The 130,657-nt window shown below is 41.5% G+C and overlaps 4 protein-coding genes and 1 long non-coding RNA gene across 7 annotated transcripts in view; 2 read left to right on the top strand and 3 right to left on the bottom strand.

The window, feature by feature from the left end:
• LOC114548641 (uncharacterized) overlaps nucleotides 1-2,365 on the bottom strand; it is a 30,735-nt gene extending 28,370 nt beyond the window's left edge. The window contains exon 1 of the long non-coding RNA XR_003691379.1: nucleotides 2,059-2,365. This is a non-coding gene — a long non-coding RNA (uncharacterized LOC114548641). The remainder of the gene's footprint in view (nucleotides 1-2,058) is intronic.
• Nucleotides 2,366-26,828: 24,463 nt separating this feature from the next.
• On the bottom strand, nucleotides 26,829-63,562 carry map2k6 (mitogen-activated protein kinase kinase 6). The gene is made up of 12 exons (XM_028568424.1): nucleotides 63,126-63,562; nucleotides 49,718-49,781; nucleotides 47,821-47,869; nucleotides 46,380-46,493; nucleotides 45,584-45,703; nucleotides 44,612-44,728; nucleotides 44,273-44,324; nucleotides 41,600-41,727; nucleotides 36,462-36,539; nucleotides 34,357-34,496; nucleotides 32,488-32,533; nucleotides 26,829-28,539 (listed from the first exon to the last, which is right to left on the bottom strand). The coding sequence occupies exons 1-12, from the start codon at nucleotides 63,214-63,216 to the stop codon at nucleotides 28,462-28,464; spliced, it is 1,077 nt and encodes a 358-aa protein (XP_028424225.1). The 5' UTR covers nucleotides 63,217-63,562; the 3' UTR covers nucleotides 26,829-28,461.
• Nucleotides 63,563-67,947: 4,385 nt separating this feature from the next.
• Nucleotides 67,948-74,648, bottom strand: btbd17a (BTB (POZ) domain containing 17a). The gene is made up of 3 exons (XM_028568525.1): nucleotides 74,570-74,648; nucleotides 70,902-71,196; nucleotides 67,948-69,022 (listed from the first exon to the last, which is right to left on the bottom strand). Exons 1-3 carry the CDS (start codon nucleotides 74,646-74,648, stop codon nucleotides 67,948-67,950), a joined length of 1,449 nt encoding a protein of 482 aa, XP_028424326.1.
• Nucleotides 74,649-88,429: 13,781 nt separating this feature from the next.
• Nucleotides 88,430-97,704, top strand: gpr142 (G protein-coupled receptor 142). The gene is made up of 3 exons (XM_028568524.1): nucleotides 88,430-88,455; nucleotides 94,381-94,535; nucleotides 96,746-97,704. Exons 1-3 carry the CDS (start codon nucleotides 88,430-88,432, stop codon nucleotides 97,702-97,704), a joined length of 1,140 nt encoding a protein of 379 aa, XP_028424325.1.
• A 9,944-nt stretch (nucleotides 97,705-107,648) lies between these two features.
• gprc5c (G protein-coupled receptor, class C, group 5, member C) lies at nucleotides 107,649-122,743 on the top strand. Of its 3 annotated transcripts, XM_028566883.1 has the most exons (5): nucleotides 107,649-107,893; nucleotides 112,396-113,439; nucleotides 115,762-115,862; nucleotides 117,957-118,091; nucleotides 121,248-122,743. In XM_028566883.1, the coding sequence occupies exons 2-5, from the start codon at nucleotides 112,452-112,454 to the stop codon at nucleotides 121,278-121,280; spliced, it is 1,257 nt and encodes a 418-aa protein (XP_028422684.1). In that variant the 5' UTR covers nucleotides 107,649-107,893; nucleotides 112,396-112,451; the 3' UTR covers nucleotides 121,281-122,743. The 3 variants fall into 3 exon arrangements, with proteins under 3 accessions (XP_028422684.1, XP_028422685.1, XP_028422683.1); XM_028566884.1 differs by lacking the exon at nucleotides 117,957-118,091; XM_028566882.1 differs by lacking the exons at nucleotides 117,957-118,091; nucleotides 121,248-122,743 and having other exon boundaries at nucleotides 115,762-116,228.
• The last annotated feature ends 7,914 nt before the right edge of the window (nucleotides 122,744-130,657 follow it).

Raw genomic sequence — 130,657 nt, 5'->3', positions numbered from 1 at the left:
CGCAGCTAGGGATGTGCCCGGTGTTTACCTCTAGGTTTGTGAAGACTTTAGGTGCAGGTTTCTGGCGGGGGGAGTTCAGGGATCCTTCATTTAAGAAAATGTTCTGTTCTGTGTCTAAAACTTTGGAAAAGCTAGAAGAGATAATAAAAAATAAACACTGAAAAAGCTTAAAGCCTAAACTTGCTAAAGAAGTCCACTGGGGACAAACAAGAATCATTAGATGTGAGAAGTCATTTATGCTAATAAATAGAAATAATCGTTTTCTGTGATAAAAACAGGGTTTTCGTGTAAATGAGAGGCCTAACCGCAGGAAAATATCTGCGTCTTCCCTTTGTTCCCCAGCTCACACTATTTTTGCCTCAAAACGTAGCCTACAAACTGAAAAATTAACCATATATTTTGGGACCAAACATTCAAATGCACCACAAAACACACTTAAAAGTTAAAGTTTAAACCACTGGGGAGCCAAAGCAGAGGACTCTGCTAAAATAACACCAACAAAAAGTTTAAACTGGCCCAACTTTTGCTGCAACGCAATGCAATATCAGGGCTTTTCCTGCATAGAGGAATGTTTGGTAACCCCCCCCAAACAGGTTTTAGCCAGCCCCAAAGTAAAAACACCAGGACTAAATGACAAGTATTGAGAATAAAAATTCTATTAAAATCCTCCCTAAATGTGTTTAAGAGCAATTTACTAAATAACGCTAAATAAGCAGAACATAGACTTGAATGAGGCTGTACCAGATTCTCCTGGTGATTTATTTAAATATTAATTTTAGGCAGTTTTGTTAATTGGGGGTTTATTTACTCAAGCATAATATACATTTTTGTTTTTGAAATTGTCAGAAATAGGGCTGCACGATATGAGGAAATTATCTAATTGCGATTATTTTGACTGATATTGCGATATGATTCACGATATTGGAGGGAATTATCGTTTTTGTATCATTATTCTCATTGAAAAATATTAAAATCTAAAAAATGTAAATGATTATAGTGTGATTTTTGGGAGGATCTGTACCAAACAAAGATGTTTTTCTGTAGTCTGTAGGATAGGATATTTAGGTTAGGATGTCTCTGCAGCACCACAATACTTGATTCTGAATGTTTTGGCACATATTTAGACTTTAACCCCCCCACCCCCCCTACAATGTGGATATCGCACTAGTCCATATTGCGATTTCGATGAAATTGCAATTAATTGTGCAGCCCTAGTCAGAAATAACAGGAAAATGCACAGATTCATTGCATTTACTGTACACAGAATGATCATGCTTAGTGTCGTGTCGGGGTCACCCCCCCCGCCCCCAAAATTTTTGTCAGCTTTATTAAAAAAAAAAATACAGCAGATATTTTCCCACAAAAACTACAATCAAAAGCCCACAAATTAAAACCCAGAAACTGATCGGATACGCAGCAGGTAAAAACATGCCAGCTGTAACTATAAACCTGCATTATTGGGATTTTAATATTTAAAAAAAGAAAAAAATGAGTAGGCCTAGGGATACATGGATGTGAGTTTTCGTCTAAATCAGAAGCTCAGCATAAAGTAAACCAAGCTGTAATATAAACCCTACTTTTTTTTTTAAAGATGGAATATGACAAACTTATCCTGTGTTCACACAAAATCATGGTGAGTCCCACCATGAATATTACAAAAACTAATAATAACAATGATCTTTGCAAGGCAGCGGTCATGTTGACATCCATACAGCCAATAAGCAACATTCACTGATGACAGTTGTAGGTGAATCAACAGAAAACCAAAACCATTTCAGCCAACAATATACAAAACAAGAGCATTTTAAATTTCAGCACTAGGAATGCAATAGCATTGTAACAGAAGCATAAATCCTAAGAAATGTGTTAAACAGCAGACACACATTACACCAGCTCAGCCAAAGCAATACAATCAGTTCATATTGCAAACACCAAACCTAGGCTAAACAGCAGCAGCATTAATGAGCCAGCATTAGTCAGCCTCACACACACATACTGTAGTGTTATAAAAGCAAAGACTTCAACACAGACATATCAGGATAAGCAGCAAATCCTTACTTAGTTGAAGTGAAGAGTCGTAGCTACTAGCTAGCATCCGCAGCTCCACCAGGTAAACGTCCCCATCCTAGGCCGACAGGTGTTGCGACCAATGGCCGGTGAAGAGTAGCGGCAGACGGGCAGAGTCGCTGACTGGCGGCGGCAAGTGGCTCCAAACTCGATTAATACCCACATAAAGTCGTCAAACTGATAACGAGTTTATTCGCTTGTTTATTAAACGCCACCAACAACTGCAGGAGCATGACGCCGGTGTCTCACACAGGTGGGCGGGGCACGAGCAGTTTAAATATCCCGCGTGATTCCAAAGGGTGCGTTCGATTCAAGACGCAGGGATGCAAGATGTCACCATGTAAAATTAAAAGCCAATTCAAGATATCTGCATAAATTAGCCTCCTGGTCTCACTTCATTTTTTTGGAGATGAGGGTTACAACTAATGATAATTTGTTTTCTCTATTAATCGATTAGTATTCAAGCTATGAAATATGAAAAAATATAGCCTATGTAAAATACAAAATGTCCGTAGTGAAAGGTGACATACATAGTTGCTGATTCCTTTTCTCTCAATCAACTCATCGATGAATCTGCAATAAAACATTGTTAATAGGCTATAATATATAAAAACTGCCTCATAAAATTGGTAGGCTATATGTAGGCCTATCCTTATTCTTCATCGGAGTCACTCCCAGCTAACGACAATGATAACAGAGCTTATAGTACTGAAATAAGATTTGAATTTGACATTAAATTCATCCATGTAGTGGCTGGCTTAGCTCAGTCGGTAGAGCAGGCGCATGTATATGGAGGTGTATACCTTGATGCAGAAGGTTCGAGTCCGACCTGAGACGATTTCCTGCATGTCATTCCCCTCTCTCTCTCTCCCCTTTCATATCTGTGTGTTCTTTCCATTAAAGGCTGAAATGCCCTAAAAAAATCTTAAAAGAAATTCATCCATGTATAATCTGCACGGCTTTAATTGGAAAATTGAAACACACATTCTTTAGTCATTGGAAACCAGTCCAAGGAAAGTTAAGGGAGTTTATGTGTTGCCTCCACTGCACTTTCAGACAGCTGCAGCATCCTGCTACACACTGAATGCTATTTGCCATGCATGAACAACTGATCAACAGAGAGGGAGAGAGAGGGGGGGATAACAGAGGGTGAACCTGGTATGTGTGTGTGTGTGTGTGTGTGTGTGTGCGTGCCCTACTCTCTATATGTGAGGTGGGTTGCGCCAGAGGTAAGATTGCCACGAGATGGTTAATAACAGCTGAACTTGTCAGTGCCAATTGTCCAAACAAAAGCCAGAGGGGTGGATCCGAGGGATGTGGTCTTTTGCAGGGGGTGGTGGGGGGGGCTTTGGCAACAAGGCACATCACGTAGGCACAACAGGGTCACCTATGGCCACTCTGGACCGGACAGACCGGCCTGAACACGTCTGAGCAGACTCACAGGAGCTTAGAGGACGAGTTCAGGAATCAAATAGCTGTGGTATCTCAGACCTGAGCCAGTATGTACAAGATTAAACCACATTTTTTTACACCAGAAGAATTGATTGATAATGAGAGAGCGAGAGAGAGAGAGAGAGAGAGAGAGAGAGAGAGGAGTGACATTAATACATTGTAATAATTTAATCTCGTCTGTCTGTTCTTGTTTAGTGATGCTCTCCAGTAATCCAATTATTTTTAATTAATCTTAATTCATTTCCTTGTTCCACAGAAACAGGTAGCGTTTTGCAGCTGCTGCTTTCTTGGAATAAGAGTTTTTGCAATCTGCATGGTTCTGAATTCCCCTTATAATCTGTTTTCTCTGTTGTTTGTCAACAAAACAGCAGAATATCCAGATTAGATTAGCTTCTGTTTCCATTTCAGTCCATTTCCAATATTACATGTTATATGTGGTTTGTGGCTACTTGTAAATGTTTTATCTTCATCCCATTTTATATTATTTTGCATTTTCAGATTCATAATTGTAATTTGAGATTGTATCCGAATAGGTTTACATGGTTTAATTATCAAAAAACACCATATTTTTGTTGTACTGCCCATTGCTGCAAGTCCTCTTTTCCCCCTGTGTTCAGGTCTCTGTTTTAGCTACAGAGTGAGACCTCGCAACTTCTGTAACATCTTTGTTGTCAGTCGCACATGCTCAGTAGCTAGGTAAGGACTACATGAGCTAGCTAGCTGTTTCTCCAACTTCAGTCAGTACAGGGCAGGATTAGCCGGGGAGACTTCTTCTAAACGAGGGCACACTTCCAACTTTGTCATGTCCTGTCCTGTCATGTACGCTTTTTGTCACATTTTTGTTGACATGAAGTCAAAAGTCATTTTTGTCATTTTGAATTTAGCAAATAAAGCAAAACAATGATACCTTTTTTTTTTAAAGCAACGCTATGTAACTTTTCCCGCTTCGGGCCCCCTACAGGTTGTATCATTGGAACTACAGCTCGCGCTAATAGTTACATAGTGTTGCTTTAAAGGTCCCATGGCATGAATATTTCACTTCATGAGGTTTTTTACCATTAATATGAGTTCCCCCAGCCTGCCTATCCCCCAGTGGCTAGAAATGGTGATAGGTGTAAACCGAGCCCTGGGTATCCTGCTCTGCCTTTGAGAAAATGAAAGCTCAGATGGACCAATCAGGAATCTTCTCCTTATGAGGTCATAAGGAGCAAGGTTACCTCCCCTTTCTCTGCTTTGCCCACCCAGAGAATTTGGCCCACCTATGAGAGAGAGAGAGAGACATCATGGCTTTCAAACGAGCAAAGTGGCAGTTGGTCAAGGCCACACCCCCATCCATCCCTTGCCCCCCTCTCCTCCTCAATAGCTACAGACACCGAAATGGTACATCCTAAGGAAAGCTCATTGTGCGACTGGCTCTAGTGGCTGTAATTCTGCACCAAGGCTGAATTTCAGGAAAGAGACTTCAGATACAGTATTAGGGGACCACTAAGGTCTATATAAAAGAGACTTCAGATACAGTATTAGGGGACCACTAAGGTCTATATAAAAGAGACTTCAGATACAGTATTAGGGGACCACTAAGGTCTATATAAAAGAGACTTCAGATACAGTATTAGGGGACCACTAAGGTTTATATAAAAGAGACTTCAGATACAGTATTAGGGGACCACTAAGGTCTATATAAAAGAGACTTCAGATACAGTATTAGGGGACCACTAAGGTCTATATAAAAGAGACTTCAGATACAGTATTAGGGGACCACTAAGGTTTATATAAAAGAGACTTCAGATACAGTATTAGGGGACCACTAAGGTCTATATAAAAAAGAGACTTCAGATACAGTATTAGGGGACCACTAAGGTCTATATAAAAGAGACTTCAGATACAGTATTAGGGGACCACTAAGGTCTATATAAAAGAGACTTCAGATACAGTATTAGGGGACCACTAAGGTCTATATAAAAGAGACTTCAGATACAGTATTAGGGGACCACTAAGGTCTATATAAAAGAGACTTCAGATACAGTATTAGGGGACCACTAAGGCCTATATAAAAGATACTTCAGATACACTATTAGGGCACCACTAAGGTCTATATAAAATCATCCAAAGAGGACCATGTCATGTGACCTTTAAAAACAACCTGTTTCACAGCCTGAATTTGAAAACTTCAAAGTCTTTGAGTCAGCAAATCTGCCAAATTCTGCTCTGAATGTCAGGTATTTGCTGTTTAAAAAACACTTACCTGTGTTTTTGCTTTGGCGCACAACTAGGTGGGACAACATTTATTGTGAACCCAAATTGATATAAGGGCCGGATTTGGCCCATGGGCTTTGAGCTTGACACATGGTTTAATTTTCAAAAAACACCATCTTTTTGTTGTACTGCACATTGCTGAAGCTCCTCTTTTCACCCTGTGCGTTGAGCTCTCTGTTTTAGCTACAGAGTGAGACATCTCACTTCTGTTCCATCTTTGTTGGGACTCGCGCATGCGCAGTAGCTAGGTAAGGACTACTAGCCAGTCAGAAGCAGAGTATGAGGGCGTGCCCTGACAGTAGCTAGGTAAGGACTACTAGCCAGTCAGAAGCAGAGTATGAGGGAGTGCCCTGACAGTAGCTAGGTAGCCAGTCAGAAGCAGAGTATGAGGGAGTGCCCTGACAGTAGCTAGGTAAGGACTACTAGCCAGTCAGAAGCAGAGTATGATGGCGTGCCCTGACAGTAGCTATGTAAAGACTACTAGCCAGTCAGAAGCAAAGTATGATGGTGTGCCATGCTAGCAGCTAGGCGAGCATTATAACGTGTCTTGTCTCTGAAGTAAAGGCTGGACTACAATAGAGCTGTTTGGAGCAGTTGGTGAACAGTGTTTTCTGTTGGAGATGGTAAGTCCCTCTGGGGAGGACTTTGGGCTTTTTCACTTTGTTAACCTATAACATGCACAAAAAGATATATAACACAATAAAGGAAAGGGGAAAAGCCAAAAAGCATAATATGAGCACTTTAACTTCTTCTGGGACACAAAGCCCCATCTCCTGGTTGAAAGCCCTGTGTTTGAGGATCCACCCATCCACCCGACCTCCTTCATACGTTGACCACAGCACTCTTACACAGCAGCAGTCAATGTAGTGAATGCAGCAATCAATACATGAAATACATGCAAATTACAGTGCACAACTTTTCGTGGCTATATCTACGAATGGTTCATGAGAACAGCCTGCTTAAATGACAAACAAAGGTACTTATTTTCCAAATCACATACTTTTCTTTTTACTTTTAGTATGTTCTGCAGCTGCCCTTACAAAGTACGTACTGCTGCAAGTATTATGCATACAATTGGGACATAATACTTCTTCATAACTTCTTAAACTTCTTCAACTTTGACCCTCTTGCTGCACAAAGGATTGTAGGTCAGAATAACCAGAAAGGCAGGCTGGCTTGTATACAGCAAAATCTGACCGGATGCGGTCAGACATCCTGGTATTTTTGGCATAATGCATTTGACATACGCTTGACTTCGTAAGTGAGAATGCAGTTTCATTGTATGGGAACGTAACTGTTTTTAGGACACACGGCTGCGTTCACAGAGCAGTACTTGTCCCGATCATGGGAGGGATGAAAACAACCAAACACTGATTAATCCGATTTTGATGAGCCTCATCAGATCACTGTCGAGCTTGGATGTGGAGGCTCAGGTACGGCGTGGCGACGAGCCAGGAACAGGCTTTGTCAATGCTGCTGCACACAGATTTGATTCAATAATTTCATAATGTGCTGTAATCTGATGTTCTCATGAGTTAGGGGAGCTATCCATGCTGCATGTCAGCAGGGGCCCCATCGTGTGTGTGTGCAGGAATGTGCCTGCCAAAATGAAAAACATGAATTTTCCATTGCGGAGTTGGAGGACGCCTATAGGAGCCCGCTGTATAGATAGAGAGGCAGCCTTCTGGGGGGAGAAACTGTACTTTCTTGAGGGCACCGTATAGTTTCCACCTGTGTTTAGTGGCTGGCAGGTTCACATGTCAAGAGGTTTCTCAGTTCCCCCCCCCCTCTGTGGTTGTTTTGTGGCGTTGGGTGGCAGGAGCAGGAAGCATTTGTTGTGCACAGGATGCCCTCTTAAATGCACCGCTCCCACTCGGCTAATAACTTTAACACTTCGTCTTCCCTCTTGGCCGTGCACACAAACGGGACGTGTTCACTTCCTCTTTGGCAGTCACTTCCTCTGTGGTCAGCAGGCACGGCGTTCACTGTGTGTGTGTGTGTGTGTGTGTGTGTGTGTGTGTGTGTGTGGTCAGACTAGTCGAGTGAAGCAATGCTATTTTACGCAAGCTGTTTCTCTCCAGGGACAAGAAAGTTATGCATTTTCCAACTGGGTTCTGATTTTATTTGGCTTTTTTGTTTTTTTTTCATTGGATCCAATTGGTCCAAAGCATATTTTTATAACTGTGCGGGCTCTTGATTCCCTCCCCACACCCCGATTACTTTCGCACTACAGCTGCAAAGATTAATTGATTAGTTGTTAACTATTTAAAGGTGCTCTAAACGATGTCACGAGTTTTTTAGGCTACAACATTTTTTTTGTCACAGACAGCAAACATCTACTCACTATCTGCTAGCTGCCTGTCCCCTGAACACACTGTAAAAAAAACCTGCGGTCTCTGTAGACAGCTCAGGCTCCACAAACGGCAACAAAAACAAACTGCACCAACCTGCACCACCAAACATAACAAACAGCGTTACAGCCAATAACCGACAAGAAGGAGCTGGGGGGGGGGGTATGTGAGTGGAAGGGAGGGGGAGGGGACAGGATGAGGAGGAGGGAGGGGCGAGCTAGCCTCCGTTTTGTTTGAAAATATTTTGAATGTCAACAAGAAGTGACATCACCCAACATCGCTTAGAGCACCTTTAAAGGTCCCATGACATGGTGCTCTTTGGATGCTTTTATATAGACCTTAGTGGTCCCCTAATACTGTATCTGAAGTCTCTTTTATATAGACCTTAGTGGTCCCCTAATACTGTATCTGAAGTCTCTTTTATATAGACCTTAGTGGTCCCCTAATACTGTATCTGAAGTATCTTTTATATAGACCTTAGTGGTCCCCTAATACTGTATCTGAAGTCTCTTTTATATAGACCTTAGTGGTCCCCTAATACTGTATCTGAAGTATCTTTTATATAGACCTTAGTGGTCCCCTAATACTGTATCTGAAGTCTCTTTTATATAGACCTTAGTGGTCCCCTAATACTGTATCTGAAGTCTCTTTTATATAGACCTTAGTGGTCCCCTAATACTGTATCTGAAGTCTCTTTTATATAGACCTTAGTGGTCCCCTAATACTGTATCTGAAGTCTCTTTTATATAGACCTTAGTGGTCCCCTAATACTGTATCTGAAGTCTCTTTTATATAGACCTTAGTGGTCCCCTAATACTGTATCTGAAGTCTCTTTCCTGAAACTCAGCCTTGGTGCAGAACTACAGCCACTAGAGCCAGTCCCACAATGAGCTTTCCTTAGGATGGGCCATTTCTGTGTCTGTAGCTATTGAGGAGGAGAGGGGGGGGGGTGACCTTTTAAGTAACTATTTTGATAATCAATTAATTTGAGTCATTGAAAATTGAAAATTGAAAATGAGTCATGAAAAAAAAGGTGTCTTCTCTCCTCTGTGACAGTGAACTGAATATCTTTGAGTTGTTGACTAAATAAGACATTTAAGGACGTCGTCTTGGGCTTTGGGAAGAATGATCGACATTTTATAGACCAAACAACTATCCATTAATTGAGAAAATAATCGACAGTGAAAATACTTGTTAGTTGCAGCCCTATTTTGTACAATCCCTAATGAGGGAGATTACCTTCATAGAATCTCTGATTGCAATCACTAATAATTATCAAAGGGTTTCTACGGCCGAAAGTCTCTTCTAGTCTCTCTTATTTTAAATGTATGTAAAAAAAAAAAAGAAGTGTAATTTTGCACTATTGTGCTGTGTCTTCTTTGGTTTTCTGTTGTATTTCATTTGTACTTTATGTTCATTAGTCTGTCTTATCTTATTAGTATTGTATTTGCTTGTTTCTAAGATGTTGTCTTGCGTTGCATTATGGTCATTATGTGTAGGAAAAGTTAACACAGAGTAAGACATGCCTTCATGCACGTAAGAATTGTTTTTGAATGAGCTACAAAACGTTCATCAGCAGTTTTCGTTTTAATTTCCACTTCTTGTGCTCAGAACACAATCAAACAAAACAAAAATAATTCATAAAGGAAGGAATAACCGAACCAGCAAGCACGTCAGCTACGTGATTCCAACACAATATTCTGGGAATTCCCTCTCCTTCAAACTTCCCAAAAGACAGCAGTATTGCTACATGAATCTTAGTCACGGTTATTTTAATTAAGAACGGAATAAGTCATGTTACTGTTATCACATCTGATATTGTTCCCAGAGTGCTTGATATGAACAAAAAAAGATGAATGAATGGGAAATCTCTGTGTGTGTGCGTGTGTGTGTGTGTGTCAGCGGGAGATGACTTGCATGTTGATGAGCAGAGGTCGGTGAGAAGGAAGTATCCCCGCCCCCCCCCCCCCCACTCTCCCGGTCCCATCCTCACACAGGCCTCGCTCTGATTGATGATTGATTCATCTCTTTCCCACTTTCTACAGAGGAGCAGGAACAAACTGCATAAATACTTCTGGGATGGGGGGGGGAGGAGAAGGGGTAAGTGTGTGTGTGTGTGTGTGTGTGTGTGTGTGTGTGTGTGGGGGGGGGGGGGGGGGGGGTGGTATTTGCAGGATGTTGTTTGAGTTTAAGATCCTGTTTTCATCCCTTTTCCCAAGGAGGGACTTGAAACGCAGGTGCACCAGCACCTCCACCCCCCCTCTTCAGCCCACCCGCCCTCCTGCTGCCAAGCCACGCCCTTTTCAGCTCTCTGAGCTAAAAATAGAAAAGATCAGTAATATATCAATTTTAAAATTAAAAAAAGAAAAGTAATATGTACAATACAGTAATACATTCTAAAAAATGCAAATGTAAGGCAAAACCAAACAGTACACAAAACTAAAGATAAAGAATTTGAAATGTGCAATATAAAAAGGAAGAGTTCCTGAGTGTCTTCTTTTTCTAAAGTGTCCGGTGCTGATCCTGATGGGGCTGGGGGGTTAAGAGTCCAGAGCTCTTCGTGGCAGGGGGGGGGCTCCTCACAAAGCCTTTTATTGTTGTACGGAGTTTTTTGGCAGCGCTGATGTATTAGCAGCCTGAGGAGATGAAGGAGGACAGAGGGATCAGAGAGTTTCACGAGGACTTTTCGTTTTATGTAACACTTTGTTTTTCCTTCTCTTAACCCTTCTGCATCCCTTCAAGAAACGTTGCTCTGGTGACCTCTGACCAACATCAGCCCGGACCATGACGACCAACGACCAAACAATGAGAATAACAATAAATAACAATAATGCCAGTGTTTGTTTTTTATATGAAACCACCCCCCCCAAAAAAAAAATGTGGGGGGGAGGAAATGGAATTATTTTCTGTATGCTAAATACTAGAGATGTTCCGATACCGATACCAGTATCGGAAAAGCCTCTGATACTGCCTAAAATGCAGGCATCAGTATTGGAAGGTACTGGTACTTTGTAAATTATAGAGTGTGGTCTAGACCTCTATCTGTAAAGTGTCTCGAGATAACTCTTGCTATGATTTGATACTATAAATAAAATTGAATTGAATTGGAGTTGATGCACCGGTCCAATACCACGTAGGTTAGCCCGGAAGAAGTACATTTTCTATGGGGCTAAACTGAACAACAAAGGTTGCAATCATATCACATCCATACAGGGATAGCAGTATACAGCTGTTAAAACATAATCAAATATATGACACACTGGTATCAGATCAGTACTTGGTATCGGCAAGTTCAGGTATCGGAATTGGTATCGGGAAGCAAAAAATGGTATTGGACCATCTCTACTCAGGGGGAAACATTTTTATCACAGTCTTGGATATGTCAATGATGAGCAGCAACGTTGGTTTTGATGCATTGCGTCAAACACTGCAGTGCTCCATAATACAACAGCAATGACCCGAGTTGGAAACCAGGAAAATATCATGTATTTACCCCATAGTGGGGCTGCGACTAACGATTATTTTCACTGTTGATTAACCTGTCATTTAATGGATTAGCTCGTTTGGTCTATACTGTAAATGGTTTAAAATGTAGATCGGTGTTTCCCAAAGCCCAAGATGACGTCCTCAAATATCTTGTTTTGTCCACAACTTAAAGCAACCAATCCAGAAAAGAACTTTGCAGCTCTACCCCAAAAGGTAAACAAGAGAAAATGGCTGAATTTGGTGAAAAATAGTCAAAACTACAATTTTGAAGCCAGGGCTGTGGACTGAAAGCCTCATAGAAGGCACGATTCATTAGCCTGGATGCCAGCTGAACTTAGCCCCGCCCACATCATTTGAGGTCAGGAAGTTCGGTCTGGACTGGATCCGAATCCTTAGGATTAACTGTATCTGTGGATCTGAACTACCTTACCTATGGACCAGTAAGCCTATCATCAGTAGGGGGGGTTTAAAAATTGTGAAGCTGATTTAAATTTGCTAACAATATTGCAAATAATATGTTGGTTTCATATTAAGATATTTACTTGAATACTTTCACAAAAATGAACAATAATTTGGTGGCCCCCCTGCAGTAACTCTGAGGACCTCCTAGGGGTCCCGGACCTCCTGTTGAAAATCTCAGATTTATGCTGTAATGAGTGAAGGGACTTTTTTTTTTTTTTTTGTCCTTCATGGTCTGAATGTCTGTATTTTGAATACAGCGTATTAAAAACTGAATATAGGTGCTGAGGTTGAACTTCCAAAATCCGGTAAAAAACTCACACCCTTGCCAAAATGTATGCCATGTGCATTAACACAGCCAAAATGATCACAACATGTCAAATTTGACCCATTTTCTAAAAGTTTCTATATCAGAAATTTGGGTTTCTATCAACAAACAAAATTACGTGGATAGTTCCATACGACGCTCTTTACAAGTAAAAAAAACAGATCAGTTCACTACTTTCTTTGAATTTGGGTATTTTATAAAATGTTATAGCATTTGAAAAAAAAATTATTTTTTTTTTTTTTGGGGGGGAAAACATCCAAAAAGTGCATACAAAAAAAAAAAAAAAAGTCAAAAAAAACGCAGAAAAAAAGTCACAAAAAAATCGGGAAAAGAAAAAAAACATGGAAAAAAACATTTTTATATTTGGACTGAGAATAACAAAAAAGTCGCATAGTGGGCGGCAGGACAACACAAGCGTTAAAAGCTAAAACATGTCCCTAGTGATGCACGGGGGTTGAAAATATCCACTTGTCCGTCATGGCATACAGTTTGGGACCTGAATGGCTCGCGGTAGTGCTCCAGACTCTTTTCTTCTGCTGCACTCTCTGAGAAGAAAGAGCGGGTCAAGTTAGGATCTGTTGAATGAGATTTAGAAGCTGTGGGGCTCCGGAGGTAAGACACGCATTAAAGGCCCCACGTGTCTGCAGGCGCTCTTTTTTTATAAGTATAACAACATGAAAGATAGTCTGTTGCTGGACATGACAGGATGTAATGGCTGCTTTTGGTTAAACATAAATGTCATGCCCCGAGTCCAACGCTGAACCCAAATCTCACATCCCACTCCCCACCCATCCCCCTGAAACAAAACTCCGGGGCTGCATTTCATTATAAATCATTCTCCAGTTTTTAAGTGCACTGCTCAGAAGAGTTTCCATGAGATCATCAGCTGTCAGTATGGGAAGCCAGTCGCTTATATTCTGAAATTCAAACCAGGGCACGGAGCAGCAACATGGCAGCCGTGCAGCGAGGCATCTCCCGCTGGGAAAGATGGAGATATGGTGGCACAAAACCTGCAACATGAATACTGTGTATGAATGTGAACAGCCAAAGAGGTTCCCTGGAAAACAAAATATAAAGTGTGTCGGGATGGAGTCAAGAGGTTTTTTACCTTGGGGGGGAGCTTAAAAAGGAAGTCACATTAGCAGGAAAGCAACACATCCCGAAGTAAATGTTTATTGAAAAAACAGGTGTGGCTGCTGTTTGTTTATAAAGGCACAATCAGTAATCCAAACATCAAACGCTGAGCGTGAGGTTAATTTTTTTGTATCAATTTTACAGAGGTATGAAAGCAAAACCTGTTTATTTTTTGTTTTTTTGAAGTCCGCTAATTGATATTCACATTGCACTGAAATGAGTGGAAGATAACGGCTGCCTGGAAAGTCAGAAAAACACATTTAAAAATCAAAAACTGTAGACCAAAAATGGTCAGCAAAAAAGTAATATATATATATATGTATATGATTTAAGTGAGCTTGGTATGGTCCTTAAATATTTATTAAATTTACTAAAAACAAACAGATTTTACATCTGAACCAATACGTTTGTATTAAAAGGAACACAAATAATATTAAGAAATAATAAAATAAATTACTTTAATAAATACAAAAATAAATCGATACATAAATAGGTATCTGAAAATATGCTTTTTGCTTTATCTGTGATTTAAAATTTCCACTTCAGGATTTTGACTTTTTACATGATTTGTTAGATTAGAAATGTGTTTTCATTAAGAACTAAATCCAGTCTTAAAGGGTAAATAACTTTTTTTTCAGCCTGGAAAAAATTGACAGTATTGCACAATTATCAACTGTGAATAAAATCATTATGACATACCCAGTTTGTGAGTTATTATGAGTTACTAAAGGCCCATTCACTCCCATTGGATTGATAACACAGCACCTGTATGCAAACTCTGTCCAAACGTTTGCATGCATATTTGCACACTGATCAGCTGTGAATAAGATGACCTATTGTTGTAGAAATAGTTTTAGAAACACAAGATAAGGTTTTACATCTATGGCTTGGATTAGGGAGTGTCTGTAAATATTCCTGCAATTTATATGAGTGGGTATATGGGCGGTGATGGTGCAGTGGATATGACACATGCCTTTGGTGTGGGAGCTCTGGGTTCAATTCCCACTGCAATACATCAACCAATGTGTCCCTGAGCAAGCTAGTTGCTCCAGAGGTGTGCAACCTCTGACATATGCTGTATAACAATTGTAAATCGCTTTGGATTAAAGCATCAGGTAAATGACATGTAATATGATCAGAAAAATGACTGATTTGGCCTTTAATATCGTCACTGTTGGGTGAAAAGTTTGTGATATGGTCACGTTATTGAATCTATTGAGTCGTGGACAGGACACGATAATGTCGTTTTTTTCGTGTGGTGATTATGATTTTTAAAGCAATGTATTTCAATGGGAAGCATATTTCGTGATCACCCGAACGATGACAGTAGCGAGTAGTATTGATAAGGCGAAAGTCCGCGTAGGGAGGTTGGTCGGGGGGGGTGGATGGGTCAAACAACACGGGACTTTCACCAAGAGACCGGGGATCGTGTCCTGCGTGTTGCAGTTCCTTTCCTCGTTATTCTCTTCCTAACCACAACCGTCCCGTTGTTGTCGGCGTGTCCCACGTGTGACGGTTCCTTTCCCCCGTTCTTCTTTTCCTAACCACAACCGTCCCGTTGTTGTGGGGTTTCATTTCCCCGTTGTTGGGCGCACCTGCGCCCGGGGATCACGTCCCACATGTGGCGTCCCGTCCCGTTTTTGTGGCAGGCGTGTGGCGCCTCATTTCCCCGCTGTTGCGTCCCCCAGAGCAGGTTCGAAAATCGTGACCTGTACACGTTCAAAATTCTTGACGTGTACACAAAATAAACGTCAAAATCGTGACCTGTAAACGTATCAATAAATCAAAGTAACGTGACTATTTCGCGACCTGGCGTGAGACCGGGTTGGAAACTGATATAAGGATAGATAAGTCATCATCGAGAGCACCGTGCTTTGATACGTTGTGACGAGAATGGAGTGGTTATATTTTACTTATTTAGTGGCGGTCGGTGTCATTTTGATAGGTCAACCTGGAAGAAAATATACGTTATACGTAGCAGAGCATCACCTACTCTACCGGACGTTATTCTTCCCTGCTCATGTGTACATGGAGAACTGGCATAACCCGGTTATTCACCCGGTTACTGCGGTGCATGTAAAAGCACCGAGTGGGACGGTAGACAAAGCCTACTCCTGCTCCCAGTAAGATAAAGGTCTGCCACGGAGCGCTGCGGAGTGAGAGAGGAAGCTCAAATGACGTCGGAGGATCAAGGAGTAAACAGAGAAGTTGGAGCATAAAAAAAAAAGCAGCCATGCTGTTGTAGCCTAGTGTTGTTAAAAATAGGCAGAACAGCATTCCAGTGACACCGGATAGTGTTGGGCATTTGGAAAAAAAAGCCTGGCATCCCCCAGACTCTGACCGTAGCTTTTAGAGCGAGAGGAGGGTCCGGGTTCAGAGGGTGTGTGAAGTAGGCTGACGGACAATCCTCCAGTCCTGGTAAACAATGAACAAATACTGTATCAAAAGAGAAGAAAAAAAGGTCCAAGGCACTCTTCTACTATTGCTAGGTATTCAAATCATGGTGTCTACTAAAGGGGACAGGGTGTCTTGAGGGCTACACCCTGAAGAAGGCCTTTGTGTGCCGCTACGCGTGGGTTGCTGCCCATCTATTTAGTAATAGATATTTAAATGAAGGCTTTTAAAAAACATTTTCTAGAAGAGTGCTTTGGACCTTTAATTTTTTTTTTTAAGATAATTTTTTGGGGCTTCTCCGCCTTTAATTTGACAGGACAGTTGGTGAGAAAGGGGAGAGGTCGAGGCGTAAACCTCTCAGTATATGTGCGCCTGCTCTACCCGCTGTACCAACCCGGCCACTTTGCCTCTTTGGCTGATTTCAGCCTTCAGTGGATAGGACAGCTAGATATGATAGGGGTGAGAGAGGGGGAAGACATGTAGGAAATTGTCACAAGTTGGACTCCAATCCTGGACTCCAATCCTGGACCTTCTGCGTCCAGGCCTAGGGGCCTACACCTCTATATATGTGTGCCTGCTCTACCAACTGAGCTAACCCGCCACCCCATAAAAAAACTGCACACTGCTAGGAAGAGGGATTTCTAAATCTGTCCTGTAAGACTGTGACTTCTTCAAACTGCGGTATACCTTGAAACTGGTAAATGGTCCCATGCCTGGTGTGAAGTAGGCTGACGGACAATCCTCTAGTCCTAGTGAAACAATAAACATATATGTGTTTTATATTTTACTTTCTAAGAATGCAGGATGGGGGCTTTCCTAACTGTAGGATGAACTTTGCTCCCCCGAAGAATGAGAGATGGTCGTAAAAAGGAAGGAAGCACGGAGACAAAAATACCCCCCTCCAGACTTAAAAGTCTGAGCCTAAGAATTGACTTCAGAGGAGGAGGGATGTGCGTCAAAACACACTGTATGTCAGAGCAGGTGGTGTGGGAGAAAAACGAGGAGTAACAGGTAGTTTGCTTTGCCCTGGGGGGCCAATCACCTCCCGGCACGCTGTTTAGGCTTTCTCTGCTTTGTTTGGCTTTTCATCTCTCTCTCATCTTGCTTTTTGTTTGTCAGGGTGTGCAGGAGATTCTGTGTTTTTATTTTCTTTTGTTTTTTTTTCGCACGCAATATCCTCATACTGTATGGAAGTTCAACGGGTCTAGTTCCCAGCCCTGAAGCACACCGCTGCACAGAGCTGCTGCCGATACGTGACTTTTCTCCGGGCTTCCAAAGGAGATTTTACTACCCAAAAACGTCCGTCCCAGCCAGGCAACGAGGGCAATAAAAAGACAGGACAGACCCAAAGAAAAAGAAAGAACAGGACAAAGATTTGGTTAAATGCAGACGTCTTGGTGACTTCTGTTCTAGTTCAGAGATCTGTCATATTTAGACCCACTACTACATATTGTATAAAATTAAGTTGCCTATAAAATTGAGCCTACAACAAAGTGTGAGGCGGCCTTTATACATACCTTCTTAGCGCATAGAATACTAAGCTATTAAAATAATTGTTGCCATGATTTTATAAATCATGTTTTAATGTTAAACATACATTTAGCACAGTGAATCATTTGGAATAACTATCTGTGGATCTTAGTGACTACCTTACCTATGGGCTAGTAAGCCTATCATCAATGTCTTTTTTTTTTCATAAATTGACTGATTTATATTTGCTAATAATTTGTTTGATTCATGTTAAGACATTTTAATTTTTGTAGTATTTAGTAGTATTTAGTATTTTAGTACAAAGTATTTTTCTGTACTGAAAAAACTTATATTAACAATAATTTGGTGGCACCCCTGCAGTAACTCTCAGGACTCCCTAGGGGCCCCAGACCCCCTGTTGAAGATCCTAGCCATTAGCAGCATTAGCAGCAGCTGTGAGTTTGTCATGTGACAGCGAAAACGTGAAAGGCGGAGCAGTATGTCCTGTATGTCCCTCACCAGCTAACGTATTTCAAGATGGAGCATGAATATGGATCGTCTACCCCAGTTCATGCGAACGCAAATGTAAAATTTCAAGCCAATAGGAATACTTGGAATTGATGGTGGAGGTAAATATTCATGAAAAAGGACAAGTTGGTGAACGGGCAACACAGATTTTGATAATGAACAACTAAACACATTACACACTGGACCTTTAAAGCAAACCATTAGTCTTTTTACCGGTCAGCCTCCCAAAATAAAAGACAAGCTGAAACAACAGAGCAGACACTGACCTTATTGTGTAAAAATACCTCTTTTTTTTTTTATTGAATTTCCATCATTACAATTGCACACAATCAGTTTGAGCAATCTAAAATATGTATAGAAATTCATTGAGCTCTAAATGAACAGTCATCAGTCAGAGGTTTTTAGAGATGTGTACATATACTGAGAACTTCACTTTCCATTGGGGCAAAGAGCAGTAGCCACGGTAACCCTCCCCAAAACCCACCCCAACAGCAACGAAAGACCCTCTTCCACATACAGTAGCATCTCTGGATACGTCTTGATCTGAAAAACCCTCACCCCGGATAAAAGAACACAACACCGCAACATCAGAAGTCACATACAGCTACGTGTACCAGCAGTTTACCACCTGCAACAGAGACACAGAAAGCTCCACGGGTCACCAGTCAGGGAAAACCTCAGCACGGTTCACACACACACACGTTTGTGGCACTATCTTTGTGGGGACCCGTAATTGACAATGCATTCCCTAGCCCCTTACCTTAACCATCACAACTGAATGCCTAACCTTAACCCTTACCCTCACCCTAACCATAACCTAATTCTATCCCTAATCCTACAACAGTCTTAACCTTCAAACAGCCCTTTAGACTTACACAAGTATACTGGACTCCCGGTTTTTGGACCCCACAAATACAGTTAAACATGTGCACACACACACAAGTTTGTGGCACTATCTTTGTGGGGACCCGTCATTGACATAGTGCCTTCCCTAGCCCCTTACCCTAACTTTAACCATCACAACTAAATGCCTAACCTTAACCCTTACCCTAATCCTAACCTAATTCTATCCCTAATCCTAAAACCAATTCTTAACCCTCAATCAGCTCTTTAAACTTGTGGGGTCCAGCATTTTGGCCCCACAAAGCTGTCCGGACCCAACAAGTATACTGGACTCCCGGTTTTTGGACCCCACAAATACAGTTAAACACGCACGCGCACACACACGCACACGCACGCGCACACACACACACACACACACACACACACCAGATTTACACACAATAAAACCTACAGAACACAAATCTGTTTTTTTGTTGATGCATCCGCTGACACATTTTGAGGATGAGGAAGAAGGTGAGCAAAATTTCCTCCGATTCTCTCCAAGATTTCAATTTCTATCAGACCTTCAAACACTTGACAAAAAAAGCGGCGTCTTGTTCCAGTAAAAGCCGCTCGCCTACTGGATATTCCCAACGCATCATCCAGAAATACATGCCTGTTGTTGGGCACTTAAATTAACTCAGAGGTTAAGGGGGGGGGGAATTCATGATGGGAATATGACAATAATTGCACGAGAAAGACAGTTTCCACTCGGACGTCCTGCCCCCGTTAACCCGTTAAGTTAGAGATTTACTCATCAGGTGAACACGAGCCACTAATAGACTCGCAGACAGGAATTCCCATATGCAAGCAGACATATATGAATGTGCACACAAAGCCTGACATGTTAGAGAAGCTGTGACAACAAAAACAACAAAAAAATTCTTGATGCAAGTTTTGAGAAAGCTGAAAGACGGTTTTATCTGTGACTTGCTTCATTATTTCCCCTGAGAGGAACAGCAGGAAAAGGGCGGCGCTGCCGTCTGGCCAGCACACTGATCATGGGACACACACACACACACACACACACACACACACACACACACACACACACACACACGAAAATGCCATGTGAAGGTTGATTGGACTCAAATCTTTTCTCATTACATTACACTAAAAATCTAATAGAAGTCAACTATGACCAGAAGTGTCGGAGCAGAAGAAATGAACAGCCAGTGTGGAGCCAGAAGGTTCTGAGTGCAGCTTTTGGGATACTGAGCCTTAAATATTTGAGTGACGATCTGACAAAAACAGCTCCGTGAATTACTTTCGGAAATGATTTAACAAAAGTAAACACCCCACCCCCTTTAAAAGTACATACCTTTAGACAACCATATATTCATTTCATACAAAAAATAGGTGGTTACTGTAAATTCCCGAATAATAGCCAGAATGTGGCCTGTTAGTTGGTAAAGCCAGAAAAAAACAGAAAAAAACTAAACTAGAGCTCTGTAAATTGTCCATACTTCATACTAATGTAAAATACATTTATATTAACATGTTTTGGAAGTACTTTCTTGCAGTTGGTATACAAGGTGTTAATGTACTTGATCATTTTTGTACTAACAGGAAAAAAATCCAAATTATCAGATGTTAATTAAACATCAGTCTTGCATTTGCCAGACCTCTCCACAGTGCAGTGCTGTGGTATGGTCTGGCTACACCACTTATCTATTCTGGGATAGGGGGAAAAAACCACTCTGGGTTGTTTGTATTTCTTTAAACCAATCACAAGTGTCCTGGGCAGCGATAGCCGCCGCGTATTCATCCCAGCTTGACGTTAAAGTCACCCAGTGGAGTCGTTGTCCAATAGTGGCGCTACTGAGCAACCATTTTACAAGCAGGTCCCCATTTTGTTTGTATGTTCTGCACGTGCAAGCGTACGCATGCGCAGAGAAACGTTTCTATCCTACTGATCAACAGTTAGCGGTAGGGTTGGGTACCGAAACCTACGCAACCAGTAGGAATCGGACCGGATTAGAACGCAAATTTCGGTTCCTCATTTCGGTTCCACTTAATGTCGACTGATATATATTCCTTCTGTCTCTCCGAAACGGAGATAAAAATATCACACTTTCTCTTTCTTAGCTAGCTACCGTAAATTAAGGCTACTTTTAAAATGTCATATTTTCCCTCTGGGCTCACCAAAACGGACGTGATCGCCAGTAAACATATTACACTTACAAGAATTTGTTTAGGAATCAGAATTGTTTTAAAAGTACCGGTTCGGCATTGGAATCGTAAAAATCCAAACGATACCCAACCCTAGTTAGCGTTGAGAACGTGCCTAGAAGCCACGCAACGTGCCAGCAAAGACATTGAAGAAGACCAGCTAGTAAATGGTTGGCCGATACTTAAAAAAAACAATAACCTGTCTTAAATAAAAGCCTCTGTAGCTGAGGAAAACACAGCTACTATTTGAAAAATTTCAATATTGTAATTTCATTTAAAGAATCAACATCAGAACCTTTTTATTCCAATCTCTCTCACAAAAAACCCCAAACACTTTAGAACCGACACAATGTCCGCCTAGACCGCAACCTTTAATGTTCAAAACAATTTTTTGTTTCTACAGTAGCACGCGTACGATGTGACTATGTGATCCTCAGTACAGCGCAAAACATCACAGCAGAGGAACTGAAGGACAAAAACAGTGTGTTAGCGTCATTCACAAAGACGGAAGGGGAGCGGTGTTTAAATGTGAATGTTTACCACAGAAAAGCATTGTCAGGCACTTCCAAGATCCTACAAATACTCAAAATCACTGCTGTGAGACAGGTGCAGGTGATGAAGGCTGCACACACTGTCCCCCTCCTCAAAGAATATATTTTTCATAGTTTTTTCTACCCTCTAATACGACCCACAGAAGTGTTTTCCGTCCTCATATATAAACAAGAGACCGTCGGTCGCGCTTTTAAACATAACGGTCGCCGTTTTAAACACGTTAACGTTGTGAAACGGTAGCAGGTTGGTTATGTTCACACACAAAAACTCCTTGGTTATGTTTTGAAAAGAAATCACGGTCTGGGTTCAAATCAGACGTTACTTCACTTCCAGTTAAGCATGGCATGGACGCAGAACGTGACAAAAAAACTTTTTTACTTTACTTACATTTTTTAAACGGGACACAAACTCCACGGTCTCCTGGGTGAAAGTCCTGTGTTTGTTTGACCCATCCAACACCCCAAGCTGCCTCCTGCGCTCTTATACTGTGTCACCTTACTTCCTGCTTTGCTACTGTCCTAACTACTACGGCCGCTAGAGGGCGCCGCCACTATAAACCTAAAGAGGAGTTGTAATTGCTGCTCGAACAAACGACCTATGGGAGCGTTTTTCAGCGGAGGACCATCTCAAGCCTGCGTTTCTGCTCTCTCTCCCTTTTGTCATTCTCGATAAATAACTAAAAAATTATGCCGATTATCTCGTGAACAAAGAGGACTCTGGTAGAGTGCTTATAATGAGATCCTCAGGTGATTAAAGCTATAGTGCGTAGTTTCTGTCTCCTCGATGAGGAATTCCAAGTAATGAAAACAAAACTGTCGTTGCATCCACATGATACAAGCCTTCTGTGATCACGCACCACCCCCTCCCCCTCCTCCACACAGTTGCTAGTAGCCAAGGAGGATACGGAGGATTAAAAAAACACTCTTCAGAAGAGCAAATTATCTTCACTCGAGACACAATCTTCTGAACATAGTCATACTGGGAAATCCAGAGAGAGTTGTGTGGAGCTGATGGTCTTTATTAGCTTTGTAGTAACTCATTTGGCAACGACTTGAATGTAACGGACGTTCATTAATATAAAATAATGACTCACTAAAGCTTTAACACGGTCCAGAGAAGAGACAACAGTATGCAGGACAGACACGACGAACCTGTGAAGGGCCTCGCTGCACCTAAACAATATTTAACTCAGCTGAATGAAGTGTGACTTGAATTTGTCTAATTTCATCATGCAATAAAGCACTAAGAGCAATTAGTTTCTCAAAGGTATATTTCCATCTTTGGCACAAAAACGTACTAATGAGGAAGCCCTTAAGGTTCTCATTATGGTGGCTGGCAGTGAAGTTTCTCTGACAGATTGCCACATACCCTCTGACTCAGCTTCATTATTAAGTGGCAAAATGAGGGTGAAAACACAACCACTTCCACTGCTTGTCATCTGCTTTCAGCAGAGCTGGCTGCCGTGAAAAGGTTGGAAACCATGAAGAGAGGAACTAATGGAGGAGGGTGACACTTTAGTAAAGCAAAGGCAAGCTTTACAAGCCATTTGTTTTGTTGGTGACACTTTCAGGAATTACCTGGTGGGCAGTGAGCTAAAAGCCCCGCCGGGAGCAGATTATGGTGTGAAGGGTGAAAGGAAAGTTAGTCTGCTTTAAACAGGAAACTCCCTGCTCAACGTGTTTAAAGCAACTGGACAAAGGACAAAAAAGGATTGTTTTGAATGGGGACCAAAACAGAATATTATGTCAAGAAATAAAAATAAAATGCTAATGATGGTACTGAACCTCAGACAGTACAACATGGTGTAGTTTTTTTAAAGGCCCAATTTGTAATCCTTTTGTGTTTTACGACTACAGTAGTCTATTTCGACGATGTCACATTTCAAGGATTGTTCAGGTGCTGTCGGAAATTCCGCCGGATGTCCCTCATTTCGGCCGGATGTCCCTCATTTCGGCCGGATGTCCGGGACTTTCCTCTTCCTTTATGTTAGCGTTCTAACCTCCGGTGGATTTGTGAGGACTATGGTTAACTGCTCCTCAGATCTCTGCAGGGTAAATCCAGACAGCTAGCTAGACTATCTGTCCAATCTGAGTTTTCTGTTGCACGACAACAATAACAACTTTTGAAAGTACACATGTTCCACCAAAACAAGTTCCTTCCAGAGGCTATTTTGCAGAGGCACCGCGGCTCCGTCCGGCGCTTAGCACCACCCAAGACGATTGTGATTGTTTTAAAGAAATGCCAATAAACCAGAGCACGTTTTTCTCCTATCCCAGAATGCTGTGTGAACTAGCCAGACTTTCCTCCACAGCGCTGTGGAGAAAGGTGAAATTCCCGGTCTGTTTTCCTGCTGTTTATATATTTATAAAGTAAACGCATTAACAGCGCGAGAAAACTTGAAAAGAAATTACTGAAAGCTGCACTGTTATGTTAACCCTCTGAGGTCTAAGGACATTTTTACATTCCTTTTTAAATTCACATTTTAAGATCCCCATGTGTTTCATATAAAAATGTTCAGAACAAACTCAGCTTTTTGTAAAGCGAGGCCCACATTTGTTCCAGAGCAATGTTTAAAAAGATAATTTTGCCCTAAAGCTGAAAAGCTGATGTTCGCTTTATGAAATTTCTCAAATCTCTTGTGAAAAAATACCTACAATACAAATTATTTTAGTGCTTGAAATGAGTTTACAAAAGTTGTGGGTTCACAAAAGTAGTGTTATATAAATGAAATAGTAAATAAATCTCTAAAATGAAATGTTGTAATATTGCTTTTGAGTAGGATTGTTGTCAAACATCGCTTGGACTCGCCGGTGCGTCTTTTGTCCTCAGAGGGTTAACAAAGTTCCAGCAGCAGGCAGCTATTTTTAGTTCTAAAAAAACTTTCAAAAACCAACTGTATGCTACCTGCTCAGCACTGAACGGCAGAGAAACAAAGTTAGAGACTAGCTGGTGAAGCTAGCCGAGCATTAAGCAACTGAAGAATCAGATATTCCCCTAAGGAGCTGGTGGAGACCAAAACGGAGCTAAAAGAGAAAGGGAATTTATGCCCAAAGTATTTTATAAGGTAAAGAATATGCAGAGGGTGGAAAATGGTAAAATGCCCCCACAAAACAATAATTATAAAACAATAATAATCCCTGTTATTTTATACACTGTTGGACTGTTTTGAAAGCACCTGAAGTTTTTTTTTTTTTAGAATAGGGCGTTGTTTCTGTAAATGACCACATGACTAAAATACAAATCTAATATATTCATACATGTATTTTTCATGTTCAAAATCTGTGGTAGCGTCCTGCAATGTTACATGTTAAAAACAATACATTTTTGTCTTTTTCAAATGACAGATTGAGCCTCAAAGCAACAATCAAACCCCTTCGACACAGTTGAACAATGCTAAGTGGAAATGGACTGAAGACGGACACAAATGCATCAAAACGTCAAGTGATAATCCAGAAACTAAACATTTATAGGCAAGAAGAGGATGCCAATTTTTCCATCTTTGACAATACCCTGCCGTCCTACCACTTAACAGCATTTTCAAGTTTCCCATTTCGTCATAAGAGAAGTACATAACAGCTAAAGGCGTCAGCTGAGCTCTACGGATTCAGCCCCAAGCTTCCTGCCATCAGAAACCAACGTGCGGAAAAAAGAAGAAAAAAAAGCCAAGAGCCAAAGGCCAAAGAGGAGTACAAATGAGTTGAGGGAAAAAAAAAAATACTGTCAATGTCCACAGAGAAACCCAAAGTGATGAAAGCAAACAGGAAGTGGAATTCTGATCACGTGAGTGTGAAGCGAGAGGACGCGGATATGATGGGAGAGGCAGAGATAACTGCAGCATCCTTGTTACAACATATTACTTTTCGTAGTTGTTTTCTATACGGAGGCACATAGAAGGCTTGCGAGTTACAGTTTAAAAGCATTTACGTGTTTGAGCATAGAAGAACCAAACACACACACCCACCCACCCACCCACCCACACCCACACACACACACACACACACACACACACACACACACACACACGAGAAGTCTCTGATGGATCGCTCAAGTTTTCAGAGGGAGACAGCAGTTGTAATAAATAAGAGAAACTGCAGTAAATATGTCTGGGGAGGGGGGTCAGGGGGGGGAATAAAAACTGGATCTACATAAGACACAACAATAATTCATAGAATATTAATAATAATAATAATAGTAATAGCAATAATGTCCAGTTCTTTTCATGTTGAACATGGAGTGGAGAGGGTTGAGATTGGCTCAGTACAGACAACAGGGAGAAGACGGGCAATCTTCTCCCACAACTGACCACAATGTCAGCACACACACACACACACACACACACACACACACACACACACACACACACACACACACACACACACACACACACACACACACACACACACACACACACCACTTCAAAATGTGTGTGTCATGTAGGGCTGCATGATTCATCCGATTTCGATCCCAATTTGGCCTTGTAGCACCTGTGTAATCTGGCTACACCCCGTGTGTTTGCATGAGCAGGGCACCCACGAGTGACAGCGTCACATCTGACGATGAACACTAGAGCTGCAAAGATGAATTGATAAAATCTAGTAGTTGTCAAATATTAAATTCATCGCCAACTATTTTGATAGTCGATTAATCGGTTTGAGTCAATTTCAATTTATTCAACTTCCGTCGCTATTCATGCGACCCACTGAGCGTAACTATGAAAGCCTTCGAGGAGACCCTGTCTGAAGGCGTGCCCAGTAAGCCCTAGTAAATCCAATTCATCACGTCTCTTCCCTGTCTATGGCGATTTCGTCTCGCCTTGAAGAGTGGCCGCTTGGAACGGCTTTAAAACACGTCGTTCCAACTAGTTTGCTTCAAAGCACATCCCGGACCAACAGGTCACAACACAGAGTGGCACGGCACAATTCATTTGCGCTTCCTCGCAAAATATGTGTCGACATAGTAACTATTTGCGGGTCGCTGGGTTACCGTTACGTAGTCTACATCCTCGACGTTCCACTTCCGGGATTGCTCCGGTGCCGCAGGAAATTCCGCAGGATGTGTGTCTTTTCGCCGATGTCCGTCCCCTTCCTCTTCCTTTGCGTTGGGGTTCTAACCTCCGGTGGATTTGTGAGGACTATGGTTAGCTGCTCCTCAGATCTCTGCAGGGTAAATCCAGACAGCTAGCTAGACTATCTGTCCAATCGGAGTTTTCTCTCGCATGGCTATTTTTTACCGCGGCTCCATGCAGAGCTTAGACGATTGTGATTGGTTTAAAGAAATGACAATAAACCAGAGCACGTTTTTCTCCCATCCAGGAATGCCGTGTGGACTAGCCAGACCCTCCTCCGCTCCGCAGCGTGTGAGACTACCGTTATGTAACCCAAAGGCAATCTACCGATTGCTGAGATTGGACTGAAAATTCCAGACAGAAATGTCACTCTTGTGACTCATTGTCACTCTTGTGACTCATTGTTAGAATCGAGAATAATAAATGTATCAAACCGAAGTTCAGCCATCTGAACCACGACAGAACACAATATGAAGGTACCAAAGCTACAAAAACTACTGAAAGAAACCCCCGCCTGTACGCCACAAACCACTGGGAAGCAGGCGCCGTTGTGAGTCCATTGAAAAGACTTTTTTTTTTTGTGTCCAAAATTGTGCTTTGAACACTGTTTGTCGGGGGGCTTAACGCCGTCGATGATGAAATGAGTCAGAATCAAGGAAATAAATCACACCAAAGTTCTGACAAAACTTTTTTGAACATTTAAAAAAAAAGCCTCACACTTGTTTTGTGTGCAAGGAACCTGTTTCCGATGTTAACGCAACGAGCACATGCATGTGCTGTGCACGCTGTGTTTGGACAAACCACCTGCTGCATCCAAACGCTACAACCAAGTACAATATGAAGGTACCACGGCAACGAAAACTACCCGATGATCCCGCCGCGTGGACACAAAAAAACATAACAAAAATAATAGAATTTAAAAACAATAGAAGCGTGACTACTCTCGCAGGCATGATGAGACTGCAGAGGAAACGTTTCATTACCACAGGAATCGCGAGAGAAAATCATCTCCAAAAAAATTACAATTTTATCCAAAATCGGGCAGCCCTACACACACACACACACACACACACACACACACACACACATATCATGCACCAGCTCTCTCTCTTACACACACACACACACAAAACAAAAGCGTTCAAGAAACCTCAGCAAGGTTCACACACACACACACACACACACACACACACACACACACACACACACACACACACACACACACACACACACAGGCAGCCAACAACTGTTCCTCATCGGAGCCTGTTTTCACCCAGCGATATATTCTGTACATGCAGTCAATTAATAAACCGATGCAACACTTGCTTTGAGTATACACACATTTAGATTATACATAGATAGCATTATATCATTCATTTTTTTTATTTTTTTTTTTATATAATCCGCACCTCTTTTCACTTCTGTTATTCAGCACACAAAAAAAAGAAAGGGGAGTTTGACCGTGACGACAGGCTGGACTCGGCGCGGTAGAACTCGCTGTCTAACGTTTGGCGTGGCAGGCGGTGGGACACATCTTACCAAAGAGGGAGTTCTGTGTGGTTGTTGCATACGGACATCTTGAATGATTCCAGATTATGTGTGAGGCACACCCGTCCCTCCCCAACATCCCTCCCATGCCAGGTAATGTACAGAGGACACAGAGGCCAGGTAGGAGGGGGGACGACAAACTCTTGGTTCTCCTCTGGGCTCCGTCCGTCTGTTTCTGGAGGGAAGGATGGAGGATGGAGGGTGGGGGGTGGGGGTGGGGGTCCTGCAGGTAACAGGGGGCTGGATGCTTTTTGTTTGTTGCATTTTCTTCTTTCTTTATAACAGATCTTCCCTCCCTCCTGTGCAAGTGCGGCGACTCAGTCCCCCAAGATGACTTTCACAAAGCTGGCCACGTCGGTTTCTTTGGCCTCATGGGAGGTGAAGAAGGGATGTTGCTGAGAAGGAAAAAAAAGAAAGAAAAAAAAGACATTTATTTAGTCAATTAGAAGCAGGGTTTCCCCCAGAAAAGTCGTTCAGCCTGGTGGCGTGTCTTTTTTTCCCCGAACGAGGGCCCAACTGGGGCCAGTCCCAGACGCGTTATTATGGAACCCACGCAACTTCTAGGCAAGCCCCGCCCTTCAATAGCATTCGCACACTACTATTGGCCAGGCGTCCATGCTTACGCGAGGTAACGTAACCTGATTTGTTCAGGTCCTATCCCCTGACCAATCGGCTAATCCTAAACTTAACCACTTGAGGTCAATGCCTAACCCCAACCAATCGAGCTGCTTCGTAGGGCGGGGCTTGCCTCAGTCATGTAGTAATGTTAACAGAGCGTTAAAGATGCAGTAGGTAAGACTTATAAAACTAACTTTCTGTCATATTTGCTGAAACTGACCCTATGTTCCAGTAAAACTACATGAATTATGTAATATAAAAAAAATCCAGCTCCTCTGGCACCACCTACAGCCTGTACTGCGATTGGCAAAATTCCACCGCTCCCGGTTGATTGATTTCAGAGGTGGCGAGAGCTCCGTGATTTTAAAGATCTGAAGAACGATGCGGATATAGCCACATTTCTTCTTGACAGGTAACATAATTACCATGAATTATTTATCTTTCACTTCGTTATTAGTATTCAAAAGTCCACAAAGCTACATTGGTGAGGATGACAGTAACGTTTGCACAGTGGTCAGTCTGACATAATGCTGAAATGGCTAACGCTAGCCTGCTAGTTAGCATCGTTTTACTGTTGGTGAGTAAAGTTAACATTGTATTACCATTGGGACTGAGATGTTGTCGATGTTCAAATTTGTTGCCCAAGTCCTGGATCTTCACAATCCTACCTACAGCAGCGTTAATGTAGAGCCCAGTAGTTTCTGTGATAACAGCATCAGAGGTAGAATCGCAAAATTCAGGATTTAAAAAAAGCTTTAAGACAGATTCCTTAGGGCAGTACGTTACATTAAGTCAGTTCTAAAAGCTGACTGGAGATTTGAAAATATGACTAACGTTAACAATGTCTAAGTTTCAAACCGAGCCGCCCCAGCTTAACTGTAGTTTTAAAAAAATGTCTTAAATATACATTAAACAATAATAATAATAATAATAATAATAATAATAATAATAATAATAATAATGGCTTGCAATACACTGGGGGGGAACCCTGAAAAGTCCTTTAAAAATCTGATCTGTGTAATATTAGGGCTGCTTGATTATGGGAAAAAAAATCATAATCACAATTATTTTGGTCAGTATTGGAATCCCGATTATTTTACACGATGAGTCGTGGACTTTTGGAAAGGTGTTGCACTTTAAAAATATAACCGTGAAACAAATTGACAGTGAAGACACCTTGAACTGTGAAATTTCCGTTTATCAGTGTTTTAAGCCCCCAACGTCTCTAGGCACTAGGATTAGGCAATGGTTATGGTTATGGTTATGGTTATGGTTATGGTTAGGGTTAGGGTTAGGTGCCTTGAAGTCAGCGGTCGCAGCGCTGCCTGGAAGGAGACGTTGGGGCCTTAAAACACCATCGAGTGTCATCAATTTCCCTCAACGCTTTTCCCGTTGAACCCTTTAAATTCCCCTTCAGAACACAAGACAAAGAAGAGTTTACTCGCAAAATGTCATGTGCTAAATAATTGTTTCGCAACGCATAACGCGCTTCGCAAGTACAACAAAAGATAGGATCTCTACTTTCAATGAATTTTGGGTGTTTTATAAAAAAGAAATTTTGCATTTGAAAAAATTTTAAAACCAGACTGAATGTTGACACATACCCTTCTGTAATTATCCTTTCTTTAATAGGAGTCTAAATAATTCATAATTTTGGTATTAGGTATCATGGTGGTGAAAAGAAGCGTTTAAATGTAAAAAAAAAAAAAGAGCCAAAAGTGTCGATAAAAGAGACGAAAACGTCAGAAAAAGTGTTGATTTTCAGGACGACAAGTACATGGTCGAATGGAAGACAACACAAGGGTTACCATTCGATTAGTCGCACAGTGTTATGTAAAATGACAACTGATTGATGTAATGAGGCATCTACAGCAGCTTATCTAAAGGAGAGGACTTTCAGCCACATGGAAATAATGGTGTTATTGCGCCCTCCATTGGCTGGTTAACAGTATTACAACATGCATGCAGGTTACACATCTGATCTGTTGAAACAGCCAGGGGGGAATGTAACTAGGTACATTACTTAAGTACTGTACTTAAGTACAAATTTTATGTACTCAAGTCTTTTCTTTTCACGTCACTTTCTACTTCTGCTCCGCTACATTTCAGACAGAAATATTGAACTTTTTACTCCACTACATTCATCTGTTACAGCTTTAGTTACTAGTTACTTTAGTTACTTTAGTTACTCCACTACATTCATCTGTTACAGCTTTAGTTACTAGTTACTTTAGTTACTCCACTACATTCATCTGTTACAGCTTTAGTTACTAGTTACTTTAGTTACTCCACTACATTCATCTGTTACAGCTTCAGTTACTAGTTACTTTAGTTACTCCGCTACATTCATCTGTTACAGCTTTAGTTACTAGTTACTTTAGTTACTCCACTACATTCATCTGTTACAGCTTTAGTTACTAGTTACTTTAGTTACTCCACTACATTCATCTGTTACAGCTTTAGTTACTAGTTACTTTAGTTACTCCACTACATTCATCTGTTACAGCTTTAGTTACTAGTTACTTTAGTTACTCGACAACATTCATCTGTTACAGCTTTAGTTACTTTACACATTAAGATTTTTGCACACAAAACACATGGAGTTTGTAAAATCTGATTTTTTATTCTAAAGTAAACTATTCAATTCAATTCAATTTTATTTATTGTATCAAATCATAACAAAAGTTATCTCGAGACACTTTACAGATAGAGTAGGTCTAGACCACAATCTATAAATTCCAAAACCCCAACAATTACAGTAATTCCCTCAAGAGCAAGCATTAGCAGTGGCTATTGCAACAGTGGCGAGAAAAAACTCCCTTTTAGGAAGAGACCCAGACTCTTGCTAGGCGGTGTCTGACGGGCCGGTTGGGGGTGCGATGAACTAGCCAACAATATAACGGCTACAAGTCCAGCTGAGATGATCAGACCATTAAACACACAACTGGTTGGATCCTTTACACTTTCTAAAACGGGAGGATTTTTACTTTTACTTTTAATACTTTAAGTACATTTTTCAATGGACTTTTACTTGTAACAAAGTATTTTTTACTTTTATTAGTTTTGCACTTTTCCTTCCCTCTCTTTAATTGTTATTGTATATTTTTTTGTAAATTTCTAAATTCTATTGTATTGTTATTCCATATACTTAACAATATTTTAACTTTTTTTTATATTCTCACTGTCCTTTGTTTTTATTCTTTATATGTTAAGTGAGCGTTGTACTTTGAGAGCAAAGATTAACCAGAGTCAAATTCCTTGTTTGTTTGTGCAAACCTGGCCAATAAAGCTGATTCTGACTCTGATAAAGGATCTGAATACTTCTTCCACCACTGGTAGTAGTACACTAGTACACTGACTCAAGTACTGTACTAAAGTACTGTACAAATGTTGAGGTACTTGTACTTTACTTGAGTCTTTTTCTTTTCATGCTACTTTCTACTTCTACTCCACTACATTTCAGAGAGAAACACTGTACTTTTTACTCCACTACATTCATCTGACCATTTTAGTTACTAGTTACTTTACAAGTTAAGATTGCTGAACATAGTCAGAATGAGAAATCCAGAGAGAGTTGTGTGGAGCTGATAGTCTTAATTAGATTTGTAGCAACTCATTAATATCAAAAAGTTACACACTAGAGCTTTAAGTTAAGGATCTGAATACTTCTTCCACCGCTGGAAACAGCAGAATGATGACAACATAACATATTTTTGAACACTCACCATGAGTTCTGTGTAAGTCGGCCGATCTTTGGAGACTTTCTTTAAGCTGCGGAAAGCAGAAAGCATCATCAACATGAATTCACAACATTCATCACCGACGCCTCAGAACAGACACTCGACTCCTTCTCCAGCCTCGTCTCAGAGCTCCGCTTTTTATTCCGAGTCTGAATCCCACAGCAGTATGGAGTTCCTTTTTTTAACTTTCATTTTTGTCCTCATTTCCTCGACAACAGAATGCGTGCAGAGAGAAAGGATGTGAGGCATTCCTCACATCCTTTCTCTCTCCACAAACTCCGACATTTCGGGGTGCCTTTAAGCGTGCCGACAGGACAAAAAGACTTCAGCTGTGTTGGAAACCGTTCCCTATCGCTGAAATACTGCACTATATAGTGTGGTCGCCATTTTGGAGTGGTGTTCTAAGTCTCCGCGGTTAATTTCATTCATTATATAGTCCACTATAAGATACCCCCAATGACCAGCTAATTTGAGTGTACATACAACATCCCGTACACCACTGTTGTGTAATGTTTGTTAAAGCACTTGAATAAGAAATACATGTTGTTTAGTTGTTTAACTAAACTAGTCTAAATTAAAGTGTGATTAAAACTCACTATTTACATTATTCACAGTACTTGATTTACAGCTGATATGTGAAAAGTTACACAACCTTATTTGTTTAACAGTAATTTAGTTTTACTGCCAACCGTCACAGGAAGTGCTTTTATCTTGAAGTAGCCTACACGGAAGTTGTCTGTTGTGTACTTTTGCTAGCTTGTACCGTAGACGGTTAAAGAATGGACACAGCGGCGCCATATATTTCGACGGAGTCACTTTCCCGGTGCTGGCTGAGCGTTACTGAGCAGCCTCCAACTGAGCTTGAAGACGTAGATGTGACGTGAGCAACCTGTCTGAAAGTGTGAAGTCTTCTGGTAGCTGTGCCGAGAGAAATCTCAATCATTCCCAATCTTACAGAGACGGAGAGTGTAGGTATATGTAAGGAGATAACATAGACACAGGCTAATTGTTGCTAATTAAAATGCTATGTAAGTCCAAACTGCCTGCAAGCTTCTTGTGACTATATGGTAATTCCTCTACTGTGCGACAGAAAGTCACGTGGCTATGACACAATCGTTAGCCTATTTTTACAAAAAAGTCTGCTACGGAGCCATAACGTAAGGTACAAGGTAATGGAGCCTTTTATACATTGTCGTGTTTCTTTAGAAATAATCAATGGACAAATAGAGTCTTTAAACGCTTCACATGTAAAGTTATTCGCTGTCAAAGGGAAGCCAAAATTAATGGGAGTCAATGGGATGCTACGCTTTCCGGATGCTCGCTTAACCCCTTGGCCTGTACTGAGATGAACGCGAGATGCTAGATGCAAAACATGTCCATCAAGCTTAAGTTGTTCTCTTTCTTGTGTGTAAAACTGCAACATATTGAACAGTAAATGTTTACAGTTTTAAGAAAAGCGTTTTTTGGTCGTCATTCACACGTTATCCCTTACATAAAATGTCAGAGTGTTGCTGGTGAGATCCCTGTCCATCCTGTCAGAACAGGCCCTTGGCCTCACAACAACAACAACAACAACAACAAGCGTCATAATTAAGTGATAAAAGGAGAAATTAACTGAAGCCCACTCAGCTATTATCAACACACATTTCTATCTGATTTTTTGTGGCTTTGTTAAAGGGCACAATGACTCTGCTGGTGTCTCAGCCTTGAGTGGTTAAAAAATAAAAAATAAAAAAAATAAAAGAAGAACAAAATCAAAAATGTTGGAACCTGGATGTTTTCTGGCTGATAAAAAAAAAAATGTAATAAATAAATAAATAAATAAATGGCACTGAACAATAGATAAGGACGCACCACAGAGCGCTGAAGTCCACAAAGTCGGGGGAGAAGTGGTCGGCAGGGAGCTGGGGGGAAGGTTCTTCCACCACCTGCTTCAGCTGCTGGAAGGGCGTGCCCCACGAGTCGTACGGGAAGCGCAGGATGGCCAGCTCGATCTGAAAGAGAGGCCGCACAAACACGAACCGCTCCGCAACATTAGGATCCAATCTCCAGCTAGATTCTCAATCGCTTCTCGGATTAAAAAAATCCATCTTTGTTTGAGTGATCTGATATCGATTAACAAAATCCCCAAATTGATAATACATGCCCTTTTCACCATGGTAGAGTTGTATAGTTGTGTGGTTGTATAGCTTTTTTGTGCCTTTGTCTAAACCCCATTGTGGACTGGCAGGCAGAAGGAGTGGAAAGCAGTGAGGAAGAGGAGGATCGGAGAGTTCAGGATGGAGTGTAAGGCAGGAAGGAGTTCAGAGAGGTATGGAGGAGCGAGATCATGGAGGGCTTTGCAGGCGAAAAAAAGGATCTTGAAGTCAATACGGTATTGGACAGGGATTATACGGGCAGGTGAGTTTTGGACCGATTGGAGTTCGTGGATGGACTTGTGGGGTAAACCAGAGAGGAGGGAGTTACAATAATCAATACAGGAAGTGACAAGAGCGTGGATGAGAGTAGCCGTATCATTGGGTGTAAGTGATGGACGAAGGCGGTGTATGGTGCGTAAGTGGAAGTAAGCATACCGAGCGCAGAAAACCGAGCACCCACCGAAAAAACTGAGCACTCACGTGTGCCAGACTGCCGGTTGGCTCCCTTCATTTAAAATGTAACATTGCAGTTGGTGCTAAGTGGAGCGTCTGTCTCATAGTGTGATTGGGGATGTTGCTGTCAGTCCCCTGCTCCATATCCTATCCACCAATCACAGCGTGACCCCCCCCAATACAGTGCGTGCATGTGCATTAGGTAATCAGAGTGAGACTAAAATGGACAGATTTGTTATTAAAAGAGCAAAACCTAATGATGCGAGTGGCTACTAGACAGGTGGCACTGATTCTTAATTTCCCACGAAGCTGATCGCGGTTACGTGCCAGTTAAACTTCTCATCTCCAACCCTATCTGTATTTGTGAGAAGTGGCGCTGTCCGGAGTTAAAAGCCTACTTTACGGCTTTATTATCGAGTTAATATTATTAATTTAACTATCGCGTGTGTTTGTGTCGGCCACTGTCCATTTCCTAATGTTCTGAAATGCAAATATTTTTTCACTACTTTTTTTAAAGGGCGTGCGCCCGTGAGCACCCACGGAGGAAAACATAAATCGCCGCCTACGGGTGAGATTACTGATATTATACTTGTTGCACGTGTCCTTACTACACCGTGGGTCGGAGAGAAACATATTTTCCACGGCTCTGCATGTCTGGCACGTATTGCAGAATTGTACAAATAAAGTTGACTTGACTTATATTGACATATTTTCCTTGTATCGTGCAGCCCTAGGCGATACCCAGCCCTACTTCAGACAAAAACTCCTCATCTGCTTCACTTGTAGTAGTTCTTTCAGTATACAGCACACAGGTGGCTCTTAAGTAAGGACCAGATGCTCTGAAATCACCCAAAAACACACTGATTGCTCATCCAGTTCTGATGACATCTTGGAGCTAAGATATAAACTCCCATCCTGCAGAATTCATAATGAAATTGTTTCTCCAAAAGCTGAACTGTTTTTTTTTTTCTTCCCTTTTCACTTCTCTCACCAAACACTTAGGGCTCCTATTGCCATTTAAATTAGACTTGTGCGGGAACACTTGATGGAAAATTGTCACATATTGCAGCTGAATCCTTGACGCCGAAATATTCTCTGGTCTGAGTTGGAAATGTGCAAATGAGAAAGCTATGAATATTTAACAACTCATAATGAAAAGTCTAGACACTCTCGTTCGTCTCGAGCCAGGCCTCACAGAACCAGATTTCGGTTTTTAAATTATGGATCAATTTTGACCCTGCACATACTCACGTAAAGACTTTAAAAAACTGAGGTGAACAAATTCGGGACAACTAAACATGTCAGAGAGATTAAGGGGTCTCACACTGAAATAAAGAATAAAAAAAAAGAAAAGAAAAGGTGATTTACCATCGTGATTCCTAAACTCCAGATGTCAGATTTGACGCTGTAGCCTTTCTGGTTCGTCTCGGGGTTGATCCTCTCCGGCTGCGGGAAAACAAGCAAGAAAGATGTCATGATGTCATCTTAAATGTCACACACACACACACACACACACACACACACACACACACACACCTTTGTGGGGACCCGTCATTGACATAATGCATCCCTTAACCATCACAACTAAATGCCTAACCTTAACCCTTACCCTCACCCTAACCAGAACCTAATTCTAACCCTAATCCTAAAACCAAGTCTTAACCCTCAAACAACCCTTTAAACTTGTGGGGTCCAGCATTTTGGCCCCACAAAGCTGTCTGGACCCCACAGTATACTGTATTCCTGGTTTTTGGACCCCAAACACACACACACACACACACACACACACACACACACACACACACACACACACACACACACACACACACACACACACACACACACACACACACACACACACACACACACACACACACACACACACAGCGGATATAAATAAGGCTTTTCATGCAGACAGTTTGTCCTCATGGTCAAATCTGACCAACGTTTTGATATGCAAACTGGATCTCTGACTCACAACAAGCACAGATTGTCTCTCATTTCCCCCCCTGTAAACGACATGTCTTCCCTTGCTTTAGAGCAGGGGTCTTCAATGTTTTTTTTAGGCCAAGGACCCCTAACCTGAAAGAGAGAACAGTAGAGACCTACTACACACATTGTACAGAATTGAGTCGCATAATGAACACAACCCTAACCCTAACCCTAACAATATTGTGTAGGCGGCCTAAAGCCTTTATACATACCTTTTTATGCTAAGCCAGGGGTGTTCAATGTTTTTTAAACCAAGGACCCCGTAACTGAGAGAGACGTTGCAGGGACCCCCTACTACATTTTAAGTTGCATATTAAACCGAGCCTGGTGGTGTGGGAATGTGAACGTGCAAACGTGTGGGGCGGCCTGAAGCCTTCATACCTTTTTAGTGCATAGAATACCAAGCTATTGAAATAATAATAATTGTTGGCATCATTTTATAAATCATGTTTTAATGCAGCTTCTACACTAGATGCCTATCTGACAGTGCTATAGCTAAATTTAAGGAAAGTTTTCCTACATCATTCCAGTCTATGTCGTGCCTTAACATAACAGAGGACCTCTATGTTAACCTCAGTCCCTCTCAAATTGATACATTTGTAGACGGTGCTACGACTTGCTCACGGACGACCTTAGACTCTGTCGCTCCTCTCAAAAAAAAGAAGACGATAAAGCAAAGGAAAGTAGCTCCTTGGTATAACTCCCAAACTCGCAAATTAAAACAAATCTCACGAAACATCGAAAGTAAGTGGCGCTCCACCAAAGTGGAGGAATCCCGTTTGGAATGGCAAGACAGTCTGAAAACCTATAGGAAGGCCCTAAGAAAGGCCAGATCAGACTATTACTCATCATTAATAGAAGAAAACAAGAACAACCCAAGGTTTCTTTTTCAGCACTGTAGCCAGGCTGACAGATAGCCACAGCTCTACTGAGCCATCTATTCCTCTAGCTCTGAGTAGTGATGACTTCATGAGCTTCTTTAATGATAAAATTATAACAATTAGAGATAAAATTCAACACCTTTTGCCCTTAACTTCTAACAGTTCATCTTTAAATGCAGGACCGCTAGAAAGAACGACGACTCCCGACATATACTTGGACTGCTTTTATCCTATAGACCTTCAACAATTAATGTTAAAGATATCCTCAGCTAAGCCGTCTACCTGTCTCTTAGACCCCATCCCAACGAGGCTACTCAAAGAAGCGTTACCCGTGGTAAACACTTCATTATTAGATATGATCAACATGTCCTTACTAACAGGTTATGTACCGCAGTCATTTAAAATTGCTGTGATAAAACCTCTTCTGAAAAAACCCACCCTAGATCCTGAGGTCTTAGCAAACTATAGACCTATATCAAACCTTCCCTTTCTATCCAAGATCCTTGAGAAGGTGGTTGCTAATCAGTTATGTGATTTTCTACATAATACTGGTGAAAATTACTAACGACCTTCTAACTGCTGCAGACAAAGGACTTGTCTCCATTCTTGTTCTACTAGATCTTAGTGCTGCATTTGACACTATTGACCATACTATCCTGTTACAGAGACTGGAACACTTAGTTGGCATTAAAGGAATCGCACTAAGCTGGTTTAAGTCCTATTTCTCTGAACGATCCCAGTTTGTTAATGTTAATGATAAACCCTCCAAGCACGCTAAAGTTAGCCATGGCGTTCCTCAAGGCTCAGTGCTTGGACCAATTCTATTTTCCTTATATATGCTTCCTCTAGGTAATATTATTAGGAAACACTCGATTAACTATCACTGTTACGCAGACGATACCCAATTATATCTGTCAATTAAGCCAGATGAAAGTGGTCAGTTAGCAAGACTTCAAACGTGTATTGAGGATATAAAATCCTGGATGACCCACAATTTCCTGATGTTAAACTCAGACAAAACTGAAGTTATTGTGATAGGACCAACGCACCGCCGAACTTCGTTTTCGAAAGATATAGTTACTCTGGATGGTATTACCCTGGCCTCCAGCACTACTGTCAGAAATCTAGGAGTTATTTTTGATCAGGATATATCCTTCAACGCCCACTTAAAACAAACCTCAAGAATAGCCTTTTTCCATCTTCGTAACATTGCCAAAATTAGGAATATCCTGTCTCAAAACGATGCTGAAAAACTAGTCCATGCATTCGTTACTTCTAGACTAGATTACTGCAATTCCTTATTATCAGGTTGCCCAAATAAGTCCATTAAGACTCTCCAACTGATCCAGAATGCTGCAGCACGTGTTCTGACGAGAACTAAGAGAAGAGATCATATTTCTCCTGTATTAGCTTCTCTGCATTGGCTTCCAGTGAAATATAGGATTGAATTTAAAATCCTCCTCCTGACTTACAAAGCTCTAAATGGTCAAGCACCATCATACTTAGAAGAGCTCATAGTACCTTATTGTCCCACTAGAGCACTGCGCTCCCAGATCTTGGGGCTACTTATGGTTCCTAGAGTCTCTGGAAGTAGACTGGGGCCAGGGCCTTCAGCTATCAGGCTCCAGTATTGTGGAACCAGCTCCCAGTCGGGGTTCGAGAGGCAGACACCGTTACCACATTTAGGAGTAAACTGAAAACCCTCCTCTTTGATAAAGCTTATAGTTAGGGACGAGGAGTTGAAGCGTCCACCTAACCCGGCCCACTGCTTCTCCTCGTAGTCATCAGTTTTTTTTTTTTTTTTTTTTTTTTTTTTCTATACTGTATAATTAATAATCGAGCAAGAGTAGAGGGAGGCGGTCCAGTACAGCCCGACCCGGTTGGGGGGAGTTCTAGCCCGACCAGGCACCTCTCTTTAACCTGCCTCTCTTAAGTTATGCTATTACAATTCTAGACTGCCGGGGAGGCTGTTCCTCCCTAAGACACACTGAGCTGCTCTCTCATCTCTACTTGTTACTTTTGTATGCATCCTGTCCCAGAAATGCTTGTTACTAATCTAGCTCTGGGGAGTTTACTCCCGGAGTCCTTATATTTCTTCTTCTTCGCAGAGCTATGCTCTGCGATTCTCTGCATTTCCCGGCTGCATCCTGCTGCGTCCTGCTGCATCCGCAGCCTCCCCGTGCTCTGCAGCGCCCACGTTACATCCCGCCACGCCCTGCTGTGATGTTCCTATGCACAGAGTAGTCAGGATCCGGTATAGGAGACTGCAATACTCAGTATGACACGATGTGCCCTGCTATGACATGAACTTCCACGATAACCTTCAAAGTCAATGTGACTTCTAATGTGACTGTTATCACCACTGTTCATCACGCCCCCAACCGGCCCGTCAGACACCGCCTACCAAGAGTCTGGGTCTGCCGAGGTTTCTTCCTAAAAGGGAGTTTTTTCTTGCCACTGTCGCAATAGCCACTGCTAATGCTTGCTCTTGAGGGAATTACTGTAATTGTTGGGCTTTTGGAATTTATAGAGTGTGGTCTAGACCTACTCTATCTGTAAAGTGTCTCGAGATAACTTTTGTTATGATTTGATACTATAAATAAAATTGAATTGAAATTGAATTGAATGTTAAACATACATGTGGCAGAGTGAATCTTTAGGATGAACTGGATCTGTGGATGGCTACCATAGAGATTGTCTTACCTATAGGCTAGTAGGCATATCATCAATGGTATTTCACAAATAGGCTGATTTATATTTTGTACCAGTATCCGTAATATGTAAAGGATTCATGTTAAGACATTTTAAGTTTTGAAAATGTGGCAGTAACTGTGCTGCACCCCTAGGGGTCGTTGGAGAAACAAGACAAGAGTCTACAGAGGGATAGTTTGGATCTTTTCAAGTGTGTAGGAGCTACTGCTCCATAGTAGATGGCATGACTAACGAGACTATATTCGGAATAATATTAGAATATTAATATGAAGCAGGTTTGTCGGTTGTAACAGTTCAATGACAGCACACTGAGGGCCCTATCAGTTTCCCATCCGTCCGTTTAAATAGCAAATGCACCTGCGCACATCTGTGCGCCCATGGGCGTGCTGGTCTTACAGGGATGGGTGTTCAGGTGCATTCTGGGAGTATTGCTATCTTGAGGCAGCGGGAAGTGATCACACCATTGACCAACAAAAACCTGGTCTAAAGTCAATAACGCAGCATTTCATTGCCATTTTAACAGCTAATTAGTAAAATGCTTCTAGGCTCGTGCACAGTTCACACACACTATGCTTGTTACACACACAGGGACGCACAGCAACACACACACATGCAGAAGATTACAAATAAAAATATTACGGTGCAAATCCTCCATCATAACAGCAATGCGCCAAGGTCCAAACGCGCCTGGCTTTTAAAGAGAATGGGAGATGATCTCTGATTGGTTTATTGCATGTTACGCCCAAAACACACCTATGAATTAATGAAGACACTAAGTACAACCCTTTGAACCATGACGCCCGGCGTCAAACTAGCAAAAGTGGATTTGGACAGGCCCTAAACGCACCTGCGCTTCATGCCGTGCGCTTAGATCGTTAAAATAGGGCCCTGAATGTGTTTGTTTGGTCTCGTCCTGCTTACCGCCATGTAGGGCTTGCAGCCAGCGTCCATGGTTTTAGCCACCGAGTCGACCAGGTAGCCGCTGATGCCAAAGTCGCACATCTTCACCTGGCCCTGGGTGTTGATCAGCACGTTGGAGGGCTTCACATCTGCAACCAGAGAGACAAAGGGTTACGACGCTTTTATGTTTTTTTTTTTAAACTAACACTCTGACTCGCTGCTCAACACCGACTGTGTGACTTTATTTCGGTCACTTTCTGCACGACTACATGGAGCTGCGATGCAACCTGAGCCACACAGTGGTCGCCACCGGGGCCACAGAGGGTTGACACAGGAAGCATTAACCCTTAAAAGGAGCATATCAGTATAACTACAACTGTTACAGTGTGCTTGCAAGTCAAAGCTACTTGGCTACAGATAATGTGTACCTTATCTTTGCTGACCATGTTCAAATAATGCTCCTACAAATTTTTGGATCGTTCAAGGTGGCCATTATATTTAGTTATTTTTGCTTGAATATCAATTAAATACAGTATGAATAAAATCTATATTACCTGATCGCTGCAGGATTATGCATATTAGTTTAAAGGAAAAGCAATTACAAATGTTATCTTGTTGGTTGTATCCATTTCTATCACTTCTGATAATTATTAACTGTTGAGATCTGGACGCACAGTCACAGTGACGAAAATATGAAGGTCCCATATCATGCTCATTTTCAGGTTCATACTTGTATTTGGGGTTTCTACTAGAACATATTTAGATGCTTTAATGATCAAAACCCATACTCAGACTGTCCGTTACCTGTATTCACCCTGTGTCTGAAACGCTCGGTTTTAGCGCCTGTCTCTTTAAGCCCCCCTACTGAAAAAGCCCGGTCTGTTCTGATTGGTCAGCGTTTCCAGGTCTCTGCACCGTCATTGCAGCCGGGGAATGACTGTAACGACACTGTAGCTGCACTTTCTACCTATATATAGTATAGTACTGAAGTCCTAAAGACTTGTTTGAATACGGGCTGTGTGCATTTCTCTGTAAATGGACCTTTTTCACAGCAGACATTTTGACTGGTTGTAGTAAGAAAAGCACAGCTGACATTGATAACCTTAACAATGACTCAGTTCCATCAAGTGTCCCAGTAAGTTATTTCAGTGAGTCAGCATGCACAATACCAGGACCTCTCCTAAGTGGAATGCAGCCATCAGTAATGGTTTTGAATACACCGGTGCTTTTCTACTATGACATGTCAACATGTCTGCCGTGAAAAAGGTCTATTGGCCGTTTTCATACTTTCGCAGCATTTATATAGCACCTCAACCTGCTTTATGATAAAAAAAAAGATTATGGGACCTTTAAGAGCTTCTTTTTGTGGCCACTTGGAGGCAGCAGAACAAAATGTAAATGGATGATGTAGTATCATGTAGTATATTTCACAGTTCACGTCAGATTGTTTATAGATCATTTGTAGATCTTTGCGGACGTTTGTGACCGCACTTGAAGGCAGCTTAATTTTACGGATGAAGTGAGGAAGAAAACCGACAAGGTGATTGTGAATTGTTGTTGCAGGAAACGGTCAGCTGTTACACAAACTCCCGGGCAGTTCAGTGCTTGTATTTTCTTCTTTTTTTTACCCTCATAGTGTTTTCAACTTTCTTGTGGCAGCAACAGAGGCAGTGATGTTTCCTGTCTACTGTACGGGACTCTCGCAGACGCAGACAGTGTAAATTAGAGATGTTCCGATACCGATACCAGTATCGAAAAAGCCTCTGATACTGCCACACGCAAAATGCTGTTATCGGTATCGGAAAGTACCGGAGTTTATGCACCAAAAAATCTTCCTCAAAGTAGTTTATTTATGTTCTTTTTCCGTTATGACCGACTGAATAATAAAAGAAAGTTCTATGGCGTTCATTGTTTGGGTTTGTATATGTTTCACAAACGTTTAACCCGAGCTAGGCCGAACAACAAAGAAAGCAATCATATCACATCCATACAGGGATAGCAGCATACAGCTGTTAAAACATAATAAGATATATGACACACGGTTATCAGATCAGTACTTGGTATCGGCCGATACGCAAGTTCAGGTATCGGAATCGGTATCAGGAAGGAAAAAATGGCATCTGGCCATCTCCAGTGGGAATGCAGGCTAAAGCTGCGGGCCCGAAAACTAAAAGAGTGAGCTGATAGATACTTATCCGTGAGTTAATCCCTGTGAGGCATTTAAACGTTTGTCCTTACGAATAAATTGATGAATGCAGCTTTTAATGGAGTAGAATTTGAAGTCTGTAGTGCTCTACGTCAAAAATTATTATGTAACCTTGACAAAAGTAAAAGCAGACTGGATGTTCACTGTAATGGATTAAATGACTCATGCTCGTTTCAAGAGTCTGCTGATAGATTTTGATATCGAACGGAAATGAATGGAAACCAATGGCTGCCTGGAAGGTCTGAAAAAAAAAAAAAAAAAAAAAAAAAGACATTCAATTTATGTAACGCAGCAGCATACAAGACTTTTAGCTAATGGGCTAAAACATGCCAAACACAGCGACAGCCCTTTAAAAATGAGAGCTGGGTGGAGTAAAGAGAAAGAAAGAAAACAAAGAAAGCAGCTCAGTGCAGTGAGGATGCATCACACAGAAATGGATATTGACACTGTCTCTGAGAGGTTTAATGGGTTTCCACTAGGGCTCTTACCTCGGTGTATGACTTGCAGATTGCTGTGCAGATGCTCCAAAGCTTTTACTATCTGTAATAAAAAATGCCCGTTAATAAGCTAATGAGAGTTACATAACAAATATCTATCTATCTATCTATCTATCATCTATCTACCATCCATCATCTATCTATCTATCATTCATCCATCCATATTTCTATCTACCATCCATCCATCCATCCTCTACCTACCATCCATCCATCCATCCATCATCTATCTACCATCCATTAATCAATCAATCAATCAATCAATCAATCAATCAATCAATCAACCATTCATCCATCCTTCCATTGTGTTCAAAGTGTATTAGGTGAACCCACCGAGACGGCGATCTTTCCCAGGATGTCCTCGGGGATGGTCATGCCTTTCTCGATCACCTGCTTGTAGAACTTGTCGAGCGATGTGTCCATCAGCTCCATGCAGATCCAAACGTCACCCTGGCAACGCACAAGTCAAATTTTGGAAAGAGATCCAGAAAAAAAACTGGCAACAAAACACCAGGTCGCATTCCAGATGCACGGTAAGCGACAGAGTTTCCGGTGTTTATCGTCACAGCAAGGAAATGCCAGACATACGCTCGCTGCTGCAGGAAGTTGTCGGCATCCGGAAATTTTCACAGGGGTTTCTTACTATTGATTTGTCATTAATACTCTCTGGTGGTTCTCATGTTGCTGGGAGTCAACAATGGAGATTTGGACTATAGACCCATTGATACATTTAAATTATGTTTTGTTTTATATGTAGCATTGGTTGATATATTGCTATCAGATTTTTAGGATTATCTTTAAAACTCTATCAATATCAGCAACTAAAATCCAGTATTTGTCAGTAGCGTCAACATTGTTTAATACTTACGCAGATAATTGACAAATAAGACAGAAATGCGAAAAACTGTAAACTACTACAGCTTTCACAACTGTTGATACATGGTGCAGCCATGTTGGATTTTGAGCTCAGGATACTGCGAGTTCGTACGACTTCCAAACTTGGAAATCTGAGTTCAGCTTGTTTCCGATTTGGAAATTTTGACCTCTGAGTACAAATGCTATAACTTTTGGTACTTAACAGTGCAGCAATGCTAAAAAGGTACTGTGGTTTGTTGGTTAAGGGTCTAATTAGACTAGCTGCTACTGATTCCATTTTAGTTATAGTGTCAAATCATAACAGGAGTTATCTCAGGACACTTTCCAGATAGAGTAAGGCTAGACCATTCTATAATTTACAGAGACCCAACAATTCCCCCTAAGAGCAAGCATTTGGTGCTAGTGTGCTGCATCTGTACAACGTGTCACCTCTCTGAACAGGGCTCCGTAGAAGGTGACGGTGTAGAAACAGTCCACCGTCCTCATGGAGATGTCCAGGTCCATGAGCAGCCTCTTCTGCTCCTGAGTGTTCACGGTGGCGCGGATCCGCTGATGGAGGACGACAGGAAGTTTAACGGTCAAAACTACAGAGAAGGATAAGTGTATGTATGTGCACTTATATATATTTACACATTATATATATATTTATATATATATATATAAATATAGGATGTGTGTTATGTTATATGCTTATTTGCGAACTAATGAATAATCCTTTTTTGTTTTTGTTTATTTCATTTTGATATGTCTGAAATACATTTCTTTATTCTTTCATTCATGTTGGCGTATTCATGTTTTTCTTCTTGATTGCTTATTTGCAGAAAAACTTTCTTTTTCCTCTGCAAAAAAGCCTCGGTAAAGAACTTGTTTTGGTGGAACGTGTGTACGTTCAAAAGTAGTTTTAGTCGTGCACAGAAACAGAAAACACAGATTGGACAGATAGTCTAGCTAGCTGTCTGGATTTACCCTGCAGAGATCTGAGGAGCAGTTAACCATAGTCCTCACAAATCCACCGGAGGTTAGAACGCCAACACAAAGAAAGCGGAAGATAACCGACATTTGTCTGAAAAGAGGGACATCCAGCGGAATTTGCAGCGGCAACGGAGCAATTCTGGAAGTGGAACGTCATGGATATAGACTAGATGCAAGTTAATATGAATACGGCCTTTAGAGCTACTTGGTCATATAAGTAACACCTTTAGTCGGCCGTCCTGTGGTCACTCACCTTCACAGCCATGATCAGGCCACTGGGCACGTGCCTCATCTTGTCCACGACGCCGTACGCTCCGCGGCCGAGCTCGCAGATCTGCTCCAGGTCATCTGCCTTCACCTCGAAGTTCTGAGAGGAGAACACGGCCAGATCATGAGAGGTGGATACAAATGCTTGGCAAAAATGGAATGGAGTAACGATAGGGCTGCAACTAACGATTATTTGCATTGTCGATTAATCTGTGGATTATCTTCTGGATGTATCGATAAATTGATAAATTGTTTGGTCTATAAAATGTCAGAAAATTGACTGTCACAGAGGAGTGAAGAAACTAGAAAATATACACATTTAAGAAGCTGGAATCAAAGAATCTTTACTTTTTGTTTATTTAGGTTTCAAACTAAAAAAGTTGTAGAATATTTGACAACTCATGGATTAATTTTTGCAGCTCTAGATGACAGACTTAAAAAAAGAGGATTAAAACAGTAATCTATGTGGGTGTCACAATTCTCCAAATCCACAATTCTATTTGACTTTCGATTTCAACAATTTTTTTTTTTCAACAGTGAGGGCAATGCCACAATAAGATCCACTAGATGGCAGATGGGTTCTTTACAACAACATTTTGAGTTTCTCAGAGTTCAAGAGATGCAAGTGAATGCCCCATGAGTTTTACGAGGCGCACAAGAAGGCACCATGGAGTGCCATGAAGGCACCGTACGAGCCCACATGCTTTACCTTTGTTGTTAGTTTCCATAACCCACTCACTGGGGAAGACAACTAATGCCACGCGGTGACTTCAGGGAAGCGGGAGGATTTTCTGTTGTTTCTCCTCCATCTCCGACTCTGGCAGTGATTTCGATAGGTGAAATCAAAAGCTCATTTTGATCAATTTTCAATTTAAAATCGTGACACCTGTAATAATCTCACATCTGTGTTTTAAAGAACATACAGCTACTTGCACAACATAAAGCCTTGAAGTCTGGATCACTAACAGTCTCCTCCACTCTGTACCAAAATGCAAAACTTCATTTCTTTTACATTATTCAACCAAAAAACACAAAATCATTCACTTTGACTTCTGGCCAACTCAAACACAGAAAAAGCAGGCAACTCTGCCAATGGAAAATTCCACTTATTTGATGAGTTTAAAATAAATATTTTTACTGCCTGTCGGGCAATAAAAGGCATTCCAGTCTCCCCACAATCAGAAGTGTTCAATGTGGCTGTAATGTTCACCGGGGCGTTCTTTACAGCCAACAGAGCCTTTACTGAGTGAGCCAACCTCTGTGGACCTTACTCAACCAAAAATACACTGGGAGAAGGGAAAAAGTAAACAGTGAGGAGTTATGCAAGAGTCAAAGGTAAGAGAACAAATATAAACCTGAATGGGATCAGGGAAAGGTGCAAATATGAAAGTAAAATCCTAAGAAATGAGTCAATGAAATAGAATTACCTTCTCTCCGATTGTTACACAAGCTTTGGAATCCAAATCTCTGGGGGGTCTGGAACACACAGACAGATATTTTATTACTTATTAGTGGGTTCATTTTTGCCTTCTGAGAAGTCAGAAAAGTCTCAGGATGATGTTAAAGATCTGTTCTAAAACGAAAATGTAAATGTCCACGTCTCTGTTCTCTGCCAGTGTGAGGACGCACAAAAAAAGAAAAGAAATAAAAACTAGAATTATATTAATTTGCACTTTTCAACAAACAGAATTGAGCGTGAATTTTTATAATTCACCTTGGTTAAAGACGCATTTTTCTTCTGGTCTTTATCAGCAGTTAGCATTTGCTCAGTATGCGTGAATGGAGTCACAAACGGATAAAATAATAAAACATTAAAAACGGTGTATAAAAAGATAAAGAATATTATTTTTGATAAATAAAATGGAATAAAAAATACATGAATAAAATGGCAATGAAACAAAAGTTTGATTCAATTGAAAGAATATATCAAATTAAATTGTAACACATAAAATTAAAAAGTGAATGCAATAAAAGCACAGATTTACACGGCTAAAAGCCGGACTCTTCCATCTCATTTAAAGTTGGCCTGGAACCAAAACGCCTCCGCTGCAGCAGGTTTCTCAATGAATATGATTCACTTTAAAAACCTCCTGAACATTCAGATTTTCTGCAGCTCAGAATCACTTTGGGTTCTGAGCTTCTTAGGATGTTCACGGAGGAGAAACAACAAGTTAAAATACTTCTTATCTTATTGGGTTGAAACCGACTGTGTCAAGTGCCAAGGGTGTGATGTGAAGAGATGAATACTTGAGTAACAATACCCAGGACGAGCTGATTTACTCGTTATGAGAAAATGATATGAGCATCACTTCACTTCCTTCATCTGTACACTGCTGTTTGTTGGATTTTCATTTAACACATCCAGCATTCAGTCTACCAGGTCTACAAAGGGCATGTGCTAGAGCCCGACCGATAAAGGATTTTTAAGGCCGATATCGATACAAATATTTGGTGGTTTAAAAATCCAATATTCCGATATATCAGCTGATATATATATTTTTAAAAATAATCCAGAAACGCGTCACAAAACATAAACACATTTCCCTAACATTAGTTATTTGTAGTTATTTATGAGTCCTCACTAAAATAATATGACAATGTAGTTTAAAAATAAACTTGTTTGTTTTATTGTCACAACAGAACAGAGGAACATCAAAATATATTAAAGTTCTGATAAATAAAATGTATAAAAATACAAACTTAAGATATGTAACTTAAAGGGTTAAACACGAGTGACAGCAACTTGTAAACGGTGCACTCTCGTGCACACGTTTAATAGGCGTTCCCTCTCGGGAGCAGGCAGAGTGTTGCGCATGTGCATTTTTTCAAAAAGTACAGAGGGCGGTTCTTTTCTAAAATTTGGGAAAATCCTCCACTATACCTTTAACAAATTAAAAAGTGTTCTACTTTGGCTCAGCTACAGCTGTGTGTCTGTCCCTCTGCTTCGGTTTCTCTCAGCACTGAGTCTGACTTAATGTCTGGGGGATTGTGTGACAGTTTCTCATTTATTAAATAATTGCTTAAAGCATCTAAACAAAGTTTTTGGAGTTTGTAACATCCATTACCTGAAGGGTAAATCCAGACAGCTAGCTAGACTATCTGTCCAATCTGAGTTTTCTGTTGCACGACTAAAACTACTTTTAAAACGTACACGTTCCACCAAAACAAGTTCCTTCTCGAGGCTATTTAGCAGAGGCTCCATGCGGAGCTTAGCACCGCCCAAGACGATTGTGATTGGTTTAAAGAAATGCCAATAAACCAGAGCTTAGATAGATAGATAGATAGATAGATAGAAAGAAAGCATGATGTAGTAAAGAGTCTTACACTGCAGCGGGGGGAGGCTGATCAAAAGCCTCCCTGGGGAGCTTGAGCACCGGCTTCCTCTTACCTGAAACACAAAAAACATAAGATAAGAGCCAGGAGATTTTAATATTTGTTTCAAAGAAATGTCCTTTTAATATTTCTGGTTGTGAGCTCTGCTGCAAATCAATATTGGATTGTTTTTATTTATATTTGTATGAATGTGATGAAATTATTTGCCCCCCCCAAAAAAAACAGATGCCCCTGTGTAAAAAAACCAAACAAACTGATTTTCAACAAATAAGTTGAGTTTAGTATCACCAAAGCAGTTAGAACTGCGACTAACGATTCTATTCATTATCGATGAATCTGTAGGGTTTTTTTTGTCAATGATTCATCAATTCACGATTCAGTCTTTAAAATGTGAGGAAAAAGGAGAAAAAAAATGCTGAGCACGAGAGGCGAGGGGACGTCTTTAAACCAACTGTCCGAAACACAAAGTCTTTCACTTGGATGATATGAACAGGAGACATTCACATTCAAAAAACTGGAAGCAGTGACTAAAGACTTTTAGTCAAGCAATATATATAAAATCCATATACATATACATATACATATATATATATATATATATATATATATATATATTTTTTTTTTTTTTTTTTTTTGGATGTGTGAGTTGTTTCTTCAAAAAAACTGTTAAATGAACATACAATTGACAAAACCGTCAAAACCTTGGCACCTTAGCTGATGTTGCCAATTCATTTTGGTTAAACAAAAAAACAGCGAAATGGTAGCGATTAGGCTAAATATTGCGATTACAAAATTATGTAATAACTGTTACAGGCCTTAGCTGGAACTACGGTACAAAAAGTTTGATCCAAATTCTTGCAAATGGATTTTCTGTCCATGGATGAATTGCCTGGGCTCTAGTTGAATCCCCTGATGTAAGTCACCGACACAAACGTCCAAGAGAGTTGAGTCTGAGGGAGGTAAAAGCAGAAGCGAGCAGAGGAGGGTCCGTCTCACTGGCGGCCGAGCATACCACAAGATGAAAGCATACTTAACTTCTTAACATAGCTTCGGTACGAGAGATCAGTTGATCAGAGTTGGTCCTGGCAACCTTTTACTCTCGTTTACCTCCAGCAACAGCTGAAATCTTATCATGTCAACTTCCAATCCGTTTCCAGACAGGCTGCTACATCTGAGATGACTCAATCAAATCCATCTTGAGATGCAAGAAAAAGGGAAACTTCCAGAGCTGTAGCCTGCAACTAACGCTTATTTTCATTGTGGATTTATCTGTAGATTATTTTCTCAATTAATCGATTAGTTGTTTGGTCTCTAAAAATGTCAGAAATAATGGTGAAAACCGTGGATCAGTGTTTCCCAAAAGCCCAAGATGACGCCCTAGAAGAAAAGAAGATACTAGAAATATATTCACATTTAAGAAGCTGACGTCAGAGAAGTTTTAACTTTCTTTCATGAAAAAAATGACTCAAACCCATCAATCGATAATTAAAATTATCTTTGCAGCTTTAGAAACTTCTATCAAACCCTGAAAACATTTAGAATCAATGCCAATTTTCCTATACGGCAAATCGGTGCTGAGGAAACTGACGACGTGCGTGCAGATTCATGCTGATTCGCTGCTTCTGTCCAGAGCTTATACAGCAGCCATCCGGCACTTCAGAACTCCCACTGATGCACAATGACTCAAACTTCCTGCAGCCGTCGCTCTAACAAAGACCAACGCTCAGAAAGCGCTCCTGATGCATCACATCCCGGCTCGGATTTCTACATTTCCTGTTGATATAGCAACTGCAGGCAGCGACCGAAAGCATCGTCTCGTCGTTGACACTTACGGTTGGATGCAGCAAGTGACTCCAGATCCTAACTGAATGTAACGTGTGCTGAGAGCAAAAAGAAGAAGAAGAAGAAGAAGAAGAAGAAGAAGAGGATGTCTTCTTGTCAGGTGTCAGGTGTGCTCGCTCCAATCAGATGTCAGGTGTGCTCGCTCCATCTGGAGGGGCTGCACTGACGGATTAATGGCAGGGCGCCTTGGTAACGGGGCATCACAGGGCGTGGCTCTGTGTGTGTGTGTGTGTGTCTTTGCCTCGTCTCCAGAGAGCATCTGGTTTAAACCTCCTCAGACTGGGTAGGACTGCTACGAGCCAGTCAGAGCGGGACTCAGACTCAGACATTCAGATGTGTTGTGACACCAGGAAGGAGGAGGGGCAAGCGTGACGCACCAAAGCAGGTAACATTTAAGACCAGCACACCGTGCGCTGCCCACTGATGATAATAACAGGTCATTAAAAGTAAAACTGAAGGTGTGTCTTTGGTTAAAAAAAAAAAAAAAAAACAGGACGTGGAAGAGCTCCAGAAGAAGAAGAAGAAGAAGAAGAAGAATACCTGGAATGTTTCACGTTGCCTTCCTGCGCGTGAGAAAATACAAACGCACATAGCTGTGGACCGAAGTGTCAGTCAAACAACTGTCCTGAAGGCATATCAGACACACAGACACACAGACACACACACACACACGGTGTGTCCAGTGCGTCCTAGCTTGTTCAAACAGTGCAGGGTGTGACGCTGCTGTGCTATGCGGCCTTGCACCGGTGGCCTCTTGCTGTCTGCCTCCTGCTCTCAACTTTCCAAAGCAGCTTTGTTGCGCTAAAATGCCAGTTTGAGCCCCTCCTACATTCATTTACACAGACAACAATAGTAACTGGAAACCAACCTTGGCTAACACACACATACAAACCAGAACACACTCAGAAAGAGAGAGAGAGAGAGAGAGAGAGAGAGAGAGAGAGAGAGAGAGAGAGAGAGAGAGAGAGAGAGAAGAGAGAGAGAGAGAGAGCACCTGCACAATCCTCAGTGTGTTATTTTAATACCTGAAGGGTATGTGTCGTCTGCATCAATTATCTGATTCCTGTTAACTCCTGCAACATGTAAATATAAGGGGTGTATATCGTATTTTATTACGATACTAGGGCTGGGCGATATGGAGAAAATCAAATATCACGATATTTTTGACCAAATACCTCAATATCGATACTGCAACGATATTGTAGTTTTGACTATTGGTGCTTTCACAAAATGCTTTGTGTAAGTGTAATAAAACGTTACACAACGTAACGCTTCCTGAAGTCTAAACATGCCAACAGTGCGTTTGCAGGTGTTGCAGACTGCTTACAGAGCTGTAGCGGAGCCAAAGTAGCGCACTTTTTAATAATGTTTTAATAATTGTCGGTTATTGGTAAAATAAAACAATGATACAAATAATCTGCAAACTGCCAAATATCAGCCCCTACAATCGGCCTGGGCGATAATTGGTCGATCCCTGTTGGACATACTTTCTAATATGTTAAACATATCTTGAAATTTCAACATTGTTGTTATATGTTCTGTTAATCGGTGTGCACAAATGATACATTTAAAAGCACCAATTAGGCTTTTTCTTTGACACTTTCTGAGCTCTGCACTAATGGATCCACACCCAAAACTAATCCCCGTCCTCTTGGCTCATGGTCGAACATTCCTCCAAATTCCACTGGAATCTGATTTATGACATAACCTGTTGACTAACAAAGCCAGCCTTTTTGGCAGAAGGAATGACAGGTTCCACACAAAGACAACAGATCAATAAATACTTTACATTGCATCAACCAGGCGTGGGACTTTGTCAAATGATTGACCTCAAACATTGTCAGAACGCAGTGTAAGCTCCACTGTGTGATTACAATGAAGTGACAGAATCCCTTTTCTTTCTCTTCACTCACTGAAAACTCTTGTGCCTTACAGGCGCTCCAATCATGAGACAAGAGGCAGCATGCTCCTCTGAGGAAGAAGACAGATTTATTCTCCAAACCTCAGGATGCATATTAACATGCACAATGCATTTGAGTAAACATTAATGTACACACAGGCGAGACACAACGTGAATAATGTGGTGCTGCAGGCACAGATTGGTACTTGAAGTGCAGTATGTCATATGGCTGCATGTTGCGGTGGTGTGTTGCAGGCGATCCAGCAGACGCGCACGCAAATCAAAGTGACATGCAGCAAATGTGCAGTGACTTGTCTCTAGGGTTGGGCATCGTTGTGATTTAAAAAAATATTTTAATCGACTCCCGATTCTTCCTTTCAATTCCGGGTCATATCGATTCATACTCCACGCCCACTGGGGGAAGCGATATTACGAATCCCACTATGGCCACGCCATCAATAGCGTTCACACACTACTATTGGCCAGGCGTCCATGCTTACATGTACAGGTCCCATCCCCTGACCAATCCCCTAACCCTAACCTTAACCACTCGAGGTCAAATGCCTAACCCCAACCAATCAAGCTGCTTCGTAGGGCGGGTCTTGGCGTGGCCATAGTGGGATTCGTAATTTTGCCTGGGGGAAGGGGGGGGCAATTCTCCGTCCGCTACCAACATGATAAATAACCCAGAACCGGTTCTCTATGCCGAATCCTACTTGTCTCAAATGACAGGAACGCTGGATTCAGAGCTGGTAAACCTGCTGCTACTGACTGAGGAGAAACGGCAGAAAGAGAAGAGCGAACAGAGGTGTAGGAAAGAGAGAGGAGGTGGTGGTGGTGGTGGGGGGGGTCGGAGGGGCAGCGGATTATGTAATCGATGTGGCTGGCAGGAAGAAGCATGTGTTCCTCTGCTTTGTATCACACAATGATGGAAAGATTATTCAGATTCTTGACTTGAAAGTAAAAGAAGCAAATAAAGCTGAAACAATAAGTCAATCAATCGATAAGTGCGTCGACAGAAAATTCGTCAGCTGCAATTTCAGTTTAGTCATTTAAGTAAAAGAAAATGCCTCCAATGAAACCCTGGTTTGCAGCTTCTGTAATGGAAATGTTTGCTGGTTTGCCTAATCATTTGTCATAGTAAATTATTTATATTTGGAAATTAGTGTTGGTCCCATTTTTCACAATTTTCGGTATATTTCTAGACCAAATTATTTATCGCTTAATCAAGAAAAATGTTGGAAGAATCATCGATAACTAGAATAATCGGTAATTGTTGCAGTACATTTTAACTACAAGTCTACTGCTGATATACACAGTACAATATTACCCTTTGAAAAGCAGTGAAGTAAAAGTATTCAATGTATCCTCATACAGCTGTTCGTAATGTCGCTGCCCGGTCAGTACTGGAAACCCGATTTGTTCTACGCATGTGCAAAGATGGTTGAGATAAGTGATAGGTGACGTGAGTTGCTAAGAAGCTGTTTTCAGGTGACGTTACTTTTTGACGTTCCAACACCCCCTGAAATAGATAGGGCTGTGTATTGGCAAGAATCTGGCGATACGATACGTATCACAATACACGATTCAATATATTGCAATATTGCAATATATTTCGATACTGTGCATAAGGCGATATATTGGGATTTTTATCAGTAAGTATAATTTTAGAAAAACTAATATTTAAAAAAGAGGCATGATGTGCATAAAAGTCAAAGAAGTTTACTTTAGGTCAACAATTCAGTACACAGAAAATCAAACCCAGGTTCTTAGTGAGCTAATCTTTATATGCTAAAGTAGGCCAAAGTTCAGCCATAGCTACGTTGTTAGCTTCTAGCAAAAAAGGATGTTTTTTGATCATGCAAACAAATCATGCAAGAATAAAATCCCCCCTTTCAATACCATGGATACAGAGCCACTCCGCTAGCCACGCCAAAACAGACACAGCGAAAACAGGTTTTCCCCCAGGAAACGCTCGTTCGTTCCTCGGGAGCGTTTTAATCCAAATCACAATCTTTTTCCTATACTTAACTACTCGTTTTGGTGCCTAAACTTAACGGTCATCGCCGCATGACACTCACTTTTTCTGGCTTAACTCCACCACCACGGCCCCTGAAAGGACCGTCATCTGGCGGTGCCCGTAGCCGGCTCAAAGTCACCTGCTGGCGGCGGAACAGCTGCCGCTGGTAGCCCGGCGTCCCGGAGCTCTGTAGCGGCTAAATACAACCAGCAACTGCTGCTCAGATGTTATCGTTCTATGACACTATAGACTGTTCACGTTACAGCGCTTTACATAGTTTAAAATACTTCTACTTTAAGTATATCATTTATGGTGTATTGGTGAAGTAGCATTGATCTCTTTGAGGGGGAGTCGGGGGAGGGGGGGGTACGTTTTGTCCACACTACAGACAAAAATAATTCAGCAGAGGCAGGGGTATGTAGACCAGAAAAGGGGGTAATCGCTTTCCGATTTTTTGACAAAAGGTCAACGGGAAGAAAAAGCCTTGGTCCGACCAGTTGTACATTGGCAGAGCGCCACCTACTGTACCGGAGGTAGAGTTACTCCTGTCATTCTTCCCACTCTTCCCTAGTCATGAATACTGCTAGGCCTGGCTTAACCTGCTTATTCACTTAACCGCGGTGAAACCATATCCCGGTTACTGCTGTGCATGTTAACGCGCTGAGAGTGAGCAAACTAAAAATATCCCATTTCAGGCCGTCTCCAGATTATGTTGCATAACTCAAAACACACAATTCCTGCCTTAATTCTTGCGGAGCTCGGCATCTAACTTGCACACCGTGGTTGTCGGTGTGGGCTCATTAAAAGCATTAAAAACGTCAGTGCCAGTGAGTCGCAGCACATGAGCTCGAGCATGCAGTGAAATGCCAGAGCGAGGCCACAGGAGATGGGTGCCGGCGCACCGCTCACACTTTCTGAAAAGGAACAAATATAATGCTGACAGGAGCAGGGCAGGTCAGAGTGGGCAGAAACAGAGACAAGCACGCAGAAACACTGTGTGTGTGTGTGTGTGTGTGTGTGTGTGTGTGTGTGTGTGTGTGTGTGTGTGCGTTGAGGGCGGATGATGGCCGGCCTGCGTGATAATGAGCCCTGGATCACGGGTGTTACACGGCGCCCGCTGCTAACCCACACATGCACTCAGGCTGGAATTCCAACAATCCCAAGAGTTCCTCAATGGGATTCCACAGAGCCGGAGGAAGACAGCTCAATGCAGCAGCGACACAAGGAAGGACAGGAAAAGGCAACAACACAGCAACGGAGAGCAACACAGGACAGAAGGGAGGGAAGTGTGTGGGGTGGGGCGGGGGGGGCAGAGATTTGAAAATAACTCCAGTCTGAGTCTCTCGGCTGCTTGGCCCCCTCCGACCCGCTCTGGCAGTTTGTGATACACTGTACGCTTCCAAAGATGGCAGCTCCTTTAGCTTACAGCTGTTGACATGTCCCTCTGGGAATCATGTCGTCACCGGCTCACGCTACACTTCCTGGGAACTTGGCTCGATGTGAAGGATACTCGCGCTGAACGGAGAGCGGCGAGGTATCGGCTTCAGGTCGCCTCGGAACAAGAAAGCCTCATCCAGGGTTTTCCCACGACAAGATGTCGTCCTCAAAACGTCTTGATTTCTCCTCAACTCAAAAGATATTCAGTTTACGGTCCCAGAGGAGAGAAGAAACTGCAACATGTTCACATTTAAAAATGGCTCAAGCCGATTAATCGATTATCTAAATGCTTGCCGATTAATTTAACAGTTGACACCTAATCGATCTTTGCAGCCTTACAAAAATGTATATCGAGATTTCGGTTATGCAAATCATTTTTAGTTGCAGCCCTAGAGCTGGGCAATATATCGATATCGTGATATGAGATTAGATATCGTCTTAGATTGTGGATATCGTGATATGACATAAGTGGTGTCTTTTCCTGGTTTTAAAGGCTGCATAACAGTAAAGTGATGTACTTTTCTGAACTTACCAGACTGTTCTAGCTGTTCTATTATTTGCCTTTTCCCCACTTAGTCATTATATCTACATTACTGATGATTATTTATCAAAAATCTCATTTTGTAAATATTTTGTGAAAGCACCAATAGTCAACACTACAATATCGTTGCTGTATCGATATCGAGGTATTCGGTCAAAAATATCGTGATATTTGATTTTCTCCATACCGCCCAGCCCTACTCGCTAGTAGCACATTTAAAATATTCCACGGAACTCTTTTCTTTCCACACACGTATAAAGACACACGAGCCAAGTTACTGGAGTTCTTTTCCTGTCCAATCGCAGCTGAGGTGCTAATTGGAGCCGTGGATGACTTGTTTTATTCAACACGCAGGTGACTGTAACAGCAGCATGGAGAGCAGTCTTCATGTTGCTCGGTTACCATTACGGTTTTAAACAATTCCGCCCAGAGAAAACAGCTGCCGCCGGCGGTGCGGCCACTTTGCTTAAGCACCATCCGCATGTGAAATGTTTGCCAATAACTGAATCCCCATTGGGAAGACACAATGCATGCAACTTCAGTGTAACGCAAATACATTCCCCCATCCAGCGGAAGAGGAATTTGAGCTTTGATCTTTATATTTTTACCTCAGACAATTCAGAACTGTGATTTAAACAGAAGAGTTGCAGGTTGAAGCTGGAGTGCACATGCATTAGAGCTGCAAACAATCATCAGCTATTAAATGAATCGCCAAATCGCTTAAATGTGAAGATTTTCTAGTTTCTTCACTCCTCTGTGACAGTCAACTGAATATCTTTGAGTGGACAAAAAAAGAAACACCTATTGACATTTTTCACTATTTTCTGACATTTTATAGACCAAACAACTAATCGATTAATCCAGAAAACAAATCGACAGATTAATCAACATTGAAACGGATTGTTAGTTGCAGCCCTAGCATGCATCGTGCAATTTAACGGAGCATGCAACCTGCAATTAATGAGATTATTTGCATCCACTATCTTGCAGTGCAAAGCTGTGCTACGGTGCAACACAGCTCCCTCCCTCATCTCACGGCAGCAGTGAAATCTGGAAACCTGCTGCCATTACGACTAGGAGGGTTACTCCGGGTTGAACGGAGGCCTGGATTTATGGGTCTCTCACTTTCTGCACACATTTATCTTAGCTTCACTGCAAAAAAATAAATAAAAATAACACTCACAGCAACATCTCACGATTGCATCATATACCTCTGCTTGCATGCCTGACACAAAGCTAAAAAAGAAACAGGATTTGTTGTAAAATGTCCTAAATATTGTTGCTATAGCTTTTTGCAATCAGAGAAGTTGCTGCAGTCTGAATACATGCATGTTTACTAGGTCAACCCCCCATGCTCTGAACAATTCTACTGTTATTGCAAAAAAAAAAAAAAAAAGCCAGTGTAGGCCTGGAATTGGACCAACAATTGGCCCGTCGAAACAGCAAATTTTGTATCCGTGCAGCTGAAAACGCAGCCTCACATTTGCATGACAAACGGGACATTTGTGCAGGGGAGCGACAGCCGGCCGAGAGGGGGGGGGGACGACACTGTCATTCTGTCACATCGGCCAGCCGAGCACACACCAGCACTCAGCACAGCACATCACAGCGCAAAATGGTTATGGCTTTAAAAAAAAAAAAAAAAAGTGTCCGGGCCACACAGGGCAGCGCTTGAGAAAGAGACGCAAGACTTCACGAAAGCAGCAGCAGGGTGAAGGGACTCACTCCGACATGATTTCCATAAAACACAAGGACATGATGCTTATTTTTAGCGTTGCAGATTTGTACTCATTTCCTTGAGAGGTTGTAAGTTATACAACGCTTTAATGTTGCACAGTCTGTGTCTGAACAGTCGGTGTGATCAGATAGTTCCGAGTTTGATCGGTTTTGTTGCCAATTCGAGGCCATTTTATTCATGCAAAGTTATTGGCCAGCTGCTTTTGTTCAGACATCATTTAAACATGTTTCTGTTGAGAATGAATCCCATTTCCTTTTGTTTTGTCATTATGATGAGTTAAAAAGCAGCAAAACAGCAGCAACTCTCACAAAAGACGAGCTGGAACTTGAAGAATAAACGACTAATTGATTATCAAAAATGTTGATTATTAAAAAAAAAAGATGCACCAAAATGATTTTTCTGCAGCTCTCAATAATAGAGGTGTGAATCTTCACCTGATCCCCCGATTCGATTACGATTATCAAGTCGTCAATATCTCGATGCATCACGATGCGTCAAATCCATTTTTCTATTAAAGCCATGTAGCATATTTAATTCGTAGCTTTTCAAGCTTCAAAAACAAAACATTCTGCACTTCCTGAATGTGCTAAACATAACCAAATATGTAAACAGAAATGTTGTTAGGCCTACATTAAATTGTAAACAGAAATAATCGATTATGAGCCGGCCGATTATCGATGCAGCATCGTCCACGTCCACGACTCCATGCATTGATTATTTTATTAATTTCAACACCTCTACTCAATAACTATTAATTTTTTAAAGATTATTATTTTTTGGGGCATTTTACACCCTTATTTCCGACAGGACAGCGTAGACTTGAAAGGGGAGAGAGAGGGGGAATGACATGCAGCAAAAGGGCCGCAGGTCGGAGTCGAACCTGCGCCCGCTGCTTCGAGGACTAAGCTTCTTTATATGGGCGCACGCTCTACCAGGTGAGCTGCCCAGGCGCCCTCAATAACTATTTCTATTAACATTACTAAGGATTCATGCTGTCACAGCGCCCCCAGCAAAACTATTTATCTGGCCTCGAGGTGACTTTTGTCGCCATTTTGTCCTTTTTTGTCGTACTACAAAAAGTTCAAAACCAATCGATTAATCAACTAATTGATTATTCCTTTTGCCTCTAGATCTGTGTGTGTTAAGGCTGCACATTATATTGTTTTTTTTTTTTATGGTCATTGCGATATCAACTGGCGCAATAAACACATTGCGAAAGACACGGCAAGATTTTTGACGTTAGTTGAAAGAAAATATCAAAACGTAGCGGTCATTCTTTCAAGTCATGTCTTTTTATATTCAATTCAATGTTCAATTTGTTCAATAAAATAATGTCGGAAAGGATTTCCTTTGGATTCGTTGTAAATTCAACAAGCGGTTTGTTGTATTTAAGCAGAATGCTGAAAGTAGAAGAAATGCAGATCTGAGTACACTTTGATATCTCTTCATTTAACGCGAGTAATATCCTCACGGCGATCTACAGCTTCCTTCCTCGTATCGTTGTCTGCAGCGTGAAACATCAATGAACGGCAACAGAAACCTACGTCTTGCTCTCAGGAAAGACCCGAACCGACTCATTCATCTAGAGACACAAAAAAAATGGCTGTGCGTTATTCATCATCATGAACTGGCTGCAACAAGACAGCTCCTCTGTGTAGCTGGGCGGACAATTGACTGTTCCACATAAACACTGGGAGACTCTGACCATCGGGGGCTCTCCCTCTCGCTCGGTTTATCTCGGTGTGTGTGTGTGTGCGTGCGTGCGTGTGTATGTGTATAGAGCTGCAAAGATTAATCGATTACTTGTCAACTGTTAAATTAATCAACTATTTTGACAATCGATTCATCCGTCATTTTTTTTTTATGAAAAATTCCAGCTTCCTAAATGTGAATATTTTCCAGTTCCTTCTCTCCTCTGTGGCAGTGCACTGAATATCGTTGAGTTGTCGACCATACAACACATTTTAACGCCGATTGACGTTTACGGCCATTTTCTAACAATTTTTATAGACCGGACAACTAATCGATCGAGAAAATAATCAACACATTAATCGACAATGAACCTAATCGGCAGTTGCAGCTCTGGGTGTGTGGGTGTGTGTGTGTGTGTGTGTTCTGCATGTTGTGCAATGAACCAGCCTCACTTTGGACTTCTTGGAAAACACAAGGGGAGGAGAAACGCCTGAGCTGCTTTCACTGCAGCTGTTTGTTTTTTCTCTGCAAGCGAGCAAGCTGCACTCACGGCTTTTAAAAAAAGCTCTCGGGCTGCTCGCGCTAGTTGGCGAACAGCGATAGACTTGGGGGTCAAAGTGTGACATGCGTGCTTTCGTTTGCACGCTGAGGAGGGGGGGCTGAACATCCGTGCACAAGCAGCCACCCAGGGGTCTGACACATGTCATGGACAGAACGGGACTTTCTTGCTTGGCAACTTGGTGTTTTAACGGCATAAAGAAGCCCTCGCGTTCTTAAACTCACCGCCACTTCAATGTTCACAACAAGCGGTGGAATGTGAAGTACATTTACTCAAGTACTGTACTTAAGTACGCATTTAAGGTACTTGTAGTATTATATTTTCAGGCCACTTTCTACTTCTACTCCACTACATTCCAGAGAGAAATATTGTACTTTTTACTCCACTACATTCATCTGTTACAGCTTTAGTTATTAGTTACTTTTAGGGCTGGGTGATACGGAGAAAATCAAATCTCACGATATTTTTTGACCAAATACCTCGATATCGATACCGCAACGATATTGTAGTGTTGACTATTGGTGCTTTCACAAAACATTTACACAATGAGATGATAAATAATCATCAGTAATGTGGATATAATGACTAAGTGGGTAAAGGTGAATAATAGAACAGTTACAACAGCCTGGTAAGTTCAGAAAAGTACATCACTCTACTGTCATGCAGCCTTTAAAACCAGGAAAAAACAAAACATTTATGTCATATTACGATATTCTAAGATGATATCTAGTCTCATATCACGATATCGATATAATATCGATATATTGCCCAGCTCTAGTTACTTTACACTTTAAGATGTATGCACACAAAACACATGCAGCTGGTCAAATATGATGTTTTTATGATTCTAAATTAATACCCCACAATATATTGGGCCTGCAAGTACAGCTGAAATGATAAGCCCATTAGACTCTTTCTAAAAGGAGGATTTCACTGCATTGAGTATTTTTTTTTACTTTTAATACTTTAAGTGCATCGATGACAGGCTACTTGCATACTATTACTTAAGTAGCATTTTCTATGCAGGCGTATTTTCACAGTGTGGTATCAGCACAACTACTTTTACATAAGTAAATGCTCTGAATACTTCCTCCGCCACTGCTCACAACACATTCTATTATTAGATATCCAGTTTTCTGTCCCAGAAACAGAACCAAATCAACAGACCCCCCCACACCCCCCCACCCAATGAACACTCCAACTTGACCCGCTGACAGCTGCAGGGCGGCTGTCACGTCACGTTGCCCTCCTGCGCCAAAACCCCTGCACGCGATACTATTTACCTTGAGCAACGTGCACGAGACGTGCATCGACTCGTGCAAGAGTTTTATTATTTTGTATTATTCTAAAGAGTTGCAGTGTCCTCCGTGGCTGTATCTCGTGACTATTTAAAGGCGCCCTGTGCCCGTTAACGCTGCGAACGTAGCGCCGATGGTATGAGTGAGTGCACACACAGCATCGTCCTACCAGGAACTGTGTAAAGGGGAAGATCTTAAAACAGGAAATGCAACTGACCCCTTCTTAAAACACCATGGAACTTTTACATGCACCGGCCGTGCCCGAGCCGCAGCGGGTGCATGTTGCAAACCGTGCAGCCGTGATTGCATATCGCTTGTTTTTTTTTTGTTTTTGTTTTTTTGTTGTTGCACAGATCGCTTTCATATTCTTACCTCCCTTTGGCTGAGACATTTCCCCTTTGCTTTGATGAGGGGGAGGGGAAGCACAAAAGACTTTGCCTTCTTTCTCACTCCCTCCCTCCATCGCCCTCGCACTGGAGCTTCGGCGGCTTTGCCTTTTTGCAACCAAGATGCAAAAAAATACAAGCCTCGATCTTCATGCACTTGGAGCCTTTTTGCGTCCGAAGCGTGCGCGTCCGTGCAAAGAGCGACGGCGCAATTGCACAGCCGCCGCAGACGACGGGAAAAGAGGCAATTGTTTTTGCAAATGCACTGCAAAGAATTCTCCGCAGCACTTACATGATGGGCCAAGGCTGGCAGCTGAAAGCTCCTAACTTGGATCAGTGTGAGCCCCTGCGAGAGAACGTTCTTCCTGCTTGGGACGCAAGGGATCCTGGGAAATGCAGTCTGCGGCGTTTAGGCAGCTGATTTAGTTCCATATCCGAGCTGGGCTTGTTGAACTACTGGCGCTTTAAATACAGTGTGTTGTGCAAGTGTCGATATGTGACATTTACTCGTATAATACGCTTCAGTAAAAATAGATCGGCACATTTACTTTGAATGTCAAAAGTTAAAGTAATTGTCTCAAAAATTGTGAATATTGTTAGTGACGTACTCACGTGTAAGCAGCACTTAAATTGTTGCTGGTAAAGGTGGGGCTCGTTTTAATTACTTTAATAATTATATTTGGCGTGTGTGTGTGTGTGTGTGTGTGTGTGTGTGTGTGTGTGTGTGTGTGTGTGTGTGTGTGTGTGTGTGTGTGTGTGTGTGTGGGAAAGGTGTGTCAGATGTTTTTCGGGTGACCATACAGATGTTTTTTTTTAATGTTTGTGTTTCTTTAATGTTATCTGTTGATTGTTGGCGCAGACGATGCAAGAAAATGTTCTGTGTGAACAGACAATAAAGTTTTATCTTATTAATTTATTTTTGTTTATTGTATTTACACATTGTTAAAAAAAATCGTAATCTTGATCTTAGTGACTTTTTCTAAGTTTTAAATGGTGATGATGTAAAAGTAGATCATTGGTGTGATGCCGATAGATTGTTTCAAAGACAAAACGTTGGAAAGTTGTGGGCAAGTCTTGGGTCAGGTGTTCATATTTCTACATAAACGCACAGGTCTGATATATCTTCACATAAATAAATAAAAAGTTTGTGTTTTCTAAAGAGAGGGAGCAGAATCACATAGCCAAACTCATCATTCTCACACATTTCCTTGGGTTTGCATAATCTTATTTAGGTATGTAGGCTACTGTTTGGTAGTTTAATCCTAGCAATGCCTTTTATTTATTTTGATATGCCTACATTAAGACAATTACATAGTCAATCACCTCAAGAATATATCAAGGTTTAAAGTGCCCATATTCAGAAAAAAAAAATCACTTTTTCTGGGATTTGGGGGGTGATTTTGTGTCTCTGGTGCTTCCACACGCATACAAACTTGGAAAAAAAAAAAAAAAAAAACACCCATGCTGTTCTGAGTGAGATCTGGTTTCTGAATTTGTCCTGCCTTCAGTCTCCTGGTGAGCTGGTCAAAATCTGCACGCCTTTCTACATCACTAGCCGAGACGAGGGGCCTAGGGGGCTAACCGTTAGCATGCTTGCGCTAGCATGCTAGCTCATTCTCAATTCCACGCAAAGTTGGAAGCGCGCCCTCGTTTAGAAGAAGTCTCCCGGCTAATCCTGCCCTGTACTGACTGAAGTTGGAGAAACAGCTAGCTAGCTCATGTAGTCCTTACCTAGCTACTGAGCATGTGTGACTGACAACAAAGATGTTACAGAAGTTGAGAGGTCTCATTCTAAGTCTCATATTCTGATACAATCTCAAATTACAGTGAACCTGAAAATGAGCATAATATGGCCACTTTAAAGGACTTAATTATGTCTCTTTTGGAAATTAATATTAAATAAATATTTGGAAAAAAAATTCAATCAAATCCATGCTTTTATCTTCAGTAGACTAGACTACTGTAACGGTGACTTTACAGTTCTCCCTAAAAAAACAATCAGACAGCTGCAGACCAAGAAAGTGGATCACATCACTCCAGTTCTGAAGTCTTTACACTGGCTTCCTGTGCCTCCAAGGATTGACTTCAAAATGCTTCTCTTGGTTTATAAAGCACTAAATGGTTTAGGGCCAAAATACATTTCTGATCTGCTGCTATACATTATGAACACCCTCCCAGACCTCTCAGGTGGTCTGGGACAGGTCTACTTTCTGTCCCCAGAGTCAGAACTAAACACAGGGAAGCAGCGTTTAGTTTTTATGCCCCACATATCTGGAACACCCTCCCAGAAAACTGCAGGTCCACTGCCACTCTCAGTTCTTTTAAATCAAGGCTGAAGACCTTTCTTTTTGATGCTGCCTTTCTTTAAATAATTGTTAATTTCTTATACTGATAGACATTTATTGATCCTTTCGGAATTTCATCTTGCACCATACAGCTCATCAGATAGACAGACAGACAGACAGACAACAGACCACAGACAACAACAGGACCACTAAACCCCCCACCCGCACAACAACAATACACAACACCAAGTATGTCTACATTATAAAAGAGTAAAGTGCAGTATCATTAGCACCAGTGGGCTATCAATAGTATATAAGGTGCAACATCATCAGTGTCATTTTAATATTATACCAAAGTGCAATATTATCACACAGAAAGTATCAAATTATTTTCCGTAACTTATTCAGCAGGTAGGAATAAAAGATTTGCGAGCCCGGTTGGTTTGTAAGGACGGCGGCCTGTATCTTCTGCCTGATGGCAGCACCTCATACGCCTGATCCAGGGGGTGTAGCCCGTCACCGCAGATTGCTTGTCCTTTCCTCCCCACCCTGGATTGTGATCAGAGAATTTAACTGACGTCCAGCTATCCTTGCCTTCTAAACGTATCATATTGTGATGTTTTTTCTTTGTGTCAAGATCTATTGCATGTTTGTAATTTTGGGCTGTATAAATGAAATTGACTTGACTGAAGTAAAATGAACTGGTTTTTCATCTGTTGACGAGTGAGGTGATGAAAAAATGAAATCACAGCACAATCAGGACAATTTCAGTTTACTTTTCAAACTTTAGTAAAAATCTTTATTATCAGGTAACAATGATTAATGCAACAGTGAATCTAAGTAATGAACTAATAATAGGGTAATCTGACATCTACAGTAATATGGTGTGAAGGCTTAGAAGAGTGGTTTTGTAAATACATTATGACTAAAGTAAAAAAAAAAGAAAAAAAAGTAAAAATGTGCCTGTTGGAGCACCTGAAGTTCAACAGGATGCACATTTGGTTCCCAGGAAGCTCTGATTTTGCAATCTGCAAGTCAGAAATGTGGCATAGGTTTTGCTTCAACATTGGGGGTGGGGGGGCACATTATAACCAGGGGCCTGGGGATCCTCCCCCAGAACATTTGGAGCATCAAACACTTTATTGCCTACATTCTGGCAAATTTGTATGCAACAATTTATGGAGAAAAATGTCTCTCTTTATGTGAAGGAAATCATTATTCTCCTGTATTGTTCAAAACTTTCTGCACCTGTTTCGGGATTTTTTTTTTTAAGGAATTATGAACATTTCAACAACAACTCTATTTTTAAACCTCAACATCTAGATGTAGTTTGAATTACAAATCCCAAAATCAGTGCTTACTGGGCGAGGAATTAAAACTGTGACCTTTAAGTGTAAATTATGTAAAATAGCACCAACATTTAAAAACAATACAGAGAAAATGTAGCAGGAACAGCACCTCAAGCGTAAAGGATAAGGCTGGCAATATTCTATATTTTTTCTTATTGTCAAACAAATGCCATAAAAAGACTGAAAGCTACAATGTTTTCGTGCATTTTTTCCAACTACCCTTCTATGGCTCTCAGCCCCAAGAACATTGGTTCCTGCTGAAATCTTAAAAAAAAAGAAAAAAAAAAAAAAAGGTTCACAAATAAAATACAACTTTTAAATGTTTCAAATTGTTTGTTTTTTTAAATGCTCGGTAATTTCCTGAAACAGCTGATCACTGTAGTTTTTAGCAAACATCACTCAAACAGGAGTAAATAGCGTATTTGTTGGGGACTATTTTTAGCGGCGGATTAATCCACATTTGGTGCTCTAGTGAGTATTTGTGGCAGCAGAACGGTGTGTGTGAGATTGAGTCAAAATAAACTACAGTGTGTGTGTTCATCTGGGGGACATGTGTACATCATACACCATACACATGTCTCCCAGTGCAAAAGTGTGGCTCTTTGGTGTGTTTTTTAACAACAATGGAGCTCTATGGCACAGAGGAAGAAGATATACAGAATATCAGGCTGTGATACAAACACAAGACTTGTGGTAGTAGTAGCTAGTTGTTTTGGTCTTTTCGTGGAATATGTTGACAGTAAGAAAAATATACACACACGTTTCATCACGACTTTACACTCATGTTACATCATGATTTACAAAATGCTCTGAGATAGTCATGAGTCAAGCTTTGGTGTGTTAGTTGCCCAATGAAAACAGCCGTTATATGAGGCGAGACAAAAGATCCAAACATCACACACGAGGAGGATTCTGATCCCCACGATGTGATATGAGTGAGATGTCGCTTCACCATAGATGTATATATACAGTGTATATATATATATATATATATATATAGATGCCGCATCTGGCTTGTGAGATGCATCTCTGCCACCGCCATCTTGGAACAGACATCTGACCTTTTCTGACCATGTAAATAGCAGCGGCAAATGTGTTATCTACGTATACATATATCTATGTCGCTTCGCAAGGTTGGATTGTGTTGAGTGAGGTGAGTGAGGAGGGTGGAGGCTTAGTTCTTGCTGGTTAGAAGGCTTTGGTACAGCGGCTTCACCACAATATGGAGGAAGAGCGAGCTATCAATTAGGTATTCCGACGTCCGGCGGTACAGGTCGGCTTCAGCCAAGAAATCACCGTTTTCTTCTGTGCTCTGGTGGAAGTTGTAGACGTGTTTCACCACCACTTTCCCATGCTGCTGAGCCATCACAAGCACCGTCTTCTGGAAGTTCACCCCGGCGAAATCGGCGCTGGATGTGGCCGGCGTGATGATGATGCGAGGGCTCCCTCCATCAACGCGTGTCGGCTGCATGGCGCCCGTCTCCGTGTACATCGGCCTCATGCTAAGGGGTAACCAGCGTGGCGAAAACATGGCGTTCCAAGTCACCCGCTTGCTGGAGTCATGGCCGCTGGGCCCCAGCTGGGTCTGGAAGCTGGTGCTGCGGTCGTCTCGCGAGGGGTTGCTGATGATCCAGGCAGACCCCCACACTGACGACAGGTAGTTCCTGGGCATGAAGAGGCTGCAGTTCACGTCAAAGTATTTGGCCATGGCCAGTGGCGACGCAGAGTGAAACTGGTAGGACATGTACAGCAGATCACGCACCGACTCCTGATAGCGAGCCAGGACCGATGACTGGGTCTGCAGGCGGAAGAGCTCCCGCGGCGGCATCATGGCGTAACGCACGGCTCTCAATGCGTTCTCCGCTGTCAAACCGTCCGGCTCATTCTGAATAATCCAGGCTTCCAGCGCCGCGAAGAGCTCCATCTCACTCTGCAGGACGAGGTCCGAGCGCTGCAGCAGGGACATGAGCAGCTGGCTGCTGATGGTCACCCACTCTCCGCTCCGCAGCACCGACGACAGGTTCCAGGCCATGAACTGAAGACAGCTGTCCCTCAGAGTCACGTCGCCGGCCTGCAGGGCGTACTCGTACCAGCCCGCCACGTGTCCCGAGGAGGACTCCCGTGCCACGTTCTGGCTCATGTACTGGGTGATGCCCTGCTGGAGACCCGTCACTTGGTACTTAGTGGCCAGCTTGTGTAAAGGTATCGCCTGGTCCAAACGCAGAGAGAGCTCTCCACAGTACAGATACCTGCTCAGAGAGAGGAAGGAGAGGTTGAGTGTCGGAGCATTTGAAGGACAACATTTACTTTTTGAGCCTACTTGACATGGTGCGTACAGATTGTGACCATTGAGCCTAAAACCGCTGTCACAATTTTTTTTAAACCCCCTATCAAGACTAGGGCAGGGAATCGTTTTCAAAACTTAACAATACTTTATCAATACCAATTTTATAAAATAAATTTTAACAAAAATAAATTGCAACATGACACATAACGGCACAAATGTTTTCATTTATTTTTCAGCTTCTACTACATGAGCCCGTCTCTGTAACCTGACTCCGCCAGATGGATCGCTTCGCATTTGCTCGGCATATCCATCTGGGAACTTTCCGTTGGAGAACTTTTGGGAAGGGGCGAAAATCCTGGTTATCTGATTGAATAAACCATCCATCATCACCTATAGTTGGTGATGGATGGGCCAAATCAACCAATCAGATCAAACTCGGGAGAAGAGCAAAAACATCTTTTCCTCCGAGAAAAGCCTCCAGTGCCGTTTTTTTTATCTTCTTTCAATGAAGGAATACTTTCTAATTCGGATAAAACTTGCGCGATAGCTACGCTCATCTCATCCGTGGAAGCCGCCATGTTGTTTAGACTGAACGGTCGCTTCTCGTTGCATCACACCTAAACCTGCCTCAAAACCAACGCTGATTGGTCGGTCATTTGGCTAACAGCTCCGAATTTTCTCTATCTCAAGATGCCAGACTGATCTGCGAGTATTGAGTATTGGCTCACTGACTCTGATGAGATTTGCGAAAGTATTCAAATTTGCAAGCATTTTTTCTGGATACTCGATAATAAGGAGGCAATTCGGTCGGTGCCTAAAAAGTTACCCAGCCCTAATCGATACTTACTATTTTCTAAAGCCGCAACAACTTATTTTGGACACTTGGGGGCAAAATAACACACTATAGAGCTCAACAGTGGCCTCCCACTTTTTTAATGGCTCTGGTTCCGGAAGTGATTTTTTTTCTCATTTCAATATCTTCATTGACGTTTCAGAAAATGCTTATACAAAGAGTTTTACACCTGGAACCAAGCCAACCAGCTACGAGATGACTCGTGAAACATAAAACATTTGATTTGGCTGAAAAGAAAACTTTAAACATGGCAAAAAAAGCCCAATGTACAAGACTGAGTGCATAAACGAGTATAGACTTCAGTGGTGGCAGCTAGCTAGCCGTTGGCAGTTTCATGGGTGTGGTTAACATTTCCATGGTAACGGCGAGCTCTGCCAATTAAGGACGTCGCTGTTACGCTTAGGATTGTGGGTAGTGTAGTACTTCTCCACTGTCTCAGTGCGAAACGAGGCAAAAAAAACTTCGTACAGCTTCAGAGTCAGGTGATAATTCTCTGTTTGACATGTTCTTTTTCAAAACACACAGCCATTTCATTCGTTAATATGCAAATACTGATTAGTGCAGCTTTCAATAACTGTGTTACTCCCAGACTGATTTCCGTCATTAGGCCTACTTTTAATTTGCCTTTCTGTGAAAAGGTCCAGTTTACAATATGATCAAGGAGATTTAATCAGTGTGGCTGAAGGCAGGTCTACTGTAATTCAGGGTTTGATCAATGTCATTAGCATTTAAAATAAATAATAGATTTTGTTATTGATTGCTGTTGCAGCCCAGGCTTCTCGATGTCTTACTGCTATACCGCCGCAGCAGCTGCTATTGTGCAACCCAGCAGTTCACTGATCGGCCAATTTGTTTTAATGTTGGGACTCACTGATTGTTTGTCTCAGATGCAGGGCTGCAATTGCAGAGTCCATCCCTCCAGAGGGCACGATAACTCAATCTAACTCTCACAGAGTCCCCTAATGTCGAGATGAAAATGTGTTCTCACCTAATGAACTTGTCAAACACGGCAGCGCAGTCGGAGCTCTCTTTCAGGACCAGCGTGCTGCCGTTGCGGCTCACCAGGATCTCCTCAAACACGGGGCTCTGCAGGGAGAGCACCAGCGAGTGAGACTGGATCACCTTCACCTCGTCCGCGCTGGGCGTCTCCACCCTGAGCGACACGTCACTGCCGTTCCCCTGAGCCAACAGGGCCTCCAGGCGCTGCACCAGGGTCAGGGAGTGGCTGATTGTGTCCCCACCACCGCCACTTCCGTCCTGGGCCTTGTCACCTTTCAGCATGGCTGGTGGAGCGGAAAAGAAGGAGGAATATGTTGAGTTATAACTAGAGATGGTCCGATACCAGCATGTCATATATCTTATTATGTTTTAACAGCTGTATACTACTATCCCTGTACGGATGTGATATGATTTCTATCTTTGTTGTTCGGCCTGGCTCGGGTTAAACTTTTTGTGAAACATGAACAAACACAAACAATAAATGCCTACTTGAAACTACTTCAAAGTAGATTTTCTTCAGGCTAAATTATGTGGTATCGGATCGGTGCATAAACTCAAGTACTCGCCCATACCGATACCAGCATTTTAGGCGGTATCTGAGGCTTTTCCGATACTGGTATCGGTACATCTCTATTTTGGATCTTTATTTATTTGTTTTTAGTATATTTTATTCACCTATTATTAGAAAACAACTCATCTTAATCTTTGTGTTTTCCTCGAATCAAATTTCACCCGTTTTCAAAAGTTTCTATATCAAAAATATGGGTTTCTTTAAACCAAATTGCCCAAAAATAACATGGATGGTTCCATACACGAAACAGTCTGTGATTATCCATCAATATACGTTCCTCGGATCTTAACTATTAGTCAAAATAATTAATTTCTGGGGGTTTTAAACTCAAAAATTGGTTTAATTGACCATGAATTCCAAAATAAGTGTACAACTAGTGGTAGTAAGTTGGAATAACGTTGGCAAAGAAGATGTAACACAGCAAATATGACAGAAAATTTGTTTTATAATTCTTACCTACTACACCTTTACTGTAGATGTAGATTGGTGTGATGCCGGTAGATTGTTTTCAAAAAGAAAAATGTAAAAAAAAATTCTGGGCAAGTCTTGGGTCATGTGTTCATATTTCTACATAAACACACAGTTCTGATCTATGTTCACATAAAAAAAAAAGTTTGTGTTTTCTGAAGAGAACAAGTAGATGATATATTAAAGAAAGACTCCAAAAATGTAAAAAAGCAAACAAAAGCAAAGATTAAAAAGGTTTCATGGCATGTGATTTATTTATTGGGTCAGACAGTAGGGCAGTATCACCCAATTCCATGCCATTGATCAGTCCAGCTGCACCCGCTGAGGGATTGTGGGTCATGTTTAATTAAAGCTTTGTATCAGCTGAGGCGGTTTTAGCACACCACCCCTCCTCCACCTCCTCTCTGCTGAGGACTACTCTGTGTTACTGTAACTGCCAGGATCTGAGCCTTGATTAGCAAAGTGTGGTTCCTCTTTCTGATTCTTAATAAATATTTGGCACTTCCTTTTCTGCTGATAAAAACGGAACACGACATGAACTCAGCTGTTGGCTGTGATGTTCCCTTTAAATCACGTAGCAGGAGGTATTCAGTAGGGGTGTGACGAGACACTTACTCCACGAGACGAGACACATCACGAGATTGGGTTCACGAGAACGAGACGAGACGAGATTTTTAAAAAAAATTTAAAGAAATCCTCAATGATGAAATATATGAATGGAAAATAGTTTTTTTATTCAACTGACCTTGGCTTCTTTGTAGAGGTTTGGGACTACAGTGCGAGTTAAATGCGCGTGATGGGATGGCGTACCCTCGTTTCCAGTGTGTGGAGGAGTCGCCGAAATCCAACATTTTCCACCAGAGAAAATGGCCTCATATCAGCTGCAATGAAAACGCCTATGTCCCTCGTTATTGCCGTGGCTCTTGCACTTACCGGTGGCAGAGATGCAAAGGCTTTTAGAGTTGTTTGCCCTTTTAATGTTTTCGTCGCAGGTGCTGTAGTTGGTAGAGAGCTGTGGTGGTGCTGTAAGTGTTTTTGCATAGTGCTCGTGTTAGCCGCGGTATACGGCATTTTTTTCTTACAATGTTTACATATTGCGTTTGTCTTGTCTGTCACTCTTTCGCCGTTTATTATTTCCGCAGGAAAACCAAAATGTTGCCACACAAATGATTTAAAAGTGGCAGGGGGATCTTCAATAGTAATTTCACGCTCCATCACGCTGACATAACATCGCCTCACGAGACAACTTTTCACCTCGACGAGAAATCTCGTCACGTTTTAATCTCGCGAGATCTCGTAAAACAAGATCTCGTCACACCCTTAGTATTCAGTCATAGCAAGTCAGTCAGAGACCTCTTTGTCTGGTTGAAGACAAAAATGATTTCACTAGGGTCTAAAGCTAAGATGAAGGAAGGTATTAAAAGACCAGTTCACCCAAAAAATAACGAGAATAAAGTTGAAATATTTTGAGAATTTAGTTGTAATATTATAAGGTTTGATGTAGTAAATAGTTACGAACGATCTGTCAGTTTTTACCCGTCGAAATAGGAGATGGAGATGTCCATAACCTGAAGTTATAGGTCCCACCAATAAGCACATTATTAGGGGCTGTGTGGAAATTGTTTGGGTGGGGAGGAGGAATGAATGGTATGGTTGCCCTCACCTGCAAATAATATATTTAATATATTTGGAAATTGGTTCAGTTGGCTCTTGATATAATGGGCATAATAAAACCCAGATACAGCAGCCCAGCCTCCTAAAAATCACATTCCCATACAACTAAACGGCATTTGTTTTTGACGTAATATGACAAATATGTTTTTAATCAAAGTCAGCACATGGAAGAGTGGATGGACGGCTCAAACAAAAACAGGAGACTGCTCTTCTCGTCCCGTGTAAAAACCAAAAGACTTATTTTAACTTACGTACGTAATTTAAGTTACGTGACTAATGTACTTATTTTGACCCAACCCACCATCTTTTCCTAAACCTGACAACATCAACCATGTGTCTAAAATTTCAACGGTTTCACAGCGTGGGCCTCTCGATGGGACGAGGATGTGTTGAATCAAATGCAATCTGGGAGAATTTTTTTTATGTTTTGACATTTTGTTTAGGAGACCAGGTTGGATACAGAGACTGGACAATTGCATATAACAAAGCCCAGCATGATGTATGATGTAACAAATATACTGTATATATTCAAGGATAAGCTGAACTGAAATATTAAACACCCTTCACTGCTCTGCTGCTCTCCAAAAAACCGCCCGAGTACCCTCGTCTTCTTGTTAACCCCTCCCTTTTTCTTCCCTAATAATTTTCATACAGTCCCTTATTTTATTACTTAAGCAGAAAGTTGTTCCAATGAATTCCTAGTATCTGTGGTTTGGGTGAATCAACCCTTCAAAATTAAAATGCAACACTGAAAAATAAGAGGAATCCATCGGTAATTACAATTATACACACACACACATATTAAATTCTTTGCGTTGCAGCACATTAAAAGAAGCATAACTAGATCAGACTACAAATTACCCAACACAACCCCATCCTGTTAAATCATGTTGGAGTTATTGTGATTGAGCGTGCAGCTGCAGCAGCACTGAACACTTACTCACCTGCAGCAGCTGCCCCCAAGTGCAGACCCAGAGCCAAAAACAGCATCCCAACATGGATCCGGACAACTTGTTTCACCATCTTTCTTTTCTCCTTCCTTCGGTCTGTCCTGTCTGGATTTCTGTCGACTCTGCTGTGGAGGACGATGGGGGTCTGTGTCTGAATGTGGGACAGGGGTTCTCCTCGCCACGTCCGGCCCACCGCACGCAAACACGCACACACACACACACACACACACACACACACACACGATCGATTGGTGGGTGGAAACGGGCCTGGGTTGTTTCCATGACTACCACTTTGATTCTGACTTTCCTATCCTTGGGTATTAACAATTGCTGCATAGCATTGATTTGATGGGGAGGCTACTGTGGACTGGGGGAGTCAGGGGGGAGGATGAGGCTGTTCAAAGGTTTGAGTAAGAAGAGTTTTTTGATCTGTAGATTGAGAATTAATCCGTCTTCATCACGTTTCACTCCCATAGGTCGTTTGTTCGAGCAGCAATTAGGACTCATCTTTAGGTTTCTAAATACAAACTTTTTTTTTCAACGTTTTGGTTGTCTTTGACTCTATTGTCGCCTTTCTGGATGTTTTTGTCACTTTTTTCCATTGTTTTTAATCACTTTTTTTGTCGTTTGTCACTTTTCTCAATGTTTTTGAAGCTTTTCCCGCAGTTTTGTAACTTTTTTCCAATTTGTTTGTCACTATTTCCAAAGTTTTTGTTGATTTTTTTCTCCGCTTTTTGACGTTTTTGTTGTTTTTTTCCCCCCCCACACTTTTGAATTTAATTTTTCAAATGCTATAAAATTTAGAAAAACAAATTCAATGAAATCCTCATTTATTTTACTTGTGAAGCGCGTTGTAGGGAACCATCCAAGTTATTTTCTTTTGACAATTTGGTTGAAAGAAAACCCAAATTTCTGATTTAGAAACTTCTTGAAAATGGGGAGGACAACAGGAGGGTTAATTATGACGCGAGCAAAGCAAAAAGTAAGCTGACAAAGTTTCTTTATCTCTTTAGCCACACGTCACCTTCCTATTATTAAAACACAATTTCAGCAGGTACAATGATCATATGTAGGCCGTGTGAAATGGGGAACCCAAAATAAGCCAGTGAAAGCTTTTCGGAGGGGGCATTTTAGAGTGGCCTTTTATTGTGGCCAGCCTAAATCACACCTGTGCAATAATCCTGCTGTCTAATCAGCATCTTGATATGCCACAACTGTGAGGTGGATGGATTATCTTGGCAAAGGACAAGTGCTCTCTAACACAGATTTAGACAACAATATTTGAGAGAAATAGGCCTTTTGTGTACATAGAAAAAAGTCTTAGATTTTTCAGCTCATGATGTTAGGCCTGCTACTGCCAGGTAGTTTCTGTTTCTGTCTCTCTTCTCCCCCCTCCCCTCTGTCGGTTTGTAATTGCAGGAGTGGTGTGCTGGAGTCATGGTTCCAGCCGCAGCTCATTTACCATAATCACCTCTGCTTCAAATAGCCGGTCAACCTGCCACTCTTCGTCAGATCGTTGTCAAGACGACCGCGTTAATCTCGCTGCCGACGCAGCCCGCTAGCTAGCGCTCTTTGTGGTTTTTTTTGCCTGTCCTGATCTGTTTTCTCTTGTGCTACAGTTCTTTGGAGCCTGACTCCGACTGCCACTTCACTCCTGCCACTCACCGTTCCTGGACCTCGCTACAGACTGAACACGCACACCCGCAAAGTACGGACACTCCTGCTCGGAACCCCTGGACCTGTACCCCTTTCGGAAAACCTGGACAATTAAGTATTGTTATAAACGTGTTAAACTATCACTCTGGCTCTGGCTCTGTCTGCATTTGGGTTCACTCCAGTAACACATGAAAAATGGGGGCAAAAACAAAAGTGTTGCGTTTCTAATTTTGTTCAGTGTAGTTATGAACGTAGCTATTCACAACTCCATCATCGTTATTAACCAGATTAGCGAGAGTCAAAGGTGCCAAAAAAGTGTCTGTGTCAAAAGCATTCAAAAAATCATCGAAACAAGCATTCAAAAAAAGCTGTGATAATTAAAGAACAGATTTAAGCCTCTTGAGGTCTGAAGGCATTTCTAGATATATATTTGAATTCTCCTTTTTAGGGTAGTTGCATAAAACTGCCCCCCGTGTTTCAAATCAAAAATGTTCAGAACTAACTCAGCTTCCTGAATAGTAAATGGACTGTTTTTATATAGCGCTTTTCTAATCTCTAAGACTACTCAAAGCGCTTTTACATAGTACAGGAACCATTCACCATTCACACACATTCATCCACTGTGGCCGAGGCTGCCGTACAAGGTGCCACCTGCCCATCAGATAATCATTCACACACATTTACACTCCGATGCCATTACAACCTTCCGATTGGCAGGCAACCGCTCTACCACTGAGCCACAGCCGCTCAACATTGTTCCAGAGCAATGTGTAAAGAGATAATTTGGCCCTAAAGTGGAAATATTTCTCAAAGCTCTTGTGAAAACAAACCTACACTCAATTGTTTTGGTGCTTGAAATGAGCTTATAAAAGTCTTGGGTTCACAAAAGCATAATATATGAATGAAATAGTAAATGCATGTCTAAAATGAAATTTTGTAATCTCCCTTTTTGAGTAGTCAAACATCGCTTGGACTCGCCGGATGTCTTTTGTCCTCAGAGGGTTAATGTCAGAGCTTTACTAGCTGAGCAGCTTTGTGTGAGAGAATTTTCAATAACAGAAAATGTTCTGTATTTTTACTGTAGCTACTAATTATGGGACAAAGTTCAGGTAATGAGCTGCCAGAACTTTTTTTTTTTTTACGGATGTATTTCATAGAGAGTAGTTTTGGTGCCTAAACTAACTAAATTACCACTGCTTCAAGTTCAAGTTGAAGTGACTTTATTGTCCCCCAATGGGGCCATTTGTTGTGCAGCAGATAGTACAGTACAAATCGCACACAATCACACACACACAATAGGCTACAGAGATTGCCTACCTTGCAGGCATAGTTAAAAACAATCAAAAACAGTAAACAGTCAATAAATAGTAAGTCAATAAGTTATCTATGGTTCATTATAGAATTAAGTAGAAAGGCTGCAGGTACAAAAGTGTTTATATCTGTTGGTTCTGAATTTTGGGAGTTTAAAGCGTGATCCAGATGGCAACATCTGTAAGGGATGAGAACTATGTGACAGGATAGATTCAACCCTTCTTAGCATCTGCTTCTGATAAAGTTCCTCCGGGCCTTTCTGCTTAGAACCTGGGATGCAGCTGCTCACCTTAACTAACCTGGAAAGGGAGTTTTTGTTTTTGTTTTACAGTAACTGACCCATACCAGTAGATTAAGGAGAAGGGGACTGATTCAACAAAAGGACCTATAGAAAAGGGTCATCAGGGTCTTGTCCACATTAAACTTGGCCAGCTACGTTCTCTGGTTTAAATATGAGGACGGAAAACGCTCCTGTGGGTCGGATTAGATTAGATTAGGTATAAAGGACCTTTAGTGTTTTGTGTTTGTTTGTTTTGTGGTGTGTGGTTTGGAGGACTTGTTCATTACAGTACTGACACTAGATAATGAATTTAGGCCGTCGTTACAGACTCCACATGCAGTTATTTGTGCCAGTGGGTTCACCCTATTAAGACCATGTGCGTGACACGCAACACAGGCAATTTAATCCCAGCTGTAGGCTACAGCACGCTTCATTGGGGGAGTGAGAAATATGATCAATATCCCTCTCCTGATGAAAAAGAAAAACCCTCATCACTTTTTTTGAACGTATGTGTAATTACAAACTAAAAACTCCTAAAGTGAAGCTACGTTCAAGAAAAAAAAAGTCTGCGAGAATGACGTACGGCGGATAGCTGTGCGGGTTATAAGTTTGTGATGCGATGTCAGGGGTGTTGACCTCAGCCTGTGCACGTGGATCATATGTGTGTCAAGAGTCGATGGCGAACCCACAGGATGGGTTTGTCTGTACCAGCCTGGCTCTGGATAGAAAGGACCTCTGTGTCTGGATGTTAGCCAACCGCTCAGTCAGTCATACGGCGGCCTTCAATGTGCATGTTACGGCCTCCATTTAAAGAATCAAACCAAGGCCCAAAAGGGGTTGGAGGATCAAACGTATAAAAAGGATGCCAGGCACAAGGTTAATTAACCAACAAACTTTATTGCTCATATTATGCTTTTTGGCTTTTCCCCTTTCCTTTATTGTGTTATATATCTTTTTTGTGCACATTATAGGTTTACAAAGTGAAAAAGCCCAAAGTCCCCCCCCAAAGGGACTTACCATCTCCAACAGAAAACACTGTTCACCAACTGCTCCAAACAGCTCTATTGTAGTCCAGCCTTTACTTCAGAGACAAACATGGTCACTTTGTAACACACGTTATAATGCTCACCTAGCTGCTAGCATGGTACACCCTCATCCTCTGCTTCTGACTGGCTAGTAGTCCTTACCTAGGTACTGTCAGGGCACGCCCTCATACGCTGCTTCTGACTGGCTAGTAATCCTTACCTAGTACTGTCAGGGCACGCCCTCTTACTCTGCTTCTGACTGGCTAGTAGTCCTTACCTAGGTACTGTCAGGGCACGCCCTCATACGCTGCTTCTGACTGGCTAGTAATCCTTACCTAGTACTGTCAGGGCACGCCCTCTTACTCTGCTTCTGACTGGCTAGTAGTCCTTACCTAGTACTGTCAGGGCACGCCCTCATACTCTGCTTCTTACTGGCTAGTAGTCCTTACCTAGCTACTGAGCATGTGCGACTCCCAACAAAGATGGAACAGAAGTGAGATGTCTCACTCTGTAGCTAAAACAGAGAGCTCAACACACAGGGTGAAAAGAGGAGCTGCAGCAATGTGCAGTACAACAAAAATATGGTGTTTTTTGAAAATTAAACCATGTAAACCTATTCTGGTACATCCTCCAAATACAATGATGAACCTGAAAGTGAGCATAATATGAGCACTTTAAATTATTCAAAAATATTCCCAAAAGTAGCAACCAAGGAAAAACAAAAGGGACTGGAGATGGGAAGACACTGGACCTGCCTCGCAAAGGGCCGTTGCTCCCCGCGTCTCCCCCTAAACTACCTAAAAAGGATCAGCTAATCCTAAAACAAACAAAAGAGACGAATAACCGAACTACCGGTAACCACGAGCCTAGTCTATATCCACGACGTTACACTTCCGGGATCGGTCCGTCGCCGCCGGAAATTCCGCCGGATGTCACTCTTTTTGGCTGGATGTTTGCCACCTTCCTCTTTCTTTGCACGATTAAAACAACTTCTGAATGTACACAAGTTCCATTAAAACCTCCTTCCTGAGGCTATTTTGCAGAGGCACCGTTGCTCCGTCCGGTGAAAGACGATTGTGATTGGTTTAAAGAAATGCCAATAAACCAGAGCACCTTTTTCTTAGCCTTGTGAGACCGTCCTGATCTGGCGAGCTCCAGTTTTCCACTCGCAGATCAGTCTGGCATCTTGAGATAGAGAAAATTTGGAGCCGTTAGCCAAACGACCGGGCCAATCAGCGTTGGTTTTGAAGTGGGTTAGGTGGTGATAGACAGATGGTTTATCCAATCAGCTAACCAGTATTTCCAGACAGCGGTAGCCCTAATTCTGTTAGCCGCTCGCTAATGCTTTTTTTCTCTTGGATCCTTCTTTTGGAATATGGTCCGGGAACCTGAAATGGTGTCTTTTATTCCTAAATTCTCGTTACACAAACGGCAAATCTCCTTTACCGACATGTTTGCATGCTGAGCTATCGAGCTATGCTTTGCCTGCAGCAGCAGGGGCGGGCTTGTGGTTCGTGGATCTGATTGGTTGATTTGGCCCGTCTATCACCAACATAGGTGATAGACAGATGGTTCATCCAATCAGCTAACCAGTATTTTCGCCCCTTCCCAAAAATTCTCCAACGGAAAGTTCCCAGATGGATATGCCGAGCAAATGCGAAGCAATCCATCAGGCGGAGTCAGGTTACCTTTTTCTCCCATCCCGGAAGCAAAATTATGAATCCCACTATGGCCACGCCAAGACCCGCCCTATGAAGCAGCTTGATTGGTTGGGGTAAGGCATTTGATCTTGAGAGGTTAGTGATAGGAACCTCTACATTTAAGCATGGATGCCTAGCCAATAGTAGTGTGTGAATGCTATTGAAGGGCAGGTCTTGGCGTGGCCATAGTGGGAAAAAAAATATTGCATCCCGGAATGTTGTGTGGACTAGCCAGAGCCTCCTCCACAGCGCTGTGGAGGAGGGTCTAGCAATGCAAGACTACCTCCAGCCCCAACTAAGACAGTAAGCTAAAATAAAAAAAATTCCAGCACCTAAGCATACAAGGAGTTTGAGAAAACAAATCTGCTTGAGGAGAAAAAGTGAGGGAAGAAACTCCTCACCAGTTGGCTGCCGTGTGTCTCTGCATTCTCTGCCTTCTTATCACCTCCCCCACTCTACCTGAGCACTGATTACACTCAAGTGTGCAAGAGAGAGAGAGAGAGAGAGAGAGAGAGAGAGAGAGATGCCCACAGCAAAGGCACATGTTAACACTGGTCTTTTGTCTTTATGTTGGGGCTGCAAAATATAATGTTTTTTTTATCATCATCGCGATATCAACTGGCACAGCAAACACGTTGCCAATGGCTTCAACATCTTGCCAAAGACACTTTTTTTGTGTAAGTTGAAAGAAAATATCAGTAGAAAACTGCTCTTTTATCTGTAGCTGTCCTTTTAGTGGTTTATGTTCAATTCAATGTGTTTGAGTGAATTTGTTCAATAAAATAATGTTAGAAATTATTTCCTTTCATTTGTTTTAAATTCAACAAGCACTTTGATGCATTTTAGCAGAATAGTGAAAGCAGCTGTCTCAGAGCTGTCTGAGATAACACTAGTTGTATTTACACATCATGTCCACTAAAGGGCAGCCTGGCTGCATCTCCGCAGCAGTCAGGAGCCAAGACATAATTCACATTGACCTCACTACAGATCCAAACATATATAATACTTTATCTTAGTTTTTTCTGTCTTTACAACAAATGTTTATTGCCCTTTTTTTATATTTTAAGGGCAAAGTAACTCACTCTTGTCTCATGGTTTTTAATTTGTTAACTTTTATATCCATTTGCATTTTATTTCTTTTTTGCTTGCTCATTTTGTGTTTGGGTCTTACTATATTTTAACATTTTTTTGTAAATCATGTGAAGCATTTTGTGACTTTGTCTGTAAAAACGTGCTATATCAAATAAACTTATCATTAACCCTTGTGTTGTCTTCCCGTCGAATTTTTCTATGTTTTTTCCATAACTTTTATAGCTTTATCTGATGTTTTGTCACTTTTCCCAAATTTTTGACGTTTTCTTCTGATGTTTTTTTTTAATGTTTTTTATCATCGTTTTTGTCGCTTTTTGCAAAATCTTTGACACTTTTCTCAACTTTTTGTCACTTTTTTTGACGTTATTGTCCCTTTTTTTAATGTACCTTTTTTGGCACTAATTTCGACAAGGACAACATGAGGATTAAGTAACAAAACTAACAACATGAAATGGTGACGACACAAGACTACAAACTACAGCGAATGTGAAAAAATTGAAATTAAAAAGAAAGCAAAGGATAAAAGGAAATCAGAAAGAAAAAAAAGAATAACACCTTGATTTTGTAAGAGAAAAGTCATGCTTGGTTGGATTAAAATGAGGTGTTCTACTTAAATACAGTACATGAGCATATGTTCATATAGGAGTCGGTGTTGGTGGGACTTTGAATTTGCAATTGGAAACAGAGTAATACTACTAAAATAGTCATAAGTGTTGTCAGAGTAGAGAAAAGAGAAGAAAACAGGGCCTAAGAGGAAAAACTAAATACATATGAATGGAAAGTTAGATCAGAGTAGTCGGCCAAGGGACTTCAGAGCAGCAACAACAAGACATTCAGGGATGAGGCACAAAGATGCTTATTTATTGTAAATAATAATCAAATTCACCAGTTGAAGTGAGTGAACAAGAAAAAAACCACAAAATAAAAACACACATAAAGCAGTCAAAGAGCAAAGAGTCAGGCGTTGGCTGTCAGCCAATAAAAGCTTCACCATGACAGATTTCCAAAGAAACGTTTTCCAAGTTGTGGCATATTTTATGTGATTTTTATGTAGTAATTTATATTAAGACAATAAAAATCAAGACAGGTTATCCCACAGGGACATTCTTCAGCTTTGTTTTTTTTTTTCCATGAACAAGATCTTCATCATTTTGCTTCAACAAGAAAGTTAGTTAAGATATTTTAGTTCTTGTCCTCATAAAGGTATACTGTGTAATCAGTCATTTCACACAATATGCAGTTGGGGGGGGGGGGGAAGTGCCTTGCTCAAGGGCACCTCGGAAGTGCCCATGAGGAAAACTGGCATCTTCTCCAGCTGTCAGTCTGTGCTCCATACTTGCACTGTATGAACACAACAGAAACGCCACACTCACGCCACGCAACCAGTGTGTAGGAGCCCTAAGTCATGACGGAAATGCCACCCCAGGTTACATATAGTCATAAGAGTTAGGAGGAACCTTTTTTTTTTATCTAAAATGTGAGTGATTAAAACCAGCACGTTCTCCCCTGTGGACCATCCCACATCCTTTATCTACGTACGATGAGCTGAAACCTCAGTGTGTGCTGATTGTGTTTCTAACTGATGAGACTGAATGCTAAAGGAGGATTTTATCTTTCACACAGCCGCAGCAGAGCAGAGGTAATTGCGTAGCCATTTGTGCTTGTTTGTTTTACTTAAAAAAGTCAAATGCAGATCCTAATTGAGCGAGTAATTCAGCAGATGGAGTCATCGCTTTGGTATGATTTGAACAAATGATGCAGAACTGTGATATCAGTCAACAAAGATAACCAGAAGATTGAATGATCACAAGTTGCAACTGATCCAACAGTCCTGCCAAGTGCTTTTTCACACTGAACCCTCATGTTGTCTTTGGATCAGATTTGACCCGTTTTTGTAAGTAAGTTTCTGTAGCAGAAATTTAGATTTTTTTCAACCAAACGGATGGTTCCATGAACGCTCTTCACAAGTCATATTAAGGATCGGTTCACTACTATCATTAACTTTTGGGTGTTTTATTCAATTTTACAGCATTATTCTGACTAAACTTTGACAGTCTGTCATTATCCATCAACATCCTCTGATCTTAAATATTAGTCAAAATAATTCATACTTTCTGCTTTTTTAACTCAAAAGATATAATTTCATAGGCTATATAACGTTGAGTGACCAGAAATTCCAAAAATAGTGGTAATAAGTTGTTGTTAGTGTACACTGGTGGTAGCGGGGGGGAAAAGCGCTGAAAATGTCGAACAATGCTATAAAAAAACGTTGAAAAAAACGTTTTAAAGAGACAAAAACGTTAAAAAAAAACCATCAAAATAAGTGACAAAAACGCCATTGCTCATTTTCTATTCAATAACTCAAGGGTTAAAGTTAATTGTGTTGTTAAAGGCATTATAGTGGCGATGCATTCAGTGCACCAAAAAGCTTGATGTTTGGCTAAAGAATACAGGAAGTACAAGTAACAGAGAGAAAATCTGTGTTACACTCAAAAGCACGAATCACAAGTAAAGATTGAAAGTGTTTTCAGCAGGATTATCGGAGTCATGGTAAGTGGAGATAAAATGACAGGGTTTGTCTGGAGGGCTGCTCATGTTGCAGCCACTGAGACTCTTATTGCTTGGAAGCTGCACAGAGGGACAGTTTGGAGAGCTGAGGTTATGGCAGGCGTCCAGACTGAGCTGACTTGCCTCCGCATCACTTTATCTCACTGCAGCTGCTCCATTTTCTCGTCCTTTCGCTTTCTTGTTTTCTTTCGGCTCACTAGGAAGATTTGTGTTCCAGCAGTAGCAGCAGTTTTCCAGTTGTTAATGAGGGTCGAGATGACTGTAGGCAGAGAGAAATTGACTATAGATCTGAGTTGCCAATAGACTCTGTAGGCGTGAAATGAACTCCATGAGTTATACATTGTCTTAAGAGATAATCAATATATATTAGAATACTACCTGCTGGTGTAAATCCTAATTATGTAATCATTTACTCAAATATAGTAAATATTTGACGTAATGTTATTTCCGTATTTGGCGACTTTACAGAAGTTTCTGAGGAACAGGAGTTTTTCTTGTATGTAATCTTTCAGAATGTTTCATTACATATCATTACCATTTATAATTTAAATTATAAATTTGGCTGATGTTGATCTGAAGGAGTTACAAAAACTGACTTGCAAGCTAGTGGTAAAAACAGTGGACGTAGCATCCGTGACGTGACCCATTCTTTGTGGACTTCTGTTTTAATGCCTCGAAGTTCGGCGATATGGGTGTTGCCCTCTTGGTGATGTGATGATTTTTTGACGAGAGGGTGGAGCTGGGGAGGATGAGATGGCCAAGCCGGTGTTGTTTATGGTTGCTATGGCGCTGCGCTAAGCTAACCGCTAAAGAGGGAAAGTTGCAGATTTTCCACCCTTCTGAAGCGAGTAATCCAGCTGAGTTTTACCAGCGGGTGAACGTGGACCTGCCGTCATTCATCCGCATGTACAGCAGTATAGAAAAACTGCAAACTTTCCCTTAAAATACCAGCTAACGCTAGCTAACACTAGCTAGCTTGGTTGGCAGAAGTTAAACAAGACATTTTTAGGCGACCAAAATGTTCCAATTAACTTTGATGAAGTGAAAAGGTCAAAGTGATTGACAGGTTGGCGTGTAGCCACGCCCATAAAGCATCCCCTTTTATTCGTCTATTTCTAAAATAAATGGGACCATAATTTACTAAATGAATATCATGCTGTATTGAAGAAGACTTGAAACTAGCAATTGAGACAATAAACTCCATGAAAATGTTTACTGAGGTAATAAATCAAGGGAGAAGTAGGGTCATTTTCTCATAGACTTCTATAAAAACAAACTTTTTTTTGCAACCAGTGGAGACGCCCCCTGATGGAAGTTAGATAGAATGCAAGTTTAAGGAGCTTCGGCACTGGCTTCACTTTTCAGGCCTGGAAGCTCCGTCCATTATTTTACAGTCGATGGCTGCAAGTGTAGGAACTATATTGTATCTGTATACTACGGTGGCCGACAGGGGCAAACGCCCTGCAACTTCAGAAAACACATGCAAATAGACAAAACACAAGCAAATTAAGAAAACAACTTCATTAATTTGACAACACATGTGCAGCATATTGTATTCATTAACATGATTGCCGTACTGTTTAGTTCAAAAACATCCAAAACACCAAAGGAAGACGAGCCGACCAAACGCAAGCTTTTATTTTGAAAGGTCGAAGCTCGAACACCAGCCTCCCGGCTGAGACGGGAGCAGAGACAAATTACTAATATATTATATTATGTCATTAATACGGGCATGAGACAGGAGTTCTCTTTTTACTATGCAGCCATACCCGACTCTAATAAAAAGGCAGAAAAGGGGTCGAAAATCCAGCTGTTCCACTTAGCTGCTCCCTCTAGAGGCCTGGAGAACTTCCGTTGTGGAATCTGGATGCAGCGTTTTTCTTTTGCATTTGTTTTCGGGGTTTGTGTGCTTTTTCTTTTTGCATCGTTTTTTATTCGCATCGCGTTTATGTATTTGGTTGTGTTGTGTGTATTTGCATCGCGTTTGCTGAATGCTGTGCATGTGTTGTCAAATTAATAAAGCTGTTTTTCTTTTTGCATCGCTTCTTTTTTTGGGGTTTGCTTTTGTTTTTGCATTGTTTTTTAATTGCAGCGCGTTTGTATATTTGGTTGTGTTGTATGTATATGCAGCGCGTTTGCTGAATGCTGCACATGTGTTGTCAAATTTATGTAATTGTTTTCTTAATTTGCTTATGTTTTGTCTATTTGCATGTGTTATCTGAAGTTGCAGGGCGTTTGCCCCTGTCGGCCACCGTAGTATACTGCATCAGTTACACACTCTGGGTTTTCTTAGGTGACAGATTTGATTTCTGTTGACCATGGCGATGAATATTAACAGCTGCATCAGAATCATGAAGCAGAATCCATTAAGCCTAACCGATCAAATACAGCTTGATCCTTATTTGCTCCCTCTGCATCATCTGTCTCTGATCTAACAGGTCTGATCGATAGCGAGTCATGATTTTACATGATGGTCGGCTGCCGAGTTTCGTTATTTATCTGACCCCTGCTGCACTGTAAAAGTCAGAGGTGTAACGCTGTATGTCAAACAAACATAAAATGATATGCAGCTGCAGGGCGCGGGGAGCCAAATTGGATCGCAGCGAGCTCACGTAGGCCTCAGGTTTGGTTTGTTAAAAGACTGAACTGATGAATTAATTCTTCAAATCTGCTCCTTTAATGGACTGTTTGCTTTGGAGCTTTGCTATTGTCAACAATTTGCAGTCGTGCGACATGCTCTCTCCAAGGGTTTAGCTAAATTAAGGAAACATTTGTCTTGTACAAAACAACAACTCGGCTCCCACATCTACTGATCTCAGTGAGTCTCTCGCTTGTAATTGTGTTATTTTCAACTGCTGTTAAGAATACTTGCATGAAATTAGGAAGCTGCTGCTGGGTGTTGTTATTCTTTGGTTGTGTGTGTGTGTGTGTGTGTGTGTGTGTGTGTGTGTGTGTGTGTGTGTGTGTGTGTGTGTGTGTGTGTGAACTTGTATTAATGATGTTGTAGGGACATCTGTTTACAAAGTCACATTATGGGCACACACCTTTTATTTGGGGACAAAAACTTGGTCCCCACAAGGTCAGTTTACAAAGTATATGTACATGTAATATATACAGTAAGTATACTGTAGGCCTATGTAAGATTTGTTAGTTTTGGTAGAAATTAATTTTATGTATTGTGTTTTGTGCATCAGATGTTGTACATAGAAAAATTATACTAAATATATTTAGTGTCCCGATTAAAAAGTGTCGGTGCTGGTGTTTGCCATTAAATGTAAATAAAACGTAATCTTCGGAAAGCTGCTGCGAACCACTTTTTTTCTTAAATGCTTGCAACTTACTACTCAGAAAACACTTGCCCTCATCACAAAACACTTAATTTTAAATGAAATTTATTTTAATCTTCAGCTGTTAGCTATTCTGGCTATCACCAGACCAAGCTCAATCTTTTAAGATTAAACATTAATCTGGGGAGTCTGCTCTGTATTTTCTACTGCACAAGAGGCGTGATCAACGGGTGTAGTTCAAACGACTCTGTACGCGATTGGATAGTCCTTCAACCAATCAGATCAATGATCAGGGTGACGTAGCAGCAACAGCGGCATCAACGGGTCGCTGCACTTCGGTGGCTGCTATGTTGAATGTTAACAAGAAGCTGCTTGGTCGCTTCTCTATCATCATTGTGTTAAACCCACCAATAGTCCTTCAACCAATCAGACCAACGATTCAGGTGACGTACTTTGCAGAGCTGCAGGGCGAAATCATATCGCCGGCAGACCGGTTGGTAGTAAGAAAAACACACCCTTCTTTTGTAGTAATTGTTCCAGGGCAAGTGTGTGTTCCGTTTTCAGAGAAAACTTGCATTTGAAATCTTTTAAAACAGCAGCTGGTTGCTGCGCTTCGGTGGCCGCCATGTTGAATGTAAACAAAAAGCTGCGTGCCGTCGCTTCCCTATCATCATGTCATTGTGTTAAACCCGCCAATAGCGCGCCAGGTGGATAAGCCAGTTTGTGATTGGTCCCTGCAGATTTTTAATGGAAGCAGGATCGAAAAATGTATAGGTTTCCAGCCTGAGCTGCAGTGCGAAATCAAATCGCCGGCAGATCGGGCTGGGTTTACCCGGTCTAGCTGTTAGCAGCATCTGTGCATTGCAGGACAATAGTGTCTATCACCAACAGACTCAAAAATGAAGCATTCATGTTTTAGCCTGCATATTGACGGGATGGCTGTGGCTCAGGAGGTAGACAGGTAGCCCTTTAACACAAAGGTAGGCAGTTCGATCTCTAGCTTCTCCTGTCCGCATGTCAAAGTGTCCTTTAGCAAGACACTGAACCCCAATGACAAAAAAAAAGTATGGCACTAAGGTGGCAATGCGCTATATAAATGCAGTCCATTTACCATTCCACGTTTACAGTATGGCTACTTTTAGCCTTGCTAGCGGCGTGGGGATGGCAATGTTCATTGGTAAGTCAGTCCACCACTTACAGACATCAACGGTCCCCGAGAGGATGCACATTGTTTTGAGCCCCACCAGGTCAAAGATTTCACTTATCCAGTGAAATATCTAATGGATGGGTCGGCACCAAATTTGATTCAGACATTCATGGTTTCCCAGATGATGAATCCTAAAGACTTTAGTGATCTCCTCACTTTTCCATTGACGCTACCATAAGGTTGACATTTGTGGTTTTGAGTGAAATGCCTTAACAACTATTGTATAGATTACAAGTAACTTTGCCGATCCTTTCAATTCCTGTGACTTTTATGTAATGGGTTGTATCATTACCTTTTACTACAGCATGGATTTCTTGTGTTCTAAGTTAGTCTGCATACTGACAGCTTTACTATTTAGTCTCTTTTCCAGTGTGAATATGAAAATTGGAACAAAGCCTGTCAGACTTCATGAAGTTTTCCATCAGTTTTTCTTGTATTCCTCACATTTGTCTCTACTTCTTTTAATCTATTTCCTCCCTCATTCACCTTTTTCCATCCAAAGATAACGCCCTCCTCTCTGCCCCCCCCACCACCCCCGTTCCCCCCACCCTCCCCACATTGTCACTCCTCTCTGCCTCATTTCTCCCCTCTCCCTCTGCTCGTTGCAGCGATGAACAGGCTGCTTGGACTCCACTTTTCCTCCTCCTTCCTTTCTCTGCCCTCTTCTACATCTCCTCAGCGGGTGTCCAGCACCAATGTCGGGGACTCTGTAGGAGCCTCTAGGGGAACGACAGAGCAGAGGAGCAGCTGTAATCCAGGTGGAGAATCGCTGTGAAAACTGGATGTGAAGGTAAGACTGCAGACAATGAGACGGACCATACAAGGACAAACAAGACCAGAGAAAACTCTCGCCATTCACCGTTTATATAAGAGTGTCTGAGCTGCTCGGTTGTAAAAGGATGAAATGTTTCTGTTTCTTGTGCAATCAGAGCTGCTAAACATCATTGACTTCAGCTGTTGCTGCTAGCTCTTATTATGAAAGTTATTTAAGGAAGCAAGGAGTCTGGACTGCTTCACTTTCAATTGTTTCATAATTGACATTGTCTTGAACTCATCTTTTATATTAACAAAGTTTACTTGAAGTGGTTCATTGTTATTGCACCCCCAAATCTCCTAAGAAACAGACATTTGTCATATTATCTTGTAGTTTCTGCTAAATGCACTTCTGGATTCTGTCTTCTTAACAACTGCTGACCACAGTCAGGATTTTGACCCCATGAATAAACTTTAAAATTTCTTCTCAAGTGTTGCCTTTCGCCATCGCCTTTCCATCTGTGCTAAAGGAGCCGCGTTAAGATAAATCATCAGCCTGTTCTCCAGCTTCCAACATAAAAAAAGTAGCTCTCGCTATCATGATTAACAAGATGCATCCTCCTCGCTCTCACATGAAACAGTGATCTGTTTGCTGTACAGTAATGCTGGCAGCACCCTTTATCTCCCAGCGCTGTTGTTTCAGGTGCACTGTATCTTGAATGAATTATTAAGAGGACTCAGTGGAGCATAGATACACTTCAGTTCAGCTTCCTGGGCACTGAACCCCCTGCAAAGTCACGTCCTATAGCCTCCAGCTGCATCTCAACCCTGGGAAGAGTCTTAATCAGAAACATGCCCCGGCCTTTGGATCTTCACAGACCAGTAGCTCAGCTGTCCCGGTTCAAGTCGGCGTTTTTTTAGGGGGGGATTCTTCAGAGGATACTGTCTGCTGACACTTGACTTCCGGCAGGACAATGTGCTGCTTATTTCCCTTGTGTAACTCAGATTGTAACAGTCTGAGAGTGGATTTAATCAAACACCTCTGAAGAGCGAACAGCTCCATTCCCTCTTAGAATTTGTAGCACCCGAGGGACTGAGCGTGACGATTAGTCGGCACAGGAATCTTCCCAGAGAATAAAGTGATGAAGAGTAAGTACATGAGACAGTGGGCTCCCCAAGCTTCAAGATTTCATTTGCACTTTCAGGATTAAAGAGGATCTCTGCCGGTGTAAAAGAAGTGGCTGCAGCGATATTGATTGGTCAGTGTAATTACTGTTCCTTTGTGCTGTGTTTTGCTGGCAACCTCACAAAACCTTTTCATTGGTAATGGTCATCTTTCTCACATGCTGGTCCTGAGACGAGGCTTGTGAGGAAACAGATCATCTCTGAAAGAGGCAGAACTGGCACCTCTCGCAGGTCTGCAGAAGCCGTTTTCATCTATTTTTAGAGTAAATGTATGCAGCAGTGGTGTTCGGAGGTAAATTTAGTTCTCTTCGGTCTGTGCTTTTGTATTGGTCTTCTATTTCATCCTTGCAGCACTACTTACTCACTTTCTGTAATGTACTAAGAGCTAGAAAATTAAACAAAAATGGAAACTGTTCTGATAATCGATTAATTGTTGAAGCCGTTTTTATAGAAAAACAAATGACAAAAAAAAATCACAAACTCCAGTTTTTATTTTGAATATTTGCAGCTTTACTTCAGTCTTTGGACTGTTGGGACAACAAGTAATTTGAAGAAGTCATTTTCGGTTTAAGGAAACTGCAACAGTATTGTTTTAAACTTTTTTTCGGGCACTTTATAGACCACACAGCTGATTAACTGATAATACCTTTAGTGCTTTTAATTAAAAAAATGTTTAAAGTTGCTAGAAAGACATTTGACTGCTAGAAAGACATTTATGCATGAACACACACCATAAAAGAGGGAACGAGTTATGTTCTTCTCTGAGGTCAAACACTGTAAGGATGAATGTATGTCTGCACTACACCCCCTATGGGAGTTGAGCTCCTATTAATACTGAATAGGACATCCTATCGTAGCAGTTGGGATGTTGTTACATAAAGAGTGAAATATGAGAAAGTTTCATAGATAAACAAAGCAACCAAAATTCATTTGAGTAAAAAAGAAAACACAATGTGGATTCATATCATACTGCAAACTCTGAGCTCACTTTTCTTCCAAAGTCTGAGGTCAAGTGAAGTGTCATATTTATGACCCGGATTTTTTCTTTGTGTCAAAACGCTGGGAGCATGTAGTGTAGTGTAATAAAAACATCTTATCACTTTATTTAAAAAAAAGCATTCAATGACAGTTTAACTTCTTTTTTTTTTAATCCCTTTTTTCTTTTATTTTTTATCTGATATGTACACATATCCTACATATCAGATGAAATAAGACAAATCCACCATTCAGATTGATTTTAAAGAATCGACCAAGACCAGACATCTCAGGTGTTTTACCAGGTAAGCAAAGACCATCAGGTGTCCATAGGTGTAAATTACAGGGGCGGCTTTTGTTGCTTTTTTGGAAAAGACATTGTCAAGTTTTCAATGTTTTTGTCACTTTTTCCGACATTTTTGTCAATTTCTTTTATGTTTTGTTGCCTTTTTCAAGTTTTTTTTTTTTTCAACGTTTTTGGCACTTTTCCTGACATTTGCCACATTTTAACTTTGAGTTTCTTCGACAATTTTAACAGTAGATGGTGGTTGGCATGCCACCAGTTTGGAGAAGCAGGCCAGAGTACCAAAATAGAAGCTAAGCTATGTCTTGCTGTGGATGGGGGCAGCAGCTAAACACATTTTATACACCTAAAAGCATTTATATCAGTTTAAGTGGACACTATATTTAGAATATTTTCAGCACTTTGCTGTCAGACAGCCCTTTACTACGAGGAACTGAAGCCGTTATCTCTGCTCTCTTCAAAGCCACCAGACTCCTTTGACAAAAACATTGATTTTACCTCGCAGAACACGGGAGTTACTGCTCTACCACTGCCTCCATCGGTTAGTTTGTTTGTGTTATTGTGTGACTTTGGTGTTTTAAAGGGTTAGGAACTAACAAAACAAACTAATAAGTGACCGCCATCTACTGTAGGAAATACACTGACTAAGCATTCCCTCATACAACCATACTTCAGAAAATCTGAACTATCCCAAAATACAAAGTATATCAAACTCAGTTTTCAGTCAGCTGTCTGCTAACTAAAGGCCAAAAAAACATGAAGGAAAATCTAGTTCCAGCTGTGTTTAAAGAAATGCACGAGGCAGTTTCTGTTGGACCTCTCCTCCTTCTACACAACCACACACTGAATTACACAATTGATCTTTATGATTGCTTTTTGATCCATGCTTTTCTGCTAGTTTATTGTGCTAAAGTGAATTAAAGCAGCCAAGCATGAAAATATTTCTCAATTTTATGATCACATTCTACAGGTCATAAAATGATCCAGTCATATAATGCACATGCAGGGGTTTTGGCACCTCAATAGCCTCTACAATTGCAGTCATTAAATATGACCAACTGTTAGAAGTAGTGATTGCCCCGCTCATATCATGAGGCCAGTTTTCACCGATTGGGTGATCGTGGCTCCTCGATGATGTTTACGTTGGTTAAGCATCCACAAATGGTTTGCCACTGATAGCTTTGGGAGATAACGCAGTCCAAATACGGCTTCATGGATGAGTGAAGTAAATTAGGAGAGTAGGCAGAAGGGAGACAGAAAGAGAAAAACAGGATGGATGGCTCACAAGTGAAAAGGTTGGATGGGGAGATAGGATGATAATTACTCAGGATAGGGTGGAAGGTAACAGGGTCATTGCTGTCAGCCCATCTGTTGTTGTGGACCTGAAGTTTTATTGACTCTGTCAGTGGATTTACAGACATTTTGTTGATTTCTTTCGCATGAAAGTAGTTCAATTAAAATGTATTGACGTAGATCTCAAAGTTTTTTTATTGTATCTTCTAAACCCCAACCTTAACACAACCTTAGCTTAAATCTGTGTGTTAGTCCGTCTTTCAATACCTCCCGGCAACCCTATGCTGCCTATAGCCCCAAGCCTATTTGTTCAAATTGAAGACACAGATCTTTAAAAACAACTCACAAATATAAAGTTTAAATTTTTTTATAAAGACTCAGTAATTTACTCAAACAGCTGGTCATTGTAGGAGGAAATTGTCCATTTGTTGGCAATTATTTCTGGTAGTAGATTATCCCAAGATGGTGCATGTTAGTCTGGCACCATCACCAGACCAAGCTCAATCTTTTAAGATTGAACATTAGTCTGATCAACGGGTGTAGTTCAAATGACTCTGTACGCGATTGGATAGTCCTTCAACCAATCAGACCAGCGATCCGGGTGACGTAGCAGCAACTGCGGCATCAACAGGTCGCTGCACTTCGGTGGCCGCTATGTTGAATGTTAACAAGAAGCTGCTTGGTCGCTTCTCTATCATCATCGTGTTAAACCCACCAATAGCGCGCCAGGTGGATAAGCCAGTTTGTGATTGGTCCCCGCAAAACTGTAATGGAAGCAGGATGGAAAAATGTGCAGGTTTCCAGCCCGAGCTGCAGGGCAAAATCAAATCGCCGGCAGATCGGGCTGGGTTTACCCGGTCTAGGTGTGTGTGGTATTAAGTCAAAACTAGGGGTCGACCAATACTGGTTTTTCAAGGCCGATACAATACCGATAATTAGTAGTTAGTATTAGTAGTGTTCATCTTAAAGAAGGAACATGTCAGCCAGTGCAACAGTGTGTCTCACGCATGTGTTTTTAACAACAACAATGGAGCTCTATGGCACAGAGGTAGAAAATATATCAGGCTTTGATACTCACAAAATGCTTGTTAGGATCATTCAATATTACCGTTTGTTTCTTGCTTTCTTGGTTAAAACACCAACTCTGAGCCTTTCGCTGCCATTCCCAGGGGAATCACCAAGGTCATGACCGACTGGTCCAATGTGACAGCGTCCGGCCACCAGGATCTGGGCCTGAAACCGGAGGAGCTGCCCAAGTCCAAATGTGTCCTGGGCTTCATCCCTGTCATCTACTACAGCATTCTGCTTTGTGTGGGAGTACCAGGTACACTGTCATGATGTCTTGTAGTGAGAGCGGTGTGCAGGGTTCTTTCACCTAAATTTCAGAACAACTTACTTTATCTGTCTTCACTGCAAAATTTAACTGACACAACATATCAGACATGCTCAAGACACACATTAGACTTATCACGCAACACATCAATTAGAACAACTCGTTTCCATTGGGACGTTCAAGATGATGCTTGACAATGTGTTACATAGGGACTGCTCTTGTTTTTAATAGCCCTCTTATTCGCATTCTCATTAGTTTTTATTGTTTATATGTACTGTAGTTTTGTGATTGTTCATTCATTATTGTTTTTATTATTTTATCATATTTATTGTAATTTGGGTATTATTTTATGATAATATTAATTATTTGTGCTGTAATTAGGGTGTCATTGGAAAAGGGAGTTTGCTCTCAATGGCCCTCCCTGAATAAATACATTTATAGTGAATAGTTTCTACATTTGGAGATAGTTTTTGTTAAAATCACTAAAGTTTTGAGATTACCAAGACCAGGGACTTATGCCACCAGCCCTGTGAATTTTGTGAAGCCTAATAAAACAATATTCAGAAGTAATGCCCGAAAAACATGAGTAAAACATATTTTACTAAGTAATTTAGGTGACCTGAGATTTTAAGGTCAGAATATTAACTGATGTACTAGATGATTTTATTAGTTGCGTTTGCACTGAATCACAGTCACAGTTTGCATTGATATCTATTATTAACAGAAGTGGGATCTGCAGAGGACAGAAGAAATCAATACACACGTGAGTTGGAGGTACATTTCAGTGCTCTAATGGACCAGTGACGCTGTTAGCAACACAGATGGCTCTTTTCACAGGTTACAACAATCTAATCATCTGATAATCTCAGTTTCTTTGAGTCTTTGAGTATTTATTTATCCATCAATCCCTCCAGGCTTGAGCCAACTGTCGTAATTATCCCTGAATCGAAATCTCACCTCAATAATTCAGAAAGTGGAAAATAAATGTCACTTTGATGCACAGCGTTCACCTCGGCAATGTTCTCATTATTGTGCTTGGTCTCCAAGTCGATGGCAGCGATTTGGTATTGATCCAGCAGGGATTTAGACAGAGTGGTGTTCACAAACAAGCGGACGTGTAACCAGAGCGTTCAGATGCGTCACGTAATTGTACCCAAAGGAAAATAAATGGAAAGACCAATAGGGCCAGAGTCAACAGCTGTGTGCCTGAAGGAGTCTTAAAACACTAGTGATGTTATGCTCCAGTGAAAATATCCTGCTGTTGACAATGTGTAAAAATCAGATTGCAGAAGATGTATAGGAGAGATACCATATGCGATATGCTGCAGGGAGACAAATCAATAATTTATAATTTATATTGCTATGAAAGCACTGTTCCCCACAAATGCAAGGTAGGATTACTTAATCCAAACTGCTAACTGGATAATCACAGAAAAATGACCACACCCTCTTAACACCGCATGACATGGTGGTGGCATGTAATCTGTTAAAATTACGTCAATGTTGACTTTTGGTTTCACATGGGATACGAACTGCAGTCTCCTGGGTGAAAGTTCTGCGTTTGTTTGACCCTTCCATCCATCCATCCATCCATCCATCCATCCATCCATCCATCCATCCATCCATCCATCCATCCATCCATCCATCCATCCATCCATCCATCCATCCATCCATCCATCCATCCACCCCATCCTCCTCCCTCCACAGTGTGAGAGTGTGAGAAGGCTGTGTTGAACCAGAGGATTTGTGTGTCCACCATGACAATTGATCCTAATTGACTTTCAATTGGCATTGTTTTTTGTGGTTCCGCTCTTAATTGTAACACATTACGTGCCGCCGCCACCACGTAATGCAGTGTTTAGAGGTTGTGGTCATTTAGCATATTTCAGGCTGCAAGCTGCTGTTATCACAACCACAGCTAGCGAGCTATTTAGATGGTAACTTAATTACATTAATAACTTGCTATTGTAACTAAGCTATTTGTTGTAATAAATTGACCTCTTAATCCACATAAATAAAGCAGCCTAGCCTAGTTTAGCAGAGTAGCGGTTGCTGGCATTCAGCCTCTGGTTCTTCTATAACTGGATTTAGTGTGGTTAAGCTACCTTTACATGACATATTTTAGACTTTTTGTGCAGCTAAATATCATAAAAAGCAGATATATGATCTAATTTTCTCTTGTTGCTTTTTCTGTCTGACAGTGAACATCCTCACAGCCGTAGCTTTATCCAGACTGGCGTCCCGCACCAAGAAAGCTCTGTACTACTACCTCTTGGCGGTGACGGGCTCAGATATTCTCTCCCAGCTCTTCATCATCTTTGTCGGCTTCCTGCTGGAGACTGCGGTTTTTCATCGCGATGTCCCCGTGCTCCTGCTGCACTCCGTCAGCGCCGCCGAGTTCGCCGCCAACCACGCCTCCATCTGGTCCACCGTGCCCCTCACCGTGGACCGCTATGTGGCGCTGTGCCACCCCCTCCTCCATCGCCAGATCAGCTACCCGGCGCGGGCCAGGAAGATCATCGCGGTGGTGCTGGGGTTATCTCTCGTATCGGGCGTGCCCTTCTTCTGGTGGTCGGACATGTGGAGGAACAGCGACCCGCCCACAGCCCTGGACACCGCCCTCGTATGGACGCATGTGACTATCATCTACTTCCTGCCCTGCAGCATCTTCTTCGTGCTGAACTCTCTGATAATCCACACGCTGAGGGTGAGGAAGACGCAGCAGCGCTGCCAGGAGGACAGCGGGCCCAAGTCCGCGCCTCCTCGGCGACTCGGGAAAACCACGGCCATGCTGCTGGCCATCACCTCCGTGTTCTCTGTGCTGTGGGCTCCCAGGACTGTGGTGGTCATCTACCACCTGTACGTGTCCTCGGTTCACCGGGACTGGCGCGTCCACCTGGCCTACGACCTGTCCAACATGCTGGCCATGCTCAACACGGCCGTCAACTTCTTCCTGTACTGCTTCGTCAGTAAGCCTTTCCGCGGCGCCGTGCGGGACGTCCTGCTGCTCAGGGGGCCCCCGCTGTATATGCGCCGCACTTTGCCTCACCCGCAGGCTCCCACCAACGCCTCCATCTCCTCTCTGTACAGTGGGAACAACAAGCGCTCGCAGCAGGACTCCATCCCCTTGTCACCTCGCAGGACCAGAAAGCCCTCGTGATCCTGTGTCCCCTTCTCTTTATCCAAAACACCCATCGTCCCACGACCCCCGAGCACTTCTGACCCCCGAGACGCACACAGCATTCCAGCTACGACCGTGGACAGCTGCCAGTCAGCCCTCAAGCTTTTCTTAAAGTTGCCTGCCCTGACTCACAAGAAGTACGTTTTTTTGTATTCTAATATGTCACTGGGTGTTGTTTGGCCATGTAAATCACATAAGATGACAGCCTATTTGTTTTTCTTCAGAAGAATTTGAAAAAAAATGTAAAGTTCGTTTTTGGCACTTTTTTCTTTTCCATACATGGTAGTAATGTGACAAAATATGTTTTATATTGTCACGATTGAGAAGAAGAGATTTACAGTTTGTTTTCTCTGGGGTTAATTCGGTAGTTAGATCACTGGTGGTGAAAAAATGGAAGGAAGGAAAAATTATATTTTGCATGCCGCTACAGTCCGTGTAATCCATTCATCTACCCAGCCTGGTCTTCAAGCTACTTTACCCTGCTATTATATCTACTCTGGAAGCAGCCAAGAGGGAGAGCTTTAATTTGAACTGGCTGGTATTTCTGCTGTTGTGTAAAGATGCTGAATGCCCAAAAGACAATCCGCCCTGATGAGCATTGCCAATTGAGCAAAGAAACCGCACTCTGTCCCTGCAGCATGCTCCCAGGCACAAAAACCCCAGCTGCTAAGCTATTGTTTATTTTTCATGAAATGCAACTCGACGGAGCTTTAAATGAAAGCTTGCTGTTTAAGCGGCAGGAGAGTGAAGACCCTGCTCTTCAAACAGCCCCTCCGCTACATCCCCAACGTGGCCTCAGCTCTGGCTAAACAAACCACAGATTAGTCTGGTGGTCTGCGCACACACACACACACACACACACACACACACACACACATGAACGAAAACATGCACACAGTCACCCACGACAACTGCTAGTACAGGGGTGGCCAACCAGTTCAGCATAAAGAGCCACAAAAAAACACGCACCATAGCAAAAAGCCACACAACACCTGCACATCCACATTACAACAGCAACAGTGACTTCCAGATCTAATGAAAATCATAATACATAGCAGTTTTCATAGGTTTTTTTTCTTACTTAGATTGACTCAGTGGGAAACCTGACAGTCTTTGTTATCCACAATCCTTTTTAGGTCTGGTTGTACTCGGTTGTGGCCACTCTTTCACTCATTTCTCACTAGAGGGGCTTTCAGACAATCAGCAGTGAAAGGGTTAATGATGAGGAAGGTGATCTGTGGCCGCTTTTTTTCCTCAGGTTGCAGAATCTGTCCATAAAAAAACTCTGCTGCATTATTTTTTATTTTAAAATAATTGGCAAATGTATTGGCAGATGCATTCAAAGGATTTTTTTTTTTTTACTTATCTGAAATGTTTCAAAAAGTAAAAAAAAAAGAATCCACCAATAACATAGCCCACAGCCACACAGTAAGAGCCTCAAAGGAGCCGGCAAAGAGCCGCATACGGCTCAAGAGCCACAGGTTCGCCACCCCTGTGCTAGTACATTACACACACACACACACACACACACACACACACACACACACACTCTCATGCATGAACGAAAACATGCACACAGTCACCCACCACCTGCTAGTACATTTCCATTTGCTACAAACAGGAGTTTTCATGTAATATCATTGCCATTTGATGACCCGTTTTACTGTATTACTTGTTGTATCAGTGTTGTGAAAAATAACACATCTGCACTTAAACCTCTAACAGCTCATTTGCATATATTACTTTAAGATTTGGAAGAGACATCGGTCGTTGATATGTTTTTTTTTTTTTAATTAACGCCCTCACTTTGATTTTTCATGCAACACTAATTTGTTCTGTGCAACGGCTTGTCAGATGGTTTCTAATGGTGCCTGAGTATACAATTAACTCCTATTTTTAAAAAATAACAACAGTTTTGTCCAGGGAACAACACCTAAATGTAAATGGACTGTTTTTATATAGCGCTTTTCTAGTCTTAACGACTACTCAAAGCGATTTTACATAGTACAGGAACCATTCACCATTCATACACTGTGGCTGAGTAGTGTACGGCAGCGTACAAGGTGCCACCTGCTCATCAGATAAACACACACATTTACACTGCGATGGCGCAGCATCAGGGGCAACTGGTCAGTGTCTTGCCCGAGGACGCTTCGACATGGGACTGCAGGGCCAGGGATCGAACCACCAACCTTCCGGTTGGCAGGCAACCGCTCTACCACTGAGCCACCTCCGCCAAGACGTGCCCCGGCCCACAATGTCAATGAAGTGTTAATTGTCCAAGTCCGGAACTCATTTTCCTTACTATTTGATAATCCGCCCCGTTATTCGGATCTGGTCCAAAATGTAGTGGGTTCTTCCTTGGCCCATGCTACACCCTCCCACCAAGTGTCATGAAAATCAGGCCAGTAGTTGTTATGTAATCCTTCTGACAGACAGACAAACTGAGCCGAAAACATAACCACCTTGGCGGAGATAAATATCAATTTCACGTACTGTGGAGTCCAGCTGTTCTAAATTATTGGATTTTTCAGTTTTATGCTTTCATCTGGTGTTGTGATGCTTGCCTGTGCTTAAAGTGACAGCTTTATAGCCAGACTATAACCTGCTGTGAAGCCACCATGGGTGACACTTGATGATCACCCAGCTCTGCAGCTCTAGTTAGGAGATGTACTTGCTTTTACATGTTCGCATGTGCGTCATGGCTGCCTCATTGTCTCCTGCATCTGTTGCAGAAAAATTCACCAGAATGCAGAAAATGAAGTGTTTGATATGCTAAAAAATTGTCTTTTCCTCCAAAGTGGAGATCTCAACCCACCCCAATGTTGAAGCCAAAGTTACCCCCTTGTATAAATCTCCTCTGCCCACCCACTCAGCTTTGAAGTTTCCAATGTAAGCCACCTGCCTGCTCTCATTGCTCTCCAGTCCTCACTGTGTGTACTGTAACAGTAACGGACCCAGTGTTGGTTCCTCTGTGTCAATCTGCTCACGTCGCCCCGCCGAGTTCTGAGAGTCCGGACGCAGATGGAGATGCAAACTGTTTCTTTGAAGTCGTCTCCTGCTGCTTGACATCATCGGAGCGGGGGTGCGAGAGAGCATGTAGTGGCGGCGACCTTACACTGGTTAAGACGGCGGGGGGGTCAGAGAGATGACTGACGCAAACAGTTAAGGACTGTAATGTGACGCTGAGATGTAGGAGCAGGCTTTGACTAAAGTATAATGGAGCCGTGCTGGAGCATCTACGGAGCCGTGAGGGAGGGGGAGGGAACCCCTACCAGCCACACGTCCCCTGTGTGCCTGCCACCTGTCCTTTGTGACTGTTCAAACAACTGGTTATGTCCCCTCACTCTGCTCCTATTGAGCCTCTACCTGCTGCTCAGCAGCTGACAGGAAGCATCGAAACGCCACATACAATATTAAATTAAGTTATCTGTTTACACAATACAGTAACGTAACGAGCTATTTAAGTTAGCTGGAACCTCATTGGCTCTTACCAGTGTATCACCGTGGGTACTTCGTGCACAGCAATCCCACCAATCGGTCCCAAAAAAATTGTCTCAGTTAGAGATGCCGTAAACATATTCTTTGTAAGTCTTTACAATCGTTCCCCGAAAGAACCAAGCAGGCCTGCCTTGTGGCACGATCCAAATTTTCTTCAAAACTTGTCATTTTCAGCGTGGAGCTTGCAAGCTTGAAGTTTGTTGTTTCCCGTAGCGAAGGGATTTTGAGAACGGCAACACAGTGGAAAGAGGCCTGACATCAGATGTTAGACTTTAGCCTGGCAAATGTACTTCCATTGATCCAGACTAGGAGGCATCAAATGAAAGTAAAAGTGTGTCCTATCAGATGCAATTGTCTAAATATAGAAAATGGAATACTAAAAACATATCCTGTTACATACAGGATCGGTGCAGTTTCTTTTATAATGTGCAGTCACAGAGAAGCACTGCCCGGTAGATATACTGTGCTTCAGGTGAGTCTGTGATTCTGTAGATTAATTCACACCCAGGTGTAGGGCAGAGGACATAAATAACTTAGGGCCCTATTTTAACGATCTAAGCGCACTGCGTGAAGCGCCTGGTGCAGGTGCGTTTAGGGCGTGTCCAAAAAGGGTCCAAATGCACCGGGCGCATGGTTCAAAGGTACTGTGTGTAACTTGTAGTTAGTCTCTTCATTAATCATAGGTGTATTTTGGGCGTAATATGCAATAAACCAATCAGAGTGTCATCTCCCATTCCCTTTAAAAGCCAGGCGCGTTTGGACCTTGGCGCATATGCTATTATGATGGAGGATTTGCACCTTAATATTTTTAGTATTTGTACTCATTTGCATGTTTGTGTGCTGCTGCGCTTCCCTGTGTGTGTAAAAAGCATAGTGTGTGGGTGCTGTGCACGAGCCTAGGAGCATTTTACTAATTAGCTGTTAAAATAACAATGAAATGCTGCGTTATTGACTTTAGACCAGGTTTTTGTTGGTCAATGGCACAATCACTTCCCGCTGCCTCAAGATAGCAATACTCCCAGAATTCACCTGAACACACTTCCCTGTGAGATCAGCACGCCCATGGGCGCACAGATGGGCGCAGGTGCATTTCTTATTTAAACGACGCGGGGGCGCTGGATGGGAAACTGACAACTGCGTCGGTCTTAAACTAGCACAGACACTTGCGTCGGGATTTTGCGCTGCGCCGAGTGCAAGATAGGGCCCTTAGTGTTGAAGATGTTTTTCTGATATATTATACAGATTATTGCAATCATTGGGAGATATAACACTGCATTAATGCGTAATAGAAAAGACTGACAACAAGTGAGTCCTTGAGGAGTTACAGAATGAAGCACTATCTGCAAAAGATCTTCTCTGATGTCTCTCTGGGGTTTTGGTTCAAGGAGACGGTGAATCGGGTCAATAAGAAAACCATGACCTAATGTGGGATGAGCTCAAGGATGAATGGAGAGCTGAAAGCCGGACATCCTATCAGTGGGAGACATATGGAGGAGCTGAAAAAAAAAAGAGAAGCTGTCCACTATGCAGAGGTCAGCCAGAGGCATCGCTGAGGAACATGAAGCAGGAATAATCAGCTCTTGAGCAACGAGTGTGAGTGCGAGTAAAACTGGAGGAGCATTATAAAGAGCAGGAGGAGCTGTTCCCTGGGTGGACTGGTCCTTTAATCATTGACAAAAAAAAACTCATAAAAACCAAAAACTCCACTTCTAATGTCGGCTTGGTTTCAAGAGAACAACAAAAATTCCTGAACCCTGAGTTTAAACATTTAGGACTTTGTTCAAAGTGGAATTTCGCAAAAAAAAGGTCTTAAGTCAGACTCATGGCCTCTTAGCTCCTACAAATTTCAGTTTCCCCCATTTGCCCTCTTAAGTAGCTGGAAATGCCATAGGTTGGAGGGGGGGGGGGGGTTAAAGGGGGCGTCAAACTCAAGACTCCATGTTTGTTATGGCTCCATCAGGTGCAAAAAATTCTTAATGTATTTGTGCATCATTGTATACACATTTCCCCCAAAATCCAGCCTGACATATGCTGAAACTTAAGGAGCTTTAACATTAACACTTGTGTTGTCCTTGGGTCAAATTTAAGTTTTTTATATCAGAAGTATGGGTTTCTTAACAACCAAAATGCCCCCAAAATAACTTGGATGCATGCATGTACATTGTATGGAACCCATGCAACATATGCCATCCATGTTCTTCGCAGGTAAGATTAATGATTATTTCAATTGAATTTTGGTTGTTTCATTTAATTTCATGGCATTTGAAAAAAAAAATGTAAATGGTTTCAAAACAGCATCCTGACCAAACTTTGACATAAACCAGTCTGTGATCCACTCAACATCCTCTGATCTTATTCTGTTCTATTAAAGCGTAACTCTCGCCAGAATGCAACCTAGGGTCTTTTTGTGAATGCACCCGAGTCAAACTTTCATTAAAAAGCATATTTAGGACGGAAGCGCCACTTTTAAGATTTACCGTATTCTCGTTTTTTGTTCAAATGGCCTTTTGAATGGGAGTGCTAGGGGCACTTTTATGCTAGCCTCAAAATAACTAATTTTAAAACACTAAGATGGCTCGACACAACATGAGACTTTGCTCCAAGTATCACCAGGGGCTCTACACCTTAACGCAAGCGTTGATAACACTGGTTGTGTACCCAGAGTTTACTGAAAAAGGTTTTGAACAACTCACCGTAGCTCTTGTTGTTTCCGGCCACAGCCATTTTATCAGTCAAAAACAATCGATTTCCGAATGCAACATAACAGGGAGGAGAGTAAAGATGGAAAGCTCCTAAAGTTTAGTTCCATATAAATGAAATGTTATTGAAAAACAATATTGACCTTGTAGTTGAATAAGGAGTCTCATATGGAGTCCGTTCATTCGCATTCGGGAGATCGCCTATTTTTGACTGCCGAGGTGGTAGCGGCCGGAAACAACAAGAGCTACGGTGAGTTGTTCAAAACCTTTTTCAGTGCACTCTGGATACACAAACAACGTTGTCAACACTTTTGTTAAGGTGTAGAGCTCCTGGTGATACTTGGAGCAAAGTCTCACGCTGTGTCGAGCCTTCTTAGTATTTAAAATATAGCTATTTTGAGGCTAGCATAAAAGTGCCCCTAGCACTCCCATTTAAAAGGCCATTTGACCGAAAAAACGAGAATAGGCTACAGTAAATCTTAAAAGTGGCTCTTCCGTCCTAAATATGCTTTTAAAGTTTGACTCGGGTAAATTCACAAAAAGACCCTAGGTTGCATTTTGGTGAGAGTTACGCTTTGAACAAAATAATTCATAATATCTGCCTTTTTTCAAACTCAAAAATTAGGTATGTCATTTTATTAGGTTTATTGACCATGAATTAAAAAAAAGTTTTGAAAAGAGGGACAAAAACTTTTTTTTTAAAGCGCCAAAAGCATTTTTCAATTTTGATCCAGAAAGACAAGTGACACAGGGGTTAACTTTAACCCACCAGTGGTCTATGGTTGAAGAAAATTAGTTATTGTGTTATAGTGATTTTAACGCCACCTAAAAAGGTCATATCCATTAGATCTTGAAAAATCATGTAGCCTACCTGACATCTTGTTACATTTTGTAGTTGGACAAAGTTTAGTCCAGAACAGAAGAAGAGGATGGAACGAGGGACAGGCAGGTGAGTAGTTGTTGAGATCCAGGCGTGGTTGGAGTTCTGTGACACAGAAAAGACAAGAAAAGATTGTTTGAATTTATTGTCCCGAAAGAAATTTGTCTTTGACAAACAAACAATATCTGCAACCCAACGTAGTGCATACAGACATAAAGTACACAGACACAGACTGTTGCATCACTCTGCATGGACATGCTCATGTTGCATCCAGAGACTAGCCAACAAAATTGCACAATGCAACGTTTTTGGCACTTTTTTTCCATTAACACCAATATATTCACCACTACACCTATTTATTTGCACTAGTTTTACACTAATTTTTGTAATTTGTGGTCAATAAACCTCATTTATATGAAATTTTCTAATTGATGTGTAAGAAAAAAGCTGAAATTATGAATGATTTTGACTAATGGTTAAGATCAGAGAAATGAAGGTAATGGATCATCACAGATCTGTCAAAGTTAAGTCAGGATAACACTATAAAATTGAATACAACACCCAAAATTCTATGAAAATAGAGATCTGATCCTTAATTTCCTTATGTGAATAGCGTCTTATGGAACCGTCCATGTTATTTTGGGGCAATTTGGTTAAAAGAAACCCAAATTTATGATATAGAAACTTTGAAAATGGGTCAAATTTGACCCGAAGACAACATGAGGGCTAAAGCCCACAGTAATACAAATCCATACAGTATTTGTAATGGTAGTGGTGGTATAAATGATAGTACTGCGAATATGATCAGTGCTACAGTTGAACACCGTGGAGGGGAACCTTGGTAAGTCTAGTGTGTCATTAATGATCAGATGAAAGATGATGATGGAGTATGAACAGCAACACTGATCATTCATTCAAAAAATCCAACAGCACAGCCACAGTCTGTCTTTCACTAGTCTGAGTCTTTGCCCATGAATAAAAGAGACGAAACAAAAGGAAGAAAAATAAAGAGCTAATGGGTTGAAGTTAAGTCTGTTAAAGAAAGAGAGAAAGAGGAACTAGACATTAGCTTGTTCCTGTGTGTCTGTTTGCTTCTGCATTTTCTGTCACTTTCACTTATTTGTCATCCAGATTATTTTTATTGTCTATAGCACATGTGTCAAACTCAAGGCCCGCGGGCCAAATCCGGCCCCCTTGCAGATCTAGATAGAATTTTTTCCCACCTAGTTGTGCGCCAAACCAAAAACACAGGAAAGTGTTTTTTTAAACTGCAATTACTTGACATTCAAAGCAGAATTTGGCAGATTTTCCGACTGAGACTCAGAAATTCCCCCAGAAGCAGCAGAGTTTTCATATTCAGGCTGAGAAACAGGTTGTTGTTAAAAAAGATTACATAATTTGCATGCAATTGCACAAGTCAGGGCCCACGAACGCAAATTTTTTCTTGCAGGGTGGTAGGGGAAGACTCATGAATATGCCTCCTCTGGTTGGGTTGGTTAGGTTTAGGCAAGAGGAGTGGGATTGGTTATGGTTAGGGTAAGAATGTCAGGGCGATACTATTCCAAAAAGGTGTAATACATAAGTAGTATGGATAACTGTGTGTAAATATATGCCAAGGTACTGTAAATGCACAGGGGTGCAAATAGCATACATTGATATTTGTACCAGACGGGGTATTAATAGAACACATTGCTGTGTGCACCGGTGGGGTACGAATAGCTCTTCTAATTGCACCAATAGCATACACTGCTAATTGTACCAGGGGTGCAAATAGCCTCACCCTAAAACAAATGTATCATTGTTTTGCTTGATTTGCTAAATTCTATGATGGCTAAGGAACTCTTTTGATGACTTTTGTAGGGCTTAATGTCAACATAAATGCGACAAAAAGCGAACAAAAATGTCGGAAAAAGCAACAAATTTACAAAAAGGTGAAAAATGTCTGCGAAAGCCACAAAAAAAGTCAGAACAGAAAGAACAAAAATGATGAAAAAAGCTACCAAAATGTAAAAAAAAAAAAAAAGCAAAAGCAAAATGCAGTAACAAAAGCACGTCAATAAACCCTCTCCATGTCTGGCCCTTGGTGTGATTCTCTTTTTCTAGTGTGGCTCTCTGGGAAAATGAGTTTGACAGCCCTGGTCTATAGCAATTTGAGCCACATCTCCTTTATGAAAAGTTCTCTATAATTTAGTTTTTATTATTTTTTTTATCATAAAAGTGACAACGTTTTGTACTCTACAAGACTTTCTTCATGATTTTCATTGATTCAAGCATATCATGGAGCAAAACGGATTCATAGTATTTAGGATGGAGATGCTTCATACACACTGTAACAGTATTAGTGGTTCCTTTGTACTTTGCTGCCCCCCTTCATGTTATTCAAGGGGGGTGAGAAATGAGATTCAGCCAATGCTGCTGCTGCATTGAACCGTTTTCACCACCAGATGTCCCCACACACCACTTACACTCCACACACACACACACACACACACACACACACACACGCTACATGTTTCAGTTCTCAAATCTTTATTTTACACACAAAATGACGAGAGAGATAAGTGGATGCATTAGAACAGTAGTTTATGAGCTATAGCAAGCAAGCTGTGTGTGTGTGTGTGTGTGTGTGTGTGTGTGTGTGTGTGTGTGTGTGTGTGTGTGTGTGTGTGTGTGTTTGTGTGTTTGTGTGTGTGCGCGCGCTGCCAGTATGCGTGCGCTGCCTGTATGCTTGCGCAAGAGAGAGAGTTTGAGAGAGAGATAAAGACAGAGACAGAGAGACGGAGGAGAGAACGACACAGAGATAGAGAGAGAGAGAGAGAGAGAGAGAGAGAGAGAGAGAACGATCCCAGCAGTCCGATCGTTGGAAAGCGCTCCCGTAAACTTTTTAATTTCCATTTGATTGGTCGTGAACTAGTTTGTAAACCAGTCGGATGAGGTTTTCTATGAGATTTTCCGAAGAGCAGACACTTTTTGTGTGACTTTACTCTCTGTCTCTCCCTTTTTTCCTCTTTTTTGTTGATTTGGCGCAGTTTGGAGCAGGTGGAGAAGCGTTTCAGAGATCGACAACCAGTCTGCCGACAACATACAGGTAGTTACAGTAACACTTCAGACTCATCAGAGTATAATATAATAGTATAATAGAATAGTCTTAAAATCAGGCGAATTATCTGCTTCTGGTTTTAAGATTTGACTGTTTGTCCGTAGCTATGAAGAGATAGGCCTATATTCCCATAAGCCTAAACAAATATTTGTATTCAACATGATCGCGTTGCTGCGTTTTATTAAAAATACAGGCTACTTTAAGTGCGCAATAACTACACTTTGTGCCATTTCTGTCAATGTTAAAGGAGCAGAGGAAGTGTGTGTGTGTGTGTGTGTGTGTGTGTGTGTGTGTGTGTGTGTGTGTGTGTGTGTGTGTGTGTGTGTGTGTGTGTGTGTGCGTGAAACTGTGTTTAATGGTTCCGATGCATAAATGGGTCATTGATGCGAGAACAGATCTGCTGCTTAAATGGGCTAAAGCGTACATAGCTGTAGTGAAGAGGAATACAGCATCTAGATGTGTCATAACTGGACTTTTTTGAGGGGGAAAAAGTATTTTTTTTGTGTGCACATTATCATCAATCATCCCCAGCTGCAGCCAACAGATGTAGCCTACCTGTGTTTTGTATGAAAGCCACTGAAACTGAGCAAAACAGATGAATATGAAAATATTATAGATGAGATTGATTCCATCCAGGGCCGGATACATCTTCTAGAGAAGTGGTTTCCAAACTTTTTCACATCAAGCACCCCCAAACTGAGACAAATTCGACCGTAGGCCCCCATTTGATAAGGATCTGATAGGATTTTTGCTTTTAGATTGTTTTTACAGAAAGTGTATGAACCCCATCGCCTAAAATAGTCACACATTCTGTCATTGTGTTGCTTATGGATGGAATTATAGATCCCGGCCCCCATTTTGAAAAGCACGATTCTAGGGAACCCTGGGGCAAAAATCAGCTGTGTGACATATTCATATATTATATAATTCTTCTAAACCCCTGTGCGTTGCTTGGTTTTATTTTGCGTTTAAGTACAGGATGCTCAACGAAAGAGACACATGGAAGCTAGATTTTGACACCGGCCCCTCAACAAGTTACAAAACGTAATTCCAGTTTACATTATATTGCGTTTCAGTTGTTCACATTACCAGCGGTGGAATGTAACAGTGCATTTACTCAAGTGCTGTGCTTAAGTACAAATTTGAAGTACTTGTACTTGAGTCTTTTCTTTTCATGCCACTTTCTTCTTCTACTCGCCAACTTTCAGAGAGAAATATTGTACTTTTCACTCCACTACATTCATCTGACAGCTTTAGTTGTTAGTTAATTTAAAAATTAAGCTTTTTGCACAAAGACATGTAGTTAAAAAATACGGTGTTTTAATTATAAATTAAACTTACCCATATATAGGCCTACAAGTCCAGCTGAAATGATTAGGCGATCAAACACTTCGATCGCTTCCATTTTCTAAAAATGGGAGGATTTTTCTGAATATTTTTACTTTTAATACTTTAAGTACAGTGGACAAGTCTGAGACCTATAATGTGAACAATTCAATTGAAAAACAAAGTGAACAAGGGGGAAAAATAAAACATAAAACCTTACAATAACCTGGTTGCATACGTAAGTGTGCACACCCTCTTATAACTGGGGATGTGGCTGTGTTCAGAATGAACCAATCACATTCAAACTCGTGTTAAATAGAAGTCATGACACACCTGCCGTCATTTAAAGTGACTCTGATTAATCACAAATACATTTCAGCTGTTCTAGTACGATCTTCCTGACATTTTCTTAGTTGCAGGAGAAGGGTACAAAATCATTTTTATGTCCACTGTACATTCTCCTGATGATGCTTACATCATTTACTTAAGTAACATTTTCAATGCAGGACTTTTACTTGTAACAGAGTATTTGTACAGTGCGGTAGAGCTGGGCAATATATCAATATTATATCAATATCGTGATATGATACTGGATATTATCTTAGATTTTGGATATGATATCGTAATATCGTAATATGGCATAAGTGTTGTCTTTTCCTGGTTTTACAAGCTGCATTACAGTAAAGTGATGTCATTTTCTGAACTTACCAGACTGTTGTAACTGTTCTATTATTCACCTTTACCCACTTAGTCATTATATCCACATTACGGATGATTATTTATTTAAACTCTCATTGTGTAAATATTTTGTGAAAGCACCAATAGCCAACACAACAATATCGTTGCGGTATAGATATCGAGGTATTTGGTCAAAAATATCGTGATATTTGATTTTCGCCATATCGCCCAGCCCTTCAGTGTGGTATTAGTACTTTTACTTAAGTGAAGGATCTGAATACTTCTTTGATGACTGCACATTACTGAATGGGAGTCTGGGGTCTCCAAACATTGTGTTGATTGGATTAACAGTAAGACATCTAAACTGTTGTTGAGAACACAATCTGGCCACAAAGGTGCATTTAGTAGCTGTTGATGAGCTTTCAATCACATCTTGATCTTTTCCCTTTATGCGATAGTGACAGGGGATAGACAGGAAAGGGGGGAGAGAAGGGGGGGTGACAGGCTGCAAAGGACTTAGCCTGCATGGGGTGCACGCTCTCACTGGATGAGCTAGAGGCTGCCCCACACATCTTGGTCTTTATCAGCGGGTGGAGTTTAGCCAGTGTTAATGGGACTGCAGATTCGTCATCCATGTCGGCTCAAAGGTTTTGACCAGCCATATTTTAGGAGACATGATAGTTAGCAGAGGTGTGAATCTTCACTGGTCTCACGATTCGATACGACTACGATTATTGAATTGTTTCGATATCATATTATAAATTACCACACATGGTTTTCATCAACAAATTCAAGAAGTCAGATATATATGAACTCCCATTTTTATTGTATCTGCTCTTAAAAAAGACACTTCCTGTATGTAGGGAGTCTAAACACAGCAGACAAAAGGCAGAAACAAAAAAAAGCAATAATCAATATTGGTCTGTCTCTGCATCGATGCAGAATCGTCTAGGTCCATCGATGCAACAATTCATTCCAATGCCCCTTATATTAAGGCAAGCTCTTCCTGCTGATTTTTTTGAAAGTTTTCCACCGGTGGCAACTTGTACAACCATACTATACTTACATAATATTGGCCTATTCCACATGTCTTAATCAGAAAATGCTGCATTTGGAATAAGGCCTAATTCGGAATATCCAACATTTTAATTTGGAATATTGTTAAATTATGAATATTAGTGCAACATTAGTGTGCATGTAAACTTTCACTTTCATTGTTATTTGATTCATTTGTTTGGATTTTGATTAAGTATTCTAGGAATCAAAGGTTTCACTTTCCATATGAAGGCTTTAGCTCTGCATTTTTTTGTATAAACACAAAACAAAGAAAGTTCTCAGTTTGATGAGTCAGGCAAAGTCTTCCCAGCTGGGAGTCTTTAGTCTTATTTTCATCTACTTTAGCTTAACATGAACCTGTTGAGGTATTTGGAAAGCCAAACCGCTGCCTTGATCTTTCATTTTTTTTTCATACTGGAATGAAAGTCTGCCTTGTGGTCCTACCTTGAGCATTCAGGAATTGCAAACATGCCATCAAACGGTTAGTTGATGGCTAGAGCTTTTGATGATAACAAAGGGTGAACTGACTAAAGAGTGGGACCTGTGTTAATACAGAGTCTCCCGCAGGTCTCTGTTTCTCTGTTTGACATGCCTGGAATCTAAAAAAGAACACTGGAGCAGCTTCAATACTGTGCGTGTGATTAGAGGTCACACCCATATAATTAGTTTATTATGAGGGACTGATGGCAGCACTCCCAAAGCCACCAAACAAAGGGACCAACCAAATCTGGGTTTGTGGAGAACCAGAAAAGGTTGATTTCGTCGATCCAGAAAGACCCTTGTCGTGATTGAGTCACAGAAGTTCAAAAGAGTGGATGTCCGCACACACACTTTTATCGATTTGGCTCAGAGACTGTACCCCGGTTCAGAGTAATTCAATCAGACGGGGACAAAAAGAGCCAGACACAGCAAATAGAGACAAGACAGGAACTGTGGAGATGTTAATTCACAAAGCAGACAAAGTTCCATTCTGATTTATGCTCAATAACATCATAAAAGTACCACTGATGTGCCACTTTTTCATTTGATATGTGCATCATTTAAACTACACTTCAACCCGCAGCACTTTAGGTTTAATGCACTTTAACCTCTTTGACTCAGATGTTATCGTATATGTACAGAAACAATATTTGTCGACAGACCCGATTAATGATTAACATCAAAGTTGGGGAAAAGTCAAGAATGTGACATTCCTTTGACATTTTTAGTGGCTAGTTGAGTAATTTCTTATGGCATAATTTCTGTGTAAACATGACAACAAAGGTTTGAATCCCAGGTGTTGCTGTGTGTATACTGACTCATGTAAGTGTAATATTTGCCTAATTGGGTGTACAGTTTCTTGTACAGCATTGGTGACGTCTTTGAATCTTTGTTAAGATCAGTCCACATCGGACGTTTCTCAGATTCTCCCTGTTTGTCCGTCTATACAGGTGCTGTAAGGATCCCAGAACAAATCGTCCAAATTGAACTCTCTCTCCCAGTGGCCATGGCTGCCAACGTCACCACCAATGGTTGCGGCCCTAACTTGGACTCCCTCTATTACAACCTTTGCGACCTGAATGCGGTGTGGGGCATCGTGCTGGAGGCCTTCGCGGCTGCTGGCATTGTCTTCTCCTTTGTGCTTTTCATCTCGCTGCTGGCCAACGTGCCCTTCACGCAAGACAAGAACCGCAAGCGATCTGTGTCCCTCAACGCCTGGTTCCTGATCTTCACCGCCGGTCTCTTCTGCCTGACCTTCGCCTTCATCGTGGGAAAGGACTTCTCCACCTGCGCCTCGCGGAGGTTCCTCTTCGGGGTGCTGTTTGGCGGCTGCTTCGCCTGCCTCCTGATGCAGTGCGTGAGGCTGAACATCCTCGCCAGGCGGGACAGCGGGCCCCGGGCTTGGGTTTTATGTCTAGGGGCACTGGGGTTGTGGCTGGTGGAGGTAGTCATCAACACGGAGTGGCTGATCATCACAGTGGTGCGCCACCCACAGGGGCCACTCAACGCCACAGCCGGAACTAGCAGAGCCACGGCCACGCCTTGCAACATCGCCAACGAGGACTTCGTCATGGCGCTGATCTACGTCATGACCCTGATCCTCGCTGTGGTGGTGGCAAGTCTGACCATCATGGCAGGCAAACACAATAAGTGGAAGAAGGACGGCGCCTTCATCCTTATAAGCAGCTTGTTCTCTGTGGGTATTTGGGTGGCGTGGATCGTCATGTACGTCTACGGGAATCAGATGAGAGGGGGCCCCACATGGGATGATCCCACCTTGGCCATCGCTTTAGTGGCGAACGCATGGGTGTTCCTGATCCTCTACACAATTCCTGACATCTGCAATTTGACCAGCGATGATGAAAGCCAGCAAAGCCTCGGGCAAGACATGTACCCAAGCCGAGGAGTCGGCTACGAGACGATCCTGAAGGAGCAGAGCTCCCAGAACATGTTCATGGAAAATAAGGCTTTCTCTATGGATGAGACCAACCAAGGTACAGTCAGCATCGGATTGTTTATTTCATCTTATAGACCCAATCGCAATATATGTTTACAATAACTTCCGGGTTGAAAGCTGCGTCCGGTACATACAATTTAACAGCACTTATCAAACTGGGACAATGAACAAATGGATATACTCTCATGTAGAGCTGGGCAATATATCAATATTATATCAATATTGTGATACGAGACTAGATATCGTCTTAGATTTTGGATATCGTAATATCTTAATATGGCATAAGTGTCTTTTTCTGGTTTTAAAGGCTGCATTACAGTAGAGTGATGTACTTTTCTGAACTTACCAGACTGTTGTAGCTGTTCCATTAGTTGCATTTACCCACTTTGTCATTATATCCACATTACTGATGATTATTTATCAAAAATCTCATTGTGTAAATATTTAGCGAAAGCACCAATAGTCAACACTAGAATATCATTGCTGTATCAATATTGAGCTATTTGGTCAAAAAAAACGTGATATTTGATTTTCTCCATATCACCCAGCCCTACTCTCATGTCCTTCATCTAAAATACATGTTTGATGCTTTCATATAGTATGTCAACACTTTCACTAACGTTAGCTTGGAAAGTTAATTTAAAAAAATGACACCACCCAAACTAGCAGTCAGTCGACACGGCGGTGTGATGTCACTGTTTGTAACTCTAGATTTGGTTTATCAAAAACACTTTTTGGACCCACGTTTTGTTTGGGGAACATCTGGTAACATTGTACACTCCGTCCTTTGTCCTTGCATTGGCTGTGCATTAGAATATCACAAAATATACAGAATGACCTTTTACAGATGCGTGATGATTGAAATTTTAAGACCACAAAAACATCCCAACAGACCGATTACCTTGCAAAATGTCCTGAAAAGGTTGTTTTGCATCTACATGCTGACCCCACAGAATGTGATATGCTGCTGTTCAAGTCCCGAGCTGATGCAGTAAAAACGCCACAAAGCTCAGCACCAAAGTCTGTCACCTCGCAGCTCGCTGCTGATCATCAGGGCTGCTGGTGGAGTCAGTGGATAATCATAGAGGATGAAGTAGACGCTGAGACCCGTCTGTCAGCTTGTGTCACTGTGGTGTAGACGTGGAAAGCAACTATTTATATATTTGATTATTTCCATTCTGGGAGAACCCACAACATCTTTCTAACAGCTGGAGTTCATAGATTGATCTTTGGCATTCAACATGATATAAATATGGCTGTTACGCAGTGAAATCTTCCAAGATTAATCGATTAATTGATTACTTGTCAACTATTAAATTAATCTGCAACTATTTTGCCAATCGATAAATCGATTTGAGTCATTGTCTTATAGAAAAAAAAGTAAAACTTGATTCCTAGCTTGTTAAATGTGAAGATTTTCTAGTTTCTTCCCTAATCTGTGACAGTAATCTGAATATCTTTGAGTTGTAGACAAAACAAGACATTTGAGGACGTCATGTTGGGACATTTTATAGACCAAACAACTAATGGATTAATCAATTAAACAGAATTATCGACAATGAATAATCATTAGTTGCAGCCCTAATTTTTAGGAACTCTGATAAACAGCCTCGCTGCCCAGTGACCAATTTACGTATAGACATTATTGAACATGTTTGACACCTTACTGAAACTAAAGATTATTCTGTTTTCAAGTCTCGATGAACCCTAAACGCTGTTCGCACAGCTGTTGTGTGATATGAAAATGCTCAGATCTGAGTTTATGATGCATCGTTTGACCTCAGCCTTAATCATTAACTCCCCAGTTAACTCCCTAACTTAACTTCTTTCCTCATATTGTGAGGTATGACTAAAAAGTCAATAATATTTGACGCCAGCACCGGGACAGAAAAAGCCGACCAACCTTCTGGTCACATTGCTTTCCCCAGAGTTGCAGTCAGGTAATGAGTTCTCTGAATCACTCCTGTTAATGAGTGTCTAGGCTCCCTATCCCACATGTAAGCACTGCCACTCCAACTCCCACCAGCAACATCACACCTCATGTTTGCATTGTTCCCACGGAAACTGAGGTGTGGCAACAGTTTCATCCGAAGGGAAAAATAGTTGAAGCTTGGATCAGCAAAATGTGACAAAGTCATCTCTCACGTCCATCTCTACTGGGTGTTTCTACAGGATACATCACTGAAATCACAAACGACAGATAGAAGGACAGAGCAGCCTCGGGCTCTCGTTTGGCTGATGAAGTGCTGCTTATCTTCAGTGATTGTAATATAAAGATTTAAGAGATGGTTGCTGGTGGAGCACTTAAAAGGCCCTAAAGATATCGCATGCGTTGTGTTGTCTCTGTTGTCCATTACAGGGTCCAAGCCGGTGTCTCCATACAGCGGCTACACCGGTCAGCTGCGGAGTTCAGTCTACCAGCCCACTGAGCTGGCGATCATCAGCAAAGGAGTGGGAAATGTGAGTATACACCCAAGTGTATTGGTTTACACAGGCACACCTGAATGTGGCATGATCAGGCACATTTTTAGCTGGTTCACATGCACTCATATATCCTGTTGTAGGCAAATTATTATTGAAATGAAGACACTTTCCAGGAAGTATTTTGAAGCATTCAAAACAAATTCAACACAGCGATGGTGTGTTTAACATTTTTTCCCACGCATTGGTGTCCAAGTGACTAATATGAAAGGAAATCTTTGAAATTGGTCTAGTATTGAGCATGACCGCTGTAACCGGCAGCCACAAACCAGGCTGCAATGTAACCATATAGGGCAAATGTTCACCGTCAGCGTGCTGTTTTTGCTGCTGACAGGCTCCGATTATTATTCCAAGTGTCTCACAACATTATGGAAAGGATCCCTACAGAGATGGACCTTTTGGTTAAAGAGTAAGATCCTATTTGTTTAACCACAAACAGCTCTGAAATCACCGTTTCCAAACCCACTGTACTCAATGTAAAAATAATCAGGACTTTTAGCATGTACAGAGCCAGCATATTTTCACATTTAAATGGGTGAATTGAACCAAATCGGAGTGGTGATTGTTGGAACAGTGGAAAGATGAACCAAGACAGCTTTGGGTATTTTTGGTTTTATTTTTGTTGACTTTGAATGAAGTGTGTTTTATGACGAGGAAATTACTGTTTATTTACATGGAGCCTGGTGAGTTTGCCGATTGTGAATTCGGAGCTGTTTCATGTTAAACAAAAAGGATCTTACTCTTTAACAAAAAGGTCTATCTCTGACAGGATCGTTTCCATAATGTTGTCAGACACTTAGAATAATAATCTGAGCCTGTCAGCCGCAAAAACAGCACTTTTAGTGGACGAACATTTATGGTTCACAGTTGCCCATTAACACCACATTGCAGCTTGTTTCGCCAAGCGTTCTCGCTTCGTACTGGACCAACTTCAAAGATTGTTGTTCCCATCAGTCACTTAGACACAAAGGACTCTATCTTGCACATGGCGCAGCGTGGCACAAAACCCACAGTGCCCACATCATTTACAGTAAAAAGCAAATGCAGCTGTGCCCATCTTTGCGCCCATGGGCGTGCTGGTCTTACAGGGAGGTGTGTTCAGGTAAATTCTTGATGTATTACTATATTGAGGCAGTGGGAAGTGCTTACGCCATTAACCAACAAAAACCTGGTCTAAAGTCAATAACGCAGCATTTCATTGTTTAACAGCGCATTAGTAAAATGTGCCTAGGCTCATGCACAGCGTGTGCACACTATGCTTGTTACACACACAGGGACGCACAGCAGCACACAAACATGCAGAAGATTACAAATAAAAATATTACGGTGCAAATCCTCCATCATAACAGCAATGCGCCAAGGTCCAAACGTGCCTGGCTTTTAAAGGGAATGGGAGATGATCTCTGATTGGTTTATTGCATGTTACGCCCAAAACACACCTCTGATTAATGAAGACACTAAGTACAACCCTTTGAACCATGCGGCCGGCGCACAGACCCTTTTTATCGCCGTGAAACTAGCAAAAGTGGATTTGGACAGGCCCTAAACGCACCTGCACCAGGCGCTCCACACCGTGCGCTCAGATCGTTAAAATAGGGCCCTAAAACATGTTGAAAGGTTGAAAAAAAAACAAAGTTACCCTTTAAGCACAATATGTGCAAGATGTTAGTCTTACTTGTTCAGCTAATTACAGCAAAGCTGTATCTGATATCAGACGAGTCTGGATATGCTATGTACCACATTGAATGAGGAGTTGATACAATTTAAGGACAATATTAAGTGTATGAAAAGATGTACTTTGTACCACTATTGTGGTAAATTATAGTTTTAATTGTCTTTATTTTAGGCGTAGTGCCGTTTGCAAATTTCACTCAGAGACAATGTTTTCTTTATGTGAGGTATGTCAGATATTAAGCCTTTTAAAAATCCAGACCCATCTTTTAAATTTCAAATGAATCAGATTCACGTCAGCTAGTTTGTTGTCCCTTTTGTGGAAGAGGTGGTCACATATACCATCCCCTCCCTCATTTCTTGAATGTTTTTGTCATGGGCCCATGTTATGACTTCACGCAGCACCCTCCGGACGTATCCTATACCACAGCCATTCCCAGAGCTTCCACCCACTCTGCAGCCAACAGCGGGAGCAGCACGCTCTCGGCACACACCGAGAGCGGGAACACCGCACACACACAGACAAACGGAAATAGCGTAGGTGGTGTCCTGAACCCCCCCCTCCTCCTCCGCCTCTGTGCCTATCGACCCCTCAGCACCTGCTGTATCCATAGTAACTTCTTCTACAGGTTGACCATGAATAACTTCTTTGTCTGGGTTTTCTCACTCTCTTTCAAGGCCTCTTGTCTTTTACCTCGCTTGCTCATTGGACTCAGTGCACACTGTACTTCTTCCATCTGTTTTCTACCTACAATGCAAGACTATGTTGGTGCTAAGGGGCAACTTTGATTTGACATGATTTGTCTCTTTCTGTTCTTATGGTAGTCTAGTCTTTTCGATATTTCTATGTATATTTTTTAAAGGAATACCTCACTGAAAACCTACTGTGTTTTTCGAGTACGAAACCTCTGACTTTAAGGTGGCTGTAGAAAGTTTGTAGTGCTCTGATTCAGGGAGGACGGCACCAGTAGTCAGTTTGGATTCACAGCCGTTACAATGTATGCCAATGGGACAAAGGTTCTTCCAGAAGCTATTTACACATAGATTATTCCTCTGCTTTCATGGTATGCTCTTAGTATATTTAAAGGTCCCATGACATGGTGCTCTTTGAGTGCTTTTATATAGACCTTAGTGGTCCCCTAATACTGTATCTGAAGTCTCTTTTATATAGGCCTTAGTGGTCCCCTAATACTGTATCTGAAGTCTCTTTTATATAGGCCTTAGTGGTCCCCTAATACTGTATCTGAAGTCTCTTTTATATAGGCCTTAGTGGTCCCCTAATACTGTATCTGAAGTCTCTTTTATATAGGCCTTAGTGGTCCCCTAATACTGTATCTGAAGTCTCTTTTATATAGACCTTAGTGGTCCCCTAATACTGTATCTGAAGTCTCTTTTATATAGGCCTTAGTGGTCCCCTAATACTGTATCTGAAGTCTCTTTTATATAGGCCTTAGTGGTCCCCTAATACTGTATCTGAAGTCTCTTTTATATAGACCTTAGTGGTCCCCTAATACTGTATCTGAAGTCTCTTTCCCGAAATTCAGCCTTGGTGCAGAATTACAGTCACTAGAGCCAGTCCCACAATGAGCTTTCCTTAGGATGTACCATTTCTGTGTCTGTAGCTATTGAGGAGGAGAGGGGGGGGGGGGGGGCAAGGTGGAGGGTGGGGGTGTGGCCTTGACCAACTGCCACTTTGCTCGTTTGAAAGTCATGATGTCTCTCTCTCTCTCTCATGGGTGGGCCAAATTCTCTGGATGGGCAAAGCAGAGAAAGAGGAGGTAACCTTGCTCCTTATGACCTCATAAGGAGAAGATTCCTGATTGGTCCATCTGAGCTTTCATTTTCTCAAAGGCAGAGCAGGATACCCAGGGCTCGGTTTACACCTATCACCATTTCTAGCCACTGGGGGACCATAGGCAGGCTGGGGGAACTCATATTAATGTTAAAAAACCTCATAAAGTGAAATTTTCATGCCATGGGACCTTTAAAATGTATACATAGTAGGGCTGTCAAAATGAACGCGATAAAAACGAGTTATTAATTCCTGTGGCGCACGATTAACACACGCATGTTTTGTGATTTGGGCCTTGGGCGGCTTCGTGGGTTTAGAAAATCAGCAGTAATTGAGTCTCAAATACCACGTGACGTGACCATTGAAAACTTATGATAAGTAATAAAAAAGTATGTTTAAAAGTAATGTGAAGTTAACTATGGACATTAATCAAGACTATGGGCCTAATTTACTAACACTAGTGCAGTTTGCGCTGCGTCTGTTTGTGCAAGTTCGGTAATAGCGCACGCTATGCTTCCACATTTTGCGTAGTATTTATCAACCCTGACACCCATCAGGCAATCAGCGTCTTTCTCCGCCCACTATACCGTAAATTGCACTGTAGCAAAGCGGTACTAGTACTATGATATGACTGAGTGAAGACTGCGATATTCCCACTTCTATTGCTATGACTGTTTGAAATGATCCTGATGCCAATAATTGTAATGTAGCGAGGAGTTTAACAACTGCTGGAATGTAATGTGAACGCTGAGTGGGAGATTCAATGTCATCTTTGATTTCTTCCAGTAACTCTAATACTGCATGGCTGCTTGATCTGTAACGCTAAATGATGTTGTGTTCACTGACAAAGTGTGATTCTTGTGTTAAAAATATTTTCAGCCTCGCCCATGTCTTCGTCTTGCTCAAATTACTGTTGCCATTTCACCAGCGGCATAAAGGTCTACGAGGAAACTCGATTGCGGCTGGTTTAGACCTGCTTTTAAGAGGCGGAGAATTTCCCCCGCAGAATAGAGACGCAATCTTACTGACAGTCTTTGTAAATACCACGGAATATATAATAAGGTGCACTTTGCGCTTATCCTCCCACCTTTTTGGGTGGAACTCCCACTTTCCCCACGACCCTCCCACGAACGCATATTGAAAGCGCAACTTGTCTCTTCTCGCTCATGTGGCAGACAATCTGCGATTTTACCCAAGTGCCCCCTGTTTGTAAATAGCCCGCATCGGTTACGTGCGTCTTTGCGACCAATTCGCGCCTGGAAACAGGCGCAAAAATGGCTTGATAAATCTAGCCCTATATATTTTAAGCGATCCACAGCCCTATAAAGTATAGCCTGTGTTCGCCAAATGTGTCTGTAGCAGAGTTAGCTCTGTTTCTCCCCCAAAATGCAAATACATTTGCAACTGTGATACTGTAACTGAAAACAGCTAACCACACTAGGAACAAAGCCATATTTAGCTGTATTTCTCTTAAAAAATCAGTCAAACATATAGCAAGAATACACTAATAAGGATATTTCTTTTTTCCCCCACCAAACTAGTGCTGTGTCTGAAATCCCCCATTCCCTTCACGATAAATACTAAATTCATAACTCTATCTACTATGTTTGCAAGCAAAAACTAGTGTAGATAATTTGGAAGCTACTTTTTTTGTTCAATGAGGGGAGGTTTGAAAACAAAAATAACATAACACAAGTCAATACAGTGTACTAGGAATCAGACTTGTTCCGGGTGACGTTTTGAGTCTACTGTACTGTGTCTGTTGTGAATTCAAGCTGCTGTCCTTCACGAATGAGCGAGCCTTTCAGAGCCACCTTTCTAGTTGATACTGTAAACAGGTTGTCAGTGGAGTTTCCATTGCTGTGTAATCAACAACTCTACCGTCTCTCTTCCTTTTGCAGGGGAACGGCCCGCATAGGACGGTCCAGTGGTGAAAAACGCCACGACGCTCGCCAAAACACCCGTCGAAATAACTCTTGAGTTCATTTGCACCCGCTGACTGTATGTTTGCTGTTCTCCATGGTTCCCTAAGCTGGTTCTAAGAGGAATCCTTCAGCCCAGACATGTGGAGGTGAGCGCTGGGTCACCCTCCCCTCCCCACTGATGGAAAACAGCTAAACCTTTCTATTGACTGGGTTTTACCAATGTGCCGCTGGGTATGAGATGGTGTAGAGCTTCATTTGGAAGTCAAAGCGAGGGGATTTGCTGCAGAACAAAGACTTTTTGCGGACCGTGAGCTCTCTGCTGGAGCCAATCACACAGATGAAGAGTGACGGACGAGCTACCAGCGCATATATAGCATTCACGTGCACACACACACACGTGTAAAAAATGCACCCCCTTTTCCCCCTACACACACCATAAATAACCTTTTATAGCCTTTACTGCAGCAGCAGAAACAGTGGAATAAAAAAACACTATTAGAAGGATTGCATTCACTTCCACACAAAAAAATTATATTATGCACAAGTGTAATTATAGGAGTCAATAAATATTTTTGTGCCTGGATTGTGAATAGTGTTTATAACCACAAAGTTAACACGTAAAACTGAGCTACTGGTGTTGAATTAATGTAAATATATGTTGTTAATGTGTCAACGGTTCTACACTGCATGGAAGCATTGTGTGAATGCGTATATTTAATGCTATTTATAGCACCAGTGTGTGCTATTTAATTATTTTATCTAATTTCTACCAATCAAACAATCACGAGAACCGAGAGCTGAAATCACGCCTGTGATTAGCTTGTTTCACTCTCTATGTCATTTCTATTCTATATCATTCTTCCTAAAAAAAAAAAACATATTATGTGATGCTTTTGTGTCCATATATTCCTAAATAAATATGTATCTACTGCTTTGCCTGGCCGTACAATTTGAGAATCTTGTCATTTTAAGTTACCTCTTAATTAAGTCTGAGTCTTAAACTGTGTAGGAAACCGTTCCCTTTCACGGATTTAGTGCACAATATAGCGTGTTCGCCATTTTGTAGTGGTGATTGAATTCTCCGCGGTTAATTTCATTCACTATATTCCTACTTACTTACTGCCCATTATGCCTGTTGGCTTGTTGGGTAGCAACAAAGGATTTCCACTCTTGTCTGTTTTGGGCCAGTGTCTTTATAGAGCCCCAGGTGTGATGTAGGGTCTTCAGCTCTCCCTCCACAGTCCTGCGCCAGGTATTTCCATTTCCATCGCCTTCTCATAATGATGGTAGCCATTCACTATATAGCCTAGCATAAAATACCCACAATGCACTGCTAATTTGAGTATACATACGATGTACCCTACATTTTACTCTTGTATACCACAATGCATCGCGGCCGTGTTTTCCCCGAGGAGAAGAAGAAGCAGAAATCACTGCAAAAACTGAAAAGGAAAAATGGAGCATGCTTTTGTTTATAATAATTAGGGCTGCTCCCTCTTAGTCGATTAGTCGACTAATCGGTCGTTTTGGTCTTAGTCAACTTAGATCTCTTTAGTCCATTAGTCATGTTTGATGCTTTTTTCATGCTGAATGACTTATTTCCAAGAACCGTACGAGCACATCTCTGGTAAACACAAGAATTAAAGTGGTGCTTTTGCATGACTCTTTGCGGAGAAACTCAGATTTACAGATCTGTCGAATAAATCAACTAATCGATTAGTTGAAGAGTGTTAGTCGACTAAGAATTTCTTCAATCAAGCAAAGCGTAAGTGTAAATGTAACATGCAACATAATATACATAATATACATTTTACTATTCTCCTGAGTGCTCGGTTTCTTTCAGAGACGTTTTAGAAGTATTTTAGTTTATATATTGTATACATGACGTTTGGCGCCGCGTGCCTCCGTCACACAAATAACCGTTGCACCTCCTGACTCAAAGTCACGCAACGACGTGTTTTCAGTGAGTGCCCGAAATCTGGTTTGGTGGTTTCCCATATAGTTCACTATTTCATAAAACTCTAAATAGGGAATAGTGAGTGAGTGAATGAGGAAACGGTTTCAAACACATTTTTAGCTACAGAAGCTCCATCAAAGCCTCATGGGAGTTGTAGTTGTTTATTGTTGGCTGAAAGGCTGTGTCCGAATCTATGGTCCCGAACTCAAAGCTTACTAGCATCATGCATTGAGCAGATAGAGAACTACAATTTCATTTATTGTAATTTTTCATAATTTATTCATACAAATCTCAGATCTTTGGCTTCTCTGAGTGGGCACAAATGTTCAATTATGTGTGTGAAGTAATTTACTATTCACTACATAGTCCATTTAATAGTATGTTTTCAGAGTGTATATATGTGAGATTTGTATTTGAAAGTGTACAACCTACATTCCCTAACTTAAAGCTAACTATCATCGTTGGGCAGATGGTGGGGGAATGCTGGATGTTCATTGGATGAAAGGAACCTGAATACATCTGCATCTTACTACCATCTTCATTAATGATCTATCTGTCATTTTTCATCATTTAGTCTCAAATATCTCAGAGCTTTGGCTTCTCTGAGCCAGATCTTGTTTCGTCTAAACAGTCTAAACCAAAGATATGCAATTCATAAAGAAAGAAAACAGGTTGCAGGTCGTTGTCATTAACCAGTAATGCACTGTAATTTGCATGTATATATACAATATCATGCTAATCCATTCATTAGAATGTGGCGACAGGAAACAACAGACACAATGTTGTTCATTTATGGACAGAAAACACTATTGTCATGTTTTAACTTTTAGAAAGACAAATGAAAGAAACGCTGGAAGAGAAAATAGATTGTCTGGCTGGCTGGGAATGATCTCACAAACAGGACGAGACTCCTGCTGTTTATACATTTTTATTTTAATGTATTCACATGTTTTGACCACAGCCTTTATGTGATTTGTCTTTAATATACAGCAAATAAATATTCACTTGTGATGTTATGAATAGTGTGGTTTTTTTTATCAAAATTGTATGTTCACATGAGGGTGATGAGGGCAGGACAGTGTGACAGGAAGCAGGGGCGTCGGACTGGGGGTAAAACCGATACTGATTACCAGGGCCCAAGGGGAGAGAGGGCCCTTGAAAAGTCTGGAATCTATTTTTGTTTCACCTGGATATTTTCATTTCCTAATTAAATTTCATAATGCATGTCAGATGAAATGTAAAGTTAGTGTATTGGCTGAATAACTTGGTTGATTGACTGACTACATTTTGTATACAGAAAAAGACTAAGGTCTCACCCACCCCTTACTAATGCGCCAAATGGTTTAGTCCATCTGCACGCTTGAGCGTCTGGTGGAGCGCAAACTTCTGCTGTAGAAATGTCTTTGTCAAAGAAAGTCAAATCATGCTACCAAAAAAGAAAGCAAAGACAGGAGAAGGAGAGAAAACTAAATGGGGGGAAACAATTGGTAACTGACTTCTTTTCAAAGAAAGGTGAGCACAAACTAAAAAATGAAATCCATGGTGCTAAACTGCTTGAATATCTTCGTGACTGTTAGAGCTAAAAACAAACTGAGACAACCCATATAAAGAGCAGAACATACACTTTTAAATGATAATTTGGTTATACATGTAATCTGAGGTAAAGGCTAAATAAATAAACTACACTAGCAATGCTGTTTTTTTAATTAATAGGCTATAATGTCTATAATTAGCAATATGTTGAGGAACATGGGGGCCCATCAGGACTGCCTATGCATAGGGCCCAGGGTCTGGTGCTACGCCCCTGACAGGAAGTATGCTGTCTGGATGATACTGGCTAGCATTTGATGGGGACCTCAAAGGAGGCCTTGATTCAGGACTAAACCGCCCTAAAAAGTAATGAAGTAATGAAGAGAAGATCTGCATTTATGAAACAGGCAAACCAGATGAAAAAAACTGCAGACAAAAACCAGTGAAGACTGTTGATGCCAGTGTTGTAGTACTCAAGATCAGTCTTGGTCTTAAAGTTCTCATATTATGCTTTTTGGCTTTTTCCCTTTTCTTTATTGTGTTCTATATCTTTTTTGTGCACGCTATAGGTTTACAAAATGAAAAAGCCCAAAGTCCCCCCCAAAGGGACTTACCATCTCCAACAGAAAACACTGTTCACAAACTGCTCCAAACAGCTCTATTGTAGTCCAGCCTTTACTTCAGAGACAAACATGCACCCTCATACTCTGCTTCTGACTGGCTAGTAGTCCTTACCTAGGTACTGTCAGGGCACGCCCTCATACTCTGCTTCTGACTGGCTAGTAGTCCTTACCTAGCTACTTTCAGGGCACGCCCTCATACTCTGCTTCTGACTGGCTAGTAGTCCTTACCTAGGTACTGTCAGGGCACGCCCTCATACTCTGCTTCTGACTGGCTAGTAGTCCTTACCTAGCTACTTTCAGGGCACGCCCTCATACTCTGCTTCTGACTGGCTAGTAGTCCTTACCTAGGTACTGTCAGGGCACGCCCTCATCCACTGCTTCTGACTGGCTAGTAGTCCTTACCTAGCTACTGCACATGTGCGACTCCCAACAAAGATGGAACAGAAGTGAGATGTCTCACTCTGTAGCTAAAACAGAGAGCTCAACACACAAGGTGAAAAGAGGAGCAGCAGCAATGTTCAGTACAACAAAAATATGGTGTATTTTGAAAATTAAACCATTGGTCTCGTCTCGGTCTGAATAGAAAGACCACAACTGCAGGGATATCACTAAACTGCCGGTGCATTGTCTGATTTATTACTGGGATTGGATGTAAAACTGCCTGTGTTATCGTAGACCCCCTCTCCCCGCTCCCTTAACACAAACTCCCAAGAAAGTGAATGTGTGAGACAGGAGAAGAGGTATCTGGCTGTCTGGCAGTAGTCTGGTCTTGACTCGGTCTCAACCCCTCAAAGTCTTGGTCTTGACTTGGTCTCGATACAATCTGGTCTTGGTGATGACTTGATTCGGTTTAGATGGTCTTGACTACAACACTGGTTGATACACACTGACTTTTATTTTGCTTAGAATTTTACTATTTACTACGGGTGTCACAGTTCTCAAAATACATGATTCAATTTTCGCTTTAAACATTTTTGTTGCCACTAAATGGCAGAAGGGTACCTTAAAACAACAATTTGAGTTTCTCAGAGTTTACAAGGTGCACCTAAACGCACCATGGAGTCCCGTCGGAGCCCACATGCTTTGCCTTCGTTTGTTTCCATGACTCACTCACGCGCAAGGCAAAATGTAGCCACACCGGTAACTCCAGGGAAGCGGAAGGATTTTCCAGTTCTGTTGCTTCTGGTTTCTAGAAAAGTGCAGCTGCAGGCTACCGGTAAGTTAACGTTACCCTGTGTCTTTAGCTGCATGCTACCAGGCGCTAAGCTACGCTGTGTGTGTTTGTGTTTTTCTTTGGACGTGCGCAAGTAGGTGAGGGTGGAGAGAGAAAAATACCAGGGGAATGGCAATCCGGCTTCTGATTTTGATAGTCGAAATCGAAAAGCTTATTTTGATAAATTTTCCATTTAAAATGGAAATCGTGACACCCCTACTAGTACACCATTTGTCCTTATCCTGTCTGCCAGCCAGTTGTTACCATATTATTTATTCCACTTACATCATCACTGCTGTTTGGATACAACTTGGAAGTCCGGTGTTTGTGAGAGGAATAACAGCAGGCACACAAATTCAATCAGGCTCATCAACTCATGCAAACATGCATCGATCCAAACCCACTGACATCAGAGGGTTGGATTCATCAAGGTCATCAGAGGGGATGGAAATAATTGATCATGGTTTAAGTTATCTGTTTCCTATGGCCAAACTATCTTCAGAATCTCTTAGAGAGGAAGGTGCCGCAATGCAGTTTTTTTTTTGAATTCGCAAACTTCATTTCTCTGTAAAAAATGTATCCTGTCTGTGCGATTAGTACAGAGTTGAACCCAGAAGCTGGTTAGCTTAGTTTGGCATAAAGACTGAAAGCAGGTGGGACACAGCTATCCTGGTTCCATTTACATTACATGTCATTGCTATATATGTCAGAGGTCAAACGCCTCTGGAGCAACTATGGGTTAAGTGTCTTGCTCAGGGACACATTGGCTGATGTATCACAGTGGGAATTTAACCTGGGTCTCCCACACCAAAGGTATGTGTCTCCACTGTCCACTGCGCCATCACCACCCCTAGATAGAGCAACAGAGATCCATGGGTGGACATGCAAGATATTGTGTATAACGAGAAGACAAAAGTAACACAAGGAGAATTGCAATACGGAGAGAGAGAGTTACAATATTAGATAAATAAAAAATCAAGTATAACGTACATAAAGTATAATATTAAATAAACACAAGTGTTTCAGGCAGAGTGTAAATGTGGATCAGAGAGAACGTTGAGTAACTTCCAGGAGCCACCAAAAGCTGTGACCACTTAACCTCCACTGTGTCCCAGAAACCTGGAAAGAGCACAGAGTACGCACGCACACAAGAAAGAAACAAATCGCTTGATAGATAAAAATTTAAAAAAAGACAGACAGAAATAAATAGGGGTAAAAAACAAAAAAACAACCTTTTGCTGAGTCAGATAACATCCTATTTGAAGTAATAACATCCTTATTTGGAATAATAATTTTCTTAAAATGAGAGGCTGTGCCTAACTGTGGGAAATATTTTCCTACGTTTTTACCCCCACCTTTATCACCAAAGAAGGGATATAATTAATGTGCAGTGATAAATAAAATTTAGATTAACACTGAATAGGTATTTGTGTGTTTATTGTTAGTCTTTTGTAGAACCAAATCTATGCAGGGTTGATGGTATGTAACACTTATGCTTAATATATTTGGCACCCCTAAAATGGCATGTGGCTCCAGCCTGGCCCCTCCTCCACTGCTTAAAATGTAACATTATATGATTGAATGACCTAAGGAGTACTTTATTCAATGGTCTGGTCTGAGGTCTAAGGGCATTTTCTTGATTTTTACACATCTTCTTAAATTCTTCTTTTAAGGTATATCCATATAATCTGATCCCCATGTGTTGCATATCAAAATGTTTAGAACAAACTCAGCTTTTTTTATAGTGACGCCCCCATTTGTCCTAGCGCAATGAGTAAAGACATAATTTGGCCCTGAAGCTGAAAAGTTGAATGTTTGCTTTTTGAAATTCCTCAAATCTCGTAAAGGTGAAAACATGTTAAAAACATTGTTTTAGTGCCTGAAATTAGTTTACACATGTCTAAGGTTCACAAAAGGAGTGTGGTATATGAATAAAATAGAAAATAAATGTATAATGAAGGTCTAAAATGAAATTTTGTAACAACGCTTTTTGAGTAGGAGCGTTGTCTGTTGTCTAAAACATCGTCGGACGATAATACGAACACACACACACACACACACACACACACACACACACACACACAGATCTGGATTTCCCCTCCCCCATTCTCACATTTCATGTGTCTGTATTGAACTGGCTCGGGCTGCCGGCTGCCGTGGTAACACTCTGCTGTTGTCAAGAGGTCGGCCTGTGATTTATAAGCGATCCGACTGCTGTGGCCTGATAACCTCCAAGTCTCCTGAAGGAGGTGATGCACGGCCACATCCCCAGGTCTATTTCAGGCTCAGCAGGCCCTGTATGTTGTTTTTTTATCAGAGATTCTCACTTTTACATGACGGACGAAGCAAAACTGCAATACTGCTGCGGGCCAGATAACACATTTGAGAAGATGAATGGAATATGCAACAATATGCTTTGTCTTTTTCACCTTTTATGTCCAGCGGAAGGATCTCACTACTTCTGTGATAATGTCGAGTTACAAAAGCTCTGACCTCAGTTTGTTATACAGAGGGCGACAGTTGCAGGACTGATATGCTATGTGAGGTTTGCAGGGTGAAAAGAGGGCAGGCTGCTCTTTACTTAAAAGCCTGGTTACATTACCATTATACAACTAACGTGAAACCAAATGCTCCTCACTGTTTGATGGAGCCATATGAAATGCAGAGTGCGATTCATGCTGGATGGTATGATTCCTGTCACCTAGTGTTCTAGTGCACTGAAAGTTGTAACATTTGAGGAAGACGAGGGAATAACAGAAAGAAAGAAACATGGAGTGAGGATGATGTGATGGATTTCTTACAGGACCAATTTTGGTTGTCCTCCATCACCCTGCAGCCATATCGGATCTCTCTCTATGTGCTCACACACACACACACACAAACAAACACTCTTCACATCTGAAACAGAATACATATTTATATATTTAAGAAAGTCTGCAGATTTGCCAGAAAAAATGCAAATAACTGGTTTCCTTTGAACATGTCTTCATACATGAGAGTCCTAGTAGTAGAAGGCTGTAAAACAACATATGATATCAAATATGTGAAACAAGTGTTTCCAACCTTAATCTGTGTGCATTTATGTACCATTAACAGGGTCTCACAGAATCTGATGCAGACGTTCCGCAGATGTTCCTTAGACATTCAGATCATTCTGGATCACCTCTGAAAACTGTAAAAAAATATTCTGGTTGGCTCTGCCCGTTAATTAATGTTGCTAGCTTATCTTCTTGCCCAGAGTCCTTGTGCTTTTTAGCTTCGCAGATTTCCTTGGATTGTGGTGGCACCTGGATTGTGGTTGCAGCCGCTGCTGATGTGGTCCTGCTCAACGCCTCAACTGCTACTACTATTATTATTATTTTGTATCTTTACTGTTACTGTAATTGCCACTGTTGATCATGCCATTCTATTATACTGTATTTATTGTAATTGGGTATTATACTTTTAACGTTATCTCTCATTCCCTCTCCCCAACCGGTCTAAGCCGAAGACCGCCCACCAACAACCAGGTTAGGTCCAAGGTTTCTGCCTATAAAATGAAGATTTTCCTTGCCGCTGTCACACCAAACACTTGCTCTTGGCGGGAATTGTTGGGTCTCTGTAAATTATATTTCTGTGAAGTGTCCTGAGATAACTTCTGTTATGATTTGACACTATAAACCAAATTGAATTGAGCTGCATTTGTCCGTTCATAACAAAAAATATGTGATGGAACAGGACCATACAGACCACATTAAGACCTGTGACATCTTCTGAGCCTATAAGCCTCAGCAGGCTGTTTGATATTTGCTGTGGGAGGATGAGGCTGTGTGTTCAGGGGAATATGGAAGGTACCACAGCTTCCTGGAGCAGCAGTGTCAGGAGTGTGAGGGACTCTCACTGCGAGCTAATTGGTGCTAGAAGCCAGCGCCTGCATCCTGCTGATAGTGCTTGTATCCGAGACACCGAGCGGCGTGTCCAATTAGTTAGTGACACACACACACACACACACACACACACAGTGTGTGCCTTCTAGTTGGTGAATAAACTGCTGTGAACTTTCTGAACAAAATGACACGAGAAG

Source organism: Perca flavescens, chromosome 21 (assembly GCF_004354835.1).
Source record: "Perca flavescens isolate YP-PL-M2 chromosome 21, PFLA_1.0, whole genome shotgun sequence".
Lineage (NCBI taxonomy): Eukaryota > Metazoa > Chordata > Actinopteri > Perciformes > Percidae > Perca > Perca flavescens.
This window is presented reverse-complemented; position numbering and strand designations above follow the sequence as displayed.

Coding starts and splice junctions, on each gene's coding strand:
- map2k6 (XM_028568424.1), bottom strand. CDS start 63,216: ATGGAGGGAGGGAGTGAGAAAGAAGGCAAAGTCTTTTGTGCTTCCCCT. Junction 49,782..63,125: donor AATGTCTCAGCCAAAGGGAG/GTAAGAATATGA, acceptor TTTGTGTTTCAG/GTAAGAGGAAGCCGGTGCTC. Junction 32,534..34,356: donor GTGGACTTCAGCGCTCTGTG/GTGCGTCCTTAT, acceptor TGCTTTCCGCAG/CTTAAAGAAAGTCTCCAAAG.
- gprc5c (XM_028566882.1), top strand. CDS start 112,452: ATGGCTGCCAACGTCACCACCAATGGTTGCGGCCCTAACTTGGACTCC. Junction 113,440..115,761: donor TATGGATGAGACCAACCAAG/GTACAGTCAGCA, acceptor TGTCCATTACAG/GGTCCAAGCCGGTGTCTCCA.
- gpr142 (XM_028568524.1), top strand. CDS start 88,430: ATGGCTGTGGCTCAGGAGGTAGACAG. Junction 88,456..94,380: donor GTGGCTCAGGAGGTAGACAG/GTAGCCCTTTAA, acceptor TGCCATTCCCAG/GGGAATCACCAAGGTCATGA. Junction 94,536..96,745: donor GCTTTGTGTGGGAGTACCAG/GTACACTGTCAT, acceptor TCTGTCTGACAG/TGAACATCCTCACAGCCGTA.
- btbd17a (XM_028568525.1), bottom strand. CDS start 74,648: ATGGTGAAACAAGTTGTCCGGATCCATGTTGGGATGCTGTTTTTGGCT. Junction 71,197..74,569: donor CTTGGGGGCAGCTGCTGCAG/GTGAGTAAGTGT, acceptor CCGCTCCACCAG/CCATGCTGAAAGGTGACAAG. Junction 69,023..70,901: donor GTGTTTGACAAGTTCATTAG/GTGAGAACACAT, acceptor CTCTCTGAGCAG/GTATCTGTACTGTGGAGAGC.